Genomic DNA, 144,179 nt, shown 5'->3' with positions numbered 1-144,179 from the left:
CTCAATAAATCTGCACCTCAGTTATTAGAACTAAACTTTTGTAGAATCATCATAATAATAGACACAATCCAGCAGGTCTTGGCAGATGTGTCACAAATAAACCCACAGTGCAGTCACTTTGTTCATAGCGTATAATCGTGTATGTGGAAATGTAACAAGTAGGAGCCCTGTGCTATTTGCATAAAAGGGTTTTTCATGTGTGAGTTGTGATTTTATGGCCGAGCACAAGTGCCGCACACTGGTAGTCAGGGGCTAATGTAACTGTAGGAAGAGCTGAAGGAGCTAGGATTTATTATTAGAGGCCAAATGTAATAGGGTCTGAGCAAAGGCAGAACTTTGGGAGGCAATGGAGTCATCTGCTGCCGGGCTCCTGCTCCCAAGGGGGCACCTCTCCTACCTTGAGAGTTTATATAAGTTAATTGAAAGCAGGTTGATTTCTGAAATATATACAGTATCTTTTATATATTTGGCTACATCTGTCACTCAAATGACAGAGAACCAGCCCAGTGAGCCCACAGTGCCAGACACCCTCTGCCCTCCCATGTTGCCCAGGAACCTACTCCACAGCCACCAAGTGATGCCCCCCTCCGCGGTTTGCGGCACCCACCCCCCGCGACTCTGCTCCCACAATTTGCGCCCCCCCCTGCGACCCCCCCTCCCACGATTCGCGGACACCCCCCACCTCCCCACCTCCGCGATTCACGGCAACTCCAGGATTAAATGGCACATGCAAAACACTGACATGGCTATGGTCGACAATGAAAGAGGTTGACATGAGTTTTTGAAGATTTATTTTTCAATTTTTTAATGCTTTCATATTCATTCTCATGTGTCGACATGGACACCAATGAAGTGCCACACTTATGTCAACATTTACATGTGTTCACCTTTCTGTGTTGACTTTTTCTTGTGGCGATTCACGGCACACCCCCCCCCCCCCCCACGACCCCCCTCCAGCGATTCACGGCACACCCCCTGTGACCAGTGTTCCCTCTAAGCTGTGCGCACGTGCGCGCGCACACACCTTGACGAGCGTGCGCACAGACATTACAACTCAGCGCACAAAGCAGCAGTGGTCCTTTTTGCAGTTGTGGACTCAATTAATGTGTGTTTCACCCATTAACTACATTGTGTGCTGTATTTTGAATGTTTAATATCATTTTGAAGTAAAGTTAACACAAATGCTGAACGTCATTTTCCAGTTATATATAAGTGACGCACAAAAATGTAAATTTCCTTTCAAATTTGCACAGCCAAAATCTTTAGCCGCACACAGCCTTCGTAAAATTAGAGGGAACATTGCTGTGACCCCCCCTCCCGCGATTCGCGCCCCACCGCGACCCCCCCCCCTCCCGCGATTCATAGCACCCCCCGTGACCCCCCCTCATACGATTCGCGGCACCCCCGCGACCCCCCCTCCAACGATTTTCGGCAACCCCACCCGCCCCAGCGAACCCCCCTCCTGCAATTCGCTGCAAACCCCCGCGCCCCCCGCGATTAACGGCACCCACCCCCCACCCTCAGTGACCACCCCTCCGGCAATTCGTGCCACAATGAAGTGCCACACTTATATCAACATTTACATGTGTTGACCTTTCTGTGTTTATTTTTCTTGTGGTGATTCGCGGCACGCACCCCCCCCCCCCCGCGACCCCCCTCCCGTAATTCGCGGCACCCCCGCGGACCTCTCATGATTCACGGCTAGCCCCGCGACCCCCCTCCCGCCATTCGCGGCAACCCACCGTGCCCCCCCTCCCGCAATTCACGGCACACCCCCCCCCCCCCGTTTGCCCACACACCCCTATCAGTACCCAGCTTCCTGCTCTCCTGAACCGTAACTTCCACCACTGCGGAGTCACTGACGCTGTGTTGCCCACATACCCCTATCATGCCCCATAGCCCAGCCTCCTGCTCTCAGCACCCTAATTCCCACCCAGTAGGAGGAGGCACAGTGTCCCCCACCTTCCTCTTTGGTCACCCAGCCTCCTGTTTTCCTGTGTCGTGACCTCCGCCAGTGGGGAGCCGCTGACCCAAAAACACCCTACTATACTATTGCACACACACACACCTAAACAATCGCTTTTTAATTAAACAAAACAATACACACCCCTTCCACATCATATGCTCTCTATTTAACACATTTCACCTATAACTCAAGTTGCAATACAGGCATCTTTCATACAATTCTAACCATCTTTCTCATATACAAATGTTCACAAATTAAAGGGGCGCAGCCCCTTACAACGGTGTGAAGAGCGCCCGTAGGGCGCGATGAATCACCTAGTGTGTCTATATGTGTTCTCTCTCACTATAATAGATAAAGATATTTATAAAAAAAACATATATTTTAGAACAGATGCTATATATAAGGTTGTGTGTGTGTGTGTGTGTGTGTGTGTGTGTGTGAGGGGGGGGGGGGGGGGCAACTGGGCGAACTTGCGCCACTGGTTCTGAGAATCAGAAAGTGAGAGATTCTGGGAGTTTTCACTTTTCTTTTATTTTTTAAACGGCAATCATTTACGTAGCAAACCAGGTGGATTTTGCCATGTAAATGATTGCTGCTTTAATAAAATTGACAACACATTCCAAAATACACAAAGTACATATACAAATCATGATTGCTGGTCTGAGATAATACTTTCATTGAATTTTTCTCCTGTGCCGGATACTCTTCTTGCCACGTTACATCTGCCCCATCTGCAGTGCAGCATGGTTTTTGCCAATTTTGCCCTAAGCCCCACATCCTAGAGTATCGGTGCGGCTGGCATTACCTTATAGAAACCTAAGGATTAGTTTCTGCTTTCCTCCAGGGATCCAATCAGATACCTTCCCAGCACCCTTATGGCCCCCGCATCCCTCTACGATACACAAATGGACTCCTGGTGCCGAAACCCAGAAGTTCCACCCTTCGATAAAATAGGCAGCTCTTTTTGGACAAGCTGTTCTTTATGATACCAATAGCATATGTGAGGAGATATGTGATTAGTATCAATGGGAACTGTGGTTGAATGTACCAGCATAGGTTAGCAGAAGCCCCCCCCCCCCCCCCCCCCCCCCCCTCCTGCAATATAGCAGCATAAACACCAATAGTGATGGACCAGGGCCAGAGCCAGATTAAGGTCTAAATGGGCCTGGAGCTGAAAGTTATCAAGGGCCTATTATGCGCAATAATAGGGGTTGTGGCCAGCACCTAATAATGTGGGTGGTGTGACCAGTGTTCTGGTTGCGTGGTCTGCTCATGGGTGTGTCTCTATTTGTGTAAATACTTTCAACTAATTATATATGCCTGGAAAAAGCAGGGGCTGGCATAGGAAAAATGTAGGAAGATATATTGGCAGGTGCCCTCCAAAAGGTGCACATGCAGGATGCCGATGTCCTAAAATCCTAAAATACTTGCGGGGTGAGGCGGCACTCCAGTTATAAAAAGAATACTGAAAGACAAAACTTGATAGACAACATTTCAGCACCTTTTTATGTGGTCATCTAAGTTTACCACACCATATTACCGGGATGCGGTCAACATGCCGGTGGTCGGAATCCCAGCGGTCAAATACCGATGCCAGAATCCCCACCACTGCAATGCACTTTGTCCCTTTATGGGTGTCCCCCGCAAGGGGAGCGATCCACAGCCCCCCCTTGTCGGCATTGCGGAGGTCGGGATTCCGGCGTCGGTATTTTGACCGCCGGGATCCGACCACCAGCATATCATACCGGACCCCATATACCCCTATAAAATAATGCAACAAAAGAGTAACCCCTTTATATTGTACTTGCCTCTTAGACATTATGCCACATGGAATGAGCAAAAATTCACACCGACTGAGCCAAAATTCACGTTATGCCACACAGATTAAGGCAAAATTTTGCCACATGGATTGAGCCAAAATACACACTATACCAAACAGATTAAGCAATAATGCACAATATGCTTCATAAACGGGCATTGCGCGCCAAAGGTGTGCATTAAAAATTACACCATAATGCCCATTACATGTTAAGCCACACACCATAATGTCCATTAAGTATTATGCCAAACACCATAATGCCTATTAAAAATTATGCTACATAAGTGCTGCTTACCTATATGCTCATTGCCAGGGGTTACATGCTCATTGCCATGTGGGATTGCATGCTCATTGCCAAGGCGGAATACATGCTTGCGGTAACTGGGGGACAGCCGCCGCCGGGCAGAAATGACAGCCATTGACAACCGGGCAAAGAGCAGGGGGCTGCCCCGCTGTATTCAGAGCAATGCAGGTCCCGGTTATTTGAAATAATACCCCTTTCACACCAGAAAATGCAGGGATTTACCCGGGCTGGCCCCTATTACACCAGCCTAGCTCCTGCATTTTCTGGTGTGAGGAGAGAAAACTACCCCCCCCCCCTTTAAACTTTAAGGGTAGTTAACTAGCATTATCTTCGGAACCAACTGACCCATGTACATGTGGGCTTCGAATGATTTTCAAATGATTTTGGTCCTGTGAAACTTGGCCATTTGGTTCCAGAGAAATCTGTCCTCAAACAACATGAACAGCCATGAAATGACATTTCAAACATGAAAAAATTGGTTTACCCGCAATATCTCTAGAACCAATGAACCCATATGGACCAACCTGGTATCAGATTGAAGGCCCAGCGATTTGAGTTAGACTGAGATCAACCTCAAACTTCTGTGATGCCGTTGGAATCAGGTGGGGGTCGGAATTAGCAGGTCTCATGTTATCCTATGGGGAAAACGTTCCAGCTTTGCCTGGCGGTATCTCCGGTTCCCGGGGGGCTAGCAACGCGGGGCCAGGCTTGTTGGAAAGCCCTGACCCTCAGCTATAAAATGGGCCTATTTAGAGAGTGGGCCTGGAGCTGTAGCTCCATCAGCCCCATTGTTAATCCGGCTCTGACCAGGGCAGTACGGATGGTGTAATGGTTATATTACTGCCTCACAGCGCTGAGGTCATGGGTTCTATCTCCACCATGTGTTATATATACAGGGCAGTACGGATGGTGTAATGGTTAGCATTACTGCCTCACAGCACTGAGGTCATGGGCTCTATCCCCACCATGTGTTATATATACAGGGCAGTACGGATGGTGTAATGGTGAGCATTACTGCCTCACAGCACTGAGGTCATGGGTTCTATCCCCACCATGTGTTATATATACGGGGCAGTACGGATGGTGTAATGGTTACATTACTGCCTCACAGCCCTGAGGTCATGGGTTCTATTCCCACCATGTTTTATATATACGGGTCAGTACGGATGGTGTAATGGTTATAGCATTACTGCCTCACAGCACTGAGGTCATGGGTTCTATCCCCACCATGTGTTATATATACGGGGCAGTACGGACGGTGTAATGGTTATAGCATTACTGCCTCACAGCACTGAGGTCATGGGTTCTATCCCCACCATGTGTTATATATACGGGGCAGTACGGACGGTGTAATGGTTAGCATTATCGCCTCACAGCACTGAGGTCATGGGTTCTATCCCCTCCATGTGTTATATATACAGGGCATTACGGACGGTGTAATGGTTAGCATTATCGCCTCACAGCACTGAGGTCATGGGTTCTATCCCCACCATGTGTTATATATACGGGCAGTACGGATGGTGTAATGGTTACATTACTGCCTCACAGCCCTGAGGTCATGGGTTCTATCCCCACCATGTGTTATATATACGGGGCAGCACGGATGGTGTAATGGTTACATTACTGCCTCACAGCCCTGAGGTCATGGGTTCTATCCCCTCCATGTGTTATATATACAGGGCAGTACGGATGGTGTAATGGTTACATTACTGCCTCACAGCCCTGAGGTCATGGGTTCTATTCCCACCATGTTTTATATATACGGGGCAGTACGGATGGTGTAATGGTTATAGCATTACTGCCTCACAGCACTGAGGTCATGGGTTCTATCCCCACCATGTGTTATATATACGGGCAGTACGGACGGTGTAATGGTTACATTACTACCTCACAGCACTGAGGTCATGGGTTCTATCCCCACCATGTGATATATATACGGGGCAGTACGGACGGTGGAATGGTTAGCATTACTGCCTCACAGCGCTGAGGTCATGGGTTCTATTCCCACCATGTGTTATATATGCGGGGCAGTACGGATGGTGTAATGGTTACATTACTGCCTCACAGCGCTGAGGTCATGGGTTCTATTACCACCATGTGTTATATATACGGGGCAGTACGGATGGTGTAATGGTTAGCATTACTGCCTCACAGCACTGAGGTCATGGGTTCCATTCCCATCATGTGTTATATATACGGGGCAGTACAGATGGTGGAATGGATAGGATTACTGCCTCACAGAGCTGAGGTCATTGGTTCTAACCCCACCATATATATATATATATATATATATATATATATATATATATATAAGAGATGTGCGGCGGCCACTTTATCTGGGTTTTGGTTTTGGATCTGGATCTCCCTTCGTGTTTTGTATCTGGATTGGTTTTGGCAAAACCACCCTTGTGGGTTTTGGTTTTGGATCTGGATTTTTATGAAAAATAAATGGCTAAAATAACAGAATTTGGGCCTGTTTTTGCCCCTAAAGTATTATTGACCTCAATAACATTAGTTTCCACTCATTTCTAGTCAATTTTGATCACTTCACAGCTTACAAAATTGTTTTCATTTACTGTAGTTTGGCCAAAAGGGTATACCGAGGTAGCTGGATGACTAAGCTAAGCGACAGCAGTGGGCATCACATACATGTGGACCTTACACTTCCAACCTGGCACATCTTGGAAGCAGAGCGGCACTGCAGGGGCAGACAGGGTGGCAGTTTAATAAACTATCCCAAAAAAAGATAAAGATGTATTGGCCTAGTCATGACTGGTGGTAGCAGCTTCAGCACTTCTATCAGGTTGCTGATCTCCCACTATTTCCTCCTCCATCATCCTCCAAAAATGTGTTTTTATTTTATTTATTACTTTTATTTATTTTTCTTACTTTACACTGGACACAGCCTGTCACACTGGACACAGCCCCTTGGACACTGGACACTGCCCCTGGACACAGCCCCTGGACACTGCCCCTGGACACTGGACACAGCCCGTCACCCTGGACACAGCCCCTGGACAATGGGCACAGCCTCTGGACACAGCTCCTGTACACTGGACACAGCCTTCACACTGGACACAGCCCCTGGACAATGGACACAGCCTCTGGACACAGCTCCTGTAGACTGGACACAGCCGTCACACTGGACACAGCCTCTGGACACCTCCCCTGGACACAGCTCCTGTACACTGGACACAGCCGTCACACTGGACACTGCCCCTGGACACTGGACACAGCCCGTCACCCTGGACACAGCCCCTGGACAATGGACACAGCCCGTCACCCTGGACACAGCCCCTGGACACAGCCTCTGGACAATGGACACAGCCTCTGGACACCCCCACTGGACACAGCTCCTGTACACTGGACACAGCCGTCACACTGGACACTGCCCCTGGACCTTGCCCCTGGACACAGCCCATCACCCTGGACACAGCCCCTGGACACTGGACACAACCCCTGTACACAGCCCCCTGTACACTGGACACAGCCCCTGTACACTGGACACAGCCCCTGTACACTGGACACAGCCCCTGTACACTGGACACAGGCCCTGTCACACTGGACACAACCCCTGTACATTGGACACTGCCCCTGGACACAGCCCCTGGACACTGGACACAGCTCCTGTACACAGCTCCTGTACACTGGACACAACCCCTGTACACTGGACACAGCCCCTGTACACAGCCCCTGTACACTGGACACAGCCCCTGTACACCGGACACAACCCCTGTACACTGGACACAACCCCTGTACACTGGACACAGACCCTGTCACACTGTACACAGGCCCTGTCACACTGGACACAAGCCCTGTCACACTGAACACAGCCCCTGTACAGCCCCTTGTACACTGGCCACTGCAGCCCCTGTACACTGGACTTGTGTACAGCAGCCCCTGCAGACCCTAATCGAGTGAGCAGCAGCAAAATAATATATTATTATTATAGCACAGCACACAGCACAGAGCACAACCACCCTCTTCCCTCTCCTATGCTGGAGTAAAGATGTGCGTCCTCTTTAGAATCCAGATCCCGCGAGAATCCGACAGCGCGATGATGCCTCGTTTTCGGTCCGGAATTTAGGCGGGAACTCCCGAGCCGGCTCGGATCCTGACTCGGATCGCGATATTCGGATCTGTCGGATCCCGGAAATCCGGACCCGCTCATCTCTTATATATATATATATATATATATATATATACAGGGCGGCAGTACGGATGGTGTAATGCTTAGCATTACTGCCTCACAGCGCTGACATCATGGGTTCCATTCCCACCATGGCTCTAACTGTGCAGAGTTTATATATTCTCCCCGTACTTGCGTGGGTTTCCTCAGGGTGATCCGGTTTCCTCCCACAATCCAAAAATATACTTGTAGGTTAATTGGCTTCAATCAAAATGAACCCTAGAATGTCTGTGTGTGCGTGTACATGTGGTAGGGAATATAGATTGTAAGCTCCTCTGGGGCAGAGACTGATGTGACTGTTCAAACATTCTCTGTAAAGCTATGTATACACATGTTGAGTATCCCTTACCCAAATATCCCTTATGCAAATTATTCTGAATACCATAGTCTCCAGAATGTACTTTTTTTGCTAAAAACCTGTTGGGGACGACTGTAAGTGGCATTACTGGTGACATGATACTAAAGTGGCACTAAATACGTGCAAGGATTTGGACATGATTGCTTGGCTTTAAAATTCAGTGTCTGAGATAGTACAAAAACTTTGTTTCATGTTTTAAAACTTTCTTTCATGCACAAATAAAATATATTTGTGTGTATTTCATGATATGTTTATACGGATTCGGAATCCTGGCGGTCAAAATCCCGACTGCCGAAATCCAGACATGGTGGGACGTGGTTTGCCCCCCCCCCCCCCCCCCTTGCAGGCTCGCTACACTCGGCACACTAATTTATTCTACCTCTATGGGTGTCGTGGACACCCATAGAGGGACAAAGTGCCGGGATTTCGGCGGTCGGGAAACTGACTGCATCCCGTTGATACAACATAAATGCAAGATACTCCATTCAAATATAAAACTATTCCAAAATACAAAATAATTTGTTATCCAAAATTCTTCTGGTTCAAGGTATTTTGGATAAGGGACACTCAAGCTTTATAAATAACTACCAATTAATAAATAAAACGGACCACTTTTCATTGATTACATAATCAATCATTTCTCTGTTTACCTGTGATTCAAGATTAATCCATACCTCCCAACAGTCCTGATTTTATCGGGACAGTCCCGATTGTCAGGGCCTGTCCCGCTGTCCCACCCACGGGCGGCAGTGTCCTGCAGTGTGGGGGGGCTGTTGGGAGTCCCCCCTGTCAGCTGCTAAGCAGCGGGGAATAAACGCTGTGCGCATGCGCACAGCGTCTATTCCCGCAGCCAGGGGGCTGGGGGCATGACCCAGAGGCTCTGTGAGACTCTAGCCATGCCCCCATAACGGCAAAATGCGGAAGAGCCGCAAGCATAGGCCACGCCCCAAATTAGCCCCCCCCCCCCAAAAAAAAAATTTCAACGCGCCTCCGGCGCGCAGCAGCAGCGTCCCGCCTGTTGAGCGACCAAAGTTGGGAGGTATGTTAATCTGAGAGCATCCAAAACTGTTATCGATCTCCTGTCTATGCAGAATGTGTAACTAATATGTTTTTTTTCCTATAACTACATTAAATCCATTATATTGGGAACATTTAGATAATGAGTTCAGTATGATATTTTTACATAACAATGATTGTAGAATGGACGAGTACTGTATATGGCAGGTGTGTACTGTTGAAGTGTTCTTAGGTTTTACCTTCCATGTTTCAGGAGATCACAGATCATAAGCGAGATTACCCCTGTATGCAGCTGAGTATCATGAAGTGTCTGAGGAAAGGCTGCAGCTTGTGGGTCTGTCATGTGATCACCATCCTCCCCCTGCTCTGGCCAGGTAAGTACATACTGACATAATACAGTGCTGGCAGCCGGTGCACCTGTCATGTGATCACCCTCCTCCCCCTGCTCTGGCCAGGTAAGTACATACTGACATAATACAGCGCTGGCAGCCGGTGCACCTGTCAAGTGATCACCATCCTCCCCCTGCTCTGGTCAGGTAAGTACATACTGACATAATACAGTGCTGGCAGCCGGTGCACCAGTCATATGATCAGGACCTGCCTCACCTCGAAAAAGGGATTGGGCTAAGGGAAAATGGGCAGAACCGTATGTAAAGGGGTGAGGCTTATTGCCATGTTTCCCATTTTTCTCATTTTCAGGTTCATGCCCAGCGCTCTCCTTGCAACTGGGCAGCCCCGCAAACCATACTTGCCGACTTTTGGGAGAGGGCAGCCAGCTCTTTTAGGCAGGGGGGCGGGGCCATATCGGGAGTGAAAAAGAGCAAGTTTGGGAGCGTGGCCACACAGATGCTGGCCTGTTGGGGGGCGTGCCTATAGCGTAGCATCATTTTAGCCCCGCCCCCCACCGTGCAATGCCGTTATTTCAGGCATTGCACTGCGGGGGGTGGGGGCTAAAATGCCGCGACCGCTGCATTTTACCCGTGGACCCCCCCCGCCGAGGGACACATCACGGGAGCTGGAGGGGGATATGCGGGAGGATTGCCACCCTTTCCGGGGGGCCGGGAAGGGGACCAGATTTCCGGGACCCTCCTGGCTATTCCGGGAGGGTAGGCAAACCCGCCCCATACTACCCCCCCCCCCCCCCGCAACACACACACACACACTGCCCTCCCTCCCTCTTCCCTGCACTGAAGAGATGCCATGGGCAGGGTACAGACATCTCTTTTGCAATCACAGCTACTCTGCGGAGAAAAGCAGCTGTAGTCTCTATCCCCCCATCTGCAGGACATTGCATCCCATGGGAGGGACAGCAGGACAAATAGCGGGAGGTATGTATTGTGATATATGAAAACCAAAAATCTGAAAGTAGGGAAAGTCTTTTGTTGTGCATCTGTTGTTGTTATTATTATTATTATTATTATTATTATTATTATTATTATTATTATTATTATTATTTATTAATTTAGCAAATACATATTTTGCTGTGCTTAAAAAATAATATTTAACCCCTTCCTGACACAGCCAGTTTTTGCCTTCCTGACAGAGCCCTTTTTTTCAAATCTGACATGTATCACTTAAGTGGGGATAACTTTTTTTTGCTTTTACTTATCCCAGTGATTTTGAGATTGTTTTCTCGTGACACATTGTACTTCAAATTAGTGGTAAATTTGGGTCGATACAGTCTGTGTTTTTTTGTGAAAAATACCAAAATGTCGTAAAAAAATGGAAAATTTAGCAATTTGTAAAATGTTAAATTTTCTGCTTGTGAGACAAATAATCATACCACTCAAAATAGTTAATAACTAACATAGACCATATGTCTACTTTATGTTTCCATCATTATTTCAACTTCCTTTTAATTTTTTTGGACACTAGGAGGCTTACAATATGAATAGCAAATTCTCATATTTTCAAGAAAATTTCAAACACTGATTTTTTTAGGGACCAGTTCAGTTCTGATGTGACTTTGAGGGACTTGTATGTGAGAAACCCCCATAAATGATGCCATTTCAAAAACTGCACCCCTCACAGTATTCAAAACAGCATTTTGGAAGTTTGTTAACCCTTTAGGTGTTTCACAGGAATTAAAACAAAGTGTAGGTGAAATTTCAAAATTTCATTTTTTTTGCAGATTTGCAAATTTAATACATTTTTCTAAGGAACACAGTAGATTTTACTAGAGAAATGTGACTAAAAATTGATTCCCCCAATTCTTTTGTTTTTATAAATATCCTTTATGTGGCCCTAGTGTGCACGTTGACCAAACCACAGGCTTCATAATAGAAGGAGCACCTACTTGATTTTGGAGCCTCCTTTTTATGAGATTATTTTGGTGGAATGTTGGTGGGTGCTATGTCGCATTAGCAAGACCCCCCAAGCACCAATACAGTGGAACCCCCCCCACAAGTGACCCCATTTTGCAAACTACACCCCTCAGGGAATTCATCTAGGGGTATAGTGTACAATTCAAACCCCCAGGGGTTTCACCAATTTTGATACAACTGGGCAGTGAAAATGAAAAATTACAATTTTTTACACAAAAATGCAGTTCTGGCTCAAAATCTTTCATTTTCAGAAGGTATGAAGGAGAAAAAGCACCCCAAAATCTGTGCCCCAATTTCTCCCGAGTACGGCAATGCCTCATGTGTGACCAAAAAGTGGCAGGACTCAGAAGGGAAGGAGTGATTTTTGGATTTTGCAGCTCAGATTCTGGTGGAATGAATGGTGGGTGCTATGTGGCATTAGCAAGACCCCCGAAGCACGGTGAAATGATGAACCTAATAATCCATAGATGTGTGGTATATTTTAAAACACTCCTTTATACATAGGCCGGGTTTGTCGGGGCAAGTTTCACAGTGGAAAATAGTTTCCTTTCTTATTCCCTTTTTATAGCAAACTTTGCACCTTTTTTGTGTCCTGCCCTTTCTTGCAGTGGAGGGGATTTCGTTAGGAAAATGCTGCCCTGGTACAATACGGGGGCCAGTACTAGAAGTACTGGGGCCCTCTGCCTGCTGGTTCCCAAATATAAGGCCCTTTATGACTTCCTCTTGAAAGTGCATAAATGTCCCCCTCTGGCTGGTAGAACGGAATAGCACGTAAGCGTTATACAGTGCCATCTGGATGATATACACGGCCAGCTTCTTGTACCAGATTTTTGTTTTCCGCAGGGCACTGTACGGCTTCAGTACCTGATCTGAAAGATCCACTCCGCCCATGTACCTATTGTAATCTAGGATACAATTAGGTTTTGAGGTGTGGGTACTGGTACCTCGTACAGGGATGGAGGTGGTACTGTCTCCATGAATTGTTGTCAGTATAAGGACATCCCTCTTGTCCTTATATTTGACCAACAACATATTTTCGGTGCATATTCCCCTGCTTTCACCCCTTCTCATTACTTGGGCAATGTGCGTTTTTGGGAGGCCTCTTTGGTTCTTACGCACAGTACCGCAAGCTGCTGTACCTCTTGAACCAAGGGCCTTAAACAGGGGGATGCTAGTGTAAAAGTTATCCACATAGAGGTGATAACCTTTATCCAGGAAGGGGTGCACTAAATCCCAGACAATTTTTCCACTAACACCTACGAGGGAGGGGGGGCATTCTGGCGGTTCAATTCTTGAATCCTTCCCTTCATATACCCTAAACCTGTGGGTGTACCCTGAGGTGCTTTCACACAGCTTATACATTTTTATGCCATACCTTGCCCTCTTACTGGGAAGGTACTGGCGGAATTTAACCCTTCCTTTAAAATGTATAAGGGACTCGTCAATACAAATAAATTTTTCAGGGATGTACATCTCTGCAAATTTGGCACTGAAATGATCAATGACCGGCCTGACTTTGAATAGCCGGTCAAAGGTGGGATCATCTCTGGGTGGGCACAGTGTATTATCGGTGTAATGTAAAAATTTAAGGATTATCTCAAAACGAGCCCGAGTCATGGCCATACGGTAAAATGGGGTGCTGTACAGAACATCTGTACTCCAATATTGCCTAATTTCTGGCTTTTTTACTATGCCCATATGTAACACCAGACCCCAAAACGTCATCATCTCTACTGCATCTACAGGGGTCCACCTAGCAAATGATGACGTGGGGTTTTGAGCAATAAACTGCTGGGCATATAAATTACTTTGGTCCACCATTAAATTTATAAAATCATCAGAGAAAAATAATTTGAAAAAGTCAATTTCTCTGAGACCTGCTGAATCAAATTGGATTCCTGGGATGGCCAAAAACTCAGGAACCTGGGGCTCAAAATTGTCTGGTGGTGGGGTCCATACGGGATCAATCATTTGGGGGGGGGTCTCAGCTGCTCTACGGGGGCGTCTTTGAGGGGGTCCCTCATCAGCAGAGGAGGAAGAGGAGCTTAAGGCGAATCCTTCAAATTCCCCGCTTGCATCACTGGCTGTGTCAGAGTCAGAGGCAAGCATGGCATATGCCTCCTCCGCTGAATACATTCTTCTGGATGACTGGGATGACATTTGGGATGACATTTGGGATGCCATTTTTATTTTTGTGTTTCTGTAAGTGTAATGTTTCAACACGTGTATAGTGTAGGGGGGGTACAAACTTTATTTCAACACGGGGGGTATGTAGTGTGTAGTGTGTATGTAGTGCAGAAAAAAAAAATACTTTATACAGGAATTTGATCCCAATAAAAAAAAAAAAAAATTGAATGGGTTAAAAAAAAAAAAAAAAAGGTCCTGCGCCAAAAATTGAGCACAGATGTTGGTCAGTAACGTCCGTCACTGAACAGCGCTCAAAGGCAACAGGACACCCACAAAAACAACGTGGGTGTAAAAACAAAAAAAAAAACAATTTAAAAAAAACTGCAGAAAAAAAAATGATATCAACCTGTGCCAAAAATGCTGTTCAGTGATTGTACGTCACTGATCAGCGCTCAGCGGCCACAGGACACCCACACAAGCAACGTGGGTGTAAAAACAAAACCCCACTGCACTCTCCAAAATAAAAAAAAATCTGCAGATCAGTGATGCAGTGATGCACCACTGATTAGCAGTGAGGGGCAGCAGACACACAACCTGGCTGGGTATATATATAAAAAAAAAACCCTGGACCCCCAAAAAGTTGCTGATTAACCCCTTCCTGACAGAGCCAGTTTTTGCGTTCCTGACAGAGCCATTTTTTTCAAATCTGACATGTTTCACTTAAGTGGGGATAACTTTTTTTTGCTTTTACTTATCCCAGTGATTTTGAGATTGTTTTCTCGTGACACATTGTACTTTAAGTTAGTGGTAAATTTGGGTCGATACAGTCTGTGTTTTTTTGTGAAAAATACCAAAATGTCGTGAAAAAATGGAAAATTTTGCAATTTGCAAAATGTCACATTTTCTGCTTGTGAGACAAATAAACATACCACTCAAAATAGTTAATAACTAACAAAGACCATATGTCTACTTTATGTTGCAATCATTATTTCAACCTCCTTTTCATTTTTTTTGGACACTAGGAGGCTTCAAATATGAATAGCAAATTCTCAAATTTTCAAGAAAATTTCAAACTCTGATTTTTTTAGGGACCAGGTCAGTTATGATGTGACTTTGAGTGACTTGTATGTGAGACACCCCCATAAATGATGCCATTTCAAAAACTGCACCCCTCACAGTATTCAAAACAGCATTTTGGAAGTTTGTTAACCCTTTAGGTGTTTCACAGGAATTAAAAGAAAGTGTAGGTGAAATTTCAAAATTTCATTTTTTTTGCAGATTTGCAATTTTAATAAATTTTTCTAAGGAACACAGTAGAATTTACTAGAGAAATGTGACTAAAAATTGATTCCCCCAATTCTTTGGTTTTCATAAATATCCTATATGTGGCCCTAGTGTGCACGGTGACCAAACCACAGGCTTCATAATAGAAGGAGCACCTACTTGATTTTGGAGCCTCCTTTTTATGAGATTATTTTTTAGGCACAATGTAGGTTTCTAGGCACCATAAGATGCTAAAAGTTAGGTACCCCCCCACAAGTGACCCCATTTTGCAAACTACACCCTTCAGGGAATTCATCTAGGGGTATAGTGTACATTTCAAACCCCCAGGGGTTTCACCAATTGTGGTACAACTGGGCAGTGAAAATGAAAAAAATTAATTTTTCATTTTCACAGCTCAGTTGTATCAAAATTGGTGAAACCCCGGGGGGTTTGAAATGTACACTATACCCCTTGATGAATTCCCTGAAGGGTGTAGTTTGCAAAATGGGGTCACTTGTGGGGGGGTTCCACTGTATGGGTGTTTCGGGGGTCATTCAACCAGAATCTGTGCTGCAAAATCCAAAAATCACTCCTTCCCTTCTGAGTCCTGCCATGCACCCAACTGGTATTTTTTGGTCACACATGAGGCATTGCCGTACTCGGGAGAAATTGGGGCACAGATTTTGGGGTGCTTTGTCTCCTTCATTCCTTGTGAAAATGAAAAATTTTGAGCCAGATCTTCATTTTTGTGTAAAAAAATGTAATTTTTTACAGAAAAATGCAGTTCTGGCTCAAAATTTTTTATTTTCACAAGGAATGAAGGAGACAAAGCACCCCAAAATCTGTGCCCCAATTTCTCCCGAGTACGGCAATGCCTCACGTGTGACCAAAAAATACCAGTTGGGTGCATGGCAGGACTCAGAAGGGAAGGAGTGATTTTTGGTGGTGGAATGAATGGTGGGTGCTATGTCGCATTAGCAAGACCCCCGAAGCACCAATACAGTGGAACCCCCCCACAAGTGACCCCATTTTAGTCACCAGCTTTGGGAGGGGGGCTGGCGCTGCGGCTGGCGGGGGGTGGGAGGGGTGCTGGCGCTGCGGCAGCCGGGTGGGTGGGAGGGAGGGGGGCTGCCGGGTGGGAGGGGGGGGGGGGCTGGCGATCGGTGGTAATCGGTGCGGTATATACACACACACACACACACACATATATATATATATATATGTGTGTATATATATATATATATATATATATATACATATATATACACACACACATATATATATATATATATATATATATATATATATGTGTGTGTATATATATATATTTATATATATATATATATATATATATATATAAATATATTTTTTCAGTGCATATATTTCATTTTTAACTTTTTCTGCAGCTTGATGCTGCTGCTGCTGCTGCTGCGGGGGGGGAGGGGGGAGGAGGGCAGCGCTGCGTGCGCTCCAGACGCTCCGGGGGAGCCGGGGGAGCTGCTGCTGCTGCCGGGTGAGTGCCCGGCGGGTTCGAGGGGGGGCTGCACATCGGTGGTGATCGGTGCTGTACTTGACAGCACCGATCACCACCGATCCCTGTGTTACCGAGCGGCTTAGCCGCCGGTAACACAGGAAACGCTGTGAATGGCTGTTCAGATTTGAACAGCCAATCACAGCGATCGCCGACCGGGGGGGGCACCCCTGCCCCCCCTGGGCGGCGAGGGGGGATGTCTGCTGTCAGGGACAGCAGACATCACCTAACTGTCACTGCGTCTCTAGACGCAGTGACAGTTAGAAGTCATGACGTACATGTACGTCAAATGTCGGGAAGTACTTCCCGACCATGACGTACATGTACGTCAAATGTCGGGAAGGGGTTAATTAATTTAAACTGACCAGCACAAAAGGGGGGGCAGCAGGGGGGGCAGCAGTCAGTTGCACACGCAGCACAACCTTTGGTGCAACTGACAGGTATATATATAAAAAAAAAACCTCTGCACCCCCAAAAAGTTGCTGATCACCTCAGATATAGTGATCAGCACAAAAGGGGGTGCAGCAGACACAAAATATAGCACTCTCTATCACTCTCTATCACTCTCTATCACTCTCTGTCACTATCTGTCCCTATCTCTCACGATCTGTGACTCTATGACACTGCAGCAGCAGCACACACAGAAGTCACAAGATCCAGGAAGTATCCAGCTGCTGGCAGCACGCTACCAGCGGTGATGAGCGGTGATCAGGTAAGTTTCAGGCAAGGATCAGGTATGTATCACGACAGATTGGCACGGTGACCGCTCTGCACGCAATTCCAGACCGGAATGGCGTCTGCAGCGCAGTCACCGTTAGTTTAAATCACGCGCCTTGGCTGTGATTGGTCCGTGGGTCCCACGGACCAATCACAGCCTTGGGGGCAGGTGGGGTGAGGTGTCGTCGTCACCAATGACCCCCTCATGCCCCCTGACGCCCGGCGGTGATTGACACCTGTGTTACCAAGCGTCTGATTCGCCGGTAACACAGGAAAATGCTGTGAATGGCTGTTCACACTGAACAGCCAATCACAGCGATCGCCGACGGGGGGCGGCATCGCAGCCCCCCCTGGGCATGCAGGGACATGTCTGCTGTCAGGGACAGCAGACATTGTCCCTCTGTCCCCGCGTCTATAGACGCGGGGACAGTTTAAAGTCATGACGTATATATACGTCATGTGTCGGGAAGTACATCCCGGCCATGACGTAAATGTACGTCAAATGTCGGGAAGGGGTTAAGCATTCACGTCAGTCCCTGCTACAGTGGTACGTACAGTCTGTGGTGTCTATGTACTAAGCATTGGAGAGAGACAGATAAAGGGCCAGATGTATCAAGGTTCAAATAGTGATAAAGTGCAGAGTAATAAACAACCTGCCAAAATGCCCCTAACTGTCATTTCTACCCTCACCCTGCAACATGGTAGTTAGGAGCTGATTGGCTGGAACTTTATCTCAGTCCACTTTGTCACTTTCCAAGGCTTAGTAAATAGACTCTTAATACACTACCACACAAACCCACATACATTATATTCACACAAAAACTAGGGATCATTTTTGTAAGGGGCCAATTAACCTACCTGTATATTTTTTTGGTATTGTGGGAGGAAACTGGAGTACCCAGAGGAAACCCACGCAAGCATGGGGGGAATATGCAAACTCCGCACTTAGGGCCATGGTGGGAATCAACCCAAAGAACTCAGGCAGAAACCACATTTTAAAGAGCTATTAAAAGAAAAAAAATGATATGATATGAATTCAGTCAGTATCTGTGCTCCTTTAAGTCTGGAGGGGACCACTGCCTACTGGGGGAACCTAAGCCCCACAGCATACATAGGAATCTGCACCTGGTGTTAGCCAAAAGTCCAAAATGTCTTCTCTGACAATAAACACTTCATCATTTTGCCACTTATCATTGGTCCTGGTTATCTAATAGAGACCAACACATAGGGATGATAAGGCTATTTAGAAATTTCATGTTGCCTTGCGAGCCAATCAAACTTGTGGTCCAACAGCCAATCAGGAGCCACCTCTGCCTCTCCTGATTGACTGCCAGGCCGTGAGCTCTGATTGGCTTGCAAGGCAGCTTGAAATGTGAAAATAGACAGGCATCGCACAGCTCTCTGCCCTGCTGTCAGTGCTTTTTCAGAGGAGAACCAGAACCTCCACTCTTCCAGTGGCCGGCAATAACGTTGACTGACTCTGAGAGTCTAAATAGAGCCAACAACTCTCTACCCAGCTTTCACTGAGCAGCAACACTTCACTCAGCCTTGGCAATGAACGTTTTACTCCCCTTTGGTAACGAGCATTTCACTCCGCCTTGGCAACGAGCATGTAATCTCCCTTAACAAATAGCATTTAACTCCGCTGTGGCAACAGACATGGGGGAAATTTACTAAAGGAAATTTGTAAAAAATAGGTGTATTTGTATCCAGAAATACACTTATTTTTTACATTTACTATACCGAAAATACGGAAATTCGTATTCGTATTGAGGTGCTATTAATACGAATACGAATTGTCGTATTTTCAGGATAGTAAATGTCAAAAATAAGTGTATTTCTGGATACAGATACACCTATTTTTTTTACAAATTTCCTTTAGTAAATTTCCCCCATAATCCCCCTTGGCAATGAGTATGAAACCCCACAAACAATGAGCATTAAAACCCCCTTTCCATCGAGCATGAAGCCCCTGGAATTGGGCAATGGGCATTACAGTGTGTGACATAATACGTAATAGGCTTTACAGCTTGCAGAATAATGTGTAACAGGCACTACAACATGCAAAATAAAGTGTAATGGGCATTACGATGTGTGGTATAATGTGTAATGCCACATCCCCTTTTTGTGAGTCCATGCCACCTTTTCGGCATGCAGGGGTCCCTGCTGCAGGATTAGTTGAATCTGGGACACCCATTATCATATTTCTAGATCTGCCAGTGATTGCAAGTGGTTGTCTATATCGGATACCTATGGGTAGTTTTAAGAAACCTCTGAGAAAGAGAAAATGAAGACATTTCTCATAGCAACCAATAGCTTTTACCTTTCATAACCAGTGGTAGATAAATGGCAGTTCCATCTGATGGCATTGAAAGTACACAGACCCACCTTGGCGTCAATAAGGGGAATGGAGAATTTAAGCTACGAGGAGAGATTAAGCAATTTGGGACTATTTACATTAGAAAAGAGACGTTTAAGGGGGGACATGCTCAACATGTACAAATAGAAACACAGAAGGCTGAATAAGCCTGAGGTGACATAAACCACTGAGGGTTCTCACAGGGTACACTCTGCTGTTGGCAGGGCCGTTTCTAGACAAAAAAAAACCACAACATGGTATCATAGAAATTGCGCGCTTAATTTTAAAAGGGGTGTGGCTTAATATAAGGCGTGGTTTAGCAGGAAAACAATTACCTTATATCACACTTTTGCAACCTGCATGACCAGACATTGGTTACTGCAGGAATTGTTATTGTCCTCCCGCACTTAAGTTGGCCGGCTGAAGGCCACACAGTGACCTAGTACGCCTCACAGATCAAGGCCAAACAATGACAGGCTACTTAAATCATTATACACTATTTATCCGTGATGACAATTACCCATTACGCCGTACCCTGTGATGACGATTACATATTACGCCGCACACCGTGATGACAATTACACATTATGTCGCACACCGTGACGACAATTACACATTACGCCGCACACCATGATGCCCATTAGACCCCGCACTGTGATGGCAATTACACAATACTCCCCACATCGTAATGCCCATTACACATTATGCCCCATGTGCCACTGCCGCACAACTGATGCCGTTTACTAATATGCCCCCACAGTGCCAGCTATGCCCCCACAGTGCTACACATATGCCCCCACAGTGACACAAATATATGCCCCCACAGTGACACACATATGCCCCCACAGTGACACAAATATTTGCCCCCACAGTGACACAAATTTATGCCCCCACAGTGCCACAAATATATGCCCCTACAGTGCTACACATATGCCCCCACAGTGACACAAATATATGCCCCCACAGTGCCAGATGTGCCCCCACAGCGCCACACATATGCCCCCACAGTGACACAAATATATGCCCCCACATTGCCACAAATATATGCCCTCACAGTGCCACAAATATATGCCCCCACAGTGACACAAATATATGCCCCCACAGTGACACAAATATATGCCCCTACAGTGCTACACATATGCCCCCACAGTGACACAAATATATGCCCCCACAGTGCCAGATGTGCCCCCACAGCGCCACACATATGCCCCCACAGTGACACAAATATATGCCACCACAGTGCCACAAATATATGCCCCCACAGTGACACAAATATATGCCCCCACAGTGACACAAATATATGTCCCCACAATGCCAAACTCACTTTGTCTCTCCCTCTGCTGCTGCTGCTGCCGCTGCTTCCGAGGAGAGGGGAGCGCATCGTGCCTCTCTCCTTCCCCTTCAGTGTGTACCTGAGTTGAGCCGTAAGCCATTCATACCTTGCGCCCAAGCTCTGATTGGCTGACAGCGGCAGCCCAGTGACGTGAGCGAGGGGAAGGAGAGACGCACGATGCGTTCCCCTCCCCTCTCCAGGGAAATCTCAGCCTCTGCTTCTTGTGTCGTGCGTGGAGTCGGGCCGGCCGGGGAGACAGATCGGCGGAGGAGGAGGAAGGGAGGAGGAGGCGGCGGCTACGGCGGCGTTGGGGGAGACTGCCGGGCGCCCTGGCTGTTTCAGAGGCGGACAAGCCGTGCGGCGCACCGGGCTGCTGCACGGCTTGTCCGCCTCTAGAAACGGCCATGGCTGTTGGTCACATGCTATGCTAATGAGGATGGGCACAAGGCCTATCAGAGCAGGGGGAGGGTTTAGACAGGGTAGGAATGATCACGAGTTTAGAGTGATCACCCTCTGTCCAAGAAGCCCCACCCACCCTTCCCTATTTCTCTTCCTCTTCGGCGGCGGTAAAGAACGGTCATTCTTTAAGAACTCTGTATGTGTGTAGGTAGTGGGGGTGCACTCTCCCTCTAAAACGATTGTCATGGGCCACGCTTCTGCCCGGGGGATGGCCGTCACCACCAGGCCTGGTGGCTGACCAGGGAGAGTGGTCATCCAGCGTTGTATGTATGCTTAAGTGATCTTTAACCCCACCTTTCCTATAATGACCGTTCTTTGGTGCCGCCACCATTCATAGTCTTAGTTAATTGTCAAAATAAATTTGACATTCTGTTTTTGAAACGCCAGCACTTTGTGTCGTGTCTTTATTTTAGGTTAAGTTTTAGATAAGGTTTAAGTAAGTTTGTATTTAAGTGTATCAACAGGCAGGGTGGGCCAGGGGGATACCCGATGGTGAGTTTAATATCAGAAGCCAATATAAGGAACTCTCAAGCACCCTTTTTTAAACAAGAAAGGAATTTACCTTCCATGTTTATGAAGAGTGATAAACAGCCAACCAATCAGCTCCTACCTGACATGTCACAGACTGTGTTTGAAAAATGTCAGACAGGAGCTGATTGGTTGGTTGTTTACCACTCTCCATTTTATCACTTTTGAAGCTTAGTGTATCTGGCCCTTTGCCCCATTGTTAGTCAAAGTATCCAGCACAGTCTGTACGGTATGGATCAATGGATAGACAGCAACTAGGTCGACAATACTAGGTCAACATGCATTAAGGTCGATGTGACTGAACGTCGACATGCAGGAAGTTCGATATGACTGGCCTGAATTTCTACACAGTCGACATGGACACTGAAACATAACACATTGTCCCCTCGCATGGCTCACTGCGCTCGGCACACTATGTTATTCTCCCTCTACGCCCTAGTGGATGGTAGGGCATTAAATACCACCTGTCGGCACATGTCAGTACAAATAAATAGTGAAAAACCCCATGTCAACCTTTTGACTGTTGACCTTCCCCATGTCGGCTTAATGCTTGTGTCGACCTAATGACCTGTCGACCTATCCATTGTCCACCTTCCTTCATGTCGACATCCCTGCATGTCGACCTTCAGTCATGTTGACCTTAATGCTTGTCGACCTAGTGCCCGTATCCCGTCTGTACGGGGTATATGGTCAATAGGTCGACCATATTTAGGTCCACATGCATGGGGTCGTCCACTGAAGGTCGACATGGCTTAGGTTGACATTTGAAATAGGGCAACATGGCTAAGGTCGACAGGGTTGAAATGTCGACACAAGCATTAGTTTGACTATGGGAAGGTTGACAGTCAAAAGTTTTCCATGTTCTTTTTTGAGCCGACATGTGTCGACAGGTGGTATTACATACCCTACCACCCACTACAGCATTGTGGGAGAACAGAACAGTGTGCTGAGCGTAGCGAGGCACCGCGCCCGAAGCATGGCGAGCGTAACGAGTCATGTGAGGGGCCGCGGTGCACTTAAACTATGTAAACATTAGGGACAAAGACATGTGAAAATGCCGACCTTCCCATTGTCGACCTAATGCTTGTGTCGACCTTCCAACCATGTCGACCTTAGCCACTATGACCTAATTCATGTGTTGACTTAAGCCATGTCGGCCTTCAGTGGTCTACTTGTCTGTAAAATGCAGAAGCTGATATTAGTAATGGGGCATGGCCTCATGTTCAGGGGTAGGGTCTAAAATCGTGACACTTCCTGCGAGGCCACGCACCGTTTTTGAAGGTGTGGGGGCATGGCCCTGCCATCTGTGACTCTCTCCCAGTGAATAGAGGCTGTGTATATGTAAAGCAGTGAGTGACAAGGGAGACTCTGAACTAAACTCCCCCTGCCCCCCCGCCATTGGACACTGGCATTCGCATGTCGTGTGGGACAGTCCCAAAAATCGTGACTGTCCTGAGAAAAACAGGACAGTTGGGAGGTATGCATGTATATTGTGCTGTACATCAGTATGTGAGTAACCAGTCCGTGCATCTCCCCACAGGTACCACGTGTCAGGAACCTGTTTATTCCATCCAGCTGAGTGATTATGTCACAGTAGAGGAGGGTCAGTGTGTCACCATCCCCTGTACTTTTACTACTGACCAGCGGAGAACATTCAGACATTCCACAGGATACTGGAAGACAAGTGACCATGTGATTGTAGCCTCTAATGACAGAAATACTCCTGGGGTAAAACCAAACTTCCGTCTGACCGGAAATCCGGATACTGGAGACTGCACGCTGACAATAACTGGTGCTGGGAAAGAAGACACCGGGAGGTATTATTTCAGGTTTGAAGAATCCCCAAGCAGTACAGTCAAATATAACTATCAGCAGTCAGTATATGTGACAGTTACAGGTGAGCATTGCTTCTGTTTACCCTCTGTGAATGTACAGTATATGAATGATATTGAATGAATACAGTTTTACCCAAATGCTCATACAGTGTGTATTAGTTCTACCCCAATATGTAACCTGAGAATACACCACTATCACAATGACGCCCCGTATTATACGTGTTGTTTTCCCTCCACCTGGTAAGTTTGTACACGTACCGTACTCACATCAAGTACGCTTTCAATACTCATATAAAGGTATCTTTAGATAACCAACAGTCTTCTTAATCAATTTCTCATGAGAACGAAGCTCCAATATGAATTCAGGAGAAGACACCAGATGGATATATCAAAGGAAAACAAAAATTGCAATGTGTAGAGGGTCTTTAAACCTGTTATAAAGTGATCTAGAGGGACCCAGAATGCGTACCTTCACTCACATGCAATAGAAAGATCCCACGTGCGTAAAGGTTTCTTTTATCAGGATCACACTTCGTGGTAGAAAGAACAATAATTCCCTCCACCGGTGGACTTATAAACGTACCATACTCACATGTAGTGCTTATGGATACCACATATAAGGGTATCTTTTAGGGTGCACGCTGGTCTTTTGGATATGCAAAACTCAAGCACATGGACTCCAATATAGGATTTATAAAAATAAAGAGAGGGTACCTCTCAGTATCAAATATTTATTTGTACATAAAAACAGGTGCATAGAAACAGCAAAGTAGTGACTGAAAGATGGAAAAATGAATGGCAGTACCTAGATCCGTGCAGTGGCCACATGCACCGGAACTCCACCATCCAATACAGTCACAGATTACAATGGTTGGCACCTCTCTCCACCGACGCGTTTCGATAGGTCCTCCTATCTTTGTCAAGGCTAAAGATACCTTTATATGAGTATTGAAAGCGTACTTGATGTGAGTACGGTACGTGTACAAACTTACCAGGTGGAGGGAAAACAACACGTATAATACAGGGCGTCATTGATAAAGAAACCTCTATACACGGGTATCTATCCTTCTCTATGTGAGTGAGGGTACGCATTCCATGGCCCTTGATCTCTATCCCTGAGTGTGTCTTAATAAGAATCGATAGACACTATATCCCCCTTTTTTTTTGATTCTCTCTTTAACATATTCAACTGATTACGAAAGAACCCCATCAAAAATCTATCAACTGTGGAAGAACAAAGTGTCAGCGCGGTATGCCTGATTTCTTTTAACATTTGCTCTATATAAGGACTTGTTGGTGGTCCTATTCTTGAAGGCCTAGATGAAGGTGCTAGGTGGCGCCTTGGGACTTTTCCTTTTGTTTTCCATTTGTATCTGTATCACCTTGAAATTGTCCTAGGCAGACACCATGTTCACACATAGTATTAATCGTCAAAATGTAATCTCAAATGTGTTTTCAATTGAAAAACCAGACATTATAGAAATGGTTGATGAAACCTTAGATACTCTGATGAAAAGACTTGAGAATACTTTATTGAAAGAAAATAGGATCTGGTGGGAGGTAACGTTCTTGGAACAATATCTGATGGCTAAAATGATACCTAAAGGTTTACAAATTAACAAACAAGCTGCTTTTACAAACCTATCAGATGCCTTTAAAAACAAATGGGAGACCATTATAAAATCTTGCTCCTTCTCACTCATGGATTTAATTATCCAAGAAAGAAAGGGAGAGATAATCAAACTAGAAACTGAGATAAAAAATATAGAACCCCTTCTACACCCATTTCAAGATCAAAAAGAGTTCAAAGAATGGGAGGAAAAGATCAAATTTAGAATTAAAAAGAATGAGACTGAAATCATGATAAAAAAACTGAAAAAATTTAAAAGAGATAGTGTCCCCAAACCTGATAATAGCCAGGAAGTGGCAGCTGGGAGACTCGGTCCAGAGCCACCAGCCAACACCCCTATGCTAAACAGAGTGGTAAGACCTAAAACCTACTCTCAGGCAATACAAAAACCTAGAGGTAATTACAATAGTCCAAAGAGAGCCCCCAATACACCCAGGGCCCTATTTAGGCCTAAACAGAACTATAGAGGGCGTAATCCTCCAAACGATCCAAAGCCCATCTATGATTGGGAAAAAAGAAAATAAATACCTGTGTACCAAAGAGAACAGAAAGACAGACCGAGGGAATCCTATTATAATGGGAAACAAGACGATTGGACAAACAGATACCAATCTAGCAATAGATATGATCATCTGAAAGGGAATACTGAGGGAGAGGATTTTTTATCCAGAACCCGAATCCCCTGGAGGAACGTTTAACACAAATCCTGCCGAGAGTACCCAATCACCACCATAAAAAACGGGGAAAAAGAGGTGGAGTAAGAAAACGGGAAAAAAGAAGAAAAAATCCCACAATAAATTTCAGCCAGGAAAATGACCCTGAGACTACCTCCACCAAAATCTTTAATTTGAGCTCTCATGTTCTCAGTAAGGATGAAACAGCAGTCCTTCAAAAGGGGCTCAAATTCTGCCCCAGTAATCAGATTGATTTTTTCAATCTATTTATTGATGTTCAAAAATTTATTAGGAGATTGTCCCTAAAGAAATTTTTTGCTACTCAAAAATCTGAGACCACTTCAATAGAAAAAGAAAAAGAAATAAACCCGTTTAAAAAACCATCAAAATTTTATCCAAAACATGTTAAAGGTTGTTTCCTCGAAACATTTCATAAAATTGTAAATGAGGAACTAAATCAGTTAAAAGACTCCCTCCCTGTCCATAAGAATAACTTGACGATGGGCGAACGAGAAGCCTTGAAGGCACTAAAATCCAATGAACAAATCATAATAAAGCCTGCAGATAAAGGCGGGGGGGTGGTAATCCTTAATAAAACTGCATATGTGGAAGAAGTATTAAGACAACTTGAAGATGGTTCAACGTATAAAAAGTTGAAAGTTGACCCATCAAACAAGATACTCACCAATTTGAAAACACTCCTAGAAGGCTATGTAGCAAAAGAAACTATTGATCAGGATTGTTACGAGTTCTTAATAAAGGAAGACTACTCAGTCCCTGTGATATACCTTTTACCCAAAATCCACAAAACCACAATCAATCCCCCAGGACGCTCTATTATAGCAGGCACCAACTCCATCACGTCCAATCTCTCATATAAGATAGATCACCACTTACAACCCCTTGTGACGTGCAATAAATCCCATCTTAAGGATACTAAAGACATACTAAATAAACTTAAAGGTATAAAATGGGATGATCATCTATTCTTGGTCACAGCGGATGTAACATCCCTCTATACCATTATTAAACACACTGATGGTATAGAGGCAGTCCGTAAAACTCTAGAGAAGACCACTAAATACACCATTTATATGATTATGTGCTCATGTTCTAAATGCTATATTGGGAAAACCACTAGAACTTTGAAAGTGAGATGGTCAGAACACATTAGAAACATTAAAAAAGGGAATATCGATCACCCCTTCTCACTGCATTTCAAAGAGGTTAACCAATGTTCTACGGCACATATAAAAGGCTTTTGGGGCCTAGAGAGTGTGAGGGATAACTGGAGGTATAAGAATAAAGATACTACCCTCGCACAAAAAGAGATGAGGTGGATCTTTAACATGCAAACTGTAGCACCTCACGGCCTTAATGTAGATTTTGAATTAAAGTGGTTCATTTAAATGTTTTTATGCTAATTAGTGTTTATAATGTGTTTTTTGTGTGGTTTTATATATATATATTTTTTGTAAAGGGAGATATATACAGGCACTTGCACTTTTTTTAGCTAAATTTGCACATCCTAAATTACACTAATGCACTTTATATGCACACCATAAGAACCTATGTGTTCTATAATACAAATGGCCGTGCGTTCCAAATGTATACGACCGGAAATAGAATATGCGCTCCAGCGCCATGTTGGAATGCGCTCCAAACGGAATCTAGCATGAGCGGTAGAATTGACCGCATCTCGCAGTGAGATATTCACACTGTGAGTAGAGGGCATAACAGCGCCCTAACAGATGATGCAGATTTCAACATAAAAAAGTGGACGCAAATTACGAAAAACGTACCCGTTTAAAAACCGGAAGTACGTAATGCGTTCCAGCGCCATTTGCTTTATGCGTTCCACCGATAAAGCCACCTAAATCTTGGGCTTTACTTATATAAAATCACCTTGCATTAATATTGGGGAGAATTGACTTAAAAACCAATCACCCATGATCAGTAATAACAATATAATTGATCAAACTGAACGAATGTTAGGAACGTGACATCACTTCCGGCGGAAGTGCACGTATACCTAATTGGATTGCTCATTATGACCTGTATAAATATCCCTACAGGTTGAACCTCTCTCCAGCCTTGACAAAGATAGGAGGACCTATCGAAACGCGTCGGTGGAGAGAGGTGCCAACCATTGTAATCTGTGACTGTATTGGATGGTGGAGTTCCGGTGCATGTGGCCACTGCACGGATCTAGGTACTGCCATTCATTTTTCCATCTTTCAGTCACTACTTTGCTGTTTCTATGCACCTGTTTTTATGTACAAATAAATATTTGATACTGAGAGGTACCCTCTCTTTATTTTTATAAATCCTATATTGGAGTCCATGTGCTTGAGTTTTGCATATCCAAAAGACCAGCGTGCACCCTAAAAGATACCCTTATATGTGGTATCCATAAGCACTACATGTGAGTATGGTACGTTTATAAGTCCACCGGTGGAGGGAATTATTGTTCTTTCTACCACGAAGTGTGATCCTGATAAAAGAAACCTTTACGCACGTGGGATCTTTCTATTGCATGTGAGTGAAGGTACGCATTCTGGGTCCCTCTAGATCACTTTATAACAGGTTTAAAGACCCTCTACACATTGCAATTTTTGTTTTCCTTTGATATATCCATCTGGTGTCTTCTCCTGAATTCATATTGGAGCTTCGTTCTCATGAGAAATTGATTAAGAAGACCGTTGGTTATCTAAAGATACCTTTATATGAGTATTGAAAGCGTACTTGATGTGAGTACGGTACGTGTACAAACTTACCAAGTGGAGGGAAAACAACACGTATAATACGGGGCGTCATTGATAAAGAAACCTCTATACACGGGTATCTATCCTTCTCTATGTGAGTGAGGGTACGCATTCCATGGCCCTTGATCTCTATCCCTGAGTGTGTCTTAATAAGAATCGATAGACACTATGGCCCTTATTCTGGTCGGTGCGGATATATCCGCGTGCGTACGGGCCGCCGATGTTTTGTGTCTGCGCATGTGCAGAGGCGTCTCTGCGCATGTGCGAGTGGGGCGTACGGCCAAATCCTGCATGATATGTGAACACTCCGAACAGGGGGTGGAGAGGGGCGTGAAGGGCTATTTGGGCTCATTACCATATGCATACGCCCCGCGTTTCATGGGCGTTCCCATGCAAACGCTGGGCGTACGTATGGTAATGCGTCCGTGACGCACGTGTAGGGGGCGGACATATGACATCAGCGGATGTCAGCTGCAGCCCAGATCCCGGCTTTTGCACGGAAAAATGTCCGTGTGGTCTGAGGTTGCGGGAGCTGGTGGAGCACTCGGTCCTGCATTCGATGGTCTGCGACCATCGAATGATGGGGGAGGTTCCCTTAGATGGAGGAGGCGTATTCCGTGAAAAATACATGTGCGGTCCGTTCGGCCAGCGTACGGACGGAGTTGGCGATCCGTATGGAAGGCGGGGTTTCGCACGCACGGTCCTGGCCGCATATTCGGATCCGGCCGCACCGATCAGAATAAGGGCCTATATCCCCCTTTTTTTTGTTTCTCTCTTTAACATATTCAACTGATTACGAGAGAACCCCATCAAAAATCTATCAACTGTGGAAGAACAAAGCATCATCGCCGTATGCCTGATTTCTTTTAACATTTGCTCTATATAAGGACTTGTTGGTGGTCCTATTCTTGAAGGCCTGGCTGAAGGTGCTAGGTGGCGCCTTGGGACTTTTCCTTTTGTTTTCCACACCACTATCACACCCCACACAGAAGTCGATCTCCACTCGGGTGTGGATTATTAGGTTGACCAAACTAAGATCGACATGCATTAGGTTGACCACTGAAGGTCGACAGGCTTTAGGCCAACACAGGAAAAGGTTGACATGGCTTAAGGTACACATGGTCATTATGTCGATACAAGCATTACAGATGGGGCAGGTCCCATCTTGGCTACCTATGGCGAGAGTTTCGCCAGCTGGCGATGGCTGGCCACGGCGCCCGCCATCGCAATACATTTTAAATGCTTGGCGATTCGCCGTGGCGTCTCCGGATGAGTGCAATACCAGTGATCATCCACCAGATGTCACTTTTGAAAACCTCTTTGCGCATGCGTAAAATTTATGCTGCAGCGCGTGCATGAAGCGCAGGAACTACAGTAAATAATTTATTGTCCCTGGCAAGCCTAGTCAGCGCCTCTCTCACACCACCGGCACGAGCATGATTCTGTCTCTTTGGAGGAGTGGATCATGCTGACGCGGGCGGAGAGGCGCTGCATTTGTTTGACACGAAGGAGCGTCTCTGACGGACGCTCTTGCGACCCAGTTGCACAGACGTTCCAGTAATGAGATGCTTTTGCGTCTGAGTTGTTATTATGGCAGGGTACTACAGTAAAGTACTTTACTACTATTGTGCTATGTCCAGCAAGCTGTACTGTTCTATAGATAGTGTACACACTAATAAATAAAATTACATTGCATTGCGTACAGAATCATTACATTAAATTATACTGTACTGTATTGTACGTCTCACAGCGTCTGAGACGGTCCTTTAAAGAATTAGCGCTGTAATGTACTGTACTGTATTTAAGGTCAAGTCAACCCCCTCCTCCCCTGGAAAGGGAGGAGGCGATTGACATACACATTATGCACAGTACCAACAGTTCAAAATATTCAGCATCGGCTACGTGAACGTGAAGGTAAATGCTTGTATACTGTAGGATCATGACACTACAGTACACGGCCCTTTTGCGCCCTTCGATGTTCACGAGCGACTCATTTGCACGAGCGTCTCATTTCCTATGAGCAGCTCATCACGCACGAGCGTCTCATACTGCAAGCGCGCTCCGTACGGCGAATGGCGGGTTTCCATTGGCACATTGCAGTATAGCACTCCGACTCTAGCTTGATGGAGCATTAGCCACCCAGTGGTGGCGGATTGTATTGCATGGCGTGAACCCACGCCCCTTGGCGGACGCCGGCGCAAGAAGAATATCGGAGCGCCAGAACCTCCGCCATGGCGGCCTGGCGGCAAGGATGGGACCTGCCCCATCTGTAGGTCAACATTACAGAGGTCGACAGTCAAAAGGTTAGCATGGGTTTCTCACTTTTTATTTGTCCTGAATGTCGTCACTGTCAACATGGACACTGAAAAAGTGCACCATGGCCCCTCGCTCCGGGCATGGTGACTTGCTGCGCTCGGCAGGATTAGGGTGGCCAATCCCAGGATCGGGATCGTCGAGATCCCGGGATTTGGCCCCTAAAACGCCAGGATTTCACAGGCTTTGCGCAGTCTAATGCCGAACAGCGTCTGAGCTGGTTCTCAGACACTGGCTGGCATTAAACTGTAGCGTGATGACGCCCGGGATTAGACGACGCCTGGCATTAGACTGCGCAGCGTGTCGACGTCAGAAGTCACGCTGCGTAGGCCACACAACAGCAGCCTCATCCTGTGCGCACCATGCTGACCTCCCAGCGCTCCATGAGACCGCTCACCCACCCAGACAGCCTGCATTCGCCTCTTCCCGGACCCCCGTACCATCTTCCGACGTCCACCCACCCAGGCTGCATCCTCCCGCCTTCACGCCCAGGCTGCATCAGCCCAGCTCCCTCACCCCGCCACACCACACCTGTAAGTAAATATGCGGGGGGCCGGGGCGGGTTTTTGTATTAGGGATGCCAACCCCGGGAATTCTAGGATTGGGCATTTTTCAATCCCGAATTCCTGGATTGAAAAAATGCCTCGGGATTGGCATCCCTAATTAGGATGTGATGGTTTTGCGGGAGAAGATTGGAGGGGAGTTTAGTATGCACCAACAAACATCTTTAGCAGTGGCTCTACCCCTGAATCGGAGGGATTTTTTTCCATGGTTGTTTAAAAGGGGTCTGACTAGGTCGTGTAGATCAGCTTTACCGTCTACAGCTTTGTTCTTAATACCTATATCTCAAATAGGGTTGGGTACAATACGTCGTGAGATGTATCTAGAACTTTGATGGCCACATGGGAACATTCTGAAAGCGCCCCCCCCCAACATCCAGTTTGGCCAAAAGGGTACCCGGACCAAAACCCTGGATTAGGTAAAGGTCCTCATCGAAAAGCTGGTAACGGACACAGCAGAATTCAGTAGGAATGGTGTCATTCATGGATCGCCTGTGTAGATAAGACAAGTGCTGGATTAGCCAAAACTTGCCTGGGACCTCCTTGGGCACCACCCCTAGTGGAGAAATGCACAAATTGGGCAAAGGCTGGGAGTCAAAAGGTCCGCAAATGCGGCCCAAGGCTATCTCCATGTCCACCATCTGTCTCACAACATGGGGCAATTACGCATCCTGCCTATTCAGATATCGGGACAACCACCGCGATATAGCAGGTACACTAATGGGGGATCGGGCCTTACTTAGAGCTGGCAGCGGGCTCACAGCGGTCTGCAGGTGCACCGGAAGGGGCAGACTTGCAGGGTGACTGGGTGGCAGGGTGACTGGGTCCGCACACTTGGCAGGTGTGTCGGAACCAATGACTCACCCCTCTTGTGCACTTGGAGTCATTGTACGTGAAGCACTTTCCTTTCGCTGAAGGGGGCGCAGACCCCTTCTTTCAGTACAAAGGTCAGTATATACATTTATTAGCTTGCTGGCATTTATCCAGTACCTGCACTTACAGTGCCCTTAGGAAAAATGCTACACTCAAAAAAACTTTTTTTGATCTTCCCCCTTTTTTCTCCTCTCCCAGACATATAAAAACCCTCTCTAAGTCCACCACTTGTTACTTTTGGAATACAGTGTCCTCTTTTTTCCTGTAGTTTAATATAATTTTAAAAAAAGTAATATATGAATATAAAAAGAACAAAAAAAGATATAAAATTAGTAGTCTTTATGTGGTACAGCTCCTTTTCTATACCCTACATGTAACACATGACTTGATATTTTGTATGAGCTGTATCGCATTGGATCTCGTTTATAATGCATACCTATCATGGGACATAGTCTCTCCCTTGTACTCTGTATGTAATATGCAACAGAATACCCCATATATTGATTATGAGTTATACCACTACTGATTTCCTTTTAATATGTCAAATGTCAAATGTCTGTAAATGCAGCGATATATAGTTTGTATGTTGTGTAGAATTTTACCCATTAATGTCTCTTTAAGAGTAGCTTGGATCCTCTATTTAACCACTTACTGTGCTCCTGTGTAAAAATATCCGGAAACGTTATATATTAATATGAGACCCATTGTGATCCAGTCAACTGTGTGCGGTAACCTAGCAACCAAAACGCTATGCATTCTACTATATGGGTATGCCCTAACGCACGTAGTCACATGATCTACGTGACGACGTGTGAGACCCGGCCCGCAGCATATCACAGAACGGCCGGACAAACCTCCGGCTACACGCCACGCTACCTAGCAACGTGCTAGTTTATGTCCGGGGTATAGGACATATCACTTCCGCCCAGACGGATTGTTGCCTAGCAACAAAGACGCCGGCTGTACAATAGAAGTGATACGTAGCGGCACAGAGGTTTCCAAGACAACGGGAAACCACAGGATCACACACACAGCTGATAGTGATCACAATGTACGCCCACGGATGTCTAATTAACATATGGTCCCGTTATACACGGGCCCAAACGATGTTTATTATCATCATTTCATGCACTATTATGTATTAATAGATTGATCTATTGAAATCAGGTTTTGCCTCCTGTTCAAATGTTTAGTTTATTTGCTATTTCAGTGTGAGTATTTGCACCACACCTGTGGCTAACAAGCCATGTGATTTAGAATATGGGGTATATAAGACCAACATGAACGGTCCCAGCTACCCACCTTTGATAAAGCCACCAAGAGTGGCGAAACGCGTCAAGAAGCTACTGGGGAACCCCCCCTCAACAAAACTTCTGGATTGCAGCCCGAACCATCCCCTGGATCTACAATTCTTACACCCTGGGACATTGTCTCCTCGTGCTTCAAACTGAAGGATCATTCCCGGTAACTCACCATCCATCATCTTTCCTTCTGGGAGCATCCGAGCAATTTACAACCCACTTATTGTCGGTAATTTGTGCCATCTTGGGCCGACCTGTGGACACTCGGTCGAGGACATCCCGTTAACATCTAGGGTGGTAACTATGACATCTACAGATTTGTCCAGGGGAACATAGGAACGGACTCTCCATTTGTTTCTTCTAACTGCAGGGGGACCCCCATACTATTTCATTTACTCGCTACCAAGTGTATACACAATTTTACCCCGCTTTTTAATTTTTATTTCCATTAATTGTTGTTTATTGATGCATTGTTCTTAATACATTTTTCAATCGATTCTCATCACTGGTGCGCTGTTTATCCACTCTTTTTCCTACTCCTTCTTTCAGGAAAGGGCTACTTAACTAGTTACTCGGCAGTGGGGATCTGGCTGGTGACCTCCAGCCAAATCTCCACGTCCTTGAAACCTAGAGGCAAGACTGTATTACTCTCCTGATTATGATGACACTTATTGTTGTAGTCCCTCCAGAAGTATCCATTGTACTTCAAGAACATCTCATTAATCAAGAAGATGTACTTGACTACATTGAGGTGCTCCTCCGACTTCTCATCCAGATAACGGGACGAAAAAAACATAAACCCCTTGAGCTAATGGTGGAAGCTGTGATACGCATGTTCACCAATCCCACCAGGCTTCTTAGCCGTGTCAAACCCAGCCTTTCAATCCTCAGTAATTGTGAATACAGGTACGTCTACAAATTTACCGGACCTAATCTTATCCCTGACCCTTTTACGCATACCACTAGTCCCTGCGGTGTTCAAGCAGTAGACCATCTCCCCATGCAAAGGCGATTCCTTGGGAGCTGATGCCTTCTTAGGCGCGTTAGCCTTCCCCAATTTCCTAGTGACCTTGCGCGCGACTAACTTCCTAAGCTTACACAGGCGCCCTGATGGGACCCTGATGTGGAAACATGTACGGTATTAAGCAGTGGAGATTCAGTGGCTCCTGGCGCCAACCTTGGTAAACCTTCCGGGGGAACAAAAGAAAATGTTAAATTACTAGCAGCAGTACCCGCATACCCCAGGGACCACAGCGGCTGCCCCACATATAACTGGAGCAGGGAAGGAGCAGCAGGCATTGCCGCCAATGCGGCACTGCTGCCAGCCGATATGCTATATGGAGGGACCCACGGGGATGCCCCACAAAATCAGGGGGGGTAAGCGTTAAATTCTGGCTGCCCTGACCCGAAAGGCTGCTGCCCCAAAGTCTGCTGCTGCCAAGGCCCAGTGAGACCACCAAAGGGGTAACCCAAAAAGGCCTGTGACAGAGGCACACCCTGCGGGTCATTAAAGAACCAAGTGGTCTCGGGCCCATAAGACAAGGGAAAATGGGTCGCAAGCAATGGGGCCAACATCAGGGTCATGGAGATGGGTAACTTCTGCTGCTGTGAGGCATAAGCCTGCCAAACCGAAATGCTGGGGTGGTACCAGTCGCCCTGACCATAGCCCTGGGTCAAGGCTAGAGATGGCCGCACTGGTATAGTAGATGTTGCGATACCGTGTATTGGGACGAGAGCAGCTGTACCACCCCAGCAGGGGACAGCAAAGGCGCTCCCGCCGTGCTACCCCACTCTGATCTGTTAGCTACCTGCGACCCCATAGCCTGCTGCTGAAGGCCACCATACCCTGCGGGGGCCTGCATTGGGCCAGAAATGCCAAGGGAGGTGGGGGAGGGAACCCCAAACCTGCCGCCCCCTGTCCCCAAATGGGAGTGGCTGTGAAGGGCGTGGGTGCTGGCGCCATGGCCAATGCCACTGCTTGTGACTGCAGCAGAGAAGTGGCCAGCCCCACGTGGGGGGCAGCCGAGGGGGAGATGCCAATCCTCAGACCCAGATGGGGGAATGAACCACTGGGGAAGGGGGGTTGCTGCAAGGCCGACCCTGGAGAGCTTAGCCCATGCCAGGGCTGGGTGGGACCCCCGATACTGTATACTGGGGGGAGGGGCTGGACCTGCGCCGGAGGTCTGAGGGCACCCAAGGGTGGCTGGTGTCTGAGGCGCTGGGGGTGTGGGGGCTGGGATCCAGAACCCGACCCGGCTGTTCCGGGATCAGGCCTAGCCATGGCACCGGAAGAGGCGCTGCCTGCGTCATCACTGCACGCCGGAGGCAGCGATTGCAGTAACTAGGCTGCAGTCAGTCGCTGGAGCACGGCGGAGCCCGCCTGGTGCTTGCCCGCATCATGGGACCCGCCAGGTGGCTCATCATCACTGGGTGACGGGGGCAGATGGACACCCCAGAGCTGCCTGGAGCTGGGCCAGACCTGGGGGTGCCCAGTGTGGGTCCAGCTGCGGAGGGAGGTGTGCCCTAGGGTTACCAACTCATCCCTTTTATCCGGGACACATATTAATTACACAGTTTCTGTGGCAGTTTAAAACCAGGTGAAATGGAGACTAGAGGTGTGGCAGTTTAAAACCATGTGAAAGCCAGCCACAGAACCTGTGTAATTAAAATGTGTCCCAGATTATAGGGGTGAGTTGGTAACCCTAGTGTGCCCTCCCAGGTAAGTGAGGGGTGAGGGGGATACCGGAGGCCAGCTCCAGGGCCAGGGAGGCAGAGGAGGCACCTGAGTGTCATGGGTGGGGGGAACCAAGGGTCAGGTGGGCACAGAAGGCTGGGGACGTCCAGCACTTAGGAACTGGAGGAGGTAGGAAGCCATCCATAAGGCAGTGGGGAGGGGGAGCAGAGCGGCAGGGATGGAGTACAAGGAGTACAGACTGGCAACTTAGCTGCAGTTGAAAAACTTCAGGAAGCTGGCTGCACTATAGCAAGGCTGAAAAACTTCTGCAAGAGGAAGTACTTCCTGTCAAGATCGGTTTATATACCCCTCTCCCAAGCTCACGCCCCTATGCTCACCCATAGGCTACCAATGAACTGAAACCAAACTTTACACAACTAGCAGTCATTAACTCCTTCCTGCAAACCCAAAAATGTAAGCCTCCAAACTACTCTCTGGCTTTGGCAGCCCTCGCTTAATCTAAGTTTCTGGCAGTGCTGCTGTGGCTCTGACCTCCCCTGTGACCCGGCTCCTCTGTACCCTCCTCCCGGTTCCATGTCCCCATGTGCATGCTTCCCTTTCCCCTGCCTGGTAAGTGTTCACAGCCACCACCACACATCACTGGTGACAAGTAGTCAATGCTGACCAAAGTCTGTCATCTACTGTATATACAATTCTCAATTTTAGTTCAAACAGATTGAACTCAGGGTTGCCTACCCTCCTGGAATGGCTGGGAGGGTCCCCGAAATCATGTCCCCTCCCAACCCTTCACCAGAGCCGCCCATCTCCTGTGCACCGTCCCACGGCGGTGGGATCCGTGGATGAATTGTGTCATTTTAGCTCTGCTCCCAGCAGTGCAATGCCTGAAATAGTGGCATTGCAAGGCAGAGACGTGGCTAAAATCGCTCTCGCCATGCCCCCAAACAAGTCAGCTCTCCGCAGCTCCACCACAGCACCGCCCCTTTTCGTTTCCAGGGTCGGCTCCGCCCTCTGCTTCACTGAGCTGTCTGCCCTCTCCCAGAGAACTTGATAGATGAAAGTTTTTATTCAACCTTACGTACTACAGTATGTTACTATGTAAGTTATACTAGTAATAGTAATCTACAGGACAGACATAAATATGACATCACAGGAATAAATGGCCCCCAATCATTGACATTATTTGGTAAAAAACATAGATGCTATAGGTGTGGGTATACGGTCATTGGGTCCATCCTATTTAGGTTGTCATGTATTGGGTCTAAAGGCCCCGTACACTATGTGATTTTGGGACAATTTCATCCGATTTCGGCACTTTGGGCCGATAACCGGGTGAAATCGGCCCAAAATCGCAGGTGTGTGACATCTGATCCGATCCGATGTGCGGTCCCAGCACATAAGATCACGTCCGACCTCCCTGTATGCATATGCCTGCCCGCCTGACAGGCATATGCATACAGACTGAAAGGGGGAGCGGTGGGTTCAGCAGCGCTCATCAGGGGGACGCCTGACGCTTTAAATAGCTGGCGGCGCCGGCGAGTGCTGACCTGGCCGGGCGGTGTGATCAGCAGTCCACGACATTAGCCGCCAGTACCCAATCACACAGAGATGTTTCATCTTCCGCGCCTCTCATCCGAATGAGCCAACTTTCTCAGCTCCTGATTGGCCGCTAGGCGTCCAATAGAATCATTCGGATGAGAGGCGTGGAAGATTAAACATCTCTGCGCCTCTCAGTCCAATCGGGTACCGACGGCTGATGCGGTGGACTACGGCGGAGACGGAGAAGATGACGGGATCTTCGCCAGAGGACCTGGTGAGTAGGATTTCCTTCCACAGATCCCCCATGGATTTCTTCAGATCCAGGACCCCGGACTCTTCAGCCCTGGAGCCGCGGACCCCGGACCAGCCCCAGAACCAAGGCACCGGACCCGGACCCAAGGCACCGGACCCGGACCCAGGGACCTACCGACGGGCTCAAGATAGGTAAGTATCAGTATGTATGGGCTTTGGATGTAATAAAGTTTTATTTTTAATGTGTCAGTGTGTTTATTTAACAATTTTTATTACTGTGGAACTACAAGTGCCAGCAGGCCCTTTAATGCTCCGTATGCTGGGACTTGTGGTTCTCCAAGTCCCAGCATGCGGGGGAGGCTTGCTGGGACTCATAGTTCCACAGTAAAAGACAATAGTTTTTATTTTATTTTTTTACACTTCAATCAGCCCGGTGACCACCGCACAGGGTCACCGGGGACAGCACCAGGCTTCAGCCTGGTCAGGTAAGTCCTGGAGGGGGGACCCCTTAATTGGAGGGGGGGTCCCCACTCCCCCAGGCCAGGCTGACCGGTCAGAGGGCTGAATGCTTTGGCTGGGGGGACTTGTATAAAAAGTCTCCCCCCGGCTGTGGCATTACCCTGCTGGCTGGTTTGGCCTGGGGCTGGTTCTTAAAATACGGGGGACGCCTAGTCATTTTGTCCCCCGTATTTTGGGAACCAGCCCCGGACCTGGAGCCTGGGGCTGGGTTTAAAAAATCAGTGAAGCCCTATTTGTCGGGTTTCCTGATTTTTTTTTATACCTGCCCCGGCTCTTTCAGCCTTGTGCTGGTTACGGCTGTGGGGGGGGACCCCACACCATTTTTTTATTTATTTTTCTACTTTTTTTTACACTCTGCAGCCTGCACGGATCTGACTGATCCGTGCAGACTGCCTGTAGGAATTCGTATTAGCAGCCGTATATACAGCCGTTAACACGAATTACTACGACATCGGAGGGTTACAAAGCAGTCAAATATTACTGCTTTGTAAATTCCCATCCGGAACACGACTTTGCATACGACGTATGCAGTCGTATTCATTCGTATCAAGAATACGAATACAATTTGTTGTATTCGTATTCTTAGTCAATTTCCCCCCTAGTCTTTTTGGCTCCAAATTTTTAAACAGGACTGGTCCAAGAGCCCGGTGCATTTTGTATCCTAGGGCTTGTTATACTCATGGGGGAACCCCAGGCAATTTTAGTTATTTATTTAGTTATTTTTCTTATTTTTACACAGAGAAGCATGCACGGGACTGACTAATCCACACAGGTTTCAGCAAATACGGATGGAAAACCTATCACACTGACATGCTCCCTCCCCTGCTGCCTGTGCTCTATCAGACTGACATGCTCCCTCCCCTGCTGCCTGTGCTCTATCACACTGACATGCTCCCTCCCCCGCTGCCTGTGCTCTATCACACTGACATGCTCCCTCCCCCGCTGCCTGTGCTCTATCAGACTGACGCGCTTCCTCCCCCGCTGCCTGTGCTCTATCAGACTGACGCGCTCCCTCCCCTGCTGCCTGTGCTCTATCAGACTGATGTGCTCCCTCCCCTGCTGCCTGTGCTCTATCACACTGACATGCTCCCTCCCCTGCTGCCTGTGCTCTATCAGACTGACGCGCTCCCTCCCATGCTGCCTGTGCTCTATCAGACTGACGCGCTCCCTCCCATGCTGCCTGTGCTCTATCAGACTGACGCGCTCCCTCCCATGCTGCCTGTGCTCTATCAGACTGACGCGCTCCCTTTCCCCCGCTGCCTGTGCTCTATCAGACTGAGGCGCTCCCTCCCATGCTGCCTGTGCTCTATCAGACTGACGCGCTCCCTCCCATGCTGCCTGTGCTCTATCAGACTGACACGCTCCCTCCCATGCTGCCTGTGCTCTATCAGACTGACACGCTCCCTCCCATGCTGCCTGTGCTCTATCAGACTGACGCGCTCCCTCCCATGCTGCCTGTGCTCTATCAGACTGACGCGCTTCCTCCCCCGCTGCCTGTGCTCTATCACACTGACGCGCTCCCTCCCATGCTGCCTGTGCTCTATCAGACTGACGCGCTCCCTCCCATGCTGCCTGTGCTCTATCACACTGACGCGCTTCCTCCCCCGCTGCCTGTGCTCTATCAGACTGACGCGCTCCCTCCCCCGCTGCCTGTGCTCTATCAGACTGACGCGCTCCCTCCCCTGCTGCCTGTGCTCTATCAGACTGACGCGCTTCCTCCCCCGCTGCCTGTGCTCTATCAGACTGACGCGCTCCCTCCCATGCTGCCTGTGCTCTATCAGACTGACGCGCTCCCTCCCATGCTGCCTGTGCTCTATCAGACTGACGCGCTCCCTCCCATGCTGCCTGTGCTCTATCAGACTGACACGCTCCCTCCCATGCTGCCTGTGCTCTATCAGACTGACGCGCTCCCTCCCATGCTGCCTGTGCTCTATCAGACTGACGCGCTCCCTCCCCTGCTGCCTGTGCTCTATCAGACTGACGCGCTCCCTTTCCATCCCTCCTCACATCCTCACCCTCCTCCCACAGCCTAATTCTGACTATCCCCGCTTGTGCCTAACTCTAACCCCAAGGCCGCATTAAGGGGGGTCAAAGGGGGTCAGTACCCCTGGGCCCCCCTCTACTTTGTGGTAGGCATGTATTTAAAAAAATATTTGCTCATGAAGCCGGAAACTTACTGATCCGGGGAAACGCGTTGAGCACATTGAGCACTTTTATTTGGGACCCACTTTATTTGCCAACAAGCCTATCTCCTGAACACAAGTTATTTTACTGATTATTACATTTATCTTTAGTAGAGTTAATAAATATTATGTATTGTAATACTATCTCAGCAATCCTATTGCTCAGTGTCCTGTTTTCAACAGCGACCAGAGATGGTCGCTGATGAAAAGGACACACTGCCGGGAGAAGAGGCAGGGGAAGTCGCTGGTCAGAGGAGCATGCTCCTCCGGCCAGCGACCACTAGGGGGCTGTAAACGGGAGCGCGCACCCGCCGATTTATCGCCAGTGCACACTCCAATCACTGGCAATATGGTCGCTCTGTCTAAAGTGACCCAGGCCTCTCGAAGGCTTAACCCCAGTACCCTGCCACCTAACCCTATTCCCCCGCCCCACAGCCTAATCCTAACCTCCCCCTAAGGTCTCTTGACACAAGCACACACACACACAAGTTACATACACACAGAGATTCATAAATCACATGCACACACAGACACACCACTCACTGGCAGTGTCATTGGCTGGGTGGGCCTTGGAACTGCAGCAGCCTCTCTGCACCCTTTTGTTTCCTCAGCAATAGCCTGTGTCCACTTAGCTCCACCTCCCTCCACCAGAGCCACCCATCTGCCGCGAACCACCCTTCGGCAGTGGGGTCCCTGTGAATCTGCCTGCAGCAGGATGCAGAGTGGGGAGAGCGACTCTCCTGCCCAGCGCCTCCCCACTCTGCTGACTGTGGGCAAGTAACGGCCCTGCATTAAGTGCAATAAAGTGTTAAAATACTGTAAGTGTTTTATTGTAAGCAGTGCAGTCAAAGCAGCTCTGGGGGTCCCACATATGGAGGTATTGTTTTGGCAAAAAAATGGCGATATGTTAGATAATGCAAGATAAAACTCTGTTTTTTATGAAGTCTCTTATTATGCTTCTCCCCACAGATTTCACATGTCACGTGCCTAGTTATTCACTCCAGCAGACTAATGATGTCACTGTAGAGGAGGGTCTGTGTGTCACCATCCCTTGTAATATTATTGATGACCGTCAGAGGACAATAACAAATTTCAAAGGATACTGGAAGAACATTGTGTCCAATGAGATTGTAGCCTCTACTTTTAAAGACTCCAATATAGGAAAATCCAACTTCCAGCTGGCAGGAAAACCAGAAACTGGAGACTGTACTCTCACAATATCCAAAGCCAGGAGAGAGGACAGTGGGATATATTATTTCCAGTTTGAAGAAATGTCAGACAGTGGTATTAGACATAGATATAAACAATCCATAACAAGAGTGACAGTAACAGGTACGTTTTGCTTTTACTTATTTTTCATGAATTTATAAAAATGAACGTTGTGCACCGGGCACTTGTCTGGTTTTGTGTTTTGGTTTTGGATCTGGATCTCTGTCGTGTTTTGGATCTGGATTGGTTTTGGATATGTATTTAAATTAAGAAAAAAACAGAACTGCTAAGATCAAAGTTTTTTTTTTTTTTTGGCCGTACACTATTATTACCAGGGCTGTTTCTAGACCAGCGGTTCTCAAACTGTGGGTTCTGACCCCAAAGTGGGTCCCGACCTTCTCAGCATGGGGTCGCGACTCCATGTTGCTGACCATCAAGCTGATGACTTTTCTCATTTCAGTCAATGATACAAGAGGCCAAATGTAATAGGGTGAGAGTTTCAGAAAGTGAGAGATTTTGGGAGAGTTTCCCATGTTTTTTTAAAGTAGCAATCAATTACATGGCAAAATCAACTTGGTTTTGCAGTGTAATTGATTGCTGCTTTAAAAAAAAGGGGAAAACTCTCCCAAAATCTCTTGCTTTCTGAAACTCTCACCCTATTACATTTGGCCCACGGAGTCTGATAGATCTGTTGCATTATCTGTTAGTTTAGACTCCTCCCATCACTCTGTGCCTCCACAATGCTGCCATGTCTGTGCTGTCTGCTGACTACACATGTGATGGGTTATGGTATATCAGACTCCTCCCATCACTCTGTGCCTCCACAATGCTGCCATGTCTGTGCTGTCTGCTGACTACACATGTGATGTGATGGGTTATGGTATATCAGACTCCTCCCATCACTCTGTGCCTCCACAATGCTGCCATGTATGTGCTGTCTGCTGACTACACATGTGATGTGATAGGTTATGGTATATTCTCCTCCCATCACTCTGTGCCTCCACAATGCTGCCATATCTGTGCTGTCTGCTGACTACACATGTGATGGGTTATGCTATATCAGACTCCTCCCATCACTCTGTGCCTCCACAATGCTGCCATGTATGTGCTGTCTGCTGACTACACGTGTGATGTGATGGGTTATGGTATATCAGACTCCTCCCATCACTCTGTGCCTCCACAATGCTGCCATGTCTGTGCTGTCTGCTGACTACACATGTGATGTGATGGGTTATGGTATATCAGACTCCTCCCATCACTCTGTGCCTCCACAATGCTGCCATGTATGTGCTGTCTGCTGACTACACGTGTGATGGGTTATGGTATATTAGACTCCTCCCATCACTCTGTGCCTCCACAATGCTGCCATGTATGTGCTGTCTGCTGACTACACATGTGATGTGATAGGTTATGGTATATTCTCCTCCCATCTCTCTGTGCCCCCACAATGCTGCCATGTATGTGCTGTCTGCTGACTACACGTGTGATGTGATGGGTTATGGTATATTAGACTCCTCCCATCACTCTGTGCCTCCACAATGCTGCCATGTATGTGCTGTCTGCTGACTACACATGTGATGTGATGGGTTATGGTATATTAGACTCCTCCCATCACTCTGTGCCTACACAATGCTGCCATGTATGTGCTGTCTGCTGACTACACGTGTGATGTAATGGGTTATGGTATATTAGACTCCTCCCATCACTCTGTGCCTCCACAATGCTGCCATGTATGTGCTGTCTGCTGACTACACATGTGATGTGATGGGTTATGGTATATTCTCCTCCCATCTCTCTGTGCCCCCACAATGCTGCCATGTATGTGCTGTCTGCTGACTACACGTGTGATGTAATGGGTTATGGTATATTAGACTCCTCCCATCACTCTGTGCCTCCACAATGCTGCCATGTATGTGCTGTCTGCTGACTACACATGTGATGTGATGGGTTATGGTATATTCTCCTCCCATCTCTCTGTGCCTCCACAATGCTGCCATGTATGTGCTGTCTCCTGACTACACATGTGACGTGTCAGAATCCCTGGAGAGGGATTTGCGCAATCTTGGTCTCCAACATGGCTGCCCCACGCAGGAGACACCTAAGAGAACCAGGCATACCTCCACCAGCCTAGGCCCAACGCCAGACCTACTCCCACTCGGTGTGTCACCGCAATGGCGACTGCAGCAGCCTGGACCCTGCTCCCTGGTACCCTGACCATACACGGTAGCCAGCGGGGACTATGCCGAAAACCATGCTGGAGGTAAGTCTCCATGTGCTGACACAGGAGCCAAAGAAGTTGGGGGTCCTCAGGATTTCTGAAACCAGCACCAAGCTTAAGGGCCGGTCCTGGTCCCCAAACTACAGGTGACAAAATGAATAGCGGTCCCCCATATTTTGACAACCAGCACCGAGTCTAAACAGTCAGCAGGGCAATGCCAAAGCCGGGAAAACTTTTTATACAAGTTCCCCCGGCCAAAGCTTTAAACCCCCTGACTGGTCATTTTGTCCCCTGTATTTTGGGAACCAAGACTGGCCCAAGAGCCTCTTTTTTTTACACTGAGAACCCTGCACACATCTGACTAATCCATGCAGGCTTCAGTCAAATACGAGGGAAAGACATGTTCTGTTTGTCATTTGTGTTTACTGGTGAATTTGTATTCGTATAATGATAGTAAATTTGACAATACCATTGAAATGAATGGGGTTTTACGGATGTATTCTATAGATGGTGTATTCATGTATTTTTTAGAAATATAAAAAAAATGACCGTAAAAAATATGAATCGTATCCATTTCAACTTTACTTATTTGATGTGTGAAATACGTACATATTTCACAATGAATGTGTACGAATATGACCATTCGTACTCATTTGATCTTAGGGAATGTACCCCTCACAGTCACTCCCTGAAGTGAAGTGGTGCTGGCGGTGCCACAAACCTTCTAGTTCTTCCATCCCTTGCAAATTTAATCCAACTGGAATTTGGCGCGGTCAGGCTGCATCTGTCACCTCACACACACTCCCAGCACGCACCGTAGCAGCAATCTCCAGTGTGTGTAATCCGGAAATGGGCATGTCGCGGAAGTCAGAAGAACAGAAAGCAGAGAGGAAGGATGATGACGGTCATATCTTGAAAGGTACTGTAGCTGTATAGTCCAGGAACACCACCACTCCAAACTCCAGAAGATGGTCTTAATTGAACTGTCTGGAGTAATCTCAGACAGGTGGTAACCAGTGGCGTAGCCACCATGTGGCAGACCCCACGACGGCTTGGAGGAGCGACCGCCAGCGGCAGAGCCAGATTAAGGTCTAAATGGGCCTGGAGCTGAAAATTATCAAGGGCCTATTATGCGCAATAATGCAAACAACAAAGGGTTTGTGGCCAGCACCTAATAATGTGGGAGGCGTGACCAGTGTTCTGGTTGGGTGGTCTGCTCATGGGTGTGTCTCTATTTGTGTAAATACTGTCAACTAATTATATATGCCTGGAAAAGGAAGGGGGCTGGCATAGGAAAAATGCAGGGAGATATTTTGGCGGATGCCCTCCAAAGCTGCACCCGCAGGATGCCGATATCCTAAGATACTTGTGGGGTCATCCATAAAAAAATACTGAAAGCCGAAACTTGGACAACATTTCAGCACCTTTTATGTGGTCACCTAAGTTTACCACACCATATACCCCTTATACAAATCATGCAACACAATAGTAACCCCTTATACTGTACTTGTCTCTTACACATAGGGGGAAATTTACTAAAGGACATTTGTAAAAAAAATAGGTGTATTTGTATCCAGAAATAAACTTATTTTTGACATTTACTATCCCGAAAATACGGCAATTCGTATTCGTATTGATAGCACATCAATACGACTACGAATTGCCATATTTTCGGGATAGTAAATGTTAAAAAATAAGTGTATTTCTGGATACAAATACACCTATTTTTTTACAAATTTCCTTTAGTAAATTTCCCCCCATAATGCCATATGGAATGAGCCAAAATTCACACCGACTGAGCCAAAATTCACACAATGGCACACAGATTGAGTAAAAATTCAGGGATTTACCTGGGAATATGGTCCCAGGGTCTTGCAGGGACATTCCCGGGCTGGCCCATTTTACACCAGCCCAGTCCCTGCATTTTCTGGTGTGATGGGGAGAGAACCCCCCTCCTAAAACAACCATCTATATCCTCAGAACCAACTGAGCCTTTTACATGTGGGCTTCGAATGATTTTGGTCCCGTGAAACTGTGCCATTTGGTTCCAAAAAATCTGTCCTCAAACAACATGAACAGCCATGAAATGACATTTCAGAAATGAAAAAAAAATGAAATGAAATCAGTTTACCCGCAATATCTCTAGAACCAATGAAACAATGAACCCATATGGACCAGCCTGGTATCAGATTGAAGACCCAGCGATTTGGGATTGAGATCAACCTCGAGCTTCTGTGATGCCAGAGGGGGAACTGGCAGCCGTTGGAACCGGGTGGGGGTCAGAATTAGCGGGTCCATGTTATCCTAAGAGGGGAAAACGTTCCAGGTTTACCTAGCAGTATCTCCGGTTCCCGGAGGGCTAACAATGCGGGGCCAGGCTCATTGGAAAGCTCTGGCCCTATTTAGAGAGTGGGCCTGGAGCTGTAGCTCCATCAGCCCCATTGTTAATCCGGCCCTGGCCAGCGGGGTCTGTGGTGGGCGCCGACGTCTGCTACACAGCTTAGCCCGTTTTGCCCCCCCTCTCTGAATACTGCTGCCGACTTTAAGTCATTATCTAGTGTCTATCCTGGAACTCCCTTCCATGTAATTATGGCCGCTGCTGCCCGGCACTCCCTTTCCTGCTGCCCGGTGCTCCCTAACCATCCTCCTCCAGGAGTCCTGCAGTCGCAGCCTCCATGCAACCCCCTGACTCAGACTCCTCCATGGGGACCAATCTCAGTGCCAAACTGCTTGCCGTGATATCGCCGTCGCCTGTCCCGTGACGGTTCCCGGGATCCCGCTGTATTCCGCTGCCACAGCCCTCCTGGAGTCATGTCGTCACCCGCTGCACCCGGCAATGGCGCCAACAGTAACCGATGCCTCCAGCAGATGCAAGCTTAGGTCAACGAGGTGGTGGACATCATGAGAGTCAACGTGGACAAAGTCCTGGAGAGGGATCAGAAACTGGCCGAGTTTGAGACCAGTGCTGCCAAGCTGAAGAGGAAGTACTGGTGGAAGAACTGCAAGATGTGGGCAATACTAATAGCAGTAGCTGTGATAATAATCATCATGCAACCTGTCGCCTCATCCTCCTCCACTGGACCCTCCTCAACCTCCTCCACGGGACCCGCTGCTGCCAGGAGCTGAACATCAGAACACCTGCTGCTGCCTGCTATCTTAGGTAATTTACACCTCATGTATATTTAAAATTAAGAAGTGGAATGCCTCTCATCTTCTCCTCCTCCCCCTATGAGTCCCCCCTCTCCCTCTCTCTCTTTCTCTCTCTCTATCTATCTCTCTGCCTACCATTCTCTCTTTATCTGCCTACCCTTCTCTCTCTGCCTTTCCTTTCTCTCTCTCTGCCTTCCCTTATCTCTCGCTTTGCCTCTCTCTTTCTCAGCATACCCCTCTCTGTCTCTCCCCTCCCTCTGCCTCCCCTTCTCTCTCTCTCTGCCTCCCCTTCTCTCTTCCCACTCTCCTTCTTTCTCTCTGCTCTCCTTCTCTTTCCTGCCTCTCCACTCTCTCACAAAATGTGCACTAACACTCTCATCCCCTATAATGGTGCCCTCATTTACTTCTGGATCTACCCTTGCTGGTGCCTATTGAAGGACAAGACAGCTGAGCGACGGCTCAGCTGTCCAATCGTATCAGACACAGCAGCCTGCATGGTGGTTGTGGTGGTGGTGGTGGGGGGGGGGGCGCACAAAACTTTTTTGTCTTGGGGGTGCGAATTTTATAGTTACGCCACTGGTGGTAACTCTATCTGAGGCTGCTTCAGGGACTTCAGGGGTTTAATGCATCACTCACTGCCCAGATGTATTGCAGATGGCCATCGTTGACTTTGCCATCGATAGTTGCCATGGGTGGCAAAAGTGTAACTGGCCATTGATAGTGTATTACTATTTAATGGATGACCATCGATGTTTTTACATATATCGATGGTCATCCATTCATCCATTTTCTTTGATTGATTGGCCTGTGTGCCAATCGAAATTTGGGGGCAGGGCTTCACGGGTGTTGGGCGGAGCTTTGCTCCATGTCCCGGCTGCTTGGGAAAAAAGCAGAAACAAAACTGTTTAAGCTTGACATCGATGGTGGGAAACCATCTGGTTCTCCCCCATCGATGGCAAAACTATTGGAAATCAGCCATAAACCATCAATGATTTCTAATTATCGATGGTTGATAGCCATCCCTAGTGTGTAGTCCCTGTAGGGGAAAGTGAAACCAGGAATGGGGGAAAGGGGAGCTGCAGAGAGACCTGGGCCCGTTCCATTAGGTACAAAATGCTTTGTTCCTGGACTTCCAGGCCAGTGGCAGTTGCAGAGGTGAGGATGTAGCACAGTCCAATATTAAAATGGAGAGCCACTCCAAACATCACTGTCCTGGACTCACTGGGAGTTGATGTGACCCCCCTCTTTGCATTTTAAACTGTGCTGGAGTCCCACCTCTGTAACTGCCACTGGCAGGGAAGTCCAGGAACAGAGCATTTTGTACCTAATGGAATGGGTCATGTTGGAGGGTATGTATGAGGATACTAACAACAAAAACATAAAAAAAACATTCTATCCAAATGTAGATGAGCCCCAAAGCAGTTAGTAAGAGCTACTTCACTTGCTAAAGTGCTGGACAATGGTACTGATGATTCAATGTAAATGTATAAGTCTCTCTTTCCTTTTTCCCCAAAAAATGTAATAGTGTAATGTGGGCTGGGTGACATGAGGGAGATTGCTAAACTAATCTGGGAGAGAGGAAGATTGATGCTATTTCAGGGAGTCTCCTGCAGAATGCCGGAGGGGAGATCACTATGATGTAACAGTGTATTGTGGGCTAGGTGACATGAGGGAGATTGTTAGACTAATGAGGGAAAGAGGCAGATTGCTGCTATGTCAGGGAGACTCCTGCAGAATGCAGGAGGGGAGATCACTATGATGTAACAGTGTATTGTGGGCTAGGTGACATGAGGGAGATTGCTTAACTAATCTGGGAGCGAGGAAGATTGATGCTATGTCAGGGAGTCTCCTGCAGAATGCAGGAGGGAAGATAACTATGATGTAACAGTGTATTGTGGGCTAGGTGACATGAGGGAGATTGTTAGACTAATGAGGGAGAGAGGGAGATTGCTGCTATGTCAGGGAGTCTCCTGCAGAATGCAGGTGGGGAGGTAACTATGATGTAACAGTGTAATATGGACTGGGCTAGGTGACATGAGGGAGATTGCTAGACTAATGAGGGAGAGAGGGAGATTGCTGCTATGCCAGGGAGTCTCCTGCAGAAAGCTGGTGGGGAGGTAACTATGGTGTAACAGTGTAATATGGGCTGGGCTAGGCAGGGCCGCCGAGAGGCAGGGGGGGCGGGTACATTTTACCTGGGCCCGGGCCTGTCAGGGGGGCCCGGGCCAGGGGATAGTCACACTTACAATTTTTTTTAATGGCAGCGTTGTAGCAGCAGCGTGGGCGGGAGAAGGGTTGGTGGCTGCTGGACGGTGAGAGCGGATCAGCAGCGGCAGCCTGTGTCACTCACTTTCACTCACTGTGTGTGGAGTGTGCTGCAGTCTGCAGACAGTGACAGAGGCCCCATCCACTGCTGCGGAGCGTCTGCAGAGAAACTCTGTGTGTCTGCAGACTGCAGCTGCTTTCACAACACTTGATGTGAGAGCGAGGGGAAGGTCAAAGGTCAGGTGCACGAAGCGCGGCATGTGTCAGGGAGGCTGGAGCCGGAGGAGATCCTGAATCTACTGTCTGACTGGAGTCCTGCCCTGTAAGTGCAATTCTTTTCTGCCCTGCCTGTCAATACTAAATTGTTCTCCATATATATATATGTGCCTTCATCATTGGATCATCAATATATAGATATATATCTATAGATATATATCTATATATATATAGATATACAGTATATCTATATATATCAATATATCTCAAATTATATATATCTATAGATATATATCTATATATTGATAATCCAATGAAGAAAGCACACTAGCAATTATGCAGAAATGACTGTATTAGCACCTAGCACTTGCAGGGTCTCCCACGTCCTCAGGGCGATACAGCATAAATACTGTATACACTCAAAAAGACATTACATTTCCCATATAAATACCCGCACTGTAGTCTCCGCTGGGCACCTGGGTCCATCATACTAAAAGTGCTTGGCACCATACTTCCCGTATCGCGCACAGTAGGAAGTCAGGGCACACTCGCATTCATTCCACTGCTCCCCCTCCGCGTTCCACTGGCTGGCAGTACCCAGCTCATGACAGGCGGATCCACGGCACCCAGCTGTAACAGAAGAGGCGATTTTAAACCCCAGTGAATGAGTGCCGTGGATCCACTTTTATGATGTAGCTTGGTACTGCCGGTCTGTGGAACGCGGAGGGTGATCAGTGGAATGCAGGTGAGTGTGTACTTACTTCCTATTGGAAGTACGGTGCAAAGCACTTCCGGTAGGTCGGACCCGGGAGCCTGGCGGGGATGGAGAGATGGGACTACAGTGGGGGTATTTATAGGGGTAAGTGAATATCTTTTTGTGTGTATATTTATTCTGTATCGCCCTGAGGACAAGAGAGACCCTGAAAGGCGCTGGCTAGGCGCTAATACAGTAATTTCTGCATAATTCCTTGTGTGCCAGTGCCTCCTTCATTGGATTACCTGTACAGACTTCTGTAGTACACCTGTTCCACTACCTTGGAAAGGTGGAGTGCCGACATAATAGTGGACTCACTCAGGACAAAATATGCGCTGACACTTGGAGACTACGAGAATACGTCTCCAAGTGTCAGCGCATATTTTGTCCTGAGTGCAAACAGCGTCCTACAGCGTATGCAAATTGTTTTAGTGAGGGCACCGGAATCGCTGTTAATTTTGTTGGGAGTGCCGGGCCACCCACACACTATATATATATATAGATATATATATATATATATATCTATAAATATATATATATATATATATATATATATCCAGTATATGATATAAAGCAAAGGCAAAGGCATTTTGTATAGTTTTGTAGGCTGCACAAAAATCTACAGTAAAAAGGATCTGTATGTATATATGCTGTATATACAAATATAAAATATTTTCATCCAAAGACAGCAGCAATAAGGGACATTTTTAAAGAAGTCTGACCGAGTGCTGCCATCTTTGGAGGATTTTATATATATATATATATATATATATATATGTGTGTGTGTGTTCTCTAAAGCACCTTGATAAAGGAGCCTTGTGGCTTTGAAACTGTTGGTGGCCTGCTGTGTCTTCATTCTGAGTGCCGCCGCATCCCCTTAAGCCAGTGGTAGCCAACCACGGTCCTCGAGAGCTACCAACAGTGCCCATTTTCCAGACAACCTAGCTGCTGCAAAGGTGCACTCATTACTAGCTGAAACATTTTAAAAGATCCACAGGTGGAGGTAAGTAAGTACTTCACTTGTGATTCTGTGAGGAGAGCTGGAAAACATTAACTGTTGGTAGCTCTCGAGGACTGGAGTTGGCTACCCCAGCCTTAAGATAGATAGATATATATATATATATATAATACTTATGACCCAGCTGCTGGGAGGCATGCATGCCACACTTCTGTGAGTGGGTTCTTCTCATGTGCTAAACACGCCCTTAACATGCCGTGGTCACAACCCCCCCCCCCCCCATGGGGGCCCCTGGAAGTTGATGTACCGGGGCCCAGGATTTCTCTTGGCAGCCCTGGGGCTAGGTGACATGAGGGAGATAGCTAGACTAATGAGTAGGGTTGCCACCCCCCACCACCGACGTCGCTGCTTCTCCGCTCCCCCTACCGCTGCAGCCTCTCTGCTCAAACACCACCCCCCCCCCCTGTGCGTGCCACCGTCAGACGCACCCGCCGGCACTTACATCTAGCAGCATGACCTCCTGCCCGAAACTCCTCCTGCCTGCCCTGCCGCCTGCCAACTGCCCGATCTTCTGCCTGACCCTCCTCCTTCCCGACCTGCCGCCGCTGCCCTGCTGCCTACCAGATGCCCTGCCCAGCCACACTGTGCCAGCCTGGCCACCAATGTAATATTAACAGGTAATGTGACCAAACATGGGTGATATGTATATGCATGTATAATATATATATATATACACACACACACATGTATAATATATATAATTACATACTATATAACAAACCGTAATGCCCATTACACATCTGACACATAAGTGCCACTTACTGTACCTACAGTACATGCTCATTGCTAGGAACTTATGCTCGATGCCAAGGGCTTCATGCTCATTGCCAAGGGGACTTAAATAGCTTGTTGCCAAGGGGGACTAAAATTGCTTGTTGCGAAGGGGGACTAAAATTACTTGTCTCCATGGGGGACTAAATTTGCTTGTTGCCAAGGGGGACTAAATTTGCTCGTTGCCAAGGGGGACCTAATTTGCTCTTTACCAAGGGGGACTTTATTTGCTTGTTGCAAAGGGGAAAGTAATATGCTCGTTGCCAAGGGGGACCTAATTTGCTCTTTGCCAAGGGGGACTTTATTTGCTTGTTGCAAAGGGGAAAGTAATGTGCTCATTGCCAAGGGGGACTTAATCTGCTCGTTGCCAAGGGGTACTTAATGTGCTTGTTGCCAAGGGGGACTTAATTTTCTCATTGCCATGGGGACCCCCTCCCGCCTCCCTGCCCGCTCCCTGCTCTACTCGGCTAAGCTGCCCCTGTCTGCAGGGGATGCGGTCATCTATTAGAATGAACTTAGGTCTACAGTCATTAGGTCGACCCCACTAGGTCGACTGGCAGGAAGGTCGACCTGACTTAAGGTCGACATGGGCCAAGGTCGACATGACTTAAGGTAGAATTTGCATAAAGGTCGACATGAGGAAGGTCGACTGGTCATAAGGTCGACATGGGTTTTTCACTGTTTTTTGAGCCGACATGTGCCGACAGGCGGCATTTCATGCCCTACCATCCACTAGGGCGTGGTGGGAGAATAAAATAGTGTGCCCGAAGCATTGCGAGCGAAGCGAGCGATGCGAGGGTCCGATTCTTATTGCCAACTGTGTCCATGTCGACTGTGTCGACATTCGGATAAAAAATACAGTGAAAAACCCATGTCGACCTTATGACCAGTCGACCTTCCTCATGTCGACCTTTATGCAAATTTGACCTTAAGTCATGTCGACCTTGGCCCATGTCGACCTTAAGTCAGGTCGACCTTCCTGCCAGTCGACCTAGTGGGGTCGACCTAATGACTGTAGACCTAAATGCAGTCTGACGAATGATCCCATTCCGTCTGCAGCTATTTTCCATTAAGTCTCCCACCGTACCGCCAGCTAATAGGCGCTTGCGGTCCATCAGCCATCAATGCTGCTTCTTATTGGCTGCTGGACCACAAGCGCCTATTGGGCGGTGGACAGGGTTAATAGCGGCGGACAGGGTGGCAGCTGAGCTCAGCCAAGCAGAGCAGGGAGCGGGTGGGGGAGGGAGCGGGGGGAGCTGGCTGCGCAGCTCTGGCGCCCTTTGATGTCTCGACGCCCAAAGCTCGTGCTCCACCCTCCCTACACCCCTTCTAACCAACATAGTAAATAATGAGTTCTCTCTGTTCCAATTTCCTATTTTAGATCTTTCCCAAAAGCCAAATATCTCCTTTCCTGTGGAGATAGTTGCAGGTCAGGAGGTGACACTAACCTGTTCCTTTCCTGTTACCTGCCCTGGACTTTCACCAACTTTCCAATGGATAAAGTGTGATCAGAAAACGTGTAAAGGCTCCACTCTGACATTTATCGCATCTCCGAGTGATCACAACAAATCTATAACCTGTAGGGTGACCCTACCAATTGTTGGCTCATCTACACAGAAGTCTAAGTTGAATGTTCTATGTGAGTATATAATTTCCCTTACACATGCTGTTCCGCCTCGTCAAATGAATGTCTCATACTGTATTTTGTTTGCGTATAATTCTCTGCAAAATCTAATCTTCAAAATCTTACTGGTGCTGACATGTGACATAAAGGTTATGAAGAGCAGCCAGTCTTTACCAGACACTGGGACCATAGAATAACCAGCCTATGATGTGTGGGCAAAGGGCATGTGAAACCGCCCATAGGGGGTTATTCAGAGTGAAATCCCACCCCATGCAAGCAGTCTCATAGATGTGCAAGAATTGTGAACAGCTTGTGAAAATGTCCCTGCGAGTAACAGCAAATCATACGCAAGTCGCTCATGTAAATGATTTTTTTTATTTTTTGTGCAGTCTGTGTGTAGCGCAGGACTAAAGGGGTGTACACACTGGGAGATTTTGGCTAATGGACAGTGTCGTAGCTACTATAAGGCAGCCCCTGCTGCCGCTTGGGGGAGCAAGCGCCAGTGGGGTCTGTGTGGGCGCTGGCACCCGCCTGGCACACTAATGTAACAGAGGCACGGAGGCATGGCCTGCACCACTCGTTGCGCGTACTCGCTTTGCGGCGCACCGTCTCTCACCTTCGGGCCGATGCTGGTCCCGGTACTTCCCTCTGGCTCCACTGGCTTTCGATGCTACGGCACCTGTAGGGGAAATGGGGGAGGAGAATCCCACTATGGGGGGATGGGATGGTCATCACTAATGGCCACAGACTGGTTACACCCACTTGTGGAACACGGCGGGTGGGGGAACGCTCCGGGAAGGGGAAGAAGCACAAACAACACAACAACAGATGCAACATGGGTGATACTCACCTGCCGCCTACCAGTCTTCCTATCGCTTCGGATGCTGGTCCCGGAACCTGAAAATTAACACACGTAACCTCCTGCTCTCTAGGGCAGGGCAATACGCCAACGTGCCTGTGCCTTAACGCCCGCGAAACTTGCGGCCTTAAGCCGTGTTATGTAACCTGCGACCTAGCACCGGATCTTCTGATGCCACGGCCTAGCGTCGCGCAACCTGACGCCTAATGCCCACGCAACCTGCAACCTAGCGCTGGATCCTTAGATGCCCCAGCCTAGCGTCGCGCAACCTGGCGCCTAACGCCTGTGCAACCTGCGACCTAGCGTCGCCTAAACTGCGACCTGGCGTCACACAACCTGCGGAGAACACAATCTGCACAGTGACTCAATTGCATGAACCAACATACAGCATACAATACACAGTGCCAAATAAAACAGTACAATGCAACAAGACAACACTGCACCAGCACACTAGGGAGGGCCTACCTCCCTCTGGTTACTCCGAGGCATAGCACAGTAGCCACTGTGGTGATACCTGAATCCACAGCCTGCTGCTGCGGACCTGTTACCCCTGCTGAGAGGCCTCAGACCTAGGAGGGTCTGGGCCTAGTACACAATATGGGCCTGAAGGCCTAACTTACTAGATGAGGGCCCCAGACACTACCCATGGGCCTAGTGCCCAGTTATGCAGGCCTAATGCCCAGCAACACCAACCTTAGGGCCTAATGCTCAGCAACACAAAAAAGGGGCCTAGTGCCCAACTATAACAACCCTTAATACCCCACGGCCTACTGCCCGACTACAGTGCCACAGGCCTAGTGCCTGGATTGGGCCCACTGGCCTACTGCCCGAACACCTGGTGGTCTAGGGAGGGCCACATGTGTGTACTTACCTGTCCTGGGGCAGCTGCTGGAACAAGCCTGGTCCAGCTACATGTGCTGTGCCATCTTCACCGGAGGTGGGATGCCTCCCACCACCTCCGGACTTCCTGCAGTCTTCACCGACGGTCCCCAGCACTCTGTAATTCGCCCAGCGGGAGGCAGCCTGTAGCATTCCTGCGCACACCGCTTCCGCCTCCCGGGGCATCTGGCGGCTGCTCCTCTCCTCTCCTGGGCTCCCCTTCCTTTTCTCTCTCCGCCGCTGAACTCCCTCTCCATTCCCGGCGCTGGTTAGTTCAAACCAGCGCCCGGGGGCGGAGCTATGACATGGTGAGCCGGGATTGGCTCACCACCGCCACTTCCCATTGGTCGCCATAGCGGGAGCCGTGACTGGCTCCCCTTTGGCGCCAGATACAAATTGCTGCAATGTGATTGGCGGGGCCTGCATCCTAAAGGACGCAGGGCCGCCTCCTAAAGGACGCAGGGCCGCCTCCATTGTTCTCGTGGAGCAGCAGTGAGGATTCACCGCTGCCTCCATGGTTGCCGCTGTGTGGGGTGGGCACCAGGCCACCCCAGGTAAGGAGGCAGGCGCCCACTAGCAGCAGGGCCAGTGACCACACGAGTACACTGGCCCGGGCCGCAGGGGGTGGCGCCACCTGGCGGGGGCACCACTCCTCCCTCCCCGGTGCTGCTGCACCGGGGCATATTCCCACAGTGACATTAGGCTGAGTGGACACAGGAGGAGAGTTCAGCAGCAGTGTGAACTTCCTGCGCAGCTGCAGCGTACTAATAGGCTGGGCCTGTAGAGGGAGCAGCTCTCAGGCTGCTCATGGCCTTACACGTGGTGGAGCAGGAGCTGGACTTCAGAGGAGAGCAGTGTAGGGATGGCCATCGTTGCCATTGCCATCAATGGCAATTCAGCAACTGGCCATCGATAGTGCTTAACTATGCAATGGATGTCCATCGTCATTTTTACATATCGATAGTCATCCCATGTTTTGATTGATTGGCTTGTGGGCCAATCAAAACATGGGGGGTGGGGCTTCACGGATGTTGGGTTGCGGAGCTATGCTCCATGTCCCGGCACTTTGAAAAAAAAAAAGCTATTCCATCGATGGAGGGAAACCATCTGGTTCTCCCCCATCAATGGCAAAAGTATTCAACATCTGCCATGAACCATCGATTATTTTGAATTATCGATGGATTATGGCCATCCCTAGAGCAGTGTTAATCCCCTCTAAACTGGCACACTACTGTGCAGCAGCAAGTTGACGGGAGCAGAATGATCATCACAGTGACAATGCTGTCTCCTGGTGGGGAGGGGGTATGATGATGCCTGTGCTGTCTATTTGGGGAGGGGGTATGATAATGCCTGTGCTGTCTATTTGGGGAGGGGGGGTATGATGATGCCTGTGTTGTCTGTCTATTTGGGGAGGGGGGGTATGATGATGCCTGTGTTGTCTGTCTATTTGGGGAGGGGGTATGATGATGCCTGTACTTAAACGTACCATCGGCAATCTTTATGCCATAACACTTTAATAACTTATCTAAACTTATCTAACTTAACACTACAAATAAAGAGACAGACACAAGTGCTGGCGTTTCAAATAATGAATGTCAAATTTATTAATTGACAACTATATATATTAATCTATAGAAGAGGGTGGCGGCCCTAAAGAACGGTCATAGAGAAAAGGAGGGGTAAGATGACATCACACCATTCATACATCATTGGTGTTCAACTCTCCCACGCTACCCACTCGGGCAAGTGGTGCATCCCACCCCTGTCCAAGGGGCATGGGCTACAAGCGTATCATTGACGGGAGAGCGCACCCCACTATCCTCATAACACTTCATTTGAACAAGGACCGTTCTTTACCGCCGCCAAGAAAGGATAGAAAAATAGGGAGGGAGGGTGGGGAAAACCGGACCAGAGTGCAGATCACCTGACCTCTGGCTATTCCTACAACAGGAAACTCCTCCCTACTCCCTAATTGGCTATAGCTGCAGCCTCATAGCCTAAACCTAAACCACAACCAAAGTGCAGGCATCTCAGACTCCTTCGGTAGTTTATGTCACCTCCAGCTTATTCAGCCATCGGTTTTCTTAAACGTACCATCGGCAATCTTTATGCCATAACACTTTAATAACTTATCTAAACTTATCTAACTTAACACTACAAATAAAGAGACAGACACAAGTGCTGGCGTTTCAAATAATGAATGTCAAATTTATTAATTGACAACTATATATATTAATCTATAGAAGAGGGTGGCGGCCCTAAAGAACGGTCATAGAGAAAAGGAGGGGTAAGATGACATCACACCATTCATACATCATTGGTGTTCAACTCTCCCACGCTACCCACTCGGGCAAGTGGTGCATCCCACCCCTGTCCAAGGGGCATGGGCTACAAGCGTATCATTGACGGGAGAGCGCACCCCACTATCCTCATAACACTTCATTTGAACAAGGACCGTTCTTTACCGCCACAAGCCAAGCCTTAGGCTGCAGCACCGCCACCCTAAACGCTCAGCACTTACTAAACAACAACACATCAACTAAAACCTCTAAACAAATCGTCCAGGAATATGGCCATTCCCTCAGGACTCAGATGGACACCGTCCGGCCTATACAGGGAACCCCGCTTATAGGTGATGGAGTCATGCCTGATGACTCCACCCCTATTAGCCAACAGGTATCGCTGCACCGCAGCATTGACCTTCCTCCGTGCGCTATCCAAGCGGGGCCCTGACCTAGCATTCCTCCAGACTCGTCTAGGAATCATTGAGGACCAAATCAGTTGGCAGCAAGGGAGCGCTTGAGCCACAATATGCAGGTCCCTGATGATGATCGACCTAAGTTCTAAGGCGGTGCATTGGCCTAGATCGTTTCCGCCCAGGTGCAAAATTAGCACCTCAGGGACTCCGAAGTCCCGCACCGACCTCAGCAAAAGGCCCCGTAGCGCTCCCCAACGCATGCCTCGCACACCCAACCATCGCACTTTCTGAGCTTTCACTCGCATACTCTCATTCAAACTGCCACACGCCATTGCTGCCCAGTGGACAAAAGAGTGTCCCATCACCCACACCGTCTTGGAGTCCCTGCGACCTGAAAGATGGAAACAGGTTAGGACACATGCCATCCAAATCACACCTCACTTAACAGACCAACCACACCGGAGAAGGCAAAGATAAAGAAACCGTAACCGACCAGACCTTGAGGCACACTGCACAGAAAACCCCCGGAGTAAACTAACCAGGACGCCATGTCAGATTGGAATTAAGCCGAATTGTGCCCCCGGGGGAAAGTAGACCACCTCAAGACTCCCGCTAAAGTGAGACGAGTACTTATGCGTCCAGTCGGTTACAGTCTTGCAGATGGAGAGACAGGCCAGGCCGAATGTATTTGCGGAACGCTGCCGAGCGCCATCGACCCAGAGACTGTATCTCTGCGTCGGATTGACCCCCAGCAGCAGCAGATGTGGCCGCCCCGATCCGAAAGGAGTGTGTACCAAACTCCCGCGGATCCAGGCCAAGAGATCCCAGGGCACGTTGCAAAACATGGCAGAACTGGTATTTTGTCAAGGAAGAGCCGTCTTCATGCATTAACCATGCCCCAGGGCGGTCAGGACGCAGCAGGGCGTAGGCGCTTGCCATCACCACTGGGCAAATCCCTTCCACCGGGCACGGTTGCAGTGACAGCCATTGGCCTCTCCCAGTCTGATCCGTCTTGGAACGCCTTACCCGGCACCAAACCAAATCGCCCTGTATCAATACATCCTCTAACAACAGAGGAGAAGGTCGATGCCTCGACGGGGCTACCAGCTCGCCGACCCTGAAAGCTCCATGGAATGCCATGGCATATGCCAAGCGAAACAGTCGGACCTCATATTCAGAGTGACATACATCCCAAACCGCCCCCAATAAGGGAGGCAGCAGGGACACGTCAATGGGCCTTCTGCTATCTGGAGCCACAGGGGAAGCGCGCCGCCAGCCCCTCAGGGCCCGAGACACCAGAAAAGACCGGCCGGGGTCCGATCTCCCATACAGCGATGAGAAGAACGACACGCCGGCCAACAGCCGTCTCACGGCCGACACAGTCCGCCCTCCGGAGTACAAACTCCACACAAACGCCAGCATGGCTTCGCCCGGGGCCTTACCTTGCTGTGACGCGGACATTCTGAATTGTTCCCATTCCAGCCAGCCAGCTTGGTAACAACGCAGCGTCCTGGGAGCAATAGCCCGCATGGCTAGTTCCTCCATGCCGGCCTGATGACCTGCCAAACATAAGGAGGACACGGCTCACCAACCAAATCCGCTCCCGGAGCTAGGGACCGGAACCTAGCCCAGTCACGCCTGGACAGGGCGTCGGCCACCGAGTTGTCCACCCCGGGAACGTGCCTGGCCACAAAATGCAGGTTAAGCCGTAGACATACCAATACAAGGCGAGAGAGCAGGCGCACCACAGGGAGAGAAGAAGAGCTCTGTCTGTTGATGGCCTGCACCACCCCCAGGTTATCACACCAGAAGGTGATGCAGGCATCACGTAGGCGGTCGCCCCACAGTTCCAGGGCCACCACAATAGGGAACAGCTCCAGGAGAAGCATGTTCCTGGTGAGCCCCTCTTGCGCCCATTCCTCCGGCCAGGTCTCCGCGCACCAAGAGCCGTGCAGGAAGGCTCCAAAGCCTATTCCCCCGGCCGCATCGGTGTATAGCTGCAATTCCTCGCTGTACCGCGGAGGGCTAGGCCACAGCAAAACACCGTTGAAGTCGCGGAGGAAAACATCCCAAACTCTAAGATCCCTTTTAAGCTCAGCATTCAGGCGGACAAAGAATTGGGGCCTATTTGGACCCGCCATGGCCAGTTCCAGTTTTCGACAGAAAACCCTCCCCATGGGGATAACCCGGCAGGCGAAGTGAAACAGGCCCAGTAGGGACTGTAACTGGCGTACCCGGAGTTTGCCGGAGGCCAGGGACTGGGAGATCGCCCCTTGTAGCCGTGCAAGCTTATCAAGGGGCAACCTGCAGCACCCGGCCCGCGTGTCAATCTCGATGCCCAAGAATGAAAGGCATTCAGTAGGCCCCTCTGTCTTGTCCTCCGCGACAGGGACTCCGAAATGTAAGAACAGCTGCTGCATTGCGCTCAGGAGAGCCCCGCAACGCGGGGCATCAGCCGGGCCTACGCACAGGAAGTCGTCCAAATAATGGGCGACCCCCGGCTCCCCCGTATACTCTGTGACGCACCAATGCAGGAAGCTGCTAAAACACTCGAAGTAGGCGCAGGACACCGAGCAGCCCATAGGCAGGCAACGGTCTACATAATAACCTGAAGGCAGCTTAAAACCCATGAACCTAAAGGAGTCCGGGTGCAGGGGCAGCAGTCGGAATGCCGACTCGATGTCAACCTTGCCTAGCAGGGCCCGCCCCCCGAAGCCGCGCACAATAGCTAAAGCCTCCTCGAAGGATTGGTACCGTACATGACACAACTCCATAGGAATTGCATCATTTACTGACAATCCCGGTGGGTGGGACAGATGCTGTATCAGGCGAAACTTGCCTGTCTCTTTCTTGGGGACTACTCCAATAGGTGACAGTACTAAACCCTGAACCGGAGGTTCAGGAAATGGGCCCACCATCCTACCCAATTTTACCTCCTTCTCGACCTTCTCCAGGACGACTTGAGGCATGTCGATTGCTGACTTCAGGTTTCTCGGGGACCCGGACGCCACCTCCCCTTGAATGGGGAGGAGGAATCCTTGCGAGAAACCCGCGGCCAGAAACTGCGCTTCATCCCGGAGGGGGTAACGCCCTAGCCAACTGGCTAGGCGGTCGCCCCTCACGGGAGATGGGGCCTTACTGAGGAGGAGCAGGGGCTGGGTTGGCCCCGGCATTTTGCCTGGGAGCCCCCCCAGCCTGCTTGCCACGCGTGCACTCCTTAACCGGGTGTCCTCCCCAGCACTTTGAGCATTGGTGACGAAACTTACAGCGGGAACCCGCTGCGCATCCTGCCCCGTTGTAAGCAAAGCATCTGCCCGCTGACTGCCCCCCTCCAGAGCCCCCGCGAAAGGACGAGGGGGCCCTGCGTGGGGCTGACGCGGGTGTTGAAACCACCGGAGCCGGGGCGGCGGAGGTAGAAACCGACGGTTTCTTACCCATCCACACCTCGACATCCTTAGCGCCAAGGGCCATGATCTCACAACCCGACTGTTTCCGCCGGAATTGCTCGTCATAAGCCCGCCAGACGTTCTCGCCGTCGTCCATATACATGGCGTGCATCATATGGATGTATCTAATAACATTCATATGCTCCTGGGGTCTGGTCTCCAAGTAGCATGCAGCAAACATAAACAGCCCCACTTGCCACCTCTGATACGTGCAGTAGGCTGCCTCTCCAATCCCCCCTTTACGCTTTGCCTCGCGGTAATCTTTCTCATCCTGCGCAGTCATAGTAAAGAAGCTGACGTATCTGCCCTCCCTTATCCTATCCCTTACGCTGCGCCTGAGGCCTCTTAGTACTGCCGTATTCTCGCAGTGGACCACCTGCCCCCTAGGAAACAACGGGGAGCCCGAGTCGCCACTGGAGGACTGCGAGCGCCTCCGGTGTCTCCTAGAGCGTCTGTGCCTGTGCCTGGATCTGCGTCCCCCCTCCTCGCCGGAGGTCACGGACTCTGACCCCGAGGAGGAGGATGTACGGGAATACCTGCGCCTGCGCTTCTTGCGTGCTCTGGCTGACCCACCTGACACAGCTCCCGCTGTAGCCGCACCTGCTGTTCCGGAGGGACCAGCCACCTCTGACGGCCCGGCAATGGCCTCCTCTGCCTGGTGCTGCGATGGTGTCGGCACGACTGCGTCCCTTGGCGGTGTGGAAGCCATATTCGCGAAAGGCGTGCCCAGAGCTGCCAGCACGTGTGCCGCAGGGTCCCGGATAGAAGGAACAGAAGGGAGGACAGTAGTAGCTAGAGTCCCAGGCCCTGACTGTATCGGTTGCTGACCCGCCCTCGGCGTCAGCATCGCTACCAGCTGCCGCACCACTGCCATATCTACCTCTGTGGAGGGTGCTTGCGCAACTCCAGGGGACACTGCCTCTGCAGCCGTGGCTGAAATAGCCTGCGCTGCCTGTGATAGCCTGACGCGCTGGGATAGCAAGCGCGCCCTAGAGAGCCACCCGCTCCTTGCCCTCCTTAAGGGAGTCATGGGGGACCCCGTGGAGGGGTGGCCCTGTGTGGGCAATGTAGGACGGGCTGACTGAGCGGGAGAGCCCCTGTGCTGTGTCCCAGGACCCGCAGCTCGCGTCCGGCGGCCATCTTGGATGGGCGCGGATGCACCTGTGACTGCTGCTGCGGGACCCTGAGACCGCGTGCGCCTGCCCCGCTGACTGCCTCCGCCAGGGGTGCCTCCGCTACCCCGGGCGGGAGCGCTACTCGCTCTATTAGCTTGCGGCCTAGCACCGCGCGCCGCCGCGTCATCAGCCGATGACGCGGATCTCGCGCCCCGCCGCTGTGGACCCGCTCTCGCCGCCGCTCTGCCTCCCCGCCCGGCCTGCGTGACGCTAGCCGTTGGGGGATCAGAGGGGGAGCCGGGCTGTGCAAAACGGGAGGGAGGGTGGATGTTTCTCCGCGGGCGCGGCATGGCTAGGCCTGGCAGCAGCAGCGTTACACTATCTGGCACCAAATCCCCCAAAAAGCAGCCTGACAGAAGAGAAAGAGGTATGTGGAAGGCAAAGGGAGAGAAGTAGCTTCGACAGTAGAAGGAATAAGTGAGGATGACAGAGGAATAAGTACAGGAGAGAGTCTGAAACCAACCTGCTCCTTGGAAAACCGGACCAGAGTGCAGATCACCTGACCTCTGGCTATTCCTACAACAGGAAACTCCTCCCTACTCCCTAATTGGCTATAGCTGCAGCCTCATAGCCTAAACCTAAACCACAACCAAAGTGCAGGCATCTCAGACTCCTTCGGTAGTTTATGTCACCTCCAGCTTATTCAGCCATCGGTTTTCTGTCTGTCTATTTGGGGAGGGGGTATGATAATGCCTGTGCTGTCTGTCTATTTGTGGAGGGGGTATGATGATGCCTGTGCTGTCTGTCTATTTGGGGAGGGGGTATGATAATGCCTGTGCTGTCTGTCTATTTGTGGAGGGGGTATGATGATGCCTGTGCTGTCTATTTGGGGAGGGGATATGATGATGCGTGTGCTGTCTATTTGGGGAGGGGATATGATGATGCGTGTGCTGTCTATTTGGGGAGGGGGGGTATGATGATGCCTGTGTTGTCTGTCTATTTGGGGAGGGGGTATGATGATGCCTGTGCTGTCTATTTGGGGAGGGGGGGGTATGATAATGCGTGTGCTGTCTATTTGGGGAGGGGGGGTATGATGATACCTGTGCTGTCTGTCTATTTGGGGAGGTGGGGGTGGTATTCTGATGCCTGTACTGTCTGTCCATTGTGTGTGTGTGTGTGTGTGTGTGTCGGGGGGGGGGGGGGGAAGGTAATACCTGTAATGTCTTTTCCTATTGGACACTGTGTACAGGATGGCCAGGCAGGCTGGAGGGGAAGCAGCAGCAGCAGTCTACTGGTCTCTTTGCCTCCCTCTGGGTTTTCCATTGTGCATACACCCCCCTAGCCTAACCCTAACTATACAACCCCACCCCCACAGCCTAGCTCTAACTATACACCCCCACTCCCACAGCCTAGCTCTAATTATACACCCCGCACCCCCACAGCCTAGCTCTAACTATACACCCCCACTCCCACAGCCTAGCTCTAATTATACATCCCACACCCCCACAGCCTAGCTCTAACTATACACCCCCACTCTCACAGCCTAGCTCTAATTATACACCCCACACCCCCACAGCCTAGCTCTAACTATACACCCCACACCCCCACAGCCTAGCTCTAACTATACACCCCCACTCCCACAGCCTAGCTCTAATTATACAGCCCACACCCCCACAGCCTAGCTCTAACTATACACCCCCCAGTCCCACAGCCTAGATCTAATTATACACCCCCACTCCCACAGCCTAGCACTAATTATACACCCCACATCCCCACAGTCTAGCTCTAACTATACACCCCCACCCGCACAGCCTAGCTCTAATTATACACCCCGCACCCCACAGCCTAGCTCTAACTATACACACCCCACTCCCATAGCCTAGCTCTAATTATACACCCCACACTCCCACAGCCTAGCTCTAACTATACACCCCCACCCCCACAGCCTAGCTCTAACTATACACCCCCACCCCCACAGCCTAGCTCTAACTATACACCCCCACTCCCACAGCCTAGCTATAACAATACACCCCCCCCCCCACTCCCACAGCCTAGCTCTGACTATACACCCGCCACCCCCACAACCTAACTAACTACACCCCCACCCCCTCAGCCTAACTCTAGCCCATAACCCTAACCACATACATACATCCCGCTAACCACACACACACACCCCGCAGCCTATAACCCTAACCATACACACGCACACACACCCCACAGCCTATAACCCTAACCCTACAAACACACACCCCACAGCCTATAACCCTAACCATACACACACACACACACCCGGCAGCCTATAACCCTAACCATACACACACACCCCTCAGCCTATAACCCTAACCATACACACACACCCCACAGCCTATAACCCTAACCATACATGCATACACCGCAGCCTATAACCCTAACCATACACACACACACACCACAGCCTATAACCCTAACCACACACACACCCCGCAGCCTATAACCCTAACCATACACACACCCTGCAGCCTATAACCCTAACCATACACACACCCCACAGCATATAACCCTAACCATACACACACACAGCCTGCAGCCTATAACCGTAAACATACACACACCCCGCAGCCTATAACCCTAACCATACACACACCCTGCAGCCTATAACCCTAACCATACACACACACACACACACACCCTGCAGCCTATAACCCTAACCATACACACACACACCGCAGCCTATAACCCTAACCATACACACACCCCGCAGCCTATAACCCTAACCATACACACACCCCACAGCCTATAACCCTAACCATACACACACACCCCGCAGCCTATAACCCAAACCATACACACACCCCGCAGCCTATAACCCTAACCATATACACCCCCCCGCAGTCTATTACCCTGACCATATACACCCCCCCCCCCGCAGCCTATAACCCTAACCCTACAAACACACACCCCACAGCCTATAACCCTAACCATACACACACGCAATCCCCGCAGCCTATAACCCTAACCATACACACACATCCCGCAGTCTATAACCCAAACCATACACACACCCCGCAGCCTATAACCCTAACCATACACACCCCACGCCTGTAACCCTAACCATACACACACACCGCAGCCTATAACCCTAACCATACACACACCGCAGCCTATAACCCTAACCATACACACACACCGCAGCCTATAACCCTAACCATACACACACACCGCAGCCTATAACCCTAACCATACACAAAGATCCTGCAGCCTGTAACCCTAACCATACACACACACCGCAGCCTATAACCCTAACCATACACACACCGCAGCCTATAACCCTAACCATACACACACCGCAGCCTATAACCCTAACCATACACACACCCTGCAGCCTATAACCCTAACCATACACACACACACACCCCGCCATCTATAACCCTAACCATACACACACCGCAGTCTATAGCCCTAACCATACACACACCCCGCAGCCTATAACCCTAACCGTACACACACATACCGCAGCCTATAACCCTAACCATAAACACACATCCCGCAGTCTATAACCCTAACCATACACACATTCCGCAGCCTATAACACTAACCATACACAAACTGCAGCCTGTAACCCTAACCATACACACATACCCCGCAGCCTATAATCCTAACCATACACACACTGCAGCCTGTAACCCGAACCATACACACATACCCCGCAGCCTATTACACTAACCACACACACACACCCTGCAGCCTATAACCCTAACCATACACATACCCCGCAGCCTATAACCCTAACCATACACACACCCTGAAGCCTATAACCCTAACCATACACACACCCCGCAGCCTATAACCCTAACCATACACACATACTGCAGCCTATAACACTAACCATACACACATACACCCCGCAGCCTATAACCCTAACCACACACACACATCCCGCAGCCTATAACACTAACCATACACACACCGCAGCCTGTAACCCTAACCATACACACACCGCAGCCTGTAACCCTAACCATACACACACCGCAGCCTGTAACCCTAACCACACACACCCTGCAGCCTATAACCCTAACCATGCACACACACCGCAGCCTATAACCCTAACCATGCACACACCCCGCAGCCTATAACCCTAACCATGCACACACACCCTGCAGCCTATAACCCTAACCATGCACACACCCCGCAGCCTATAACCCTAACCATACACACACACCCTGCAGTCTATAACCCTAACCATACAGACACCCCGCAGCCTATAACCCTAACCATACACACACCATGCAGCCTATAACCCTAACCATACAACCCCCCCCCCCCCCCCCCGCAGCCTATAACCCTAACCATACACACACCCCGCAGCCTATAACCCTAACCATACACTCACACCCGCAGCCTATAACCCTAACCCCTAGGTCGACCTAGACATTGTTGACCTCACATACCACCCATAGGCCCCTATTCAGATCTGATCGCAGTAGAAGTTTGTTTGGAAAATGGACAAAACCATGTTCACTGCAGGTGGGGCAGATGTAACATGTGCAGAGAGAGTTAGATTTGTGTGAGTTATTTTGTTTCTGTGCAGGGTAAATACTGTCTAATTTATTTTTACACTGCAATGTAGATTTCAGTTTCAACACACCCCACCCAAATTTAGCTCTCTCTGCACAGGTTACATCTGCCCCACCTGCAGTGCACATGGTTTTGCCCATTTTCCAAACAAACTTGTACTGAGCTCAGATGTGAATAGGGGCCTATGGGTGGTATGTGAGGTCAACAATGTCTAGGTCGACCTCAAAAAATCAACACGTACAAGGTTGCTGCTCTTGGCACACAATTGACTAAAGCTTCTAAACATAAAGTAAAGTGATGTTGCCCATAGCAACCTAATCAGATATTGTCTCATTTATCTATTGCATCCTAGAACATGATAGCCAGAATATGATAGCCAGGTGATGTTGCTATGGGCAACATCACCTCTTTTCATTTTTAGAAGCTTTAGTAAATCTACCCCTTAATGAGGCTTCAATAGGCACATGCCAGTTGTTATGGCCAATATAGAGGTTTGGCTGGCACTTTCCTTCCAAGGAAACATTTGTACCTCTTTCTTTCTGCCCTCTTAGCATACTGTGTCATTAATTGGCCCTACTGCCTCTGTGATCTTATAAGGACCATGCCAAAGGGACTACAATTTACTTTTAGGAGTGGAAAAAGCACAATACAGATGTAACTAGGGTGACCACCTCATCACTTTAATTCCGGACACATATTAATTACACAGGTTCTGTGGAAATTTAAATCCGGGTGAAATGGAGTCTTGTAGTGAGCCAGCCACAGAACCTGTGTAATTAATATGTTTCCGGAATTAAAGGGATGAGGTGGTCACCCTAGATGTAGCCCCTCCCAACTATCTTCCTTAGGTCGTGGCTCACCATGGCTATCCTATTGTTCTCAGCAGCAATACAATTCATAGAACAAAACAGTTGGAGATTAGCAGAGTAATCCTATTACTCACTTAATCCAATTAAAGGGCTAGATCAGTGGTACCCCAACTTTTTCAGTCCACCCCTTTGGGTCTCCATGACTTTTTCAAGGCACCTCGCCGCGGGACACAGCCGGCTACGGGAGGGATGCGGGAATGTCCCCGAAAACTGGGACATTCCCGCAGTAATCGGGACTGGTGGGAGGTATGGTTATGGCTGGAGGGTGTCAATCAATTCACTGTCTGTCAATCAATTCACTGGCTGTCTTCATACACACAGCTTGCGCATGCACACAGCATACCGTGCTCATATGCAGTCGTCTGATAATCACCCATGGTGTGAATTTTGAGCGTGCTCAGCGAGTTGCTACTTGTGTAGGGCCCATTAAACTCACATGCCTGTAGATTTCTGCCAGCCAGCACCGATCTACTGTATCAGGCCTGCTGTTTCAGCTCCTCTTGCCACAGCTCATTCATCCCCTTCAGGACACACCCTCTGTGCACACTCCTGCAGCCACCACCGTCTGGCCACGGTCACAGGCAAGCCCCCTGCTCACAGAGATGTATCTAGGTAACATGGTGCCTGAAGCAGGGGTATATTTCAGCACCCCCTCTCCTGTACTGAATTGTGGGCCTGGCCATAATTGTGACCATACCGGTTCCAGAGCTTGTGGTGTGGTGGGGGTTGCTAGTAGGGGGGAGAATAACAGGTGTAGCCCATGGGAATATCTGTCAGTGAGCAGCAAACCTAAACTGTGAGCTGGTGGTATTTCTTACATGTACCCATGGCCTGCCCCTTTCTATGCTAGATGCGCTGCTGGACACAGCACACAGCAATATGGGGGTACTGCAGCTTGATACTGATAGGCAGAGGATATTTCCAGGCTGTCAGGGGTATGCACGTACACAGCAGCATTGGCCCTAGTGCTGCATGCATCCTCCCTGGCTGGCTCACCTCAACACTCGGCACATTGAAGGAGGAGGTCACCGGTGCCACATTGCAGAAAGAGGTTGCGGGCACCACAGTCGCGGAGGAGGGAGAGAAGGGTTGCATGCACCAAGAGAATCCCGCCCTGCCACAGGCTGACATAGACTTAGGGCCGCATTTATCAAATAATATTAAGTATCCCCCTAATGTATCACAGGGGACCGCAGCAGGAATCTCCGATCCCTGCTGTGATCCCTCCCTGCAGCTCCGCCGGCCGCATCCCCCATAGGTCTCTATGGGGGATGCGAAGCTGCCCTGGGCTATCGCCATTCTGATATGGCAATAGCCCATTGTAGCCTATGGTTACACATCGCTCTGCCCGAGCGGGGGGGGGGGTCAGCGCGTAACCGCGCATGCGCAGACACCCCCCCCCCCCGGCTTCCGGCTCCGGGCATCGTAGGGACAGGCTCTTTCGGAGCCCTGTCCCAGCCCCCTAGCGGGCCTTATTCCGCTCGCACCTCTGCCCCCTCCAGCTGCTCAGCTCACTCCCTGCCACCTCCCGGAGCTCAGCCCCACGCCCTCCCAGCACTCAATCTCCGCTTCATCTCAGCGCTCACCCCTGCCCCCTCCAGCTGCTCACTCTGCGCACCCCCCCGGGCAATGACTCCCGGCGCTCACTCCCTGCCTCTTCCAGCTGCTTAGCTCACTTCCCGCTCCCTCCCAGCACTCAAACTCTGCTGCATCTCAGCGCTCACCCCACCCCCTCCAGCTGCTCACTCTGTGCACCTGCTGGGCACTGACTCCCGGCGCTCACACCCTGCCCCCTCCAGCTGCTCAGCTCACTTGCTGCCACCTCCCGGAGCTCAGCCTCAGCTCTGCTGCATCTCAGCACTCACCCCCTGCTCCCTCCAGCTGCTCAGCTCACTTGCCGCCACCTCCCGGAGCTCAGCCCAGCCCCCTTCCAGCACTCAATCTCTGCTGCATCTCAGCACTCACCCTCGCCCCCTCCAGCTGCCAGGCACTGACTCCGGGCGCTCACCCCATGCCCCCTCCAGCTGCTCACACACCCCCAAGCGCTCACTTTTTGCTGCTTAACCCTGCCCCCTCCCAGAACTTAATACCCACTGCCTCCCATTGCTCAATCCTGCCCCTCCCAGCGCTAAATCCCCACTTGCCACTGGTGCGGCACACCTGTCACAGCGCCGCTGCTCCCCAGGGAGCCGCGGCGCACAGTTTGGGAACCACTGGGCTAGATGAAGAGGGGTCCGTCTGTACCTTGTGATCTGGCTATGTGATATAACTACACTTTTGGCTTTCCTGAGCCCATTTCATATGTTATTTTACAAGTGGCTCAATTTTTCTTAAGCAACCATAAAGTTGAGATATAATTGTACAAAGTTTGGTTCTTGGGACGATTGTTGTTCCCACCCTTACTTTAAGAGATCTAAGATTACTCTAGGTCAGGCATGTCAAAACTGTGGCCCTCCAGCTGTTGTGAAACTTCACATCCCAGCATGACTTGCCATAATTTTAGCATTCCCTCTTAGCAAAACTGTGGCAAGGCATGATGGGACTTGTAGCATCACAACAGCTGAAGGGCCATAGTTTGGACATGTCTGTTCTAGGTAGTCTACCATAAAGGAGTTCAACGTGGCTAAACGACATATTACATGATTGGGGTATATCTTATATTGCAAACATTAAATAGTGTAAGAGCAGTCTCTCCTCCTGGGATACTGCTCACCCTTCCATTTGTTTTAGGGTGCAGTTAAAGCATTCTCATACCTCCCAACTGTCCCGTTTATGGGAGCAGAATTGTCTAGAAACAGCCCTGCTAGTCACCATACTTATTGAACCATCTTCCTTTTTTAAATGATCAAAAACAATTTGTAAACATTCCAATGTCATTTCATTACAGATCCACCTGGAAAACCAGATGTCACCATCTCCCCCTCCAAAGGTATATTGAGATATTTGGTTTCATCCTGCTACAGCAGCTTTTTGACCTGCTCCTGTAATATAGAACAATAGGTGTTATATTCAGTCATTGGTATGACTGGGGGTTATTCTGGTTGATTTGAAAGGCTGCGAATTCACAGCCTTGCGAGCCCCCCTAAATCGTGTCCCCCCAATCGAGAATGTTGGACTGGCCGGCACCCATTCGCAGCATGTGTTCGCACACACTGGCTGTGAATGGGTGTTTGATGCAAACATCTATTCTCATTGGATGGTCGCCGACCATGGAATGATGCGGATGGCACACGCACCTCTAAGGTTGCTCGGAGATATGCGTACACATTCTGAAAGAAGTGGGTGGGCAGCTGACATCCGGTGATGTCAGCTACGCGCCCCTGGCACCCACATCACCGGGCAATTTCTATGGGAACACCCAGCATTTCATGGGAACACCCATGAAATGCTGGGGGTTCCCATGGTCGAGTCCCCCAACCCCGAAGCCCCCCCGCCAATTTTTTAATTTGACTCTGACTTGGAACCTGCCCCGTCATCACATCAATGAGGTCTAGGTGGTTTTATATTTATTCAAATGGAACTCGGGTGAATGGACTGTTGTAGGTGAAATAACTGTTTAAGGGCCTGATGTATCAAAGCTTCAAAAGTGATAAAATGGAGAGTAATGGGCCCCATATATCAGTAATCACAATTTATGGATTTCCAGATACAGGGATTTTTTGGCCAGATAGATGGATTCTACAATCTATCTGACTTTGCCCACACATTTATTTCAGTGATCGGCAGATTTTTCCATCTAAAGATTGCATCTTCATATCTGGAAATTGCCCAATCGCTTGTCATTTCAGCTGTTCATAATGTAAATAGATGAAGAAGACGAATTGGGAATGCCCACACATATAAAAAAGATCTGCAGATAATACCAGATTATTAAACATGTTTAAAAATCTGATTAAGCAATCGATTGGCGATTTTGATTGGGATTGCCAAAAGGGGGAGCCCACACATCTAAAATTAATTCTGGCAATCATCTCCATATCTGAAAATTGTCACAATTAATTGCTGATGTATGGGGCCCTTAATAAACAATCACCTCCTACCTGTCATTTTTTCAAACCGAGCCTGTAACGTGGTAGTTAGCAGCTGTTGGCTGGCAGTTTATCACTCTCCATTTTATCACTTTTTGAAGCTTGATACATCTGAAGTGACACATTATCTCTGTATAATACACTCAAACAGTTGCACTTTGCCTAAAAACAAGCAATTCTGCATCAAAACTAATTACTTCTACCTTATAATGAATTCATTACAAAATATAATTAAGGTTTACAGTGCAGCTCCTGGGACTATTGCATGGATCCTAAAGGCCCCCATACACTGTGCAATTTGGGCCCGATTTCACCCGATTCAGATGGATCGGGCAGTGAAATCGGCCCAAATCGTATGTGCAGACATGCCATCCGACCCGATGCGCGGTCCCGTGCGCATCGGGTCGGGGTCGGGAGGTCGGACGGGCTGCATAAGATTTGGTAAAACTTATGTGCAGCCTGGAGGCGGGCGGAGGACGCGGCGTATGGGGAGCTGAGCGTGCTGATGCAAGGGGAGGCGCACTGACCTGGGCGGTGATCGCCGCAAGCAGGGAGCCGGTGGTCCGGGGCGTGAACGCAGTGATGGGTACCAGAGACCCTGTAGCTTGGGGGAAGCCGGGCAGCAGCGGGCGCACATAGAAATGAATGGACAGTCAGTGATTGGCTGGGAGGTCTCTCAGTCAGAGAGCTCTCAGCCAATCACTGGCTGTCCATTCATTTCTGTGTGTTTTTTTACTATGTGCGCCCGCTGTTGCCCGGCTTCCCCTACGCTACCCGGCAATCCGGTCACCTCGCCGCGCAGTAAGTAAACTCTCTGGCTCTGTGCTTGCAGTCCCCCCGCCAACGCCCCGCTCCCTCATCACATGCAAAACTTGGCACATCAAGTGACAAATTGTGTGTGACCCTCCCCGGGGAGTTGTCAGTAGATTAGGTCCGACTTGTCCTTCGGAAAATTCGGCCTTATGTATGGGGGCCTTTAGTCCAGAACTATTTATTAATCACTAGTTACCAGCTCCTCAAAGTGACGGAGAATGCTCTGCGTACTTCCCAACTGTCCCGCTATTTGCGGGACCGTCCCGTTTTTTGAGGACTGCCCTGCGTACCTCCCCGGGCGGGCTGTGTCCGGCAGCGGGGAATAGATGCTGTGTGCATGCGTGACTGCTTTTAAGCAGCTGCTATAACTTTAAGTAGGATACGATTTCCCTTATCTCCCCCCGGCAGCTGCTGCCTGGGAGAACTTTGGTGCTATTTTTGGGTATGGATTGTATGGCCGACCTAAAGATGGTCGACAGTCATTAGGTCGACACCACTAGGTCGACATATTGCAAGGTCATTAGGTCGACACAAGCTTTAGGTCGACATGGTCTAGGTCGACAGTCAACATGTCGACATGGGTTTTTTTTCACTGTTTTTTACCCGAATGTCGACACAGTCGACATGGAGACATGATTACGTGCACCACGTCCCCTTGCATGGCTCGCTGCGCTCGGCACACTATTTTATTCTCCCACCACGCCCTAGTGGATGGCAGGCCATAAAATACCGGTTGTCGGGACACATGTCGGCTCAAAAAACAGTGAAAACCCCCATATCGACCTTTTGGCTGTCGACCTAATGCTTGTGTCGACCTAATGACCTGTTGACCTTGTTCCCTGTTGACCTAGTCCCATGTGGACCTAGCAGTATGTCGACCTAATGACTGTTGACCATCTTTAGGTCGGCCATACAATCCAATTGACCAACCAACCTTATCCCCTATTTTTACATGTGATAAATCGCATGTACAAAAAAGCACATCAAGTACCAAATTGGATGGCAGGACTCCCTGGGAGCTGTCGGGGGAGGTCATGGGAAATTGGATGTGACAAGTCGGCCAGTGTATGGGGGCCTTTACGCCATAGTTGCCTACCCTCCTGCATTCTGCTGGAGACGCCCTGAAATAACAGCAATCTCCCTCTCTCCCTCATTAGTTTAGCAATCTCCCTCATTTCACCTAACCCACATTACACTGTTACATTTTTGGGGAAATAAAAGAAAAAAAAGGAATGAGAGATAGATACATTTACATTGAATCATCAGCACCATTTCCCAGCACTTTACCAAGTATAGTATCTCTTACTAACTGCTTCTGCGCTCATCTACATTTGGATATAAGTCATTATAAAAGATCCCTCTCAGATGTAGCATTACACACCCACGCTTCTAGGTGCCACGTTCACAATCTCTTTTCACAATCTCTCCATATATGGAACTAGACACACCCTTTGGGTGGAGTATGACACACCCCTTTAATGGGGTGCTGTACAAAATTCTACTACCAACTATAATCTCCCTGAAACTAGTTTTCAATAGTAGGCAAGTATGCTTTATGCTCTCTGTACATGTTACATCTGCCCCACCTGCAGTGCAAAGTGGTTTGAGTAGAATCAGGCCCTACATATTTTTCCTACTATTTCTATGGGTACATCAGAATAAAACTATGTTGTTCGTTCGTTCGTTCCTTATAAAGACCGTTTGACTCTGTGTCTAGGTGGACAGCTTGAAGCAAGCCAGTCCGTGATTACAAATGTAGATGGAGGTCTGACACTAAACTGCTCTGTGGACAGTAACCCAGCAGCTGTTCTGAGCTGGATAAAGCAGGAAGTCACCGGATCAATCATTACGATTGGTGAAGGAGTAATTTGGTCAGTGGTAAAAATAAAGTCCTCAGAGGCAGGTGTCTACTGGTGCTTAGCAAGGAACATGCAAGGGTCCAATGATACCCGCATCCAAATCACCAAAAGAACAGGTACCTGTAATACTTATATTTTTTCTCCTGTATAAAATATATAATGAAAGTAATTGTTTTACAGTAGTTTTGTTTGTTTAATTGTAAAGTTACAGTATATTCAGACATTTCCTAAATTAAGAGGTAAATTCTATGAAAGTGAATTTATACATTTTGTATCATACTTGCCTCTCAGTTAGAAGCTCAGAGAGGAGAACCAAATCTGCACTTCAGGGGGTCGGGACAAGACTAGCGTCACAAAGCTCCATCCCCAAGCCACACAAACTCTGAGCGATTAGGGTAATTTTAGTCCCGCCCCCTCCTGCAGATTCGTGAATATCTGAATTAGTTTCAGTGGGTCCAGGAGAGGCGGGGGCTTTGGGGAGCATGCAGGAGGCTTGCCCAGCGGGCCGGGAGGAGGAATCAATTTTCGTGAGCCTTCCGTCCATTCCAGGAGGGTAGACAAGTATGTTTGGTACTTCTTTACTTTCACGGCGCCAGCATGGCGCCGCGTGTCAGAGTCCCCTTGCGGGGCTCGCTTCGCTCGCCCGTGATGCGGGCTCGGTGGCTCGCTACGCTCGCCACGCTCGCCACGCTATTTAAAATCAACTCCATGCCAACATGGATAGTGGAGGTATGAACTATCCATGTTGGCATGGCGTTAACTTCCTTTATTTTACATAGTTTGTGGCGAGCGTAGAAGGCGGAAGTAGCACTGCGCCATGCTGGCGCCGTGAAAGTAAAGAAGTACCGTATGTTTTGTATCTGTTAATAACAAGTGAATTCCTGTGTTATTTGCACAGTACAGTATATATTACATGCAGTGGTAGATTGGCCAAAAGGAGTGTACACACAGTGTGACTGCCTTGCTATTCGATCCTGATTCGATTGGGATCGAATCGCATGACAAAGCAAACGCATTCAATTTGGAGTATATGCAAACCTCCCAACATGACCCTCTTCAGGTGAGACAGAAACTCTGTTCCTGGATTTCCCTGGTAATGTATGATTACCATCACCTGTGGTGACACACCTTTCTTATCAATGAACCATGGATGGTGTAATGGTTAGCATTACTGCCTCACAGCACTGAGGTCATGGGTTCAATACCCACCATGGCTCTAACTGTGCAGAGTTTGCATAGTCGCCCGTGCTTGCGTCTGTTTCCTCCGGGTACTCCGGTTTCCTCCAACAATCCAAAAATATACTGGTAGGCTAATTGGCTCCCAACAAATGAACCCTAGAATGTCTGTGTGTGCGTGTACATGTGGTAGGGAATATAGATTGTAAGCTCCACTGGGGCAGGGACTGATGTGACTGTTCAACTATACTCTGTACAGCGCTGCGGAATATGTGTGCGCTATGTAAGAAACTGTTAATAAATAATAATAATTAACCTGTTTTATCCCCTTGAGTGGTGGGTTTTGCTTGGGCAGGATAAACCTACAAGGGCCAGTTTGTCCTTCCCCAGCAAAACGCACCACAGAACGTACCCCCTTGTCAATCCCCCCCCCCCCCTCCTCCTCATCTCTGCTCTGGTGATCGTACGCTGGAACTCCCGTGACGCTGCCCCAGCGGCCATTCACAGCAGACAGTAAGGTGGCAGGATCGGGGATGTTCGGGGCGGCTCAGGAAGACTCGGGTGCCCGAACTTCCGAGGGAGCTCCGGAGTGGAGGGTGAGGGGGAGCGACAGGAGGGTAGGGGGGCGCTAACTCTGTGGGGGATGCCCGGAGAGGTAATGAGCCAGTGTTGCACAGCTGCAGGTACCACTGGCGCACACCTTCATATTGGTGGTATGCCCAGAAATAGCAAACCAACCTGAATTATGCCCATAGTTTACTAAAAAAAAAATACAATTTACATATGAATAACTGGTCTTATAAAAGCAATATTTGTCGGCGACTAATGCATGTTATTTAGCAATACAGACTGCTATTCCAGGGCCGAAACTAGGGTTTCCGGCGCCCGGGGGAAGGCAGTCATTTGGTGCCCCCCCCCCCTTTCTGAAAGCATACCTCCCAACTTTTGAAGCTTCGTAGTCGGGATGCTGCTGCTGCGCGCCGGAGGGGGCGTGGCCTAATTTGGGGGCATGGCCTATACGCGCGGCTCTCCCGCGATGCCACGCCCCCATTTTGCCGCTATGGGAGCATGACCCAGAGGCTCTGTGAGCCTCTAGCCATGCCCCCAGCCCCCTGGCTGTGGGAATAGACGCTGTGCGCATGCGTTTATTCCCCGCTGCTTAGCAGCTGACAGGGGGGACCGGACCAAATGACGCCTTGTCCCTGGCGCCGGAGACCCCCCCCTCCGCGCACAGTCCTCTCACCGCCACGGCTGCTGCCCTTCTCCTCCTCATCCCATGCTGCTGCTGTCACCAGTGACCCGCCGTCCGACTCAGCCATGTGCGTCCTGCTGTGAATGGCCGGGCTGGGTCACGTGGGGCAGCGGCGGACAGCTGGGTGTGGCTGACCGCGGTCTGTGCAGCTGCCTGCTCTCCGGGCTTCCTCGCTCAGCCTCCTCTCCTCCTTTCACGCCGCAGCATGTGAGGCAAGAATGGTGTAGCCGCTGTAGCGGCATCTTACTTTGACTCCGTCCGTCTCCTACTAGCGCTGCGGCGGGAAGCGCTGATGACTTCAAAAAGACTTGCCGGACGCTGATTGGCTAAATTCAGCCAATCAGCGTCCGGCAAGTCTTTTCGAAGTCATCAGCGCTTCCTGCAGCCGCGCTGGTAGGAGACGGACGGAGTCAAAGTAAGATGCGGCTACAGCGGCTACACCTGTCACCGGACCTTCACTGGCTGTCCCCGGACCTCACAGCGCCCCCCACCTCCAGCGCCCCCCAGCCCCCCCCCCCCCCCCCTAGTTACGGCCCTGGCTATTCTTCTAATAATAATAATAATAATAATAATAATGATATTTATATAGCACTTTTCTCCCAATAGGACTCAAAGTGCTTTACCATTGTCTTTACAGCTCAAAATACACAACAAGCTTAACAGTAGATGTCAGTGAAATGCTTGAGTAAATAAGTATGTCTTTAGTCTATTTTTCAAGGATTCTACAGTGGGGGCTTCTCGCACTGTGCGAGGAAGAGAGTTCCACAGAGTTGGAGCAGCAAAGTTGAAAGCTCGCCCCCCAGGTGAATTCAGGGAGATTCTGGGTACTGTTAGTAGTCCTTCTTCAGTGGATTGTAGTAATCGAGTAGGACAGTAAGGGATCAGCAGCTGCTGAAGGTACCTTGGGCCCTGGTCATGTAGGGCCTTGAAAGTGAGTAAGCCAATCTTGAAAACGATTCGCCATTTTACAGGTAGCCAGTGAAGGTTGTAGAGAATGGGAGTTATGTGGCTGGAGCGGGGCTGGTTAGTTAATAGTCTGGCGGCTGCATTTTGTACCAGCTGCAAGCGGTGAAATTCTTTTGCTGGAAGACCCAGGTAGAGGGCATTCAGAGGCGGATTGGCCCACCGGGAAACCGGGCCGTTTCCCGGTGGGCCGGACCAGATTTCACATGGCTGGGCCGCTTACCTTGGTTGGAAGCGGCCGCAGCCCAGGCTGGTCATAAACGGCAGCATTGCCAAAAACAAATATGGCCGCCGCATATATGCATATATTAAATGCACATATGCGGCGGCCATATTTGTTTTGGGCTTTGCTGCACTGTGGATGTCGACGGAAGCGTGGTGACTCGAGTAGTATCCGCAGGTCCCAGCGCGAAAACCTACACTGCGCATGCGCAAGGAGGTAACATTACAGAGGTTTAAAGTTGGGACCTCACTTTACTTAGAAGCCGGCACTTGTAGCGTAGCGGCGCCGGCTTCTCTGACAGGCACCTTCTCTGACAGGCACCAAGAGGCCTATCTGCCGCTGCCACGTCACCTCCTGCTGCCGCTGGCCGGCCCGGCTGACAGTGCAGGGTGACAGCTGTAACTTCAGCCTAGTGCGGGCAGCCACAATCAGCTGGGGACTTCCACCCTGCACACGCCCGGCAGGCAGCAGGCTGCGGCTCCGTGACTGCGTGTCCCAGGGAAGAGGAGGAAATCCCTGTCTTCCTCATCAGCCTGGCTGGCTCTACTCTCGCATAGCGGCCAATGACAGAGCTTATCATCCTCCCAGCCCCTGAGACCAGATCCTCCCAGCCTCAGGCAGCCTCACAATGTAGGTTACAATATACAGTATAACTGTATAAGAGGTGGGGGGGGGGGGGTATAAAGAGTATATATGGTGGGTTAGTGATAGGAAGGTATACATATTAGATGTGGGAGGATGCTAGTCATACTGTATATGTGTATATAATGGAAGTGGGAGGGAGTAATAGTAATATATGTATGTATAATGGATGTGTGGGGCCTTCAAACTGTCGTTTTACAAACTGGATTTGAAAAATGGCAGAAACTGATTGGTTGGTCCTTTTTCTATTTCCACTATACACTCTTTTTTTTAAAGAGTTTTTTCCCTCCACATACAGTATGCATATTTCATTCATTCAAAGGGATTCACATCTGGAAAGCACCTTCTTTTTTTTACCCCTACATCAGAAAATAGCTTGCTGCACTGGGAGACTGCATGCAATCAGGTGGGCAAATGATACAGCAGGGGAGGAAGGTGAGGGTCATGTATCATCCATCTGTATCTACAATAGCATGTGGCTCCTGGCAACTTCTCTGTAACAGCAAGTGGTGCATGTCACAGAGAGGGGATTGTTTTGGAAAAATCCTAATTTAGCCAATTGATAGCAGTGTTCATTCTAGCACCCTGCATATTTTCCGAACCAGCGCAGTTCCTCTTCCCTGCCTGGGGTGTCGCCAACGGTCACCTCCAGTGTCCAGGTTACAAAGCAATCTCCTCTGCCCTGCTCCAGCTGCCAGCCTGTGCCTGCCTGCATTTGCCCTCCCCCTTGGCAACAAGCATTTGCCCTCCCCTTTGGCAACAAGCATTTGCCCTCCCCTTTGGCAACAAGCATTTGCCCTCCCCCTTGGCACCGAGCATTTGCCCTCCCTATTGGCAATGAGCATTTGCCCTCCACCTTGGCAACAGGCCCTTTTTTCTTTTTATTGTTGCGCCTGGCATAACGTTTAACGGGAATTATGGCATGTGGTATAATATGGGTGTGTGACATGTAATAGGCATTATGGTGTAATGTTTGGGCACATCTTCGGCGTGCACTGTCCGGATTGTCCCTCGTTGTGACCTCGTTGAAATAGGCCACACCCCCATACCACTAGGCCACGCCCCCTAAAAATTTGCGCGCCTCCGGCGCACAACAGGTCGCCCCTCCTCCGATCCCCCCCTCCGGGGCTGCTTCTACTTATTTCCCGGGCTGCTTTTAATTCCCAATCCGCCCCTGAGGGCATTGCAGTAGTCTAGGCGTGATGATATAAATGCATGTATGACATTAGGCAGGTCTTCTGGGGGAATTAAATGCTTGATTCTGGCTATGTTTCTCAGATGAAAGAATGAGGATTTGATTGTGGCTGACACCTGGGGCCAAATGTAATAGGGTGAGAGTTTCAGAAAGTGAGAGATTTTGGGAGAGTTTTCCCATGTTTTTTAAAGCAGCAATCAATTACATGGCTAAATCAACCTGGTCTTGCAGTGTAATTGATTGCTGCTTTAAAAAAAGGGGGGAAACTCTCCCAAAATCTCTCACTTTCTGAAACTCTCACCCTATTACATTTGGCCCCAGATGTCTAAGTGTCAGGCCACTATCCAGGACAACACCAAGGGCGAAATGTAATAGGGTGCGATTTTTTAGACATGTGCGATTTTTGGTCAAAAACGGCCGAAATCGCACATTTTCCGAAAATCGCACATTTAATAGGTTGAAAATCGCGGTAAAAAATCGCGCTTTTTACCGCGAAATCGCACTTTTAGAAGTGCGATTTTTAGTCACATTTCAATTCGCATCCAGATGTTTTCCCATTATAAAGTATACAACTCGCAAATGTAATAGGGTGCGATTTTTGGTCAATGTTACCAAAAATCGCAAAAAAAATAGACCAGGTTCTGACAGGCGAATTTGACAGAACCATGCACAGATCATTGAGATCTGTGCATGGTTCTGTTAATAAAAATGTGTAAAAGTGTTTTTATAAAAAAAAAAACGGCGTGGGGTCCCCCCTCCTAAGCATAACCAGCCCCGGGCTCATTGAGCCGGACCTGGTTCCAAAAATACGGGGGAACAAAAAGCATAGGGGTCCCCCGTATTTCTGAAACCAGCCCCGGACTCTTGGACCGGTCCTGGTTCCAAAAATACGGGGGACAAAAAATCTGGGGGTCCCCCGTATTTTGAAACCAGCACCGGGCTCCAACAGCCCGCGGTGTCATGCCACAGCCGGGGGACACTTTTTATACAAGGTCCCCCGGCCAAAACATGAGCACCGTGGCTGGTCAGCCTTGGACGGGGTACCTGGAGGAGTGGGGACCCCCCCAATAAAGGGGTCCCCCCCCCCCAGGCTTCACCCGTCCAGGGCTGAAGCCCGGGGCTGTCACCGGCGTCCGTGGCCAGTGGACGCCGGCCTGATAGGGTTAAATCCATCATACATATCATTACATTGCTTTTTACCGGCGAACTACAAGTGCCAGCAGACCTCCCCCGCATGCTGGGACTTGGAGAACCACAAGTCCCAGCATGCAGGGCATTAATGGGCCCGCTGGGACTTGTAGTCCACCTGTAAAAAGAATGTTTATAAAAAACACACACACAGAGAAGTACAAGTTTATTACACACACACACCTCAATTTTACACCAGCATACTTACCATTCCTGGATCCAGCGCTGGTCTGGCTGCTTTACAGCCGGCTCCCCCCGCACTGACAGGCAGCGGGGAGAATCGTCTTTCTCCGTTGCCTGTCACCGGCTTTCTCCGTAGCTTCTGTAGCTCTGTCCCAGTGCTACAGAGGCTGAGAGCGTGATTGGCTGAGCTACAGTATGCGTCTCCATGGAGACGCATAGCTCAGTCCTGATTGGCTGAGCTATGCGTCTCCATGGAGACGCATACTGTAGCTCAGCCAATCACGCTCTCAGCCTCTGTAGCACTGGGACAGAGCTACAGAGAAAGCCGGTGACAGGCAACGGAGAAAGACGATTCTCCCCGCTGCCTGTCAGTGCGGGGGGAGCCGGCTGTAAAGCAGCCAGACCAGCGCTGGATCCAGGAATGGTAAGTAACGCTGGTGTAAAATTGAGGTGTGTGTGTGTAATAAACTTGTACTTCTCTGTGTGTGTGTTTTTTATAAACATTCTTTTTACAGGTGGACTACAAGTCCCAGCGGGCCCATTAATGCCCTGCATGCTGGGACTTGTGGTTCTCCAAGTCCCAGCATGCGGGGGAGGTCTGCTGGCACTTGTAGTTCGCCGGTAAAAAGCAATGTAATGATATGTATGATGGATTTAACCCTATCAGGCCGGCGTCCACTGGCCACGGACGCCGGTGACAGCCCCGGGCTTCAGCCCTGGACGGGTGAAGCCTGGGGGGGGGGGACCCCTTTATTGGGGGGGTCCCCACTCCTCCAGGTACCCCGTCCAAGGCTGACCAGCCACGGTGCTCATGTTTTGGCCGGGGGACCTTGTATAAAAAGTGTCCCCCGGCTGTGGCATGACACCGCGGGCTGTTGGAGCCCGGTGCTGGTTTCAAAATACGGGGGACCCCTATGCTTTTTGTTCCCCCGTATTTTTGGAACCAGGTCCGGCTCAATGAGCCCGGGGCTGGTTATGCTTAGGAGGGGGGACCCCACGCCGTTTTTTTTTTTACTTTTTTTTTTTTGCACAAAAGCGCATTTATAAAAATGCGCACATTTTCATGACTGAAAATGCGCACATTTTCATGACTAAAAATCGCGGCAAATCGCGGCAAATCGCATTTTTTTGCCGCTAATTCGCATCTCATTACATATTTTTTTTTAGTCTAAAAAATCGCACCCTATTACATTTCGCCCCAAGATTCCGCACATGATCAGAGTTTTTTAGTGCTGTGCCCCCCAGCGTAAGACCTGTCAGTTGGCTATGCTGCTGTCTTGTCTTGTGGTTGATCATCAGGTCTTCTGTTTTATCTGGGTTCAGTCTCCGCCAACTGGCACTCATCCACTCCTGGAGCTCAGCTAGGCAGCCAATTAATTTTGTTATTGTGTTATTGGTGCCTGGAGCAAAGGAAAGGTACAGTTGGGTATCATCTGCATAGCAGTGGCAGACCAGGCCATGACGTCTGATTATGTCACCCAGTGGGAGCATGTATACTGCAAAAATTTGTTTTCTCTTTGTGTTACAGAACCTCCATCCATCACCATCACAAGAGAGATAAAAGGTAATAGTATCATTATTTCACAAAAAGAAGAGATTCTGGGCGGGATGTATTAAAATACATCGCCGCCCTTCGCCTCCCCCCCGCCGCGATGCTGCCTCATATGTACTAACATTTGCGGCTGGCATTGCGGTGCGGTGACGGAGGCCCCCCGCGATACCTGTACACTGGTGTGCGGGGGATCCCTGCCGCCATGCTCTCCCCTCACGCCAGGGACAGCTATGCATGCTGTCCCCGGCGCTTCCTCCTCCCCCCTGCAGCCGGAAGGATGTCCGGCTGCTTCACTAGGGGGAGGCAGGGCTTACCGGGGTCCAGGAGGACCCTTCAGGAAGGTAAGCCAGAGGGGGGGTCGGCGAATCGGCGGGTTTGCGTCGGCGGGCGGCGAAAAGAAGCCCATAGGCTTCTATAGGGTATCGTGCGGTATCATTTTTGACACATTGGAAAATGCGGTAAAACCGGGGTTTTACCGCATTTTCCATTTGATACATCTCGCCCTCTAAGTTCAATGTGCAAATTAGAATAGTTTTGTTTTTGTTAATATTAAACATTTGGTAAAAAGACAACAGGGCTGACTCTGATTCACATGCAACAGCGTCCATGTCTGTAGCATTTGCCAGCTGCACACCTGCACCAAGGGACATATCAAAGAGAAGGGGGCAGGACGTGTACATCCGGGGACCTTTCACTCTCCTCTAACCGGCAGCACTGCTCCATGCTCTAAGCCAGAGGTGGGGAACCTTTTTTGTGCCAAGGGCCGTTTGTATGGGGAAAAAATCCTTCGGGGGCCATATGTAAAACGTTCTCTTACAAATTGTCCTGCTGCAGCCGTCCCAAGCTCTGGTGGCTGCCGCTGAATAGGTCTTCCAGTCTCCGGCTCAGTGTCGGAACTTATGAGTGGTTGGCACAGGTGCAAATCTACATTTTTGGGCCCTCCTCTTCCACTCCAACCCAAGTTCACAATATGCCACACAGCAGTGGGTGGCAGAAGTGGGCCCCTTAGTCTTCAGGGGCCCCGGTGCAATGCACCTGCTGCACCAATGGTAGTTCCGCCTTTGCTCCGGCTGCTGTTTTTTAAGAGGAATCTCATGAGAATGACTGACCTCTCATGAGAATTCCCCTGTACTTGACTCCCAGATAAGCTGACGGGCAGGTGGGAGGGCCACTCAGACTGGCTACAGGGGCCACATACGGCCCCCGGGCCTGAGGTTCCCCACCCCTGCTCTAAGCACTAGTAGTCTCTCTGGTGCTGTGCCATTTTGAGCAACATTACTACTTAGTGCATCTTGAAAATGCAGCCATTGGACGCACCATCAAATCGGTCACCAGCTCCATGTTAAGTATAGATCCTCTGTTACAAAATGCCTGCAACATGAATGATTATGCATCTGTGCGACACTCCCCTAACACGCCCATAAGACATACCATTCCATTGGTTTTGCCTTCAATGTCAGCAATAGGTATTTTCCCTTACTGCAGTTTGAACAGAGATTAACCCCGCCTCTATGCACTGCTCGATCCACCCCTTCCCCTGATTGACCAACTGTCTAACTCTCCCCACAGCTGGGATGTCAATCAATGACTGGGCCAGTCCCAGCTCCAGAGATTGACAGAGACTGGGACTAGGGTATCCTCCAAAATTAATACTCTTCTTTGTATCTTCCTTGTAATTTCTTCACGAGAAGGAATTTAAATAAACCAGCTAATTTTCATCCAGAAGTTTCTGAGGCCATGGTATTTTCAGAGACTTGCTGTAATCCATTTGCTACTCAAAGTGTGACCCTATGCTTAACAAGATTGTCAACAGGAACTTCCTGCAAGTTCCTGTCCTCAATGGGACAAAACCGCACAGTTTGTCAACTCTAAAAAATCACTATGTTATGGCACAGCTTTATCAGCAGAAACTGTAAAACTCTGGGAAGACTGCATCTGTAGATAAACAGGGAGCTGGAGGTTACTGCAAGGCTTGCAAAAACGGTCCAGACATGCCTGCTTTGTCTGGACCACACCAACCCAATGCCAGGTCACAGTCCTGCTGCGACACAACACCGTCTCTGCCAGCTCCCATCACATTTAGACTGCGGTCACATTTTTATGGATGCAACCTCAGTTTGAGAAGTCCCTCAGGCGCAGTTGTGCAAAAGTCACCAATTAGTGATTTTAGTACAACTGCCTGTGATGCTGAATTACCCCCTTTGTTTATTATTATTCTCTTTAAATATATGTCTTTATCATTTAGGCCCTTATTCTGGTCGGTGCGGATATATCCGCGTGCGTTCGGGCCGCCGATGTTTTGTGTCTGCGCATGTGCAGAGGCGTCTCTGCGCATGTGCGAGCGGGGCGTACGGCCAAATCCCGCATGATATGTGAACACTCCGAACAGGGGGTGGAGAGGGGCATGAAGGGCTATTTGGGCTCATTACCATATGCATACGCCCCGCGTTTCATGGGCGTTCCCATGAAAACGCTGGGTGTACGTATGGTAATGCGGCGGTGACGCACGTGTAGGGGGCGGACATATGACATCGCCGGATGTCAGCTGCCCGCCCAGATCCCTGCTTTTGCATGGAAAAATGTCTGTGTGGTATGAGGTTGCGGGAGCTGGTGGAGCACTCGGTCCTGCATTCGATGGTCTGCGACCATCGAATGATGGGGGAGGTTCCCTTAGATGGAGGAGGCGTATTCCGTGAAAAATACACGTGCAGTCCGTTCGGCCAGCTTCTTACCGCATACGGACGGAGTTGGCGATCCGTATGGAAGGCGGGGTTTCGCACGCACGGTCCTGGCCGCATAATCGGATCCGGCCGCACCGATCAGAATAAGGGCCTTAAAGTGAACTGATTTCAGTGTCTCCTGTATCCGGTTAGTACACATCTGTACTGTACTGTATGCTACTCTTTGTCATCCTGTAAATACATTTACGGTAGTAGTTGTTGTTTTTGTGTTTTTTTTTCCCTAGGAAAGAAGGGCAAGATAACAGAAGCCATGGAGGTGATGGAAGGAGACTCGCCGAGAATATTCTGCTCAGTAGACAGTAACCCCGCAGCTAATGTGACCTGGATTAAAGGGAAAGACCATGTTATTAGTAATGTGACCGAACAAAGACTGGAGCTCAGTCTGCCAGATGTAAAGTCTAATGACTCTGGCGTATATATCTGCATAGCGGAGAATAAATCCGGGAGTATGAACAAAACCGTCACCTTAACTGTGCAATGTAAGTTTTGTTTCTTAAAAAAGCAGAAATAAACCCTCATATAAGTAGTGCTCTCTTAATTTGAAAGTGAAAAATCAGGTCACCCATGTGACATGAACACCCCATCACATACATATCACACCCCGGCTAATATCCACCAGTGGGTGTACAAATCCATATCTCTTGCAACCCAAGCTTCCTGCTGTATGGTCCAAGATTTGCCACTTCCACAATCCTTTCCCCTATTGCCTATTAGCATGACTGGCACCTCTCTTCCCCACCTGCGGTCCAGTGTCACTCCACCAGAGAGGGGGTGTCCGGAACCAGCCACCCCAAGCACCCCTGCTTCACCGGAGGGACATAATGACCCCCCCCTGTACATAGAGTGGAGCTGTTGGCATAAGGTGGAATAAGAGAACAAGGGGAGTTGGTAGGACAAAGGTTGATGGGAAGAACATGGCAGACCGAGGTAAGGTGGAAGAACATGATGAAGACAGAAGGACAGAGGGAGATAAGAGAAACAGGGATATGGGAGGTACAGGGGGGACAGTTTACTCTCACAGTCCCAAATCTATGCAACAGTCATCTACTTTATACTAACAAAAAAACATTGCAATTAATTTTCAAAAGGATGTACAGTAACTCCAATTATCATAATAGACTTATAATTGCTGTTTTATTACAGACCCACCTAGAAAACCAGTTGTCATCATTTCCACACCTGAAGGTAAGGGGAACAATTGTAGTTGTTCTCACACTATTTCTGTGACCTATTCTCCCTCATTGGCCCTTATTCAGATCTGATCGCAGTACAAATTTGTTTGGAAAATGGGCAAAACCATGTGCCCTGCAGGTGGGGCAGATGTAACATGCGCAGAAAGCGTTAGATTTGTTTTTTTTTGTTTTTTTTCTGTGCAGGGTAAATACTGGCTGCATTATTTTTACACTTCAATTTAGATTTCAGTTTCAACACTCCCCACCCAAGTACCCATAAATATCTGGGTACTTATGTATTATCTGGACTCCCATGTTAAATGCACCCCATTTTTTCATACCCCTACTATCCAACTACGCATGGAGTTGATTTTATATAGTGTGGCGAGCGCAGCGAGCCACCGTGCCCAAAGCGTGGTGAGCGCAGCGAGCCCCGCGAGGGGACGCGGTCTCATAAGAAAAACGGGAGTCCAGATATTACATAAGTACCAATATCTGATAGAAAACCAGTGTTGTTTTTTTTGTCTGTGCTCTTACTGTGAAACCCTACCCCTCTTTTTCCTCCCTTGTCATATATGCATACTGAAACTGTGACCATGTGGTATCCATTATTATCATCCAGCATAAGTTTGTCCAATGTGACCAGAGGCAAGATATATATTTGTGTCCCTCCCACACCATAATTTATAAATATATATATATATATATATATATATATATATATATATATATATGCATGCATGTATGTATGTATGTTATGCATATTATGTTTAAAATGAAGCGACTGTGACGTCTATCGTCCTGCTAGGAGAAGAGGTCAGCCACAGAAGCCAAATCTAAGGCTTTCAATGAGCTGATTCAAACTTGCAGGGAAGGAGAGGTGCCCCCTGGGAGCAGGAGCCTGGCGGCAAATGACTCCATTGCCTCCCAGAGTTACGCCTCTGTTGTCATCTGTTATCAGAAGCTTTAATGTGTGTTACCAGCTGATCTAAATTGTTTATCTCATCTCTATTAAGATCTTATTCTTTTTTAGTAAGTTTGAGTTCTTATACTTCAAGGTGTAACACTTAAGGACAATCAGTCGGTAGTTACAAGTGGAGAACAATCTCTGACTCTGAACTGCTCTGTGGACAGCAAACCCGAAGCTCTTGTGCGCTGGATAAAGGAAGAGACTGGTGTAGTCTCAAACAAAATAAGTGGAGATGATAAGGCGCACTCGGTGGTCAAAATAAAGCCCTCAGGGGTCTACACTTACAGATGCTTAGCATGGAACAAGCATGGGACCATTGAAACACGGACCCAAATCATTAGTAAGCAAGCTACAATTTATACTATTATTATTGTATGCAATATATTCTGTATACAGCATATTCAATTACTGTATTTTGCATTTTCCCTGTGCAATAAACCCTTCTATGGGTTTCCCTATACGGTAATTCCGCAGAAGGTGCACTGGGGATTCCTCACAGCTCCCGACTGCAAGGAATTCTCCTTGCCGTGATGCAGGAACTAATTGAACACTGTAGGCCCAAGCTGAAAATGAATATACAGAATAAATATATACAATTTCAGAATTTCCAACACCACCACTGACATTTTGCATGGACCAAAACATAGTGTACGGTATACTAACACAGGCCAATACCAAATCCAATATTGATTACAATATCTTAGTGTTGTGAGGAAGCAGGGCTAACCACTGTGCAACGGTGCTCTCCCCGGTATCTAGAGGGTCCCATCCCGCACACACTGCACCCACGGAATGTACTTACCAAGCGGCCTCTCCTGAAGAAATACCAGTGATCATGACACACGGCACCCTTTAACAGGGGACCCCTGCAGTGCCAAAAAGAGGCGTTTGGGGCTGTGAGGTCATACCACCATCCTATTAGATCACACATCATATTTGAGATCATGCCCCAACCCAAAAGGTCATGCCCTATTTTAGGGTGTGTGGCATCACCACTCGGCCTAAACGTAGGTACTCCATTGTAAGTATTGCATTGTAGACCATTAAGTTTCATATCAGTATAAGTCATATGTACAATGCGATGCATAGTATGTCTCGGGTGCCGGATGGGATCCCGACAGTCAGGATCCCTACAGGCATTTACCCGACGTCGGCATCCCAGCTGTCAAAACAAAGACAGCCGGGTTCCCGACGGCCACCTGCTATTTTCTCTCGTGGGGGTCCACGACCCCCATAGAGGGAGAATAGAATAGGTGGCGAGCGTGGCGAACGCAGCGAGCCTGCAAGGGGCTTAGTTGCGCTCGCCATGCTGTCTGGGTCCGGCCAGTCGGAATCCCGACGTCGGGCTAATGACTGTCGGGATCCTGACTGTCAGACCCCTGTACCACACCCGTATGTCTCATACAGGCATCTTCTAGAAAGATGCAGTACTGTATAACACAACCACTGACAGGAGCTGGAATGTGGGTTACTTGACGTGTTTCGTTCTGGAACTTTATCAATATCTATTCCCAATATATGATGTGTAACATGATGTTATTTTGTATTTTTTGCAGGCACATATGGATCTTCAATATATACTGCAAAGGCTTGCACCAATGGTATGGTTTTATTTATCATGTGTTTAGTATACAATGCTTGAATATATTATTGTTATTATCATTAATATTATTATTATTATTTTTTTTTTTTTATTATAATGATTATTTTTTAATCTGCAACTAGAATCCATATGTGAACATATGCAAATGCTGCATCTTCACTGGGAATGAAATTGAAGAGACAAGCAATTACTGTACCAATGTGTCACTTGTTATCTGTGTTTTGTAGATTTTACACCCCAGATCCGTGATATCGTGATCGGATTGATATGTGGAATCATCATTGTTCTTGTGGCACTTCTTATATTAAAATTGTTTGCAAAGTAAGATTCCTATTCAGTGTTTGTCTGTTGTAACATGGTTATATTTGTATAGTATGTGTGTAACCAGGGCCACTGGGGGGCGGTAGTTGGTAGCAGGGCAGGAGGGAGAGCTGGAGGTCTGGCTTAGCGGGCAGGAGGGAGGGCTCGCTGCGCTGTAGTTCAGTCCCGGTGCATGTTAACTGACATCTTCCTCCACCCGCACCGCGTACAGCCGCTCAGCCGGGCAGCGTCTGAGGGTGAGCCAAGTGCTCAGCGCTGCCCGGCTGAGCGGCTGTACACGGTGCGGGTGGAGGATGATGTCAGTCACACTGCGCCGGGACTGAACTGCGAGGCTTCCCTCCTGCCCGCTAAGCCAGACCTCCAGCTCTCCCTCCCTCCCGCCCGATGAGCTAGACCCGGGTGAGTAATTATATATGCACTGGAGGGAACAGCCGTATCCCCCCCCCAGATCAGCACGCCGGCCGTATTCCTCCCCACCCCCCCACCCGTGGAGCGGGTGAGCGCCGGGGCGCCCCCCCGCCTGGGGCGCTCCAGCGCCTTGCACCGGCACTGTGTGTAACGCATAATTGGGTCATTTAAGAACATACTGTAGACAGGGAAAATGTTGTATATTGTATTCAATAAAAGGGTTACAAATCTGAAAAGAGTGGGATTTAAGATATTTTTGAGGAAATTGACTAAGCTAAATATACTTAAAATAGGCGTATTCATATAATGAGGTAATGAGGGCATGACGGACAGGAGGGGGGGGCAGCTTACATTACTGGATGTCAGATGCCCGCCTACTTCCACCTGAGTGGACATGCATATGTAAGCAACCTTACATATGCGTGGGCCTTTGCCATCATTCATCAAATGATGTGCAGCCTTGCGAGTCAACCAGAATAAACCCCAAGGTCCAAATCATTTTGCCACATATAGGAAATGACTGTCTCCGGTAAGAGGTTCAGAATAAATTGTCATTGTACAGCAGTGTATCTGGGTATTAAACCTGCCGTCTGTAATGTTATCTACCTTACAAGGTAATAGCAGAAATACATTCTACTGATCAGTGATATGTTCTGTTAATAGAAGGAAGCAGAGAGCACAATCTGATCCCAGGGAGGAACCTGAAGCGACGGATGATCCCAGCCAGCTGTACATGAATGTCCGGAGTTTTCCAGAGAGTTCTCAGGTGAGTGGATAGAATTTGTAGTGTTCACTATGGGTCACACATTGGTGCTGAGTCTGACAGATCTCTGTGTACAGACACAAATGGCAGATTATTTCATACAGGGGTGGACAGGGGTTTACGGAGAAATGGGCGTGGCTGTGTGACATCGTCCACTTGTTGTCATGGGGATGTGACCGGTTACTGGGCATGGCCTTGTGCCACTCTCCACCTAAGCATGCTAGCCTATCAGTGTGTCGGGAGGCGGAGCTGCTGTGCCAGGGTTCCAGGGAGACGGACCTGCCCATCAAGCCATCGGCCCTTTTGGAATTTGCCAGAAGTGCCAGAGGGCCAGTCTGGCTGTGGCCCGGCCTATTGTCAGTCATGGAGTAATTGGCAGTCTGATGCCATGTATGGGCAATAAGGAGTCATCAATGGGCACGGTCTGTGAAAACTGAGGTGTGCCGCCACATTTTAGCAGGGAGGAAGAGGCCGGCGATCTCTGTTCTTGGATGGAGATTGCCTGACTCTTGCATGGATCTGGGATGGGTGGATTGTGTGACCTCATGAACTCCACACGCCTCTCAATGGGGTCTCAGAGATCCGATGCTGAGTCCAAGGGGGTATGGATCATAGTATAGACAAGCATAAAGTTGACAGTCATTAGGTTGACATGCATGAAGGTCGACATGGTCATTAGGTCGACACAAGCATTAGATCAACATGGGTAATGTCAACAGTCAAAAGGTCGAAATGTTTTTTTTTCAGACACAGTTGACATGGACACCGTAACGAAGCCCTGTGTCCACTCACATGGCTCGCTGCGCTCGCCATGCTTTGGGCTCGGTGCCTCGCGGCGCTCGCCATGCTCTGGGCTCGGTGCCTCGCGGCGCTCGCCATGCTCTGGGCTCGGTGCCTCGCGGCGCTCGCCATGCTCTGGGCTATGTGCCTCACTGTGCACGCCATGCTCTGGGCTCGGTGCCTCGCTGTGCACGCAATGCTCTGGGCTCGGTGCCTCGCTGTGCACGCAATGCTCTGGGCTCGGTGCCTCGCGGCGCTCGCCATGCTCTTGGGTCGGTGCCTCGCTGCGCTCGCCATGCTCTGGGCTCGGTGCCTCGCTGTGCACGCAATGCTCTGGGCTCGGTGCCTCGCTGTGCACGCAATGCTCTGGGCTCGGTGCCTCGCGGCGCTCGCCATGCTCTTGGGTCGGTGCCTCGCTGCGCTCGCCATGCTCTGGGCTCGGTGCCTCGCTGTGCACGCAATGCTCTGGGCTCGGTGCCTCGCTGTGCACGCCATGCTCTGGGCTCGGTGCCTCGCGGCGCTCGCCATGCTCTTGGGTCGGTGCCTCGCTGCGCTCGCCATGCTCTGGGCTCGGTGCCTCGCTGCGCTCGCCATGCTCTGGGCTCTGTGCCTCGCTGTGCACGCCATGCTCTGGGCTCGGTGCCTCGCTGTGCACGCAATGCTCTGGGCTCGGTGCCTCGCTGTGCACGCCATGCTCCGGGCTCGGTGCCTCGCGGCGCTCACCATGCTCTGGGCTCGGTGCCTCGCTGTGCACGCCATGCTCTGGGCTCGGTGCCTTGCGGCGCTCGCCATGCTCTTGGCTCGGTGCCTCGCTGCGCTCGCCATGCTCTAGGCTCTGTGCCTCGCGGCGCTCGCCATGCTCTGGGCTCGGTGCCTCGCGGCGCTCGCCATGCTCTGGGCTTGGTGATTCTCTAAGCTCGGCACACTATTTCATTCTCCCACCATGTCCTCGTGGATGGTAGGGCATGAAATAACGCCTGTCGGCACATGTCGGCTCAGAAAACAGTGGAAAAACCCATGTCGACCTTTTGACTGTTGACCTTCCCCATGTTGACCTAGTGCTTGTGTCGACCTAATGACCCTGTTGACCCATGTTGACATTCATTCATGTCGACCTTCATGCATGTCGACCTTCAGTGGTCTACCTAATGCTTTTCTACCTTCCCCTTGTTGACCCAGTGGCCGTATCCGGTCCTAGGCTATTGCTCAGGTCAATGCTGCGGCAGGAGGGGTCTGTTTGTAATAGATGCCACACACGGGACAGTTGGGGAATTACTAGGCAGATATCACCGAGCACTTCTGTCCAGGTGTTTCTATGGAGAACTCATTATGACGTAACAATGAGTTATTTGGCCAAATACTATGAAATACAAAGTCTGAGGTTATCAGTGATGTGAAACATAAGAAAGTGTCATTCATATTGAGCGTAAGAAAATATTAATTTATGGTTTTGGTCTTTTGCTTAGGAGAACAATGATACAACAAGCGCACAGGCGGACACAAAGAACGCGGCGGCCGCCCCGGTGGAGCTGCATTACTCCACCATAAACTTCTCCGCTGCTCCCTCCAGGATCTCCCCCAGCCAACCAGACACGGAGTACGCACAGATAAAGCGCAAATAGCTCCAGGAATCCACCACTCACAGCGGCAGATGCAGAGCTGGACATCCACCGGTTTGCAGAGCTTATCATGTGGGCTTCTGCTCTGCACATGTGCTGAGGCTGAGCATACACAAGTATGGGGCTATGCACAAGTACACATTCTGATCACGTTGACATTCACTACCAAAGAAGCACAACTGGACTGTAACAGGGGGTTCCCTTCTCATGTAAGCAAGGTTCACTGATGATATGTCTAGTAAAGACACTGCACAGACTCAGATGTACTGGCGCATACCTGCTTGCCCTCCCAGAATGGCCAGGAGGTTCCCGAAAATTGGGTGGCCTTCCCGCCTCCTCCAGAAAGGTGGGCAAGTGTCTCCTAGCCCCCCGGACCTCTTCGGCTGCTAACTTTTAGAGCAGAAGTTGGCAGACAGAGTGGAACCGATGAAGCTGAATTGCATTATTATACCACCACCCCGGTGCCTGTTTATTTGGGGCCATGGTGAGAAGGGGGCATCATTATTGGCAAGTATGCCCTGGCATTGATCATAAATGCAGCAAGCCAGTCATGCACCTAAGGGGGTGAACATACCCAGTGGCATCAAGTAATGGTACTAATTATCTTTGCCCAGGCCAGTGGTATCGAGAGGGGGGGGGGGGGTGTATGTTATACCTGGGCCTGGGTTTGATGGAGGGACCCCATGGCCGCTACCCCCTCCTTCATTGCAGGGTGTCGGGCAGTGCTGTGTGCTGAGCTGGGGAGAGAGGTAGGTGCAGCCTGTCTTCAAGTGTGGGGATACAATGCCACCTCTGGCACGGGGTTGCTGCCTTTTCCCCCAGGTTATTTTATGTTTACGGAGGCGTGGTCACACCCTCTCCCATAAGCCATGCCCCCTCATTTTACCAGTGCCTGCCAGCGCTGTTGGCACCCCTGGCCCAGGCTGCTAGAGGGGCCTCGTCCCCCTCCCAAGTTTATGCATAAAGTCTGCGCCATCTTCCCAGTAATATCTTCGGGAAGTCTCAGGATTTAAGTTTTCCCAGGTAATGCTCCCATTTTTCGGTTTTGACCAAACACTCAACTAGATTCCTTTTTACTACAGTATGTTAGATGTTATTGTAATACCCTGTCCAGTTCCCTTAGACCAGGCATGTCTATGGCCCTCCAGCTGTTGTGAAACTACAAATCCCATCAATCCTTGCTACAGTTTTGCTATTAGGGAATCCTACTATGGCAAGGCATGCTGGGATGTGTAGTTTCACAACAGCTGGCGGGCCACAGTTTGGACATGCTTGCCTTAGACTGTAAAGGCCCGTACACACTGGGAGACTTTGAGCGGAAAGCCAAGTTTTGCCGTTTGAGCTGCTTTCAGCCCAAAAGCCGCCCAATGTTTATGGGCCAGTGATGAGCGCTGATGCTCGCTACCACATCATCGCTGGCCCGGACAATCATCTGCTGGTATTAACCGCTGCATAGCGGCCCGCTATGAAAAGTCGTCCACCCCCAGGAAAATCGCTTAAACAGGTTAAAAATAGCTCAGTGTGTATGCACTGAGTGATCTTCAGCCCAGCGATTTTCCCCATCATCGCTGTCCATACATGCTAGGCAGAAACACTCAGTGTGTATGCACCTTAAGTCCATATATACTGTAGTGGTATATAAATGTTTTTATAATGATGATGATTTTGACACTGAGACTGTTTATAATTATTACTACTGCTAATCTTATAATGCAGAGTCCAATATTTCCTGTGCAATAATAAAATGTATAATATAATAATATCCGTACGGACCCTGCTTGCTTCGGGCTTGGGGAGGTCCAACGGCCAAGTGCAGAGATTGTGAGGATGGAATTTGTACCACCAAGGCCCCGCCCCCTAATGCACAAGACTACTATCTGCACCATTCTTCAGTGGACGTACAGCCATGACGTGAAGGGCTCAGGGGCCAATTTACCACCATCCTCATCCTCAAATGCAGATGTGATCATTTTGGCCCAATCCAAAATGTGATAATTGATTATTAAGAAAGGATGCAACAACTATCGGATGCAGGGACACAGCTTTCAATAAAGCTCAATCTGTGCACTCAAACTCCGCAACCTTAATGGGATAGTTTTTTCTAGAAAAATACAGATTACAGTATGTGCTGTGCGTGTGCTGCCAATGCCACAACCACTGCTGCTGGCACTACGAACTGCAACAATCACCCCTGCACTGCAAGCCAGGAGTTACATGCTCATTGCCAAGGGTTTCTTGCTCAATGCCAGGAGTTTCTTCCTCGTTGCCAGGGGTTAAATGTTCATTGCCAGGGGTTAAATGTTCATTGCCAGGGGTTAAATGCTCATTGCCAGGGATTACATGCTCATTGCCAGGGGTTAAATGCTCATTGCCAGGGGTTACATGCTCATTGCCAGGGGTTACATGCTCATTGCCAGGGGTTTCTTCCTCATTGCCAATGGTTTAATGCTCATTGCCAGAGGTTATATGCTTATTGCCAGGGTTTTCTTCCTCGTTGCCAAGGGATTTATGCTCATTGTCAGGGGTTAATGCTCATTGCCAGGGGTTATATGCTTGCAGATGGTGACCATTTTTGAAAGGCCATTTTAGCAGATCCCATGCAAACAGCCAGACTGCATGGAATCTGCAGGCACCCCTCGTCTGTGCAGCACCGGCTTCCCGAAGCCGCTGCTTCAACTTTGGTAACATTATGATGCCACATGCAGGGTACTGTGGAGGTAATTAGCCTTAATGAAAGTTTGTCAATGCAAGCAAATGTCTGACTGATTTCAATTAAATTGTGTTTATTTTTTCAGTTTCTTAGTATCTCCAACTGTTCATATTAAAATACCACAATAATATATTTGAAATAACAAAGCTATATTTCATAAGCACCACTAGATGTCAGCAGAATACCAGCGACTAATATGTGCAATGGTTTTTCTCTGCTATAAAATGGTTGCCCACTAGATGGCAGCAGAACACCTTGGCACACCAGCCATAACTTGGAAGTACATTTGATTCACAGTTAGGATTTTTCTGCATGGCTAATTGTGACCGCACGCAGTACCGCACTGTAGTATAAAAAGATGTTTATTTATTCATTTGTTCTGTGTAGCTTATCATTTCATTTCCCTATGACCGGTACATAAACTAGGACAGGATTAGCCTAGAAGGGGTGGTGCGTGGGTTTCCCCATCTTCGCAAGGCTGCAAAGCCATCCACATCCATGCACAGGGTCGGCCCTTCACTTAGGAGGGGAAAGGGCTAATTGGTTGCGGGACTGCAAAAAGTTGCAGCCCTGCAATTGGGTCTGAAGAGGCCTCACTTTCTCTAGTTCTCTAATTACACAGACAAATTATAGGAGGACCCATCGGTGGATGAGCCCCTGCTGGCCAAGGTGACTGTCCACAGATCAAGTGCTGAATTCCCAAACACGTGACACAATAATACATGTTACATTGTTTGTTGCTGATTTAATGTGACAGTGTCCTACAGATGATACAAAGTTATATCCGGTTCCTCACTCTGGATGAGTCTGCAGATGTCACTGTATTCATTCCTGATGGGAGGTCACTGGTGCTGCCTCATTCTGATACTATAGTAGCTATAAAAGAATGGTAAAAGAATAAGGGCGGGATGTATCAACGCTTACCGCTGTGCTGACATCCCGTTTTCGCTTCCGCATTGTCTTCGTGTAATGTATCAATAAAGTTTTGTGTACTTTTTGTTAAAAAAACTCAGTGGTGTTTGTTGTATTTTAGGGGCAGTTTACCTGAGGAAAACTTAGGTTGTGTTGTGGGATGTATTTTTCTTGTTGTATGGGAGGCAATATTGGAGCTTTTTTGGAAGGTGTGAGGCACAGATCATCAGGGCAAGGCAAGAGGCAGTGAGGTGTGAGGCACATTGGAGTGAGGTGTGTGCCAGATAGGATAAGGATTAGGGTAAAGGGGGGTGAGGAGTGTGGCATATTAGGGTGAGGTCATATGCAAATTAGGGCATGTGAGTTGTTAGGGCGGGCTGACCATTCAGGGTGAGGTGTGAGGCTTGCTAGGGTGAGGATAAAGGTTGAGTTATGTGAGAGGCATGTTATTGTTAATTGAAAGGCAAATTAGGGCTGAAATGGCGTTGGGGAAAGACAGGAAACCCGTGCAGCAGCAGGACACATCTGCGCATGACAGAATAAAACGTCATTGCGCATGCGCAAAAAAAAAAAAAAAAGCCGAAGAGATTCCGACGGAGATCTGAGTTACCGCGGACCTAAGGAAAGGAGAAATAAATAATACATAACGCGGAAATCTCCGCAAAACGAAAAAAAGAACAAGACTTCACTACAGAAATGCGAGCATTAATACATCCGACCCTAAAGGCTGTGAGTGCCCCAACAAAAAAACACTGACCTCTTTTTTATATTTTATATATATATATATATATATATATATATATATATATATATATATATATATACACATACATACAGTATGTGCCAGGATTACATCCGTCTGTCCACATTACCAAACTTCAACATCAAACATTAGATGTGGGTCAGGGGTCAGGGGTCAACCCTATTTAGGTCAACATGCATGCCTTAGGTGGACACCTAAAATAGGTCGACATGGTTGGATGGTCGACACAAGCATTTGGTCAACAATGGAAAGGTCAACGGTCAAAATGTGGACTTGAGTTTTTCACGTTGTTCCCAAATGACGATATAGTTGACACGTTCACCATCAACATGTACCGCATTTATTTAATTTATTTATTAACAGTTTCTTATATATATCGCACACATATTCCGCAGTGCACAGAACAATCACATCAGTCCCTGCCCCAGTGCAGCTTACAATCTATATTCCCTACCACATGTACACGCACACACAGACATTGTAGGGGTAATATTTGTTGGGAGCCAATTAGCCTACCAGTATATTTTTGGATTGTGGGAGGAAACCGGAGTACTCGGAGGAAACCCACGCAAGCACAGGGAGAATATATAAACTCCACACAGTTAGCTCCATGGTGGGGATAGAACCCAGGACCTCAGTGCTGCCGAGGCAGTAATGTAACCATTACACCATCCGTGCTTCCCCGTGGCTCATTACCCTCAGAACACTATTATTTTCTCCCCTGTGCCCTAGTGGATGGTAGAGCATGAAATACCGCCTGTCGGTACATGTCGGCTCCAAAAAAATGTGAAAAACTCATGTTTATGTTTTGACTGTCAACCTTCCCATTGTTGACCTAGGTTAACTCGCAAAGGCAAATTCCTTCTCAAATTTACAAAACCATGTGCAATGCAGGTGGGGCAGATGTAACATGTGCAGACAGAGTGATAACTTTATTGCAGTGTAAAAAATAGAGCAGTCAGTATTTACCCTGCACAGAAACATAATAACTCACCCAAATCTAACTGTCTCTGCACATGTTACATCTGCCCCACCTGCAGTACACATGGTTTTGTCCATTTGAGAAGGAATTTGTATTTGCGAGTGAACCAGAAATAAACCCCTAATGCCTGTGCCGAGCTTCCAACCCTGTCACCATCAGCCATGTTGAGCTATTTCAGGTCTCGACCTTCAGAGGTTGACACAATGCATGTCAACCTAAATAACCATAACCCTTAGATGTACACATTTAGCTAAGGGTGTAATTAACCACGTGTGGGCACCAGAGCAACATTTGAAAGGGCCCCACAGGTCTGCCATAAGGAACTGCAGGGCCCAGTACAGTTATATCAAACAGGGTTTTATCAGGCCCAGAGTATGTCCATACTATAGTGCCCTACTCCCCCCCCCCCTTCCTCCACACACACCATAGAACTCCGCCCCCCGCACCTGTGTCATGGCCTCATTAGCATGGGAACGCCCATAAAAAGCTGGGCGTGTCTCTAACAGACTGCATCTGGCTTCACTATGGTGGCGGATATTACCTGGGGGGGGAGGGGGGGCGCTGCAGTCCATAGGTAAAAACTGTATATAATATTATAATATTATGTGTGGTCTGGTAGAACGCTTTAGTATTATATGGGGGTGTAATAATGGGTACTTGTGTATTATCACGGCGCCCACGATATTCAGTCGTATGGCATTGTATTCCATTTAAAATTGTATACCATTGTATATGGCATACATGGGCATACAATGCAATGCGGTGCGATTTTAAATTGTATATACAATCTTTAATTGTATAAGCACCGTAATAGGTGCTTACAATGTTAAATGCACCCTCACGCCACCCCCACTATCAACGCCAACCCGAAGCGTGGTGAGCGCAGCGAGCCTGCGAGGGGCGGCGGTACGCGTCCTCCGACCTTTTCATACCCCCACTATCCACGTCGGCGTGGAGTTCATTTTACATAGTGTGGCGAGCCCGAAGCGTGGCAAGCGGCCTCGCATTACTTCACATGTATTCCGCGTGCGCTCGCCACGCTTCGATCTCGGTGGCTCGCTGCGCTCGCCACACTATATAAAGTCAACTCCACACTGACGTGGATAGTGGGGGTATGAGAAGGTCGGAGGACGCGTACCGCCACCGCTCGCCGCGCTTCGGGTTGGCGTTGATAGCACGGGTGGCATGGGGGTGCTTATACAATTATTTATCTTATAGGGGGCACATTTAACATTCAAAACACCCATTAGGGTGCTTATGCAATTTAAAATCTTATACCATTGTATATGCCATACAATGGCATACAATTCGATGGTATACAATTTGAAATTGTATAAAATCTGCTAACATTGTATCGCATCGCATCGCATCCCATCATATGCCTTATGGTATGCGATGGGCGCCGTGATAATACACAAGTACCTAATAATGTTATGTGGGGTCATTGTCACATCTGGGGCTAATAAGTTGGAGGGAGAACTGTAGTAAATGTGCGCATTATTAATAGAATGTGAGGTTAGTGAGGGGTCTTCATTTATCTAAAGGGAAGCTTAATGCAATGTTAGTAGGTCTCGGAAAAGTGGGCCTCATTCAGCAAGAGCCGTGATCTGCAAAATTCACAGATAAATATATGGCCGTCCCACTTGTAGCTTCTCAGCTAGGCCGCCCACTGTTACTTTATCCCCATCCACTTCATCTCTCTCCAAGACATAGTACAGAGATGCCATTGTCTTCATTCTACTACTAAGTCCATGACCATCCTCCCTTACTATTGGAACCAGCCTAAAACACAAGGCCTCTTCCCCGCTAATCTCCAATCATTTCCTGAGTGCAACTTCCCAGGCCCCAAAGTCTAAGCGCACCGCTGCCGTCATGATGTGAACCACCAGCAATTACTCAGGAGCAATCATTCATTGGTGGGGTCTGTAGGGAGCGGGGGTGGTGGTGGTGGTTGAATTTGCTGAGCTCTGACCAAACAGCACAAGTAGTCTCCAGCTACCGTACGCAGTAAATCAGGTAGCTGCAAAAATGTCATTTTCCAGGAACGCTGGAGATGTATGTGTAACAATGGGAAATTCACCGTGTGTGTCCGGAGAGTGAAATCATACAAAGTTTCCTCCTAAGGCCCCATGGCGGCCCAGGCTTTCCGTGCATGGCTGCCCATATATTATTCCTCATGTTGTGAATCTTTTATTACTCCTTCCTCTGTGTTCTCTCATCAATATTCAAAACATCTGCTGTAAAATACCACCTGATTGGGCTACGGAGCGGCAGGGGTCAGGCCGGAGCTGAGCTGTTGAAAGGACACATTTTTCTCAATAACCCGGCAATCGTCTGTCTCCCGCTGGCTTCTCGGGATTCTCTGCGGCCCCTGGGGCCTATTTTTTTTTACATCTTTTTGTTTAAGCCAATTTATAAGAGGTAGATACATCCTAACCATGCAGAGCCCAGGCAGAGAGATTTATATTCCGCACTGGTTTCTATACCTGCTAAACTCCTGTGATGCGGTAAAAGAAAATAGCCGGATTAAAAGATTCTCTCATCCTAAAATATTAAACTATAACTGATGATTTGGTAAATGTTGCCTTTACCTGCCTGGGTGCAATTGCGTAATATATCACCTGTTATGGGGCACAGCAATTCAAGCGATCGACCTGAGAGTAGAGGCCGGACATAGCACCAGAGCCAAGGCCGGTTAAAGCCCCCCCCCTCCCACACACACACACACACACACACACACACACACACACACAAACAAACACACACACACAGGGCCGGCGCCACTGGGGGGCGGTAGTTGGGAGCAGGGCAGGAGGTCTGGTTTAGCGGGCAGGAGGGAGAGCTCGCTGCGCTGTGTGCAGTTTAGTCCCGGACCCCGGTGCATGTTTACTGACATTTTCCTCCACCCGCACCGCGTACAGCCACTCAGCCGGGCAGCGTCTGAGGGTGAGCCAAGTGCTCAGCGCTGCCCGGCTGAGCGGCTGTACACGGTGCGGGTGGAGGAAGATGTCAGTCGCACTGCGCCGGGACTGAACTGCGAGGCCTCCTTCCTGCCCGCTAAGCCAGAGCTCCAGCTCTCCCGCCCACTGAGCTAGACCCGACCTCCTCCTGAAGGGGGGTGAGTAATTTTACCCGTGGAGCGGGTGAGCGGGTTGAGTGCATCGAAGGCCCTTGCCAGCCCCTGCACTCACCACCTTTTCTATTCTCCATCGATTGGGGACCCCACCGAGGGAAATAGCCTGTGTAAATCAGGATTCTGACTTTCGAGCTCCTGACAGTCGGGATTCTGATGTCGGAGAAATGACCGTCAGAATCCCAACTGTCGGTGAGTCACCCGGCACCTGAAAGCACTAACTGCGGCATCTCTCTCCAGCCGAGCAGCGGGATGTGTTTTGCAGCTACACACAAGCTATCGAGCTTAATATTTTCAAAGGTGAAGTACTAGCCCCACGTCCCTATTTAGCCACGCCCCCTCCAAGTTCCTAGGGCCTGATTCATGGCTGCGAATTCGCCAGTTATCAATATACTGCATGTGCAAGGCCATCCCCCGATGAAGTCCTGCACATTTTTCTATCTGCACGTCGTTTTCACAGTGATTGACAGGAAGTCGGCGTCTGGGGCTGGAAACTGGACGTTTAGTGGGAGCGCTAAGAAAAACGCAGACGGGCCTAGGAAAATGCTAGGTGTGCCCGAGCGTGTTATGGGAGGGTGCGTGACGTCAGCTCCAGCCCGGATCTGTCCTTTTCCATCGCACCGCAGAGTAAATCTCAGTCTACTCTGAGCCTGCGATGACCGATGCTCAGTGTAATAATTATTCGATGTCGAGCCTGATACGATGGGTTTTCGATATATCTGCAGGGCTGCGAATGAATGTGCAGCCGTACACATCCATCTGCACAGAGATCACATTCATTCGCAAGGCGGGATATCACTCTAGTGGCGCGGCGGCTGTGTTGGGTATAAGATGGCGGCGAGTTTATGGTAGTGGTCTTAAAGTATATCCGTCATACAAATGATGGAACCCGCTGAGCGCTCATTTACTGTGACAAGTGTAACTTTCAGAACTGAACCCCCAGAATCTGGAGGTCTGTGGAAATGAGGGTCGGAGAGGGGGATGAATGATCTGATAAATCACAGAGGCTCCCAGGGGGAACCAGAACGTGAGCTCTGCTGTCAGTCAGTGAAAATCCTTTAATGGATCAAAGTGCTACATACAGTAAAGTATCTACACAATATACAGGCACTTAGCTGCATCAGCAGAGCCTTTGTGGCATTACCCTTGCATCAACGACCTCAGCTGCAGCAAGCTTTACAGAAACAGTGACCAAGGAAACCAGCCGTCAGCAGCTGCAGAAAGGGGGAACGAAAATTCAAGTGACAGGAAGGAAAAGGGTTTACTGAGCACAACCTTCAGAGGGAGGACGGAGCTGTTTGGGACAGAGGCCCCTCAGATGCCCTGCGGGGCAGAGGAATCTGCAGTATGGATGCCTAACTGTCCTTAAAGACCCTCGCAATCAGCTGCTGCAGCGCCGCATAGGGGGAGCTGTACCAAGCCTCGGAGAGAGATACAGTGGGGAAGTGGCCCGAAGCAATCAGTCAACTTCTAGCTGCCATTTACCTGCCAGGGTCTAGGAAATGACAGAAGCTGATTGGTTGGCTATGGCACCTTCTCCGCTTTATCCCCTGTATTAAATAGAAAGCCATATAGGCCTTCTGAGATCCCAGAGCGGGGGTCCGAGGGACCCATGAGGTCCGATCAGTGTGACATTTTGCTGCATCACTGCCCTGTTGCCACTGTGAAATGCTTCTTAATGCATAGGAACACCAGGCAGCTGTCCCACAATTCTAGGGGCCTCCGAGCAGGGGTGGTTGGTAGTCACACAATCAGAGCGGTGAGGCAACATTGTCTAGTGCCTCCCAGCCGGCAGCCAGACAGTGATCAGCTTTCAGCACTCTGATTGGTGGATGGCTGAAGCTATCTACCAATCAGAGTGCTGACAGCTAGTCACTGTGTGTGCGTGTGTGGAAAAATGGTACAGGACCAGGCAAGTTACGATATTTTAAATTGGTTCCTGTGATTGGTGGGTATGGTCCCCAGTACATTCCTGGTCCGGAGCCTACAATGGGGTTGAGTACGTGAGACCCACGCCGGTACCACCCAGATCTGTGATACACAACAGTAGGGGAGGGCTTGGTGCTGAGGACATGGCATAGCTTTGGTTAAATGGTTTATCGTTACTTTCCTTTGTGAGGAAATTTAAACTTATTCCATTTATAAAAATCCTGAGAACTTTACAACTGATCTAAGATTTTTTTCGTTTAAACTTTATGCTGGATGCCATTTAAGTGGATGAGAAGAGGAGATGGAAGTCCTGGTAGCGCATCACTGGAATAATGGATTTCCAGATAGAATGTAATTATCCTCTGACATGCTTCACGTCTCCATCAAATGTGTGAATGTAGGAGGAGCTGTGTCTGGTGGCATCCACAGCGCCCACGCCAAACTCTGCGCTGGGCTGAGAGATAATGAATGTGTAAAGGTCATTCACAAACCCGTCATATGCGCTCCCTGCACGAGGAACTTTGTAGACATTTGTCATGCCCAATGAGCTGACGTCACCAGTAGCTAGGTGACATGGTTCCTGGAAAGAGGTAATGTTTTGGCACCCCCCCCCCCCAGCCATTTTCCTCCTTGTAGTACTGTAATGCCCCTTACAATGCCCACTGCACATTATGCCACACAAACCTTAATGCCCATTAAACATTATGCCACACAAACAGTAATGCCTATTACACATTGTGCCACATAAACCATAATGTCCATTACACATTATGCCACACAAAGAGAAATGCCCATTACACATTATGCCACGCAAACCATAATACACCATTTTATGTCCTACACACAAAGATGTCCCTTAAAAATGATTCCTCCACAGTAAGACTTCTACCCCATACATTTCAGATTTCTATTTACCTACATGCATTACTTACTCATCGTCAGTGGTTTCGTGCTCATTGCCAGGGGGGTTACATGCTTGTTGCCAGGGGAAGTTACAAGCTAGTCGCCAGGGGGGGTTACATGCTTGTTGCCAGGGGGCATTACATGCTCGTTGCCAGGGGGTTACATGCTCATTGCCAGGGTGGGGTTTGCTCCTTGCCAGAGGGGGGCGAGTTACATGCTCATTGGCAAGAAAACGTACATGCTCGCTGCAAGTGGGGGGTGTAACATGCTTATTGCCCAGGGGTTCCATTTTAACAGCAGACCAGCGCTCCCGATATCTGCACTTCCGGGTAGCACTGGACGAGCCATGCTCCTCCCTCTAGATTCTGTCTCCTACAAGGCTCCCCGCCGCCGGCTTGGCTGTTGACAGCTCTGTGTGTAGTGTGAACTGTATATGTTCTCTGGGTGGTTTTAGCTGTCAGAAAAGAACATGTGGACCATTCCGCTTATCGAAACGTTGTGTACTTTCGGTAGCTTCTATACACCGCTGTGCTGTGGTTCCCATTATGAAGAAAGTCAGCAAAACTTATTAAGGGCATTTTGCTTACCAGTTAGATGGGGTGGATAGGGTGGCACTTCTTTTTGTTAAAGTTATTGATAGCCACCAGCCCATAGATTTGCCTATCCCAAGAGCCATACATAATTATGCTATGAGATTGCCCTGGCACCTGGTAAAAGCTTCTGCTCCAAAGGCATAATAAGTTACTATTAGACCAAAACATTATATAATAGCAATATATAAATATACAATAATAATAATCTACCCTCCAACATGACCCATTCCACTGCGTACAAAATGCTGGACTTCCATGCCAGTGGCAGGTGCAGCAGAGTTCAAAATTCAAATAGGGGAGGCACACCAACTGCCAGTGAGTTCTGGACGGTGTATGGGGTGGTCCCCTATTTGTATTTGGACTGTCCTAATCCTAAGTACAGGGCCGCTGAGAGCTCAATGGAGCCTGGATACTGGGGGAGTGGCCAAATAAGTGGTGAGGTGTGCTAAAAAAGAGGAAAACCGACTGACCTGGGTTTCTCCAACATGCCCAGCCATGCACCTCGAGATCAGGGTTGTTTACTTTCTGGGGGCAGCCAGTTCTGTTAGACAGGGGGGTACAGCTGATTGAACGGGGAGTGGTGGGGCGCAGCTATGGAGAAACTTCCTGTTTGGGGGCATGGCCAGCGCAATCACATCTCCCCGGCCACGCCCCCACCATTTCAGGCATCACACAGCGATTTGTGTAATCTGGGGGGAGGAGGCAGAGGACTACCAGCATCCCGGGAGACTGCCTGCCTTTCCGTGGGGACGGAACCTCCTGACCATTCCGGAACTGTAAGCATCCCTGCTCTAGGTAACATTTATCATGTACATTCTGTACAATCATAGGAAGAAGCTTACTGGTTGCTATGGGCAACTTCCCCAGTCTTTAGAAGGCTTGATACATCTTCCCCTAAAGTCTTACCCCTGCTGCTAAGTCTTGGCCCCTTGGAGTGTCTTCCATGCCGCAGGCCCAGATAACCAGCCTACAGATACATTTCAATCACTGGTCATTTAAAAAAGTTTCTTAATCTTTCTACGAGTCAGATGCTGGCGCGTTTGGGTTATCAGGAATAATCACTGGAAACGGAATGACTGCGCTGAGCACCGGGACGGAGAGAACCTTTATTAGATGCATGGATATAATTTTATTTATCTGGCTCAGCATTGATACAAACTGCCACTTAGGGCTCCGACACTGCACTTGGCTAAATTCAGAACTTAATGTCCCCAGGACAATCCAGCTTATGGACATGTAAGGGACATCGGGTTAATTATTAATGCAAACCCTGCATCTTCATTTCCAAAGTACTGTCCTGAAATTAGAGGCCAATGTAGCGTATTTACTTCTCTTCTCTGGAGATTCAGATGAATCCATCCGTCAAGCTGTGTCATAATATTCCAAGGGCTATGGCAGTACGCACTCAGCGCTCCAGCTTCTGGGGGTGCAAGGTGATATGGGGACAGATTTAAAGATCTTCGCCTAAATCAATAGTTTCAATTAACATCACACAACAGCCAGTCCATTAAAATGCTGTTAAATAAAGTCAAAACAGCCAGCGTCTCCTGAATGTGGCATCTTAGCATTTTTTTTTTGCAGAGGTTGAATTATTCAGCAGACTTCCTTTTTAAGATTTGGACATAATTAGTATTTATTTTCTAATCCTCTCTGGGATTGTACAAATACTGCGCCATAAGTACCGCACAGTAGTCCGTTCATTTCCGCTGCACTCCACAGAGAAATTCACCTCTGGTATCAACAGACCTCCTGTCCCTGCAAACTTCCTGTCCCCATTCACAGGAAGGATAAGCTCAGTGAGAAGGGACACTGACCACTCTTCCACTTTCTATTCAATTCAGGTAAGGGGTTTCATCCCTGATGAAGTCTATTGGGTGAAACGCGTAGGGTGGCCTCGCACATGTTTAAGTCAGGTATGTGTCTCATCCCTGATGTAAATATATAGAATGAACTGCATACGGTAACCTCCCACGTGTTTAAATCAGGTTAGTGGCTCATCCCTGATGAAGTCTATTGGGTGAAACGCGTAGGGAGGCCTCCCACATGTTTAAATCAGGTATGTGTCTCATCCCAGATTAAATATATTGAATGAAATGCATAAGGTGGCCTCCCAAGTGTTAAAATCTCATTAGTGGCTCCTCCATAATGAAGTCTATTGGGTGAAATGCATAGGGTGGCTTCCTACATGTTTAAATCAGGTATGTGGCTCATCCCTGATAAAGTCTTTTGAATGAAACGCGTTAGTCGGCCCATGTCTCCAGATTGTAGGAATGTGATTCAAGGGTTGAGATTGCTACCTGGTTATATTATTAAAGTCTGGTATATTGGAGTCTTCAGAAGAATCCAAGAGATTAGAGAGATATGATATTGTATGTATGTAAAACTGTGTATTGTAATTAAGGCCTTATTCATGTTTGTAAGCAAAACAACAACAACAAAAAAGACAACCTTGTTGTCCTGCTGGGAGTTGATATAACGATCAGATATATTGAGATTTGGGTGTGTTATATTTTTTCTGTGCAGGGTAAATACGGTCTGCTTTTGCAGATCACACATATTATATGGCTTTACTTTTACCCTGCACTTCAGATTTCAGTTTGAACACACCCCACCCAAATCTAACTCTCTGCACCTGTTGCATCTGCCTCACCTGCAGCACAGCATGGTCATGCCCAGTTGTACGCTTTTTTCGCTCTGCTGACACAAATCAGGTCCATAGCGACCTCCATTCATATCCAAACATTTTGCCTCCTTTGGACGGATATAAGCTTAAAATGACTGTTGTAATTTTGAAGAAAGCTATTGTATTCCTTAATCTTTCCAAATTGTCCGCAGAGAGAATTTAGCAATAAACCTTTGTACACATATCTAGCAGTGACTTGGGGAAAGTTATTGAAAAGTTAGGACGAGCACCCACCAGAGTCCTTGGCAAATCAGATTTCAATCTAATTCAATTACAAGTGAATTGGTTGTAATTCTCTCCCCATTCGCCCTGCGCTCAGTGTTTATGACAGTTGGACGTATTCCAGGTAAACAAATCATTTTGGAAGGTTCTGTTTTATTTCAGGCCGTACGTGACAAGTGAAGGTCACTTTCTATTACATCATTTGGTGCTCGGGACCTGAGCTGACATTTTGCCTAATTGCGTCTACAAATGGATTGGAAACATTAGCAGGAATTGATTAAGATCATGGGCTGCAGAGTTCACATATGAAGGCTCGGCCTCTGCCAGACTGTTATCTCACAAGCCTTCTACCATTAAAAAACGCTATTTTGCTAGAAAACATTTGTGATGATTTTGGCTGTATTTTATATGCATTTATCCCCTGTGGCTTGGCCTAATGCCTTTTAATGCAGTGGAACATTAAACTGACAATAATTAAGGATGACAATCTCTTGGGAATTTTTTAAATCCAGGGATCAGGGATTGAAAAATGCTCAATCCTGGGATTTATGGGATTTTAGGATCGGGATCGGCAGAGCGGCGGTACCGGGGAGCAGAGCCGTACAGCCAGGGACAAGAGCAGCCAAGCAGCATCTGAGTGGGTGCTCAGACAATGTTCAGCATTAGACTGCACATTCCGAAATCCCACGGTTCAAATCCCAGCGATTTTAAGGCCAAATCCCGGGATCTCCCCCCAATCCCAGGATTGGCCATGCTAATTATAATACATGAAATGGGACTGCAGGGATGTAGACAATTAAAGGCTTGGAATCTGAGGTGAAATTGTAGAATGTATCGCTGAAATCAGACTATAATATTGCCACAAAATATCTATTATTTATTAAAATGCTGCATACCTACCTCAGCAGTATATAGGGCGAGATGTACTAAGATGGGTGTTAATACATCCCGCCCTAATCATAATTATGGGGCTTATAGCGTCATACTGGGGTATGAGGGGCGGAATGCAGTGATTGGGACACAGGCTTAAGGGGTGTGGCCTGTCACCATAGGGGATGTGGCCAACCATTAGAGAGTACATAGCCTTCAGACAACATATATATTACAGTGTGTGGTCTGGGACACTAAATAATTGCGTATAGTAAATACAGTACCGATCATTCATGCAGTGTAATATAAAAGGTGATGGGGCTAATTCAGTTAGCTCCCACAGATCTGCAAAAATCTCGAGGCCACGAACTGCGGTCACATTGAGCAAAATGCGACCGCAGTCCGAAATGCGACAGGAGGTGGCGATGACCAACGTTTTTTTAGGCAGCAACAATATAACATGCAGATATATCCCCAATTCACAGACAGATCGGCGATCATCAATGGCTGCCAACCAACTCATCTGATTGGTGGATCGGCAAATCAAATCTGATTGAGGAAAATAAGGTCTAGTAACAACCAAATACATTCCATTGTATGAAATAAAGAAGGTGCAATTAAGTTATTACCAATGTGACGATATAATTGCTGGTGACTGAGGTGAATTGGGTTATGCAATAGGTCAGAGGTTGTGTGTTTTCTGGGAGCTCTCCAAAAAGTCCTGATACCGCTCCAGACTGTAAGAACAGATGGAGATTGCGGTTAATGACTCATGGTCATTATCGCAGTATCCAATGAGCGGATGTTTTTATCTTCCGAAAATAGATCTGTGATTGGGCGAAAATACTGTTATAACGGTTCCCAGGTTCATAGCGCTGGCATCGGGGCTAATAGGATAGCGCCCGGTGAACTTACTATGGCCATCGTGAAGCACCGCAGCTAATAGGGTTCCCCTTAAAATCAGCCGTATAACTAATCCCTACGTTAAACGTAGTGTTAAACTCCCAAAAATATAGCGGTATACTATAGTATAATCAGAATCAACTTTATTGGCCATGTGTGCTTGCGCACACTAGGAATTTTGGTTTCCTAGCACGGCGCCCACTATTTTCAGTCGTATGGCATCTTATGCATTGTATCGCATCGCATGCCATATAGCCGCATGCGATGCGATGCGATTTAAGCACCCTGTACGATTTTTAATTGTATAAGCACCCTAATGGGTGCTTACAATATTAAATGCACCCCCACGCCACCCCCGCTATCAGCGCCAACCCGAAGCGTGGTGAGCGCAGCGAGCCCGTGAGGGGCGGCGGTACGCTTCCTCCGACCTTTTCATACCCCCACTATCCACGTCGGCGTGGAGTTGATTTTATATAGTGTGGCAAGCGCAGCGAGCCACCGAGCCCGAAGAGTGGGGACGCGTATTACTTTACATGTATTCCGCGTCCCCTCACGGGGCTCGCTGCGCTCGCCACACTTTGGGCTCGGTGGCTCGCTGCGCTCGCCACACTATCTAAAATCGACTCCACACCGACGTGGATGGTGGGGGTATGAAAAGGTCGGAGGATGCGTACCGCCGTGCATCACGGGCTCGCTGCGCTCGCCACGCTTCGGGTTGGCGTTGATAGTGGGGGTGGCGTAGGGGTGCTTTTAACATTGTAAACACCCCTTACGGTCCTTATACAATTAATAATCGTATAGGGGGCCTATTTAACATTGAAAACACCCATTAGGGTGCTTATACAATTTTAAATCGTATACCATTGTATATGGCATACAATGGAATACAATGCGATGGTATACGATTTAAAATTGTATAACATCGGCTGCCATCGCATAACATCGCATCACATACCATTGTATGGCTTATGGTATACGATGCGATGGGCGCCGTGCTAGGAATCAAGTACCGAAATGTTTTGTGGATTTACAGTGCAGCATCAATAAAGCTGAGAAAACAGTCCTGGTATCAGTATGCAGCACTACGTTCCCGGTGATTACATACATCTCCCATATCTGGAGCTGAACCTAACTTGACCATCTCTAATACAATAGTTCTTTATTCTCGAGCCACAAGATAACAGATCTGATTAAGTATAATCCCTTAGACTAGATCATTCCTGCAGACACCTGTATCAGCACTTACATCACAATTACTGAAATCCTTTTAACTCACAAGTTGCAGCCCACTAAAGGCCCCCATACACTATGCGATTTTGGTCCGATTTCATCCGATTTCGGCACTTTGTGCCGATAATCGGATGAAATCGGCCCAAAATCGTATGTGTGTGATATCTGATCCGATCCGATGCGCGGTCCCGTGCGCATCGGACCGGATCAGGGAGGTCGGACGGTCTGTACATATGATCACGTCCGACCTCCCTGTATGCATATGCCTGCCACCTGACAGGCATATGCATGCAGACACCGGGCAGGCAGCGGCGGTGGGGGCGGGCGGCGGGTGCGGTGAGCGCTGCTGACCTGGCCGGGCAGTGTACTTACTTACACATAGCAGCAGCGGGGACGGGCAGCGCAGTGGCGGCTATTAGATTTTTAAAATACTTGTCAAATGACTGGCCGCTCTCTGATTGGCTGAGAGCTCTCCGGCCAATCAGAGAGCGGCCGGTCATTTGACAAGTATTTCAAAAATCGAATAGCCGCCACTACGCGTCCCGTCCCCGCTGCTGCTATGTGTAAGTAAGTACACTGCCCAGCCAGGTCAGCAGCGCTCACCGCACCCGCTGCCCGCCCCCACCACCGCTGGCCGCCCGCCCGCCCCCACCACCGCTGGCCGCCCGCCCCCACCACCGCAGCCGCCACTGCCCGCCCCAGCTGCCCGCCCCCACTACTGCCGCTGCCCGCCCCCACTACTCCTCACCGCCCTGCAGCTCCCCGGGTTTTTTTTTAACATGGGATAAATCGCATGCGATTTATCCCATGTAAAAAATGGCACATCAAGTGCCAAATTGTATGTGAGCCTCCCGGGGAGCTGCCGGGCGGCTCGCAGGTAAATTGGGTCCGACTTGTCCCTAGGACAAGTCGGCCTAATGTATGGGGGCCTTAAGACTTTCACAGCGCTACTGTGTACTACCGTGTATCTTGGGTTTAGGCACCTGGGGGGGGGGGGGGAGTGGGGGGGATTAGTGTTAGGCAGCTGGGAGGAAGAAGTTAGGGTTGGGCTGCAGGGAGGGAGGATTAGGGGGGCAAGGGGAAGGTAAGTACACATTCCCTCCTTTGAGATGCTGGCATCGGCAATCTCACCACTGGCATCTGTATGTACCCCATCCCTGGTAACTAGTGTCATCTTTAGATGGCTTTAGTCACTATAGTCTATGGTCTACTTACTGCAGTTCTTTTTGGTGACATCACCAAGTTGATAATATCGCAATGGGGGCCGAAAGTAGGGATGGCCATCGTTGCCTTTGCCAGTGATGGTTGCCATCGATGGCAAAAGTGCAACTGGCCATCGATAGTGTATAACTATTCAGTGGATGATCATCAATGTTTTTGCATATCGATGGTCATCCATTTTCTCTGATTGAGTGGCCCGTGGGCTAATCATAATCTGGGGGCGGGGCTTCAAGGGTGTCGGAGGCGGAGCTATGCTCCCTGTCCGGCACATTAGGGAAAACACAAAAACTAAATTATTAATTTAAGCTTGACATCGATGGTGGGAAACCATCTGGATCTCCCCCATCGATGGCAAAACTATTCAACATCGGGCAAAACACAGACATCTGCTATGGCAAAAAAAGTGTGCGGGATAGAAACCGATTATTTGTTACATTGTATTCCCCCCCCACCCCCCATTTTGCAATGTTGGCAATGTAGGAATTGCATGGAGGGCATGGCTATGATCCTCCATGTTCCCAGCCCGCCCCTTTTTCGGAGCCCTCCCCCGCTGAACCGACCTGGCAGCCTGGGAGCAGCCAGAAAGTTGGCAAATACGATTCAATGTATTAACATTGAGAAAGTACATTGTATTGATTCTTTTTGTAGCTGTGTTTAGTAAGATTGGTCTTTTGTTCATTTGTACTTGAACAAATTCAACGAGGTTTATTATAATTATTCACACTTTTAATGAGGATATGAAGAGATGATATCGACTAAATTAGCAAAGTGAAATTTAATATTTTCACTTGAATTTTATAAGATAAAAGCCCGACCCAGCTACAGGTGCAGGCCCGGAGAATCCTCACCATGTTCCGGGGGGGCTGTACAGTCTGCAGGGTGCATGCACTGAGCATCCTCACCACGATCTGGGGGGGCTGTACTGGCTGCAGGGTGCATGCACTGAGCATCCTCACTATGATCTGGGGGGGGCTGTACAGGCTGCAGAGTGCATGCCCGGAGCATCCTCACTACGATCTGGGGGGGGGGGGGGGGCTGTACAGGCTGCAGGGTGCATGCACGGAGCATCCTCACCACGATCTGGGGGGGCTGTACATGATGCAGGGTGCATGCATGGAGCATCCTCACCACGTTCTGGGGGCTGTACAGGCTGCAGGGTGCATGCACGGAGCATCCTCACTACGTTCTGGGGGGCTGTACAGGCTGCAGGGTGCATGCACGGAGCATCATCATCATGTTCCGGGGGGGCTGTACAGGCTGCAGGGTGCATGCACGGAGCATCCTCACCATGTTCTGGGGACTGTACAGGCTGCAGGGTGCATGCACGGAGCATCCTCACCACGTTCTGGGAGCTGTACAGGCTGCAGGGTGCATGCACGGAGCATCCTCACCACGTTCTGGGGGGCTGTACAGGCTGCAGGGTGCATGCACGGAGCATCATCATCATGTTCCGGGGGGGCTGTACAGGCTGCAGGGTGCATGCACGGAGCATCCTCACCACGTTCTGGGAGCTGTACAGGCTGCAGGGAGCTTACACAGAGCCTCCTAAGGGCACATCAGGAGTGATTCTGTCTGAACGCTCCCCTGCTAGCCAGATGCACAGACCAAGGTGCAATGACAGTGCCACCCCCTGCCCTCTGTGCACCAGCATCGCTCTCACACCTCCAGCCATCATCAGTTCACCAACTTACAAATACAGTACATTAACTCTTTAAACTTAAACTCTTTGTGGCAACATTACCATAAAGAGAACAGATGCAGCTGCGGCCTCTTATGCATCCGACTCTGCAGCACACCCTGGTATTATATGTCAGCAAAAATAATAATAATAATCATAAAAGTAACAGTAAATTTCCTATTTCTTCCCAAAAAAGAACATGGCGCGCCGCGCGCCACACCCTAATGCCCTGATGTAGCTTCCGATATGTGGTACCATGCAAGATAACTGACAGTTACTTCAACACTTTATCTCTCCTATTGGGGTGCATGGGCGTCGGATGACTCGCCAACAGTGGGGATCCCGTTCAACTGCCCTACAGTCCTGATACCAACAGGGGCTATTCTCGCTCGTGTAGGTCCACCAAGTCCACAGGAGGCTTTCTTGAGCTCCCCTCCCTGTTGGTATACCGAGGGTCGGAATTCTGGTGTTGGTATACCAACCATCGGCGAGTCATACCGAACCTGGGTGCATACAGCTTATGCTAGCAGGTGGCCCTTACATCCAAGCCCCCAGGTCATATGAGCTCTCATAATCAGGTAATTTGCATACAAAATGCGCAAAGTTAGCAAATGAGGTTCAAATCAGTTTACCTTGAAACGTGGCGGATGCACTTAAAACCCATGTAAATTAGAAGCAATGCTTTTCAGAAATTAGCACTTGCCTGTGGTGTTGTTAATTGTTAAATTAGCACCCCTGAAATCCTGCCACTACTGGATAGCAGCAAACAAGACGGAAATGTAAATGTTTGATACTGTTTGTAGAGATCTAAAAAGACGTATTGCTACACACACCACCGGCCACTAGGGTGCACTGTTGACACATCTATGGGACAGCTGAACAGAGACATCATCTTATTAGGAATGACTTGTTCTCATCCAGCACCTAACAGTTCCTCTCAGGTTTCCATACAAGGCCCTCTGGCTTAGAACCCCAGCAGCACATGACTGAAGCTCTAGTCTATTTATTACCAAAAGTGAAATCACAAAACGAGATAACACAGCAAAATAAACACTTTTTTTCCCCGATATCTTAATTTAAAGACTCTGCATAAAATTACTGTCTACATATTTGCCAGCTAGCTCTGCGGAGTGCAAATAGGTCAGCAGTAATTGCACACACATCTAAATGTATTTCATTGTTCAACACTTGGGTTTCCTTTTAAAGGATCGGAAATGCTGATAAGCGACTAGACCTTATGTGGGATCAAATGAGATCATTCGCTTTTAGGCTTAGGGTCTCTGGTTCCCAACATGTTGCGATGTTGTAACACGTCTGCATCAAGTTCCGAGCCTGTAAACTTTCTGTGATCTACCTGTGTTCAAGCATCTACAGCCAATGGCTTTGGGTCTAAAGAGGGTTATGAGACAGCCATCTTCACTACAGGCCACTAATAATGGTACTTTTGGAGTCCACCTTACCCTCCTCATCTAGATTAAGCTTTCTCTTACCCAGTCCTATTTACCTGCCAATTACTCCACTGGTTCCTTATACCCTACAGAATCAAGATCAAACTTTGCCCTCAACTACAAAGCTCTTGTCCTATCTCTTCTATCCCCCTTCATCTCCATCCTCATCTTGCTCCAATCTCCCTCAAGCACCCAGCACCTGGCAACTACCGCTGTCTATTCTCCTGATAACTATTTCTCACTCCCACCTCTAAGACTTCTCTCGTGCTGCTGTTCACTTCTAGAATGCTCTACCCCACTCAGGAGACTCTACCCAATCTCCAACTCATCAAATTCTCCATCAGAGATAGCTATAGTATCTAACCCATCCACAATTCTGCACCCACACAAGTTTTATCTCTGGATGAGTCACCCCCGCAAACCAATCCCATTTCTTCCCTTTTTATTGCGCCGTCAACCGTCCCCTCTTTCCCGCACCTTATTTTTGACATCCCTTCTAATTATTGACAATAGTTACTAAGGTGGAAATGTATCAATCCGTCTAAAGTGTGGAGATATGGGGAAGTTACTTATAGCAACCAATCAGCTTCTACCTACCTTTTCAAACACAGTCTGTGACATGTCAAGGCAGAAGCTGATTGTCTGACTGTTTATCACTCTCCATTTTATCACTTTTGAAGCTTCGTGCATCTGGCCCACATCCTGTAACATGACAGTTAGGAGCTGATTGTCTGGTACGTTATCTCTTTCCACTTTATCACGCAAGGGGTAAAGTTATGAAAAATGGAAAATGGTCATGTTGCCAGTTGCAACCAATCAGATTCTGTCTATCATTTCCCTATTGCTGATTGGTTGCTAAGGGCAACATGACCGCTTTAAATTTTTAGAAGCTTTAGTAAATGTACCCCTTATTCTTAAAACAACCCCCCTTACCAAAATAGAGAGTTAGGGGGATATTCAATCTCAGGCGCTATTTCCTACAGCATTGAAGGCGGATCTTGACAAAACAATTCCAACTTTCAAACCAATAGGATCTGTTTTGTTGAAAACAGCCGTGGATTCCCAAATTCACGTCCGTATATTTCGACAATCCACGGCTGTTTTAGTTGTCGCGGCCTCTTTTGGGCAGTCGACAGGCGGAACGTTGAATTCCGCCTGTTGAAAAACTGTCGAGCCAGGTGAAAATGGGCCCGGATTCCAACTGTCAGAACTGTGAGAACTTTCCGACAGTCGGAATCCAAGATTGAAACCCCCCTTAATCTTTTACATGTGACGTATTTTCTTATATAAAGTTATTTTAAGTGTTTATTAAAACAAAAAAAACTTGTGTTAAACCACAATGGTTCTGCGATACTACCGTACATCTCCATTCCTTATAAAGACGCAGCTAAGTCTGTTGGTACAGTCTACTGTTCACTAGAGAGCCATTGTTTATGTCCTCTCCTTCCCGTTCTGCCAGGGTAGAAGGACTGTTGGTTTATTAGCCCCTCTCACCATGTCTTGTCTAAGTGCCCATTAATTAGTTTTCACGGCAGTGTACTAATTGGAACTGATATATTATAAATGTCTCTTGCTGTTAGATGATCAAATGATAGAAAAGTTTCCTATCTCCATCCCTTCCAAAAAGTTAAATCATTTGCCAATTTAGTTAATGTTCTTTTGAGTGGGTGTTTTATTTTATTTTAATTCTTTTTGTAATATCTTTTGTAAAAGAACGAACAGCTAAATATGGTCCCACTACAGATACAGAATGCATAGAGAACATTAAGCCGAGCGACTGTAAAATGTAACAAAGTCATTTATGTCTCGGAGAACGAATGTTGTTTTTCTTGACTTGATTGTAAATACAGACAATATTAGAAAATCTTTTTTTTGCTAGTGGAAACACGTCCTCGAGCAAAATCGTAATTACCTGGGTTAGACCCAGGATGCTATCGGGTCCAGGGGCAGTGTAAACGGGTAACTGTTCGCTGCAATACAAAGCCAACACTGGGAGATGCTCTCATCCACCCCAGCCCCCACCTCCCGATTATGTCACCCTTTATGCCGGGTTGGGATGCTAATGGGAAAGGGTTTCGAAGCCGGGTTGCACCCGGGTACAAAATTCTGGGTGCAACCAGGCATGCATAATTAAAAAGGTTATTATTAAGCTCGGTGAAGTGATAAAGTTGCTGGTTCTTTATCACCGGCCAATCAACACATAATTGTCATTTTTCAAACTAAGCCTGTACCTTGGCAGTTGGGAGCTGTTTGGCTGGTTATAAAGTACCAGCAACTTCATTAATTCACTGAGTTTAAAGCTTCCCCTTAATTACTTATATAGCTCTTTATTGTCTCCAATATTTGGGAAACATTTGCAAGGACTGTTACCCACTGGAAAAGGGCATGTAAGTATATATATATAACAACTTCACAAGCTTATCCACCCTGGGCTGTAGCAGAGAGGCAAGTCCCATACACACAGTTACATAAAATGATGCAACAGTTGATAAATAAAATAATCAAGTAGATTTATTAAAGGCATGTAAAGGGACGTGGAAAAAATAATGGTCACCACACATCGTAGAGGTAGTCATTTTTTTTTCATTATAACAACCAATCAATTTGCTAAGAATCTAGTGCCATCATCTTGAGGCCATCAATTGTTCAATTCCACATCTTTAGTGAAACTCTCCCAACTGGTTTCCACTAGACAGAGAATGCTGACCCCTGTAATCAATGACGGCCTTTAGGTCTCTGTTATACCGGCGCTAGAGGTTGGCGGTTACTTTGTGGTCTCCAGGAATGTGTCATATGGGCAGAGACCAGTAACTTTTTGGTGTGCAGTTGGGTATATAGTGACATTACAGGACTATAGGGTGCACTTTAGTTTATCGGCTACGGTCCTGATTTAGGGATGGACACAATGTCGGTGCTGTACGCAGTGGAGCAGTTCTTATGTCGGAACCGGCATGTTTCTATCTCAATACGCATGTGCCGCAATGGTGCTGTGATGGTGGTCGCAATGAGGATTTATTTGCACATTGAGTGGCGGTCCAGAGCATCTGTGGGAAGTAACGGGGGTGTGGAGGAGTAGGGGTGTCCCCAATATTTAACGGCTCATTTATATATTTATCGGTATATCAGATTATATCTGTTAACTTCTAGAAGGTGCTAAATAAATAAAAGTAAATTCTGATCTCAATAAATCTCACTCACAGAATAAAACATGGCCGCATTCAGGCTTGTGTGCCAATCAGAATCAATCGTTTACGTCACGTTATGTGTTTACTCTTCTTGTGCAGTTTCTCTTTAATTTTACTGCAGAACCAGGCGCAGACCACGTGGTGGAAAAGGAACAGTTATGATGCCAGATCTGAGTGCCATATTGCAGTGAGCTGCGCGATAATTAACACTGCAGTAGTGAGTCGTACTGTGCAGCACAAGCGAAATTAGGTTTTACATTTCAAAGATGGGCGAGTTCCTTGATCTGTGACTAATTCAATTGATTTAAATTGTGAAGTGAATTTCAGCGGATTGCGAGCCGGCCGTGGAAATCTAGCAGACGGCAAGACTAAACAAATCGCTGATTTGTGTCTGGCACAGAGAAGTACCTGCCTAATTGGGCTGACGTTCCAGAAGTCTTTTCTCAAGGTGAAAGTACAACAACATATACAGAGCACTGCAGATACACAGGCCCTTACAGAGGTTCATACCAGGAAAGCCCAAACTTAGAGTCCCCTTACCCCATCTTTCTTTGCAAAAAAAAAAAAAAACATAAAAAATGCATTTAAATTTTATTTTAGATTAATTTTAATGCTTAAAATGTACACATTAAATACTATATACAGTACATAATGAGCCTGTTTCTGGTTGACTCGGTAAGCTTACCAGGTGCCAGAGAGCCCACCCTGCCGGTAATCACCCCCCAACCCCCCCCCCCCAACCATGAAAAATGTGTAAAAAGGCTCTTTCTGGTGTTTAATGTAATGGAGGCTCTGCCTGGCATAATATGTAGCTGGGCCTCTGTATGGTGTAACGTGTAGTGGGGGGCTCTGGCGTAACTGTAGCTCTGCCTTTTCGCAATGTTTGTAACAGGGGTTCTGCCTACCATTATATGTACAGTATAAGGGGCTCTACCTGGCACAGTGTGTCTTAGGAACTCTACCTTGCACAGTGAGTACAAGTGGCACTATGTGGTGTAATGTGAATAATAGAAACTACTGTGTGGTGTAATGTGAATAACGGTAACTACTGTGTGGTGTAATGTGAATAGCGGTAACTACTGTGCGGTGTAATGTGAATTACGGAAATTACTGTGTGGTATAATGTGAATAACGGAAACTACTGTGTGGTGTAATGTGAATAACGGAAACTACTGTGCGGTGTAATGTGAATAACGGTAACCACTGTCTGGTGTAATGTGAATAGCGGAAACTACTGTGTGGTGTAATGTGAATAGCGGAAACTACTGTGTGGTGTAATGTGAATAACAGAAACTACTGTGTGGTTAATGTGAATAGCGGAAACTACTGTGTGGTGTAATGTGAATTGGTACTGTCCATTATGTGGCAACACCCTTTCCATGTAAAGCCACGCCCCAAAATTGCTTGTGCGCGTCTTCGGCGCACATTGTGCCACCAGTTCCCGTTCTGGTACAGGGCACCAAAATGTCTAGTTACGGCACTGCATCCCAGTACTGGATCTAGTGAGTTAAACTGTCAATGCTGCTGCTATGTCAGCTCCTACCTTAGTGATCTCCGCCGCCTCCTTGGTGACAGCAGCTGCCACTGCCGCTCAGGGGGCACATAAGACCCAGATCAGATCCCAGCAGCGAACATGACACTAAAGAAAGACACCAGCTGCTCCAAGGTGACATCATTAGAGTACCGTCACTGTGCAGCATAAAGGCAAAGCCTTCTCTAGAACCAGAAGGGCTCCGTCATTGTAAACAGTACAGGCCAGCTGACTATAGGAAAGTTTCTAAAGCGATGCATGACTTAGGGGGTCATTCTGATTGACTCGCGAGGACCATTATATTATTTCTCCTGCTGCAAAGACATGCGAGGGAATGTGTCTTCGTTACACATGCCCTCGCATTTTAAAGAGTGGATTCGGCGGCGGTGGTGGGAGTTAGGACGGGCGGCGTCTGTGTTGCCGACAGTGGTAATTTAGTGATTAAGGGGATCATTCTGGTTTGCTCGGCTGACATTCTTCGTGTCGGCTATAACCAATGTTCCCTCTAATTTTACGAAGGCTGTGTGCGGCAAAAGATTTTGGCTGTGCAACTTTTGAAGAAAATTTTTATTTTTGTGCGTCACTTACAGTATATATAACTGGAAAATGATGTTCAGCATTTGTGTTAACTTTACTTCAATATGATATTAAACATTTAAACATTCAAAACACAGCACATGATGTAGTTAATAGGTGCAACACACATTAATTGAGTGCACAACTGCACTCTTAATGTGTCTTTTCGTTATGTATCGGGTGTTCACTTCCCTCTTATAAGGAGTGTAAGCTCCTTGGGACAGCATAATTACTCAATCAAACCCTAACCAGGGATGTCACAGGGTCCCCAATAGCTGAGCTGTACACGTCCATGTCCAAATTTCAGCCATCTTGGTAAAGGGCAGATACCTCCCTAATATGCAGTCTCTTCCCATGAGATGTTATGTAGATGGCTGACAGACAATGTCTAGGCCAAACCTCCAAAGGTTGATATTGTCGAAATACAGTACATACAGTATGGTCAACATTTTCAAAAGGTCAACACAATAGGTTGCCTCAGTAATAGATGACGCATGAAAAGATCAACATGGCTTTTTTTACAACATTTTTTTTATCTTAGTTTTTGACTTTTTTTATACTTTACCATCTAACTGGTCTCCAGTTGGGAACAGTACACAGTAGCGCACGCAGGGGGGGGGGGGGGGGGTTCCGAGTACCCAGAAACCCCTCCAGGAGTCTAAGGGCCCTAAGCTGAAAGCTGAGGGTCCCCTCTTTCCATGAGTACAAGAATTTTTAAAATTGGACCTTGGAAACCGGAGATATCTGACTTCAAAGCAGTGGTCCCCATCCAAGCCTTTTAATTGCTCTTCCCAGTCAGATATTTCAGGTTCTGTCTGAATTAGAGTTTTTCTGAGGGTATATTCCAAAAGCTGGGACTCTCCCCCTTTGATTTACACTAGTAGCTTGTTCCCAGAACCAGAGATATCAGCCTTCCAGCAGCTGGTTACTGCTCCAGCACCACACACCTGGTATGTAGTTTTATATTCTCATTGGCGGATTGATCTGCCTCCTGAAGTCTGATCCCCTAGTCCCCAATACCGTTTGGTAGGTGGGATTCTCTAGTTTTTAATTACATTAAAATCTAAGAAATCTATTTCCGGGAACTGGAGATATCTGCAGTCAAGCATGCTGTCCTCCCACCAGAAAATTATGATTAATAAGCCCACTCCACTATACACCCTTCCTCTGCGTATTAAACATCTTCTACCACCCCGGAAGTTATGTATCAGGGCCCCTTCATTCAGCCCAATGCCCCCTTCTCCCACCCCATCTCCCACCATCTGTACAGTAAAGGGGTAATTAGTGGAAATTACTGATCCAGGCCCTACATGCTGAGCGGTTGATATAATACCCCCTACCACCCGCGGGACATCAAAGCATATACTGGGTCACCTAAGTGTCCGTCTCTGTGCTTTGCTCCGCCCCTCTGGAAACCCCCTTCTGAAAATCCTGCGTTTGCCCCTGGTACAGTGTGTCGGGCATAGCAGTAGCGGCGTAAAGCTCATTGCTAGTAGCATGGTGAGGGGAAAAAAGCAATGTGAGGGGACACGGTACACTAACTGGAGTCCCTGTGCTCAGGTGTCAACCAAACTTAAAAAAAAAAAAAACTTGTGTTGACCTTAGCCAGTGTCGACATTTTGGGGTCGACCTAGATATGGTATGTGAGCAATATGACACCCCAGCGAGACTGCCCATGGGGTTTGTTGTTGCCCATATCAACCAATCAAAATCTATTACTTTTTTATTTAGCACATTCTAGAAGATAATAGAAGGAATCTAAGTGGTTGCCCATAGCAACAGTCCATCTTCAATAGACTATTTCTACATCCTTTACAGTCAGTGGTGGCTCCTACCTTATAGTAGGAGGGGGAGCTGCTGCTGGCAGCAATCCTGGCACCCCCCCCTTCCAGCACCGCTGCTCCCGGCCAGTCCCTGCATCCCGCTGCTGGGCTCCCCACCACTGATACAGTCCCGGCGCTGATGCAATGATGACAGGTGCTGAGATTGGCACATGCGCAGAACCAACCCTTGTACTGCTTATTCGCATGCAGCCAGCTTCTATGGGCTGCTTCAGTAGAAGTCCATAGATGTAAATTAATAGCCCTGGCATCTGTACAATACAGATAACAGGCACCAGGTGGACCGACGCATGTCCAGTACAGACCTAGGTACTGCGCAGGCCCCTGGTTCTATGGGCTGCTTCGGCTGCCGCTCAGAGAAGCCACAGAGGAAGCTCAGAGGGAGGGATTACCTCCCAATGGGACCGGCTTGAGTGACTGACAGGTCACACTTCCAATAGGAAGTCACTGCCAGCCACAGTGAAGCCAGTGCAGTCTCATAGATTAATAATAATAAATAAATGACTAAATAATAAAATGTATTAAGAAATGACTGTGTTTTTCGAAAAAATCTGCAAAGTATCAACAAGTTCCATTATTATATATTATTATTATTATAATTACTATAATTATTTCTTGTGCAAGCTGCGATCACCTTCCTTCTGCCTGATCCCAAGGTTTATTATTTGTGTTCGGAGGTAAACTTGTGCTTATTCCAGACATTTTTAACATATTTTTTTATTGTATTCGCCCCAGGTAAAGCGTTCGAGACAAGGTTTAATCAATCAACAGTATTGTAGATGGAAAAAATAGTTTTCTTTGCATTTCCCCTGAGTCTTGTATCCTGGAGTTTGTACATATCCTGTGCAATGTCCTTCCTTCATCATGTATGATTGGATTTTGAGCATCATTTATAAACTATTCGTAAATAAGGATACAGTAGGTGCCGGGCGCCTTACTGACTCACCACATCCGTTCTACTGTGCCAACAGTAACAGCTGCATTCTATGCATAAGCTCCAAAATGTTCATGTACCCCCACCAAGAAAACTATACATGGAGGGTAGGTGGTGGTGTGTGGGGGGTTATAACTGCCTTGTTACCCAGGTTAATATCTTTATGTCATAAGCCCTATTTGCCCTAAGGTTGCCACTATTGATTGGTACTATTGATCAGAACATAATTTGTTGGATTTGTGCATTGTATGTAGTTCATTCATATTCCTGAGCAGTATACAGCTTTGTCCGGTAGTCTCAGGCCTGACATCATTACGTATTAACCCCTACAAAACTGCGTTTGTCTAACGCATTGATATGCTATTATACAGGCCAGACCGCCCTCTCTCCATATAGGGGGGTCTGGTGCTGAGTCATAAGGTGCCCATACACTAGTAAGATTTATCTTCAGATCTGGCTGGTTGGAACAAAAACATGGTTATGGATGAGTGACAGTTTGTCAGTTTTTTAGCATTTCCAAGCAAATGGTCAACTGTCATTTGCTCTCATCCATAACCAGGATTTTGTTCCAACCAGCCAGATCTGAAGATAAAACTGCGTGTGTATGGCCACCTTTACACTTACAGTATACTGTACATTATGGAGGTCATTCTGGTTGACTTGCAGAGCTGCGAATTTCACAGCTTTGCGAACCAAAGAAACGCCACCCGCATGAAGGTCTGGCTGCCGCACCCACAGCGATTTCCCCCGCACACATGCGTATTGATGTTTTGCATAAACATCCATTTGCAGCTTGCGCGCGGGGCAGAAATCATTCGATGGTCGTGGCCATCGATTGATTTCTAAAGCGCTCACAAATCTAAGTCACTCTATAGTGACTCAGATTTGCTTTGCTCTGGTACGGGAAAAGGGCGGGCAACTGTCATCCAGTGATGTCAGCGGCCTGCCCCCGGCACCCGCGTCACGGCAATTAACAATGGGATGCCCAGTATATTCGTAGGGACATCCATTACTGGGCGTTCCCATGGGTGCGACCCATCCCCGCCGCCCCATGACCCCCGCTTGCACTGATCCGTGAGAATGAACCGGTGACTATACAAGTCTCCGTGTATGCTCGCAAATGGAGCCTGCATGTGCGCATTAATGCTTATGCGCCTTCACAGTAGCAAAACATCGCTCCCCTGTGCGACCGCAACCAGAATGACCTCCTATAACCAAAGTGACCGGACTACCTGTGATTATGGTGAGACCTTCTAAACTCTTGGAAATGGAGGCATCTGTCCCATTACAATCCTACAAGGTGGGAAAGGGCATCCCCCAGCCCCCGCATTGTGGCGTCATGACATCACATGTACAGTAGGATACACAGGGTACTTGAATGCCATTCCATTGGCCTGGGAGACACAAAGACAGAAGAGCCTTTCTCTACAGCACTGAGTGGAAGGTACAATAAGTGTGATATGTATGTTGGCCGGGACAGGGACTATTAAATTGATGAAGGGGAGAGGGTGTAGCTAATAATTTAATGGTGGGTGGGATCCCCGTGGTATTAATTTATTTGCATGTCAATACATTTTATGATGGGAGATTAGTGTATTTACAGTAGGTACAGTGATGAGACTATTAATTTCATGCTAGGGTCATTTGAAGAGAATATATGTTTCTTTATTAGAAATGTCATTACTATTTAATTTTGGGTCATGCGGGGGGGGGGGGGATGGGTCTATTCAGGGCTATTTTTCAGTTGGCTCCAGCAGGAACTGAGGCCCTTATTCTAGTTCACTCTTTCTGACAAAAAATATTTCTAAGATGGACAAAACCATGTGCACTGCAGGTGTAAAACCCCACCCAAATCTAATTCTCTCTGCACAAGTAACACCTGCCTCACCTGCAGTGCACATGGTTTTGTCCATCTAAGAAATATTTTGTCAGAAAGAGTGAACTAGAATAAGGGCCTCAGTTCCTGCTGGAGCCTAATGAAAAATAGCCCTGGGTCTATTCATAAAAAAATGTGGCTGTTCCTCATCCAGTTTTGAGCCTTCTACACAGCTGTTTCTGTGTCAGTTAATTACTGTGTTTTAACCTACAGTCCAAAAAGGATGATCATTATCACCTGTTTGGTATGATTGGTTAATCATATGTGCAAGTGTACCTAGAAGAAGAGGTGCTGTTTTGTAGGCACATCCAACATTCATTTTAAATTTCTCTTCTGTTCATTCACTTTGAACACAGATGCACTACAAGCACCAGCATACCCTGTAACGCTTCTGGCTGCAGCTGGAATATTCTTACATCCTGTACCCGCTGTATACTGTAAACCCTGCTAATACGGGTTAATAAACCGTTCTCTGACCATGTGTATCTGCCATGCGGACTGACCTCCGTCACACAGTGCTGCCAGCTACTACCACCGCAGCGTCTGCCAATATGAATAAGGGATTTAAGAGCTGACTAGACTGAAGCTTAATGTCTCGATGTGTAGGAAATGTCTCCCCTGTGGAAAGGAGTGTGTTAATAATTTGGGGGAAAAGTCTATAGATCCCCTTTAACCTCTGAGCTTTTAATGCATCTCCTCTGTCCATAAATAAACACACCAGCCTAAAATAATGCTTTCAGCACATGCCACAAAGAGCTACGATCAATGCTCTCGCCATATATCATTCTGCCCTGACTTATCGGCAGCTGAGCGGCCTCGGTCTGTGTGACTCACCTCGGCTCAGAAAGCATTCTCAGAAGGGAGAGGCCGGGGGCCAGGAAACCGGGCCAAAACCCAAAGCCACCCACCGCCAGTCAGTGGTAGCAGTACTCAGGGGCCATAGCAAACCAAGGCGTGGACAAGCCAGGCGCTGGCTCAGGTGGGAAGAGGTCTGGTTCCATTACATATATATATATATATATATATATATATATATACTTTGTTGTGATGCCGGGCACTTCCTCCTAGTGCTGGTACTGGTCGGGTGCCTTGGTCCCATAAATCATATGGACTTTGTAGGGGGGTGGACGAAGCACTCCAGACTAAGTTCAGTGTCCAAAAACGAGTTTATTTGAATCACAGCAACGTTTCAATGCTATTGCATTATCATCAGGCTCAAATACACATCTAAAACAATCCACTTAAATACCCCTGTGTACCTAGCGGTGGGGAGGAGCAACCCGTGCCACTCCCTCCGCAACAACGTGTGTGGACCTCACCTGACGCCCCCGTTCTCCACTTAATTGGAGGACGTCGGCGGCAGGCCAGTCCCCCACCTGTGTGCTCAAAACATCAATAAATATCAATACATTAATAATCTTAAAAAATACATTACAATAGACATCGTGCAATACATTTATACATTAGATATACATATTATAACAAATAGACCCAATTGGACATATATAAAAAAGTTTTTTGAAATTTTATCATGGACAAACTGTGTCCTGTGTGTAATACTCCTGTGCTATAAGGTGTTTGTGCCTCTGTGGTCTAATTGATAATATCCTGCAGAGAATATTAACTCCCATGGGATATCTAGCTAGTGCGGGTGAGAATCCCCATCTTATGAGGTGGATAAATACTACTAAAAAAATATCAAAAAGAATCGATAAAAAAATAAATGCAAATGAGTAAATGAATCAAAATGAATGAGAACTGCATATCTAGAGTGGTATGTGTTCTCCTGATGTAATAAAGTATCATGTAATCCATTGATTATTAACCCCTATTGTGCAGGGTATTAACAACATGTCCAGAACCCGGGGCTGTCGCTACCCCCTCACAGTGGTCAGTGTCCTATAATAGGACATTAATCCCTGAGTATTCGTTCAGACCCTTAGGGGCTATGGTGTCCAATTTTGCTATCCATCGGGCTTCACATTGAAGTAACTGTAAGTTCCGATTACCGCCCCGTATGGATAGTGGAACGTGGTCTATCATCCTGTATTTTAGTGATGACAGACCATGTTTAGCTAGGAGAAAATGTCTAGAGACCGGTTGGTCGCCCGTACCTTTCTCTATGGCTTTGCGGATGGAGGATCTATGTGCCGCCATCCGTTCTTTGAACGGCCGCTCGGTTTTGCCTATATATGATAGCCCACACGGGCAGATTATTTGATACACAGTGTAAGGTGTATTACATGTCAGTAAGTGTTTAATCGAAATTGATCTGCCCGTGTGGGGATGATTAAACTTGGACCCCGGTATAAGGAAGTTGCATGTAGTGCACAGACATCTGACACATCCCACCCGGTTGGGAGGTCTGTGTGTACTGGATGGGGCCGCATCCGATTTCACTAGTAAATCTCTGAGGCTTTTGGAGCGTTTATAGCTCGGTAATAAGGAAGTATGTTTGAGTCCCAGTGCAGTGTCAGATTGAATGAGGGGCCAATGTTTACGGATAATGGCTGTAGACCCGGGGCTATCATGGTTGTATGTAGAGACCCAAGGTAGCCGATCTTGTTTGGTCCCTGTCACATTGGTCTTGTGCAATAGCAAATTGCGGTCCAATGCTAATACCCTAGATTTAGAGGCTTCTAATTCCTCTCTAGGGTATCCTCGTTCTATAAACCGGTTTAACATGCTATTCATCTGGTCCTCAGTCTTGATAGGGTCCGATACGATTCTTCTCACCCTCAGAAATTGAGAGTGAGGAAGACTCCGCACGGTCGACCTGGGATGGCAGCTGTGATACTCTAATAAGTTATTTTTATCAGATGGTTTAGTATATAGGCATGTTGAGATGGCTCCCTCGTTAATCTGAATCAGTACATCTAGGTAATGTATTTCCTGGTTGCTATGGTTATATGTGAATTTGATCGGGTGATCACTTTTGTTTTGAGTCTCCAACACATCAATCAGGTCCTCAGGTGGACCGTGCCATATAATCAACACATCGTCTATATAGCGATTGTAGTGTATGATTCTTTCTGCAACTGAGGGTGTGTTAAAAAATAAAGATTGTTCAAATTCAAACATAAAAATGTTAGCGTATGAGGGAGCTACCGCCGCCCCCATCGCCACGCCCCTCAGTTGCAGAAAGAATCTCTCACCGTATACAAAAAAATTCTTGGTAAGAATAAATGACATAAGTTCAAGAATAAAGTCAATACCCGGTCCTTGGTACTTAGGATTATCAATTAGAAACCTGCGCAATGCTGCCAGTCCCATCGGGTGCGGTATAGACGTATATAATGCGCATACATCGATGGAAAAAAGGTAGGTGTCGGTGCCCAAAGTGGGAACCCGTTGGAGTTGTATCAATAATTGAGTAGTATCCATCAGGTACCGGGAATTGGCTCTTATGTAAGTCTGCAGGATGCTATCGACATATATAGATACAGGTTGTGCCAATGACCCTCTGGCTGCCACAATTGGACGCCCCGGCGGGTCCACCATGGTCTTGTGAACCTTGGGGACACAATAAAACTGCGGCACCAGGGGGAATAATGGTAATAGGGCACTTTTCAATTTTTCAGAAATATCTCCCGTGTTTACAGCTCTTTGTAATATAGCAGTTAATTCACAAGTGATTGGGGGCGGCGGTAGCTCCCTCATACGCTAACATTTTTATGTTTGAATTTGAACAATCTTTATTTTTTAACACACCCTCAGTTGCAGAAAGAATCATACACTACAATCGCTATATAGACGATGTGTTGATTATATGGCACGGTCCACCTGAGGACCTGATTGATGTGTTGGAGACTCAAAACAAAAGTGATCACCCGATCAAATTCACATATAACCATAGCAACCAGGAAATACATTACCTAGATGTACTGATTCAGATTAACGAGGGAGCCATCTCAACATGCCTATATACTAAACCATCTGATAAAAATAACTTATTAGAGTATCACAGCTGCCATCCCAGGTCGACCGTGCGGAGTCTTCCTCACTCTCAATTTCTGAGGGTGAGAAGAATCGTATCGGACCCTATCAAGACTGAGGACCAGATGAATAGCATGTTAAACCGGTTTATAGAACGAGGATACCCTAGAGAGGAATTAGAAGCCTCTAAATCTAGGGTATTAGCATTGGACCGCAATTTGCTATTGCACAAGACCAATGTGACAGGGACCAAACAAGATCGGCTACCTTGGGTCTCTACATACAACCATGATAGCCCCGGGTCTACAGCCATTATCCGTAAACATTGGCCCCTCATTCAATCTGACACTGCACTGGGACTCAAACATACTTCCTTATTACCGAGCTATAAACGCTCCAAAAGCCTCAGAGATTTACTAGTGAAATCGGATGCGGCCCCATCCAGTACACACAGACCTCCCAACCGGGTGGGATGTGTCAGATGTCTGTGCACTACATGCAACTTCCTTATACCGGGGTCCAAGTTTAATCATCCCCACACGGGCAGATCAATTTCGATTAAACACTTACTGACATGTAATACACCTTACACTGTGTATCAAATAATCTGCCCGTGTGGGCTATCATATATAGGCAAAACCGAGCGGCCGTTCAAAGAACGGATGGCGGCACATAGATCCTCCATCCGCAAAGCCATAGAGAAAGGTACGGGCGACCAACCGGTCTCTAGACATTTTCTCCTAGCTAAACATGGTCTGTCATCACTAAAATACAGGATGATAGACCACGTTCCACTATCCATACGGGGCGGTAATCGGAACTTACAGTTACTTCAATGTGAAGCCCGATGGATAGCAAAATTGGACACCATAGCCCCTAAGGGTCTGAACGAATACTCAGGGATTAATGTCCTATTATAGGACACTGACCACTGTGAGGGGGTAGCGACAGCCCCGGGTTCTGGACATGTTGTTAATACCCTGCACAATAGGGGTTAATAATCAATGGATTACATGATACTTTATTACATCAGGAGAACACATACCACTCTAGATATGCAGTTCTCATTCATTTTGATTCATTTACTCATTTGCATTTATTTTTTTATCGATTCTTTTTGATATTTTTTTAGTAGTATTTATCCACCTCATAAGATGGGGATTCTCACCCGCACTAGCTAGATATCCCATGGGAGTTAATATTCTCTGCAGGATATTATCAATTAGACCACAGAGGCACAAACACCTTATAGCACAGGAGTATTACACACAGGACACAGTTTGTCCATGATAAAATTTCAAAAAACTTTTTTATATATGTCCAATTGGGTCTATTTGTTATAATATGTATATCTAATGTATAAATGTATTGCACGATGTCTATTGTAATGTATTTTTTAAGATTATTAATGTATTGATATTTATTGATGTTTTGAGCACACAGGTGGGGGACTGGCCTGCCGCCGACGTCCTCCAATTAAGTGGAGAACGGGGGCGTCAGGTGAGGTCCACACACGTTGTTGCGGAGGGAGTGGCACGGGTTGCTCCTCCCCACCGCTAGGTACACAGGGGTATTTAAGTGGATTGTTTTAGATGTGTATTTGAGCCTGATGATAATGCAATAGCATTGAAACGTTGCTGTGATTCAAATAAACTCGTTTTTGGACACTGAACTTAGTCTGGAGTGCTTCGTCCACCCCCCTACAAAGTCTATATATATATATATATATATATATATATATATATGAAGCTTCAATATAAACCATAGTCAGAATATACTGTAGGTCCTCACACAGCACAAAACTCAACACTAAAAAATACTAAACTAAGGTCCCGATTCAGAAAGGCTCACTAATCAGCAGTTGTTCGCTGCTTAGTGAGCCCTGGAATGCCACCCGGCCGATTGTTCACCCCCCCAAACTGCCAGTGAATCCACTTGGTACCGTGCGAGGGGATGTATGTGAACACAACCATCAAATGTTTTCTCTCCCCTTTGGAAATAAACGTCATTTGAGCTGACTTTTATTTCTGTAGGTGTCCGCCGAAGAGGGGGCGGGCTCTGATGTCATGTGATGTAAGTCGTCTGCCCCTGGCAGGCATCGGCCTGCCTGCGGTGCCGTGGGAATGCCCAACGCTTTCATGAAGACGCCCATAAGCACTGGCCATTCCCACAGTCCAGCACCATTTGCACATGCGCAGAAATCCGTGAACCCCTACCATCGGGCTGGGCAAAATTTGGCTATGAGCGATAATGAATCGGACCCTCACTACAATATGAAGAGTAAGACATTTAAGGATTCACATTTCTTTAAAAAAAAAAATAGAGTTATCCAAAAACAAATCCATACAGATGCAATAATAATTCCAAGGGAAGAGATATATGAAGGATTGGAGAGAGATAAAGTAGACTAGTCGCCCAACCAATCAGCTTCTAACCGCCATGTATCTGCAGAATGCCGTTCTGTGCAGTGTTTTGGCAATGTATGGAATGAATAGAGCAGGGATGGCGACAGTCAATCTGTCGCTGCCTGGAATGGATGGGGAAGGTCTTGGAACACTCAAGGCCTACTGCGTCATACCGGCATTGCCAATCTCATACGTCGGCACAGCTGACAATTGCCCATCATTTATAGAGACAGGACTTGAAGATGTGCCGCAGCAATTCTTCTTAGGAAATTCTTCCAATTTTTTTATTTAAACCAACAGTACGGTGCAAGTCCTATTATTCGCTATAGAAGTGCTCACTATCGATCCTCTCTGTGGGCCTGATTCAGCATTGGTAACAATTCAAATGATCAATTGGCATATTCAAATGGAGACAGATGGACAAACATATTGAGGATCTTTTTGTGCGCAAAACATTACCAATCGTTCGATTGGTCAGTGGGTCAGCAGGGCAGCCAATCCAAGCCAAGCTTCAGGGTGCTCTGTGGACAGAGTTAGAGAAACACTGACTTAAGACCAGTAGTAAAACTTGTTGGTGGTGAGCTCAGGTGCAAAAATATAATTTGTGCCCCCCTTCTCCACCTCAACCCAAGTTCACAATATGCGACACGGAAATGGGTGACAGGGGAAGCAGAAGGTGACAGGGAGTGACAGGGGGAGACAGGGAGAAGCAGAGAATGAAAGTGAGAGGCAGGGGAGGTAGAATGGGACAGGGAAAAACTGTGGGTGAAAGGAAGAGGGTGACAGGGGCAGCAGTTGGCCCTTTAGTTGTCAGGGGCCCCGCACCAATGGTAGGTCCGCCTCTGCTTAAGGCAGTATGCACACCATGACGAGGACAGCATTGTAGCATTTTTACAGAATGCTGTGGGTGAGATGCTTATATATTCCTCAGCGCCGTAACGAGCGCCCCTGGCAAAGTGTACTGGTCCCACCTCCTTTGCATAGCTGGTGATAGTGTGTGAGTTCTAATCTCTTCATAACCATGGGTGAACTTTTCAGTTGAAGCTCAGTCTCTCCCATCCCTGGAACACTTTGGCCCCAGGTAGCAGACAGGTGTCCCTATAAATGCAGATGTGATAACAGGAGAACAGGTGGGAAGCAGATGCAGAATCTATCACTGATGAATTGAGGAACAAGCACCAGGTCAACTTAATTGAATAAAAAGACTATAAATATTTGTTCCAGTGTCTTGCAATTCTCTCCTGAAGTATCTGACAGCAGAAATCACTTTGCTTCTTATTATTCTGCAGTGCAATTCATTTTATCATTTAAATTACTTGACAACGTCATCTTATTACATTATATGGAAGCAGCAGACTTATTACTGCATTATTGGTTCAAAGCAGAGGAGCTGAATCTCTTGTATGGTTGGTCTGTCACTCTTATTGCCCATGGTGTGCCTTACGCTGCGGCCTTTATATTATACATCACACACTTGTGATCTCTGAATCACCCTCTCACCCATCTGCAGGTAGAGAACAGGTAAAAGCAGGCTCGAAAAGATGCAATCTCATCCAGCTGGACTGCAGCAATTCAAAATTAGCACCAAATGTGAGCCAATCACGGCTTGGCAGCCATTCCAGAACAGTCGCATTGAGCCAATCATGGCTTGCCATGTCACGGCTCGGTCCAATCATGACATCTTATATTAGATACCACAGTGCAAGAGAGCCCAATCTGTTGGCGGAAATGAGCAGTGAAGAGAAAAGCTCCAGCAGATGCAAAATAGACCAGAAGCCAGAGAGATCAAGCTACAGTAGAAGGCAGCAGCAGGTGATGCGGATCAAGAGAGAAGCTGAGGACCAGAAAGTGCTGCGGTGGTGCTCCGTTGGTCCCCACCACCTCCTTGTCACTGTCTGGCCATCCCTGCCACCTCCCTAACCCTGTCCATCTCCCTGAAGCGGATACGGGCAGGGTCCCCGTCCAACACCACCCAAAAACTGGGAAGCTGGGACCGCTGTTTAGAACAGCCACGGTGCACCCTGCACCTCTGTTGACCCCCTCTGACTGATGGCCGATACCAGCAGGAACTAAGGCTTCACCTATAATCGCCATGTTTGGAGGGGCAAATTAGGTCCAAACCAACTCCGGTGCAACCAGGTCTTTGGTGGTGACAAGGTATTGGTGATCACCAGAGGACAGGGATCAAAAGGAGTTCTAACTAAAGGGGCCTGCCTGGGAACAACAACCTGCCTAACGGCACCAGGCCAAGGACGGGCTAGGTGACCTCATTGCAGACAGCTATGATAAAAGAACCGTGGTACCTCCAACCCCAAAACGACAAAAACCAAGGAGAATAAGGTGCCTCGCCACGCCATGGCCAATTGGAATAATGGATTTATAAAACCTGGAGAATACTAAAAGAGCACCCAGCCTAGAAGGACCTATTGTCACGACGACTGGTAATGTGTTTGGAATTGGGTGTAAACCCATAGCCAGGACCACTGTTTAGAACAGCCATGGTGCACCCTGCACCTCTGTTGACCCCCTCTGACTGATGGCCGATTCCTGCAGGAACTAAGGCTTCACCTGTAATCGCCATGTTTGGAGGGGCGAATTAGATCCACCCCAACTCTGGTGCAACCAGGTCTTAGGTGGTTACAAGGTATCGGTGATCACCAGAGGACAGGGATCAAAAGGAGATCTAACTACAGGTACCTGCCTGGGAACAACAACCTGCCTAATGGCACCAGGCCAAGGACAGGCTAGGTGACCTCGTTGCAGACAGCTATGATAAAAGAACCAGGGTACCTCCAACCCCAAAACGACAAAAAACAAGGAGAATAAGACACCTTGACACGCCGGGAGGACAGAACAGGGATACAGTAATCCTAAGTAAAAGATAACAATATAAGGTACAAGGCTGCTCACCAGAAAACAAGTAATAATGGGAACAAGTGAAACCAGGCTGCCCGGCGTCCCCTGTGGCTATAGCAACCATTAGGCGGCTGCAGGGGAACGCCGGGAGGCCAAAATTATGTCACACAGCCAGTCAGAAATTATGCACTGGGACGTGCCGCCGCAATGCTGCCGCCAGAAGCTCAGCGTGACCGTCACCTATTACCTAATTACCCAACCTTCGTATACAGGAAAGCTCAATCTTTAAAAGATAAATTGGTTAGATTTGCACTAATCGAGACAAAGGACTGGATTTAATGGGGTGCAAGTCTGGTCAATCGTGTAGGATATGGAAGGAACCTGGAGGTTGTTTTAAAGGTGCAATCATTTACAAGGCAAAACCATGCCTTGTAAAACCTTAGCACAGCCACCGGACTCGCACCTATTACATATCCAGCCCAAACCCTAAAAGCAACAGAACCTAAGGTTCTCAAAGGTGTGGCATGTGCCTTTCATGCTGCTCCACCTTTAAAGGTAATATATCCGTAAGAAAATCACCACATTTGAAATACATGGAAATATTAGGGGTTACACCATCCACAGCTTTGCAATTCCCGCAAGCATAGGTGCCAATTCTGTGGGTGCTTGAGGGCCTGAGCACCCACGGAAATTGATGAGCATCCACCCGCTCAGCAGCGGCCCACCTGCCCATGTCCCACTGCACTCCCCCTCCCTTGTCGCTGGCACAGGTACTGTGTTGGGAATTTATGTACCTGCACTGTGGGGGCATTTATGTACCTTCACTGTGGATGCATTTATGTACCTGCACTGTGGGGGCATTTATGTACCTGCACTGAGGGGGCATTTATGTACCTGCACTGTGGATGCATTTATGTACCTGCACTGTGGGAGCATTTATGTACCTGCACTGTGGGGGCATTTATGTGTCTGCCCTGTGGGGGCATTTATGTACCTGCACTGTAGGGGCATTTATGTACCTGCACTGTGGGGGCATTTATGTACCTGCACTGTGGGGGCATTTATGTACCTGCACTGTGGGGGCATTTATGTATTTGGCTCTGTTGCCATAATTTGAATATTGGAGACAACTCTGTGCTGCGTTATATAAATCAGTATTATTTTGTGGCCACGCCCCTTTCCCATGAAGCCACTCCCCTATATTTTTGCCTTGAGCACCCACCAGCAAAAACCTAAATCGGCACCTATGCCCGCAAGGTCATTTCTTTATCAGAATGGACCTGCGGTTTGGATTACGTGGGTAAAACCAAAGGACATCTTTAAAATCAGGATGTCTAAGCACATCTATAATATTAGGAAAGGCCAACCACTGTAACTTAAATTCTGCACATAATAATTATGAATTTAAAATTATTTTTAGGAATTGAACAGGTTAAAGAAAATTGGTGAAGACGTGGATATACGATCAGCTGAAAAGGAAATGCAATAGATTTATGCATTTGACACTTTACTGCCAAAAGGCTTTAATTCAAATTTTGAGTTAAATGTTTTTATTTTTTTATTTTAATTAATATTTATTACTACTGTTGAAAACCTGTGTTCTTCGTTGAACTTACATATTTTATTTATGTTTTAACATTATTTTATCTCTCTTGTTGCCTAGAACTTGTAGAAAGCACCAACACCTTATGACAGATCTCATCTTCTGATGGGTAGGGTTGTGCTGAGTGGGAATACAGAGGACGGCATTAGATCTCAAGGAAGGTGAAATTAAATTAAAGAATACTACCGATAAATGTGAAATTGTGATTTATTCATCTACGACAATATTCCATCTTCAAAATGGCCTCCCAGGAATCACAGCCCTAATTGCTTCATTAACAAACAACTTCCGATATTTGGAACACAAAACGACTGTACTGTATATCTGGTTTCTGAATTCCATTTTCGGCTGTGGAACGGGAACTACCAGAACTTCTGGTTTTAACCAGTGGGCCAATTCCAGTGACCAGCTTTAAATAGAGGGGATCTCTGAACAGCATAGTGCAGATCACTAGTTTTGATACGCATTGTGCGGAGGTCAGTCTACGCGGCCAAACCTGGACTCAGTTCGGATTGGATTTGCTCACATGTAGGGTTTGGTTCGAATCCACAAAATTCAGTTGGATTCGAATTTCTGGAAAACCAAACCACACATCTATGAATTGCACAGTGCACAGGCCATGATCACAGCCATCTCAGCTATATATCAATCAATCGCCACGTCCAGGAGGATGTTGTTGTGCATCAGGTCGTGACATCAGATGGGCAGAACATCCGATGTGCCGACTACTTTGGCGACCAACGAGAGTGCACAAATCAGGGTACACACTATAAAGTGGACCATATGTCTGCGGTATTGGATGACATATCATCTAATGCAGGGGTTCTCAAACTCAGTCCTCGGGACCCCACACAGTTCACGTTTTCGTGGTCACCTGTCAGGTGCACTCGTTACTGACGGACAAATTTTAAAAGATCCCCAGGTGGAGCTAATTATTTCACTTGATTCTGTGAGGAGACCTGCAAAATATGCTCTGTGTGGGGTCCTGAGGACCGACTTTGAGAACCTGTGATCTAATATCATCTAAGATATCAGCCATAATAAGACTACAGTACATATTGATCCTAAATCAGCCAATACGTCCCTGTGAAGGCATCATTACCAGATAGATGCCTATGCTAGAAGACTTGTCTTCGAGTGCTGTAAAAATGGTTCCTGGCACATGGAATCATATGATAAATCACATTAAGTGCCCACCTGGTACACTTCCTGTCCTCCTGCTCTTCCCTGGCACTGTCCACACCAGCTGTGCCCCATGTGTTGTGTCTCCAAGTCCTGATCAGTGACTCTGCGTGCTCACCCTTCGTGCACGGGCTCATTCTGCAACACGCTGACCGTCAGGATCCTCACTGTTCTCCACGAACAGGGCCTAATTCAGACCTGTTCACTATGCTGCATTTCTTCGGAGCCTAGCGAATGCAAGCCACTAGATTCCCCCCACTACCCTGCGAGCAGATGTGTATGCTTACACACCTGCTCGCAAGCACCCAAATACTGACTATTGATTTTTCCTCTACAAACAGCCAATAGGAAGCCCAGGTCTTACTGTACTATTTGGTTGCACGGACTTCTGTAAACTGGGGGTGGGCACTGATGTCATGTCGTGCTTGTCCGAGCAGGCAGGAAACACCCACCTTTTTGTGGGCACACCCATGAAATGCTAGCTGTCCACCCAGGAATGCCCCCTGCCTGTCAATTGCAGAAGGCACTCGCTGTGGGGGTCCTCACCTGCATACGAGCCTCCTCCTCTCTCAAAGCTCCTCTGCTACAGGTGGTAACAATTATTGAGGATGCACTGTTAAGGTTCCTTCCACAAGGACCTGGTTTGGAAACACTGGTCTATACAACATGTATTGCCTTATAACAGATACGCAGAAGTGCTTGGCTGCCATCAGAACTGGTATATATATATATATATATATATATATATATATATATATATATATATATATATTGTATTGCATTACTCTTGCTTGGAATTTCATAGGAACTGTTATTATCTGCTGAAGTAAGTACAGCAGATCAGCAGCTGGATATACCCTCAGGGCTGACAGCTGATCAAATATCAATTTAGCATCTACAAGAACGAGATCTACTGGAGCCTTTGATCTGTGAGTAATGGGCACATTAAGGTTAAGCACACGGGGTCTGCAGCCCAGTGAGAACTTTTCTGTACTTTTGGCATGGAATACATTAATTAGCTCTGCGTGGGCATGTGATACTAACCCCATAGGCAAATGCAGGGGGGGGGGGGGGGTCCAGTTGTCTAGAAACCCTCCTCCCCAGCCCATACCATGACCATCACATTTAGAAGAGACCAGTCACAAGGAGCTAGATGAGGAGCTGATTGGGTGTACTGCACTTATACTGTCCCCACTAGGAGAACATCAAGGCAGCTAGGCAGTGGCTCATTTTGTTTTCACATTTTGAAGTACAGTATACCCCCAAGGGCACTACACACTGAAAACAATTGGCATTTGCATAAGGTCTCTCCTGTGTTCTGCAAGCAGATGAGCCTGGCACAGACTGTACTGTGTTAAACTCGGGATCAATGTGTTTTCATTTTGTGTGTGAAGGAAAATGTGAGGGTTTTTTATGTGGGGACCAATGTGATATTTGTTTTCATGTTTCATTTTATTTTTGTTACCTGTGGGGAACAGTGTGATTCTTTTTTTCCATATGGGGCCAATTGTTTTTTTTCCTGTGGGGGCAATATGTTTTTTCCCTGTGGGGGTCTGATAGTGTGTCTTGTCAATTTTAATATCTTCTTTGGTGTGTGGTGAATTAAAAAAAGATTGAAAATGACCGCTGTAATGTGTATCCAGTATATGGACATATACTCTAAAATCAAGCGGCTGTACTAGACCGTCTAGAGCTCCTGCGTTTGCCCCTTCACCGCTCCTTATATCTGATGAAGACCTGCAGACATGGGGCTAATAGTTGGCAATTCATTTGTCACTGCCAAAGGCTGGTGAAATATCTGTGCCGCTGATGACGATCATCAGTCGGACCCTTGCGGTTTAAAAAATATATATATACTGTACAACCGCCTGTACACTCACTGCACAAGTGACAGACGCATATAACCGCCTGCGAATTTTAACTACCTTTTATCTATCAATTCTATTTTTTATCTATCAATTCATCTACAGATATATATTTAGGTATGTAACTAGCTTTACGGTACAGAATGATCCTACTAAACATATTTCCTGCAAGTCCCAAAATGCGTTGTCATACCGTCTTGGGAACTATAGAGGTGGCGCAGTACATAGCTAATGGTGATGCTAAAGTCCACCAGCCTGCGTAACACTACGTTGCCCATCAGCGGGTAGGGGCACCGCACTATGCTCTGCCTGCATGGCAGAAAATGAGATATCATTATTAAATCCGCATCAGTGGCACAATGAAGCAGCACCTGCCTTTAAGGCACCCAAATGTAAAAAAAAAAAGGACTTTTTATATCATAAAAAAAAAAACCCTATTAAACGTTTTGTTTATGGAATAGTCCAGCAACCATCTTTCATTGCTCATCACTGGTGTAATCCTAGTGAAGTCTAGCAGGGCCTGGAGCTCCGAGCATACATCTACGTGAGTCTTTATGCCTCAGTCTGTCAGTGGCGCGGACACGAAGCGTCCAGCTTTTATTGAGGCCTGTATCTCAGCCCATAGTCCCGCGGAGTTTTTTAATGAAAAGTCATCTGTGAATATATTTGATCATGCGAATTCATTTGAATATGTTCTCGTTCTATGCAAAGGAAATCTCGTTCTGAGAATCGCTAAAAGCTCCTTTCTCACAGAATAGGAGTTCGTGAGGTTTTATACAGCTCACTGTGCACATGAATCAGCCCTTTGAAGCTGTCAATGTGCTTTACATTATAATTACAAGTCTGCAGAACTCTTAGTGATCCATTAATGGTGGATGTACCTATAATAACTAGTCGCACAGCTAACGTCTCCTCCGTCTTCCGACTCATTTTAGGGGAACGGCTGCCTGAAAGGAATTTAGCTTCAAAACGCGCTATCACGTCCCACCCCCATCATTTAGGATTTTCTTTCTGCCAATTTATAGTTATTAGACTGATGAAATTTTGCACACATGACAGTCTTCCCTGCAGAATTACGCAGTCAAAGGTTATTTTCCTGCAAAGGCTTCAATTTTCCATGGTAACCAATCAGCAAGCAGCTTTGTTCGAGCGTTGGCAAACGAAAGCAAGCACATTTCTGATTGGTTTCTAGGGATTCAAGCCAATCATAATTATAGCTGAGTTATTACCCTCAGTAGATGGAAGTTTGCGTCACAGCCCTGCTGAGAGAATCCTTTCCCAGTGTCCAAATCACTGGCAAATTTATAATAGGTGCAGTGTGTGCAGTGGACACAGTGCCCCAGAGTCCAGGAGCCCCACACCACATACAGTAAGAAAATCACTGGTAAAATGGCTGCTGCACCATTTTCCTGGAGACCTGCACATGCTCAGAAGGCTCTGGAACACGGCTCGTCTAGTGACCCTAGATCCCAGAGTCTACAGCGCTGTTGGCTGAGGAAAGGGCCTGGATGGAATCTGGCACATGGGACTCTCCATCTCTAGTGGCGTAAGTATGGGGGGTGCAGGTGGTGCAATTGCTATGGGACCTGGGCCTTTGGGGGGCCCGAGGGCTAAGCAGGCATTCCCTGCACCCACAAGACCTTTCTTAGCTAGTGCTTTTGCAGCCGCAGTGCCGCTGTCCTGTCCCTTTCTTCCCCTGATCCCTACCGTGGCACCCCGTGCCTATTCTCCCTCCGCAGGGCAGCCCAGGGGGGGGGGGGGGAGGGACGGGTACTATTTACCCGGGCCCAGGCTTGCTGGAGGGGCCCCGCAGGTGACTGGAAAAGTCTCCTGGAGGGTTGCCACCGAATCCGGGAGAATCCTGGAAACCCTACTCTCACTCTCTCTTCCCTTGCCCCACTCACTCTCCTCTTTCTTTCTCTCCACTGTTCTCTTTCCCCATTCACTTGTTTTCTCTCAGTCCTCTTACTCCCCCTCCATCACTCTGCCCCTATTATCTTTCTCCTCCCCAGCTATCTCTTTCCTCCCTTTTCCCTCTCTCGTTCTCTCCCCCATTCTGTCGCTCTACCTTGCACTGTCTCTACAAGACCCTATCCCTCTCTCCCTCCCTGACATTCTCTCCCACTCCTGCTCATACCTCTCCATTTCTCTTTTGCTCCTCTCCCTCTCTCTCCTCACATTCCTTCTCTTTTCCTGACCACCCCTCTCACACATCTTTCCCCATCATAATGTCTGTCTCTCAGCAGCATGAGAGGGGGAGCGGGGCCTATAGCAAAATTTTGCTATGGGGCCCAAAGAGTTCTAGTTACGCCTCTGTCTAGCAGCATCCCTGACCCAAATTAATTGAATTCCATGTGGTAAATTTACTAAGATGGGAGTTCTATTGAAGATGGGATTTTGTCAATATCGACCAATCAGATTCTATGCCTTATCTATGCCTAATCGGATTAGTTGCTATGGGCAACATCACACCTTTAATAGATTTGTCATTGCACATGCTGAGGAAAGGTTAAACTTTAACCATAGACCTCAATAAAACAGTGCGCCCCTAGTGGCCGTGTTATGAAAAACATTTGATTCTTACTGATTTGTCATGCTGAAGGCAGCCTCCGATAATATTACTATACTGTATGTTGTCCTATTGAAGGTTATACAGTATTTATCCCCTGCGGTAACTACTAAAACTGTAGCATTTGCTATGGTTTGCACCCCGCAAGGGGCCTAATTCATGTTCGTATGCAAATGCAGTTGCACTCCCAGATAACTCCCCGTTAACACCCATTTAACGCTCACTTTCTGTCAATCAGTTTTCCATGAATTCCTACTTGCAAGCAAGATCGCAGCACCACCTTGGCTCACGCCCATTGTGATCGCAGCAGCAGCGAGCTTTGCCCGATAATCGCTCCATTGTGTAAAATCAGCCATTGCGTACAAACATGATAATCACATAATCGCCATTAAAAAAAAAAAAATAATACTTTCAGTGCAAACTGTTAGCGGGACAATGAAATCCAGCTGGATGCCGATTGGACTGAATCCCGTTTCAGCTTTGAAGGATGCGGGGAGGCCCTGCGTGGTAACATTACATACCGTACGCTCGCTTCCCCTTGTACCAAATCATTAAATGAAATTGAAAAAGAAAGCTTTATAGTGTTAATGGCACTTTAAGGCAAACATTCATTCTCGGCTTGTGTCTCCGGAATGTTTTGTAGCCCGGCTACAGCTGCAAACGGGGCACTAAACATTATTATTAAATATATAGGGCAAATGTATTCAGAGCTTTAAAAGAAATGGGACAATAACAGTTCCTTGTGTGTACAATATGCGCGGTGATCACGCAGGTTTACGGAGAACTTGTCTACCCCAGGGATTTCGATTACAAGTAGAGATTAAGTATTTTCATAGATTTCTTTTTATATATAAGTCTTGGAATAGTCTTGGACACACAATGGTGACGCCAGTCGATGTGGCAGTTAAAGTCCCACTTAAAAAGTAGGTGACAAGTTGTGTGTATGAACAAAAAAGTACCAGAGAAATGTGTGTGTTTGTGTGTGTGTCCCCCCCCCCCCCCCCCCCGTATTGGAGAATGCTTTCTTGTCTAGGAGAAAACGTTAACCGTGATTTTCACCCTGAGCACAAGCGTTTACTGATTAGACTCTGATACAATGCACCTGAAGGGTATA

General features: G+C 47.9%; 1 protein-coding gene across 1 annotated transcript; it reads left to right on the top strand.

Moving 5' to 3' along the window:
* Positions 1–23,773: 23,773 nt before the first annotated feature.
* On the top strand, positions 23,774–98,213 carry LOC146041463 (sialic acid-binding Ig-like lectin 12). The gene is made up of 13 exons (XM_083161440.1): positions 23,774–24,191; positions 42,400–42,762; positions 54,413–54,670; positions 71,963–72,004; positions 75,634–75,891; positions 84,126–84,161; positions 87,115–87,369; positions 88,034–88,075; positions 89,121–89,372; positions 90,589–90,633; positions 90,863–90,956; positions 92,028–92,130; positions 94,374–98,213. Exons 1-13 carry the CDS (start codon positions 23,774–23,776, stop codon positions 94,527–94,529), a joined length of 2,322 nt encoding a protein of 773 aa, XP_083017566.1. The 3' UTR covers positions 94,530–98,213.
* The last annotated feature ends 45,966 nt before the right edge of the window (positions 98,214–144,179 follow it).

The sequence above is a fragment of the Crinia signifera genome, chromosome 19 (genome assembly GCF_055691185.1).
Source record: "Crinia signifera chromosome 19, ASM5569118v1, whole genome shotgun sequence".
Taxonomy (NCBI): domain Eukaryota; kingdom Metazoa; phylum Chordata; class Amphibia; order Anura; family Myobatrachidae; genus Crinia; species Crinia signifera.
Note: the sequence above shows the minus strand (reverse complement) of the source record. Positions and strands in the feature narration are given on the sequence as shown.

Bases quoted from the DNA above. Each gene is read 5' to 3' on its own strand.
- LOC146041463 (XM_083161440.1), top strand. From the start codon at position 23,774: ATGCATGTATATTGTGCTGTACATCAGTATGTGAGTAACCAGTCCGTG. The intron at 42,763-54,412 runs GTACGTTTTGCT...TTCCTATTTTAG, and splicing joins AACAAGAGTGACAGTAACAG to ATCTTTCCCAAAAGCCAAAT. The intron at 90,957-92,027 runs GTAAGATTCCTA...TTCTGTTAATAG, and splicing joins ATATTAAAATTGTTTGCAAA to AAGGAAGCAGAGAGCACAAT.